Here is a 144,179-nt window from a genome sequence, read left to right as displayed (position 1 = left end):
TGTTGAGCACCAGCTTAAGCACGTCCTATCAAGGTTTTTGTGGCGTGGTATAAATGGACCTTATAAGAGGCACTTGGTGGGATGGGACTCCATCATTATGCCAAGGACTATGGCTGGCTTAGGAATTTATGCTTTGCGTAAAAGGAGTGTGGCATTGGTTGTGAAGCAGTGTTGGTTGGCTCATATGTCACAAGATGCATGCACAAACTTCCTCTGGCTAAAATATGGTCTAATCGATTCGCTTGTTGTTTGTCGAGGGGCTCGTGGACCATACACATCGCATTTGAGGAAAATGTGGTTTAGGGCATTGCGTTTTTTTCTTGACAGGGGTTTGGACGTGGGATAGACGGATCTTGGCTTCAATGGGCAGTCTCGAATGCAGGAGTTTTCCAAAGGTCTACCGTTCTCTTTTACCTCCAGGTCAGGGTTGGATCCCCAACAATGCTTTATGGGCGAAGGGACCATCTTCGAGGACCAAGGTATTGGCTTGGTTGATTCTTCATGACCGGATACAGACCAATAACAATATCAAGAGGATGGGTTTTCAGTTTCCCAGTTGGTGTGTGCTTTGTCGACAGGCTGAAGAAACTACACATCTTTTTTGGTCGTGTAAAGTGTTTCAAGAATTGTTTTCTAAAACTTGGAGGGCTCCATCAGTTGTTGTGCGGGAGGGCTGCTTTGCGTTAGATCTTATCCTCGGCCCTGCTATAATTAGACGCGAAAAGAAGTGGAGGACTATTTGGAGAGTTTGGTTATTTACAGTGTGGTGATTTATATGGATGGTCAGAAATGATGCTACTTTTTGGGATGTCCCGTACAACCTTAACCGTTTGACCCATAGGGTCTTGGATGTGTATGTTATCTTACGCATATATCTCAAAGACCTGCCTCTGCCACCAACCGATCCTCATATAGATGTTTGTGGTCCTGGATGAGTTTTCTGTTTTCTGTTCAGGTTTTTTCTGTTTTTTTGTGTTAATTGGTGTTCTCATGTTATGCTGTTGTTTTTGTGCTTGTGGGTCTCAACGCTTTGTTGAGTTTCACTTTTAAGTAACATTGATCGCTTTTCGGCTCTCTCTCTTATATATTAAGAGAGAGAGAGAGAGAGATTAAAATAAAAAGAATTAGCAAACTAAGATCAAGGTGATGTGATATCACCCGACCAAGGAAGTAGTAGTAGACATAATTGCAAGATACAGAGAAGAAAGCTATGAACTAATTCTTCGCTCCCTATCCAATTAAGATCAACTTTAGGCCATATTACTTTCATTGTAGCATGTAACTACAAAAAGAATCTTGACTGAATTGTAATCAGAGTGGTGCTCTCCCCTCTAAATATTTGGTTGTTCCTTTCGAGCCAGACCTGCCTCCAGGCAATCAAAAGCCAACATCTCCAGACAAATACTCATTTCTTGCCAACTTCCAAACAATATGTTCTGCAATTAGCAGCTCGCTGAATGAGGTAACTGTTGGGCCAGATAATAGAAACATCACCCCAAGCCAAATGAAATAGTTTTTGCATCTCCAGGCACTCCCAAAAAGATGCAAGTTGTATCAATATCTCTCAAGCGTAGGAGGCATTAGGAAGCTAGCTGAAATCCAGGCCTTTTTAGATTTCCTTGACTCTGCACTTTATGTATCAAAATTAGCCAACCCAAAACAGAGCCTCTCTGAGGTAACCCGGTGGCCCATAAGGTGTTTTTTGACAGCCATTGCGCACTACATTCTTTCATCACCATGTATGCAAATTTAACTAAAAGAACTCCATCTTGAGAATGTCTCTATACCAATTTATCCTGATCCGTTCTCCATGAAGCTCTAACAAGTGTATCCAATCATTGGTTATGTTCTGATTCGGATTTCAGTGAAGGGCAGACCTCCAACCGGTTCTTTCATCCCAGCAAGATTTCACCGAGTAATTCTGATCTCCAGCCAATCTATAAAGGTTGGGAAAATGCTCTTTAAGAAGGCATTCAAGCAGCCACGGGTGTAGCCAAAAACAAGTCTCACAACCATCACCCAGCTTCATTTGTAAGCCTTTTGTAAAAGTTTAGATTTCATTCACCTAACCTTTTCAATAGGGAATGACCCTTCGACCTACCAATAGATTGAAGAAATAAGCAGGCAAAAAGCAAAAAGAAGAGAAAACAACCACACAAAAACAAGAATTTTACTTAATTCAGCAAAAACTGCTTACATCTATGATAGCACTAAATCTTCTTCTTTTATTGATTGGGATTCACAATACAATGTAGGATACCTCCTTAGATAGAAAGAGTACTAATTTTACAAGTCTATTAGTGTTGTTGGATACAACAAGGAGTCTAAATAGGAAAGAGGCTCTATAATTCTCCAACACGACCCTCTATGCCATTTCTATTATGGTGACCAGTTTCATGATTTGTCATTGAAAACATACTTCCTTTCTGTCATCCTGGTCAACGGCGTATCCATATATAGTAGATAGGGTTCTAAGCCATTTGCAAATTAGAGTGCTATTGAGAGAGTCAATTTTCCTAATGATTAGACCCTCATTATCAATTGGTCTAGTCACTTGGTCCCGTGCAACCAAATGTCTACCCTTATCTTGTTTGCCACCATCCCAATTGCACATCTTTTTTTTGCAACTTTTTTATGTGGGACAAAGATTGGCATTGCATAAGAAGGAATTGTGGCAAAAACATGTTTCACCAATGTAAGCTTTGTTGTACAACTGTCCATCCTTTTCCTTACCCTTTCTTCGACATTCCGACCGATGTGCGGCTTTGGAGACTCCCAGTTGTAGCTTGAGACCCAAGTAATGTATTGGAAGGGTGGAAAAATCACAAGCAAAGATGATGGGTGCGAAATTTTTCATAAGATTAGGACAATTGAAGATAATGATCTTACTTTTGGTGCCATTAATTTTCTGCCCCCATAAGAATTGAGAAGCATCTAAAGATAATCCAAAAAGACCAAAAGTTTCGTAGAGAGTCCCCACCAAAAAATACAAAATGTCATCAACGTAGAAGATATGAGTCAAATCTGTCCCACCCAGAAGTATAACTCCATTGACAGTGCATTTTGAATGAGCTTCTTCTAGCAACACACTAAGACCTTCCATTGCAATGCTGAACTGAAGTGGAGAAGGGATCTCCTTGTCAGAGACCCCTACAAGGAAAGAACAATTCATCAACTTTGCCTTTAAGGCAAGTTTGGAAGAGAGAAACTCTCATAGGAAAAGAAAGTTTTGCCTACGAGAGTTTTTTACATAAAAAGTTTTTCAAAAGAAAGTTTTTAACTTGTTTACGTAGAATTATGAGAAAAACAAAGTGAAAATATGTAAAAAATGAGAGAGAGGGGGAGAAGGATGGTGGTGGGAGATGGCTAAATAGATGGTGGTGGTGGTGGTGGTGGTGGTGATGGTGAGTGGTGGGGATGAATCACTACAAGAAAAATGCATATTAGCGACAGACTCTATCCATCGCAAACGTGTTTAGCAATGGATTAGTGACGGCTTAACGACAGATAGCGTTCGTCACATAACCCTAGTCGCTAAATTGTGACAGAATTTATCTGTCATCAATCCATCGCTACTTAATGACGGATTAGCGGCGGATTATGTTCGTCGTGAATCCATCGCTAAATAGAGACTGGTTTGGTTATGCGACAGAATTTAATCCATCACTAATCAATAATGAGTGATATGTATCTGTCGTTAATTTTCGTCGCCAATTTGAGGACGGACATTAGCGATGGCTTAAATCTCATCGCAAACCATCGACTGATTTAAATTGACGACGGAGTAGCGATGGATAATATCCATCACTAAGTTTAAAAAAAACATTTTTTTTTAAATATTCTAAAACTCAAGAAAAAATTCTCGTTATACAATTCATATAATCTGCTTATAAAAAATAAAGTACACATAAAAAATATATACACAGATAAAACAAATTTGACACAAGTTCTAAGTTAAACAAATTTAACAACCAAATACAGTCATTGCCAAGTAATAATTAGTTACAAGTACGTCAAACAAATTAAACACATGAATCTAATTCTCGCCAAGATTTTGGGCATCATCGTCTTCATTTTTTCGATTTGCCCCTCCCTCCATGCCTCTGCTCTTCTACACTGACCATCTCCAGCATCCTACAAGAGAACCAAAATGTTAGTATTTATAAACAAAATATAATGAAATAAATTATATGCAATGCACCTAATCTAATCCAACAAAGTAAATGGTTGAATGACACATAGACTAGCAATAAACTGCAGGACATTAACAGAATTCAGATATGTGTTCTAAGACTAAAAAAAATTTATAGTGATTCAATCATGCTAATATGTGTTCTAAGGTTGTCAAAGAAGGTCACAGTGATTCACGCATGCATATATGGTTTATAAAGTTGTCAAAGAAATGTGTTATGTATCACAATCATGCATATATGTGTTACAAGGCAGTCAAAAAACTTCTATAGTGATGAAATTATACTTATATGCGTTCTAATGTTGTCAAAAAATTGTCATAGTGATTCAATCATACTCATATGTGTTCTAAGGTAGTCAAAAAACTTTTATATTGATTCAATCATGCATATATGTGTTCTAAGAAAATTTTTATAATAATTCAATCATGCATATGTGTGTTCTAAGGCAGTAAAACAGTTTCATAGTGATAAAAGCATGCTTGTATGTGTTTTAAGATTGTCAAAAAACTTTCATAGTGATTTGATCATGCATATATGTGTTCTAAGGTTGTCAAAAAACTTTCATATTGATTCAATCATGCATATATGTGTTCTAAGGTTGTCAAAAAACTTTCATATTGATTCAATCATGCATATATGCGTTATAAGGTCGAGAAAAAGAAGTCGTCGACCAAGGAAGCCTCCTGAAGAGCGAGGTCAGAAAGGGACGGCGACGAGGAGATCGTCGACGTAGTCGCCAGCGGCTCTAGTCACCGGTGGCCGCTGGAAAAACAAGAGGAGACACGGAGAGGAGGGATTCTCAGGGTCGTCGGGGTGTATGCCAGACATAGGGAGGAGGAGGTGGCCGGGGCGGTCGTCGGAGGGCGGGAGGTGGGCGGGGTAGTCGCCGGAGGGTAGTAAGTGGCCAGGGCGGTCGCCGGAGAGAGGTAGGTGGTCGGGCCGAGTAACGCGGGTGAGAGAGAGCAGAGTCAATTTTATGCCCTAGATAGGCGTTTTACATCAAAAATTAGCAACGGATTTGCGATGAAACAATTCCGTCACCAACACCGACGATACTTAGCGACGGATTCACGACAAAAATATTTTGTCGCAAACATCATCGCTAATCAGCGATGGAGTAGCGACGAGAAAAAGTCGTCGCTAAGTTGTGACATAGTTTGCGATGGATGTAATTTCATCGCTAATCCCGCAACTAAATCGAATTTTAGGGGCGGCTCATTTTCTCTCGCTAATCCGTCACAAAATTACGATGAATTATTTTTGTCGTAAATTTTCGTCACTAATTGACATTTTTCTTGTAGTGAATGTTTGCTATAAAAAAGCATACTTTTTTAGAAAAACTTGTTTGAAGGGTTGAAACATCCACAAGGATTTTTCATTTTTGCATCACTTTTCCTATATCTTTCTCACTTTCAAACATTCCCTTAATGCACATTGCAATGGAAGATGAAGCAAGAATTTCACTAATCCAACCCACCCACTTAAGGGCTGAAACCCATGAGCTCCATGTATTGGAGCAAAAAGTCCCACTTAATTGAGTCGAAAGTTTTCTCTAAATCGACTTTAAAGATAAACCCTTTAAGCTTTGAATTGTGAATTACGTGGATTGATATATATATATATATAGTGGACTGCATTTATGAATTTGTTTGTTGTAAGTGCTCATTAAATGATCCAGTGAAAAAAAAAGTGAAAAATCATATCTACTGGAGTAGTCCACACCCATTTCTTGTGTATGTGTGAAAAATTGACCGCCCATAGGTGTAGACAATGCTCATTTTTTATTTTTCAAGCAACGTTTAGCAAATCTCATCCCAACAGATGTGTTCAGCATGATATACTTGCTAAGAAACTATTGTCGAATCATGCTCTTTCCATGAAAAAATATAATTTTACAAGTTCTTCAATTTATAAAAAATTTAAGTCATCGATTTGTGAAGCCTTATAAAATCTTATTCACATGTCATAATTGGATAATCCCAAAGTCTATTCCTACTAAACCGACCATGGAGATCACCACTACAAGGTCTGATTTCCAAAAAAAGAAAAGGAATTAAAAGTTGAAAACCGACCATCACTATATATATATATATATATATATATATATATATATATATATATATATATATATATATATATATATTGTGTGTGTGTGCAAAGCATGGCTAGGTCTTTGATCCTAGGGGTGATTTTTCTGTGTAAAAATTAAAAAAAACTACATGAATGTGATTTATTTAGTTTCTTTATTAGAAAACAGGTTGTGAAACATGTAATTTTGCTTTCCGTGGGTTTCAAAAGTCAACACCTACAATGTACCAAAATTTCATGACTCTAAAAATCAATACATTAAAAAAGATGAACGACATTATGATCCCAAGCAAATGTCAAATTAAGTTGATACAACTAGCATTTATGATTTTACAATGAAAAATTATATATATTAAAAACTGGTGTTCAGAGGCTGTCAGCAACCACCACTAAAGGCCCTTTTTTGTGCGATTTTGCACAAATCAGATGCTCGTTAAGCATCCGATTTTGTTCGACAAAAACAGTGTTCAAATGTACACTATTGGGTTTTTTTTAAAGGCAAGCTGGGGTTAGGCAGACCCCCCACCAGTTACACAACATACCATTGTCTTTTGAATTTACAGAAAAGGTTGGTCAGTTTGTGAGCACATTCTTGTAACGTCATCTGCCGGAATCAAATGCTCCAAGAGCTGGTCCCAATAAAATCAAGTAAGCAGATCATCTATGTGTATGGGGGTTGGGAGTTGTGTTCATCAAACACCCAAAATGTCCGATGCAAATCGAGCAAAATTGCACTGCTGATCATGTGTCAACGACAATTGTTTTGTGCTGAAACAGTGATTTAGGTGTTCTTGACGGCCACTAAGGTGTTGTTTGATGGTGCGTCCTGCGTGATGCAAGGGACGAAAAGACCAAAAAAACTAGGCATTGTGGCAAACATTAGATGTGGGGACGCACGGAACGTCGTCCGCCATGTTCATAAAAGCATGTTAAAATTGTTCTATTCCCTGGCCTGTTACGAAAATAATAGGAACAAGAGAAACAGATTTAACTGTTTCTCGACGGGCGCACCCTACCCATCTCTCTTATACAGCGGACGGACGAGCTGAGGTTATGATGGCAGTGGCTGTAGTTTTGAACCTGCAACCTCCCCCACACCCCCCCCCCCCCCTCACACACACACACACACACAAGCAACGTACCACGGGGTTTTGAACCTGCAACGTCCCACCACAAGGAGAGGTGCACTTAAAGTTATTTTCCGTTCTTTAATTTCCAAGTCAAGTTGGTGAAGCTTCCTGATGGTATTAATTCCCAAGACTCTTCAGTTAGGATAGAGTGACTTCCACGAGTTTATCAATCTTATTGTACTAGGGGCATTTATAAGCTATTGCTCCCTGATGGCTACATTGTTGAGCATGCGTTTATGACAATTTTATACACGGTATTGAGAACTCAAAAGTGTGTTCAATTTGCATCCTTTTTTTGATGAAATGATGAGGAGGGAAGCATGAACGGCTTTGATGAACGATCTACATTAGCTAATGGAATATTTATCCACACAAAAAAAAAATAACGCTTGTAATAGCTCCGATGCACTTATTGTTTCTGCTCTAATAGATTGTATAAACAATTTTTTAATGTTCAAATAGAAGTTAAGAAGATTCATTCATCTCATGCAATGAATTGGAACTATGAATACACAAATGCAACACCGCAGTAGATATATTCATCAACTGTCATACAGACTTGCATAGATATTAGATAAACTGCTTTATTCTTTTATTACACTGAACTGCGTACGATTTTATTGTATTGTAAGCTAATGTACGCCAGTTATTACAAGGTGATTAGATACTAATCACCCTATGGCCATACTTGCTGGAAGTAACCAAAGTTGTGGACTGGAGGCTGGCCTGGTCCGGACAGATCTTCTAGGACCTCGGTCTGGTAACCCACCAGCGTACCACCATCATTGACAATTGTGAGAAAATGGTAGGTGTAATGTTGGGTTCCACGATTCAGTTTCCAACAATTCTTCACTTTTACGAACGCGAGCTGTGGGTCGTATGCATTGGCAGCCCATTTGCCAAGGTTTTTGTATTGTTGAAGCTGGCCACAGTTTGGAATTGGAATCCATGGATTCGCAGACGCAGAAGGGGCCACAAACGCCATTGCTACCATTGCAAGCACAAGGAAAGGAAGGAAACGCCCCATGGCACTAGAAGGACAAGATTATGTAAAAGGGTTTTAAGGTGAGAGAAAGCAAGGAAACGCTTATTGATAGCGGGTGAATGAGGCTCTCATATTGTCGAAGCTCATATTTATAGGAGAAAGTTGGTGTGGTCAATCTTCATGTAAGATACTAATGAATACTCTAGTTTAGTTTGTTTGGTGGAATTAGACGCAATCGCATATCTTTTTTCCTGTATAAAGGAGTAGGTGTGCCCCAAATCCATATATATTATAAAAAAAAAAGATAACCATGGTGAGCAGTGGGACAACCGTGAAGAACTCCTCATACAATTGACTATACTTTCATAGCATAGGGATTTTCATAATTCTATAGGGAGGCACACAAGCCGGCATGATCAGATCCTTATGTTCTTTTCTATTCATGAATTCTTCACTAGATATCCTATTTTCATACCAGGTAACTCTCTCTCTCTCTCTCTCTCTCTCTCTCTCTCTCTCTCTCTCTCTCTCTATATATATATATATATATATATATATATATATATATATATATATATATATATAGATAGATAGATAGATAGAGAGAGAAACGAAACATCAACATTATTAAGACAAAGGGTCAACAAACGTTGAGCCCACGAGCAAACAAACAGCAGACCCAAACCGAGGGCAAAAAACACGAAAGTAAACGGAAAAAACATAAGGACAAAAGTCCAAAAAAGAACGAAAATCCGACAAATTCAGTCAGGGTCAGGTGGAAGAGAGGGCGGGCGGCTGAAGGCGGTGGGGATCAGTGTAGCAGAGGTGCAAAATTGCGTACACATCAACCAAGATGCAATGCACGAGCTTACTGAAAACAACCAGAGTTTGACAGAATATCACATTGTTGTGGGTCATCCAAACAGCCCACCAAGTAGTGAGGAGCCAAGTTCTCCATATCAACCGCCATCTCTTACAATTGTGCACCTATGGTGGGCCCCATAGAAGATCGAGCGTGAAGGAGTCTTGTCGCACGTTGACATCAGGTTTGTTCCACGAACTCTTGAAGAGATCTACAAAGATGGGGCAGGCCCAAAATAGATGATAGGTGGATTCTTTCGCCGCATTGCACAGAACGCACAGACTCAAAAGCTCAAAACTCACTCTTTTGAGAAAGTTGTCTGTCTGGACCCGATCATGCAGAATCAACCAAGTTAAGAACCGAGAACTCGGAGTTGGGCCTTTAGCCCATAACAAATGCTTAGGTAGCCAGTCAGCTCCAGGAGGAAGAAGAGACCGATAACTGTCTTTCACAGTGGGACAGCCTCGAAGAACTCATATAATTGACTATACTTTCATAGCACACGGATTTTCATAATTCTATTGGGAGACACACAAGTTAGCATGATCAGACCTTACATTCTCTTCTATTTATGAATTCTTCAGCGGATATCCTATTTTTATACCACGTAACTCAGTCTCTCTATATATATAGAGAGAGGGGGGGGGGAGGGGGGGAGAGAGATATTAAAATAAAAAGAATTAGCAAACTAATTAAGATCAAGGGTGATGCGATATCACCTGACTAAGGAAGTAGTAGACATAAGTGCAAGATTCAAAGAAGAAAGCTATGAACGAATTCTTCACTCTCTATCCAATTAAGATTAACTTTAGGCCATTTCACTTTCATTGTAACATGTAATTACAAAAAGATTCTTGACTGAATTGTAATTAGAGTGGTTCTCACCCCTCTAAATATTTGGTTATTCCTTTCGAGCCGGACCTGCCTCCAAGCAATCAAAAGCTTGCATCTCCAAACAAATACCCATTTCTTGCCTAACTTCTAAACAATATGTTCTACAATTCTTCTCATATAATGAATTGGAACTATGAATGCACAAATGCTATGCATTACATCTGGATGCACATGCTTCAACTTTTCTTTCATTGATGTTCTTTCAGTCTTCGAGAAACTAAAATATTTTTTTTTTTAAAATAAAGTTTTTACAAAGACCAACATCACATACTTCAAGCCGAATAAATTCTCTTTCGATGAAACTATCTTCATCCCTTTCTCAATCATATGCTCAAGTCTACAATGCTAGATTTTAGAATCAAGGGTTGAATCAGTAACTGCCACAATGTTTCTCTTATTTGTGGTCCTATAAAGGGTACTCATCTTGTTGTCTCTTACCACAATCATAGTACCTTTGACAATTTTTCAAGATCCGCCTACAAAAGTTGTAACGTACCATTTATCTTCAAGTTGTCCCACATAGATTAGATTTTTCTTTAAGCTTAGAACATGCCTGACATTATGCAACTTCCACTATATGTCATTATGCAACTTCCACTATATGTCATTATCAGTATTAATTTGGATTTCACCCTTCCCACAATATCTAAAGGTTTATTATGAGTAAGATAAACATTTTCAAAAATTTGAGCAACATAATTATTCATATCTTCTTTGCATGAGGTCGAATGAAAGGATACGGCATAATCCAAGATTCAAGATTCAATGGTGCTATCAACACTCAGAATTAGGGCATCTAAAATTATTTTTGTTGTTTTTTGTATTGGCAGATTCTTCATTCTTCTTCTAATTTTGTTTCTTAGGTACCCGATAGTCTCTCTTTCAAGTGCTATTTCTTTTCACAGTTCCAGCAAACTAGTACTCTCTTTATTATTTTTGGGGTCTAGACTGACTCTTTCTCGTAGACTTAGACCTATCACAATCTTGACCTTGTAAATTTGTTTTTCCTTCGCTTTTAATATTCAAGGTAGAACCCAAGGTTTCGTCTGATTCCCTTCTGCAGATATCTTTACTTAGAATTAGATCTCAAACTTCATATAACTTTAACTTGTTTGAATCGAAAGAACTGCTCATAGCAGTCACAGTCGCACCCGAGCTATCCAACAGAGAGGACAACAAAATCAATGCTCGAACCTCATCTTTAAAGTGGATATCAACCGAACTCTACTGGCTCGTAATAATGTTGAATTTGTTGATATAATCTGCGATAAAGGCACCTTCAGCCATCTTCAGATTAAACAAATGGTGCAATCAAAATACCTTATTTGACACTGACGGTTTCTCGTATATGTTTGAGAGTGCCTTCAAGAGACTAGTCGTAGTTTTTTCATTTTTTATATTGAATGCGACATTTCAGGCCAACGTCAATCGAACAACTCAAGGTGCTTGTTTGTCCAACATATCCCAATCTGCCTGCTTCATATTTGTTGGCTTGATTCTAAGAAGGGGATGATGCAACTTCTTCTTATATAGATAGTCTTTGATCTGCATCTTTCAGAAATCAAGGTTCTTGTCATCTAACCTATCTATCTTTATCTTTCTTTCATTTGTTGTCATCGCTTTCATTCTTCTCTCCAAACCGAGGATCGAAGAAACAAGCACAAAAAAAGCAAAAGAAGAAAAAAACCACACACAAAAATAAGAATTTTACGCAGTTTGATAAAAGTTACATATGTCCACGATCGCACTAAGCCTTCTTCTTTTAATAATTGGTATATGCAATACAGAGGTGGATGTATCCTTAAATAGGAGTCTATGAATTTTATATGGAGTCTACTAGTATTTTTGGATACAACAAGGAGTTTAGGGTAAAATTACATAACCACCTTAAAAAAAAGTTAACCTCAGGGACTAACACCCTCAAACCCCCACCTTACATGTAAGGGGTCGACCCCCTGCAATCCTCTGCCAACTTACCATGAAGTAGGACCTACAAAAATTATGGATTTATCTTAAGGTCGAAAATAGGCTTCACTCCTTCAACACTATCAAGCATATGACACATTGGGAAGCTAGTTGAAATCCATGGCTTTTTAGATTTTTTTGAGTTTGCACTTTATCTAGCAGAATTAGCCAACCCAAAATAGAGACTCTAGAAGGTAATCCAGTGGCCCATAAGGTAATTTTTTGCAGCCATTAATTATGCACTACATTTCTCCATCATCATGCATGCCAATTTAACTAAAAGAACATCTTGAGAATGTCTTTATACCAATTTATCCTGATCAGTGCTCCAAGAGACTCATGATAGAAGATCCAACAAGTGTATTCAAACATTCGTTATGTTCTAATTCAAATTTTGGTGAAGGGCAAGCCCCCAACCTATTCTTTCATCCCAACAAGATCTCATCGAGTAATTCTGATCTCTAGCCAATCTATATAAAGAACCCAAAGAGAGAGAACCACACATCAGGAGAGATCAAAAGAGAGAGAAAGAAAGAGAGAGAGAGAGAGAGAGAGTTAATGTGTATAAAAAACAATGTACACATAAAAAAGACATATACAAAGCAGGTGAAATAAATTTAGCACAAGCTATAAGTGAAACAAATTTAACAACTCACTATAATCCTCGTCAAGTACTAATTAGTTACAAGTGAACATATACAAAGAGTTTGTTTGAAACAACAAGTATGTGCAACAAATTCAATATATGAATCTAATCATCGCCAAGATTTGGAGCATCATCCTCTTCATTGTCTCGATCTACCCCTTTATTTATGCTTGCATTAGCTCCTCTATATTGATCATCTCCAGCATCCTACATGAGAACCGAAATGTTAGTATTGATAAACAAAATATAATGAAATAAATTATATGCAATGCACCTAATCTAAGGAAATCAAAGTAACATGGTTGAATAACACATAGACTAGCAATAAAGTGAAGAACATTAATATAATTCAGATATGTGTTCTAAGGCTGACAAAAAAAAATCATAGTGATTCAATCATGCAGATATGTTTTCTAAGGTTGTCAAAAAAATGTCATAGTGATTCAAGCATGCATATATGGTTTATAAGGCTGTCAAATAAATGTGTTATGTATCACAATCATGCATATATGTGTTCTAAAGCAGTCAAAAAACTATCATAGTGATGAAATCATGCTTATATGTATTCTAAAGTTGTCAAAAAACTTTCATAGTAATTCAATCATGCATATATGTGTTATAAGGCAGTCAAAAAACTTTCATAGTAATGAAATCATGCTTATATGTGTTCTAAGGTTGTCAAAAAACATTTAAAGTAATTCAATCATGCATATATGTGTTATAAGGCAGTCAAAAAACTTTCATAGTGATGAAATCATGCTTATATGTGTTATAAAGCAGTCAAAAAACTTTTATAGTGATGAAATCATGCTTATATGTGTTCTAAGGTTATCAAAAAAACTTTCATAGTGATTCAATCATGCATATATGTGTTATAAGGTAGTCAAAAAACTTTCATAATGATGAAATCATGCTTATATGTTTTCTAAGGTTATCAAAAAACTTTCATAGTAATTCAATCATGCATATATGTGTTATAAGGCAGTCAAAAAACTTTCATAGTAATTCAATCATGCATATATGTGTTATAAGGCAGTCAAAAAACTTTCATAGTGATGAAATCATGCTTATATGTGTTCTAGGGTTATCAAAAATTTTATAGTGATTCAATCATGCATACATATGTTCTAATGCTAGCAATAAAAATTTATAGTGATTCAATCATTCATACTTGACGGGCACCAGAGCTCATGTTCAATGCAGACGAAGTTCCTCTGTCCCGAAAAATGTTGCATAACTCATTATGGACAAGGTTGAGAATGGCTTCATGTAAAATGTCACGCATTGTATCCTAAAAAAGTTGGCAGACACCATCCCAAGAAACAACAGGGTCAATCGAACAATGAGAGTCGATGCTGGCGGGAGAACTCTGAGATCCCTGACTGTAGGAGGCAACGACTGGTATGGTGTTAATGTTACTCCCAAACCCGAACACACGACCCTTTTTGGGTTCACCGGTTGCAGTCACCCATGCTGCAAGATCAAAAGGTGAATGCTGAGTGGAGTCATCGCCATATCGCTCTACCATCTGTTGCTCGTATGACTCTTACAAAGTAATGATCATAGTAGGAATTAATAATTAAGAATTACAATGTTTATGATAATGTAAATTATAGTAACTTGTAAATTACAATATTTATTAATACAATAAATACATATCATTGTCGTTCTCGCCTTCTCTGATACAAACTCTCCCGTGCTCTTACGTTTATATATTTCAACAAACACATCCTTGTAAGGCACAATGCCTTCTTTTTCGGCTTTCTGCAAGGTTAAATGATAAAAAAATCAATTAGAAAGTATGCAGAAATACTTATAAATTTGTCAATATATATATTGATGAGTTACCATTTTCTTTTGGTGGCTCCCAAAAGTCCTAGAACCATTTGTGTGTAGATGGGCATCGGGCATCTTCGCTCGGTTTTGTGCAGCCTTTGCTGAGCGGTTTCAAAATTTATGGCTTGCCCACTTGTCGCACATTACATCCCAATAATCTATCTTGATAGTAGAAGGGTCATGGACCTTCCACTGCATTAGATCATTTATCCCACCAGCTGCTTTTATTGCTGCAGTCTTCATATTGTGCAGCATGTCAGCAAATCGATTGGCAGTCACCTTCTGCCACACTATCCTTGTGTTATGCTCCTCCTTTGCGTTTGCGAAGCAATTTGAAGCCTACAAATAATTTTAGAAAGTTAGTTCACATGACTATAACAAAAAATTATTTATGAAACACATTAGCTATGATAAATGATTGTATACCATGAATGAGGACCATAATCTTTCCAACACCTCCTTCGGGTACACTTTATATTGAGCGACCGGTCCTGGTAGATGCTGAAGTAGTGACTTCCTAATTTCTTGTATTACTTCTTGTAGCTCGAACCTCGTGCCGCACATGAATTGGTACACATTAACAATCAACTATCGATATACACTATTTATTAGATAAGTATTGGACAAGTGACAATTTAATACTTATGATCGACTATCGATATATACTATTTGAATAAGTCATTGTGTGTCAGACTGAGAAGACTCTGCATCCGACGTTGTCTCGTGATGTGTATGGGTAGCTGGTGTAGGTGGGTCATGTGCAGGCAAAACATCATCTACAAAACAATGAGTTAAAAATTCACACAATGCACATGTAAACTAATCAGTTGTACATTTATTTAAATGATATACCTATTAAAGAATTACATGAAGACGAAGGTTGATATTGGCTATCGCTGAGCTGGGGTTCTATAAAGACAATTAATAACTAACAATTTTTATTTCAACATATAAGAAAAAACATAATGAATTCCTATATTTAAATATAACATAAAGACATCTACCTAATGATGTCCCACGATCTCCACTTGGTCCTCGACCACTGGGTGCTCGACCATTGTGACCTCCACGAACCATATTCTAACAAATAAAAATGATATTTGGATCAGTTACATAACTCTTGAACTTAGCATGGGCATGACATATGCATGAAATATAAAGATTTAAAGGTCCTATATGAATCAGTTTTATAATTGTTCATGTACATGCTAAGTATGCATGGAATGTAACATGATATGTAATTTCATGAACATGGATATATAATCAAATAAAAAATAACTTCATGCAAGCATGGATACAGTCATGTCAAACATTACAATACATTCAAATCATTCATATCACAATAATGTCAAACATGTACCTACAGCAAACACACTCCAATATCTCGCTAACTACAACCATGACTAGCATAGACTCTGAACTGCAAAAATAAGAGCATATGAGAAAGTGATGTGGCATTTATTACAAGGCGTACTTCACTAGCTCGAGTATGCTTCCTCATCACTTGTTTGACTTTCATATTCTTTTTCTTCTTCCTCCGCCTCTTCGTCTTTTTTGTCATCATCTTCATTGGGTGCCCATCCACTTGGTATATCATTTGGATCACATTCTTTCATACGTGTGCCATCAAACAATGAAGATGTGACATGCAAACCATGTGTGACATCATAATCAGAAGAAAAGTCATATATATCATCTGATTGATAGTAATGACCCTCTTCAGCAATCTTATCTTCCTGTAACTGATCATACTCGGGGTATAGTTTAGACTTCACCTTGCAAACCGCCCACCATTTAATTCTATCAGACTTCCTTGTATTCGGATATGAAGTATAGTAAACTTGTTGAGCTTGCGAGGCTAATATGAATGGTTCATATGTTCTAAACCTTGATTTATGATTCACCTCTATAATGCTTAAGGCTTTGTCGACTCTTGTTGTTGTGGGATCAAATCAATGACACTTGAATAAAGTTATTGTGTTATTTATGCCTAAGTAAGTCAACTTCATTATTTATTCAATAACACCGTGGTAGTCATGTTGATTTTCACCATAACTGCTACCCTTGACACACATGCCACTATTCATTGTTGACTTATTTACACCGTACTCTTTTGTATGGAATCGATAACTATTTACGATGTACTCGTTGTAACATTACACAACTTTGGTTGGACCATTTTATAAATCACATATTCCTTGATCATTAACATCATCATGGCAGACCTACAAGCATAAACAATGACTGTAATCACGACCAATTAAGTAACATATTGTTGTTATATAAAAAGAATGCATGTCATCGTCCTTACCAACTCTTTCAACCATGCCCCAAACTTATTTTCATGTTCTTTCTGTACTTCTGAATCAGTGAGATGTGAAAGTTTTCTTCGCAACTCCAGATCAAATCATCTGCACTTAACAAATATTTATATTACTGAACCATGTAAGTATGTATAGAACTTAATGTTACATATTAAGTATACTTACTCGTTGTAGGGGTCGATTGCTGAGCAATTAAAAAGGATATAGATCTGTGTTGTGTCTTGCTCTCGATCTTTCAAGAGTCTTGATCGGCAACTGCCAAAGGCATGCCCAAGTTGTTGAAATATCAACAGTTTGTCAGCTACAGTAAATTGTTTTCCATTATCATTACGAGGTGGGCAAGTGTAACGTGTTGGAATATGAAGTTCAAACTACATAGATGAGAAATTTAAAATATCTTCTAAAGTGTACACCTCACAAATTGAACCCTTCACTCTTGCTTTATTGTGAACTTTTTTTAGGTCAAACATGCATCTGTCAACAATATACATCTCGTAATACAATAAATTTGCAATAGCATTAGAACAAAAAGTATAAATAAAAATATACCTTTCAAATGGGTACATCCACCAATATTGCACAGGACCACCAACCCTAAGTTCATATAGCAAATGTATGATCACATGTTTCATAACATCGAAAAATGCTGACAAAAATATCTTTTCTAGCTGACAAATAGTAGTGAGGACAAAATCTTCGAGATTCTTTACCTCAGTTACTACAACTTTCGATGTACACAATGTTCTAAAAAATCTATTCAACTTGGATAATACCCCCCATATAGGTTTGTCTAACATATCATTGAATGCTAAGGGAATCAACCGTTGTATAATGACATGACAATCATGGCTCTTTAACCCATATAATTGTCTCTCGTCTATCTTCACAACCCGATCAATATTAGAGACGTATCCATCTGGAAATCTCAACTGTCTAAACCACTGACATATTTGCTTTACTTGATCTGGTCCAAGCACGTACCTTGTATTTGGTTTCAGTATTTTGCCATTGTACTCTTTGAGTTCTAATTTTGTTATTTTACATATTACTTTTAAATCCATACGAGCCTTCGAATTATCCTTCATTTTCTTTGACATTCATTACTATATTGAACACATTATCAAACACATTTTTCTCCACATGCATCACATCCAAATTATGTCATATCAATAAGGTCGACCAATATGGTAGTTCCCAAAATATAGATTTCTTTGTCCAATTGTGATCCGTTCCAAATCCAAGTAAGGGTGTCGGACTCAGGGCCTCTGTCAGTCAATTTAAGCATCTTTTCATGATACAATTTCACATGAAGGGCATAATTAATTCAAAAATAACTTCATGAAAGCATAAATACAGTCACGTCAAATATTGCAATACATTCAATCATTTATATCACAATAATATCAAACATGTACCTGCAGCAAACACACTCCAATATCCCGCTAACTACTACCATGACTAGCATAGACTTTGAACTACAAAAATAAGAGTACTTCTATTTTTATATATTCAAATCATGCTCAGCATGATCTTCAAACTCCAGCAAAGCAGTCCTAGATATCCACAACTAAGTGAGTGTGTGAACAGAAAAGTGTTGCATCCAAGAAAGTAAATAACATGAGTGATGCACTTGCATCACTTACTCACTATGGGTATTTACCCGATTTGCATGCTATTGTCTTTGCATTTTTTTCTTATTTCTTTTTGCATTACATTTGTATCTGCATGCGATGCTTAGCACTAAATATCATGCAATTAGCTCAGTTACGTACCTGCAAAGCACATTTATATATGACAGGGGCAGCAACCCATCAAGAGGTAGCAGGAGCTCCACCACCGCCTGGCAGAGAGAGAGAGATAGAGGCGGTATACTTGTAGACTCATCGAAGAAAGGGATCCGATCGCGGGTCGGCTGCGAAGCTAGGCCTACCAGAACAGGAGAACGACAAGGTCACCAGCATGGGTCAGGGGATATTTTCAAAAAATAACTGATATTTGCAAAATCATCTCCTCCTCTCCTTGCCCCAATAACCTGACAGAAAAAGAGAGCAGAGGCGCAACCCCTGCATTCCTGTCAAAAGGAAAGGAAGAGAGGAAGGGGCAGAGGAGGGTCGCCCCCTCCTCTGTCTGCTTGTCTGCCTGAAAAGGGAGCAGGCCACTCCCTTGCTGTCAGAGGAAACAGAGAGGGGCCTAGCCCCTTCACTGCGAAAAGAGGAAGCAGAGAGAGGGTGGGCTCCAGGCCAAGCCCGGCCCCAACCTCGACCGAGAGGGAGGTGGGCTCGGCTACCTGGTCAAGCCCGACCCCATCAGAACAGAGAGAGAGAGACAACGGGGAGCATGGAGGGCCTCCCCCTTCCCTGTCGAAAAGAGAGGACAGAGAGCGAGCGAGTAGGGAGGGGCGACACCCCTCTAGTTGAAATCAAAAGGCAGGGGCTGGGGTTACGTCGGCACTGCCCCATGTGGTAGAGGGGTTCGATCCTAGTCCCCTAGCTTGACATAGGCCCCTGCTTACCACATGGGATACCACCTTGATGGTACAGAGAGAGACGTATGAGCAGGGAAGAAGAAAAAGAGCAACGAAGGTGAGAGGGAGCGAGAGAAAGGGCGGGGGTTGCTCTCCTTTCTGGTGTCTGAGAGAAAAATAGGGAGCGAGAAAATGAGAGAGAGAGAGAGAGAAAGATGAGAGGGGGCTCACCTGAGAAAGGGTCGGTGGGTGCGTCGCCGACGTCGGTCTTGCTGGTGGTAGGGGAAAAGAGGAAACTCAGGAAGAGAGTAGCGAGGGTAGGTGATGTCGGCCAAGGTCGGATGCCCGGTGAGGTGGTGCCGGCGATGCTGCTGGAGAGGGAGGCAGCCGCCGGAAGGAGGAGAAGGGAGGGCGAGCAACGGGGCGAGAGAAAGGGCAGGGGTGTGCAATGAATGAAACAGAAAGGGAAAGAAGGGGAGCTCATATTAGGGTTTTATGAAAAATTAGCGACAGATTAGTGACGACAAATTTTTTCTTAAAATTCGTCGCCAATTAGCGATGAAAATTTTTTGTCTCTCATCTGTCGCTACTTTGCGATGGAGTTTGAGATGGAATGTTTTCGTTACTAATCCGTTGCTAATTAGCGACGGTGTTTGAGACAAAAATTTTTTGTCGTAAATTACGCAACTAATTTCAATTTTATGGACAACTAATTTTCTTTCGCTAATCCGTCGCAAAATTGTGACAGATTATTTCTGTCACAAATTTTTGTCGCTACTTAACATTTTTCTTGTAGTGATATATGTAGCACTGACATTGTCACACCATAAGATTGAGATGGCCTTGAAAGGGGTAACTAGTTCATGAAGTAGAAACTGAATTCAGATTAGTTTTATGGTTGTATTGGCAACCGCACGATATTCAGACTTGGTGCTGGATCGAGCAATTGTTCACTACTTAGAGATTCAAGACAATAAATTGGGTCCAAGAAAAACTGCATAACCTCTAGTTGACTTGCGATCATCAAGGCACCCTGCTTAGTCTGTATCAGAAAATACAGACAGAGATAGATATGCGGTTAGTCTTATGAGCATATCAAACTGGATAATTTGTTTGACATATCTCAGGATATGTTTCATTGTTGTCTAGTGATCTATAGTGGGTTGAGCCATGAACTGACAGACCTTGTTAACTGCACAGGTTAAGTCTGATCTAGATAGAGTCAAGTACTATAGTTCTCCAACAATGCTCTTGTATAATATTAGATCATGAAAATTGGATGCAGAGTGGATTTGAGTTAGAGACAAAGAAGTGTGAATGGGTTTAACACCAGCCATATATGCGTGACTAAGAAGGTCAACAATGTATTTTCATTGTGATGGCATAAGACCCTATGAAGTAGGAATAGCCTTTATCCCTAAAAAATAATGAAAATCTTCAAGATCTTTGACAACAAATGCTTGTCCAAGTTTAGAAACAAGAGTATTAACGAAGGAAATAGAATTTCATGTCACCAAAATGTCATCCACATATACTAATAGAAAAACAACTAATTTGTCCCTCTTTAATATAAACAAGGATGTGTCTGTAGAAATTCTTAAAATTCATATCTAAAAGAGCATTACTTAACCATGGGTATCATTCTCTAGGAGCTTGTTTTAGATTATAAAAGGCTTTCATAAGTTTACAGACATGATTCAATATCGAGAATCCTTAAACCATGGAGGTTGTTCTATATAAACAGATGCATGTAGATCCTCATGTGAGAAAGCATTTTAAACATCCAACTACTTGATAGGCCACTTATAGCTCACAATAGTACGAATAGTTGTAGGTTAACCACTGAACTAAACGTTTCAAAATAGTTAATGCCTTACTCTTCATCATAGCCCTTAGCAATCAGGCATGCCCTACAATTTCTAGAGAGGGTGGTGTATGTTCGCCCCCGATGATTCACTGAATCCCACGTCTGTGTTCAGGGTTTTGAATGAGCACCACGTATACAAGCACATGGGGCTCGTATTCCCGTGTATGTTGACATAACTTTGCATCGGACTCTGGTGTTGTTGCAAAGACTTAAGTACTCTGGTGTTGTTGCAAAGACTTAAGTACCCTTTTCACAAAGACTTAAGAAATGACAAAAATGCCCTTCATTCAAAAAAGAAAAAACAAACAGTTCAAAAAAAGGACAAACATGTCCTCCATCCAGAAAGTCGAGGATGATGTTGACTCTTCAAAGTCTTCTTCTTTTTCTGTTTAAAAAAAGGACAAACATGTCCTTTATCTAGAAAGTCGAGGATGATGTTGACTCTTCAAAGTCTTCTTCTTCTTTCTCCGTAAAACACTGTAAAACCCTCTCTCTCTCTCTCTCTCTCTCTCTCTCTCTCTCTCTCTCTCTCTCTCTCTCTCTCTCTCTCTCTAGAGAAGAAATCAAGGGAAATAAAGAGTTTTTCCTGAAGAAGGCCATGAACATCAACCCTCTCACCCTCTCTCCCTTCTCTCTCTACTTCTATGCATATCCAACAGACGATCCTACATTGCTCCATCGCCATCTTCTTCTTCTTCCTTCTTCGTAAAACACTGTAAAATCCTCTCTCTCTCTAGAGAAGAAATCAAGTAAGGTAAAGGGTTCCTCCTGGAGAAGACCATGAACATCAACCCTCTCACTCTCTCTTCCTTCTCTCTCTACTTATGTGCCTGATTTAGAGTTTTTGCCCTTACAGGAGGGGGGTCCGGGGGCTCCCCCCGGCGCGGATCCCGCTGCGCGGTCAGCGGGCGGGGGTCCAGGGTGGGCCGCCCCTGTCGGGGGGCAGCGCCCTCCGGACCAAATTTTTTTGGGCCTTCCAACAATGATTTGTAGTATTATCGGGCTTTCGTACAACAATTTGTAATATTTTCGGGTCTCCAACGAAACGCTATAGTGATTTGCAGAAGACACTACAAATCGCTATAGCGATTTGCGGAAGACACTACAAATCGCAAATCGCTATAGCGATTTGTAGTGTCTTCCGTAAATCGCTATAGCGATTTGTAGATTCTTACGCAAATCGCTATAGCGATTTGTAGATTCTTCCGCAAATCGCTATAGCGATTTATAGTGTCTTTCGCAAATTGTTATAGCGATTTGTAGTGTTATTCAGTAAGCAAATCGCTACTCGAATTAGGACCAACTTGTCAGGGTCATATCTCCCTAACCGGAGGTCATATTCCAAATCCGTAAAAAAAGGTGTCTTTGTTATTGAGTCTAGTTTATTTCTGTAAATTTTCAATGATTTCTATTGTTATTTCATTCCCCATTTTAACTTCAACGATACATTACAACCACAATCATCAAAAGAAAGATTGCCCAAGATAAGAGTCTTGAGAGAGTAGAGGAGGGCCTCACCACCCACCAAACAACAAAAAATACAACGACTCAACTTCAAGTGCAGTAAGGACCCAGAGTCGAATAAATTTAGAGGCAGCTCATCAGTAAGGACCCACAACAGTCAATCTGCAGGTCAGTCGGTGCTTGATGGAGCAATGTAGGATCTTCTGATGGATGTGCACAGAAGCAGAAATAGAAGGGAGAGAGAGAGTGAGAGGGTTGATGAGCCCCTGAACCCCCCTCCTGTAAGGGCAAAAGGCCATGAACACGCTGGGAGGAGCCCTCAGACCCCCTTTCTGTAAGGGTAAAAGCTCTGAATCAGACTCCATAACTCTTCAAGTTAAATGATGCTACCCACACTGGTAGGAGCTCTCAGACCCCCCTGTCTGTAAGGGTAAAAACTCTAAATCAGACTCCACAACTCTTCAAGTTGAATGATGCTACCCACGCTGGGAGGAGCCCCCAGACTCCTCTCCTGTAAGGGTAAAAAATCTGAATCAGGATTTACAACTCATTTAGTTGAATGATGCTACCCACGCTGGGATGAGCCCCCAAACCCTCCTCCTGTAAGGGTAAAAACTCTGAATCAGGCTCCACAACAGTCAATGTGCAGGTCAGTCGGTGCTTGATGGAGCAATGTATGATCTTCTAATGGATGTGCACAGAAGTAGAAATAGAAGGGAGAGAGAGAGTGAGAGGGTTGATGTTCATGGCCTCCTCCAGGGAAGATTTTTTTCTCGGATAATCCTGCAGTACAGAGACTGGGTCTTAAATAATCATCTTTGGGGCACTTAAGTCTTTACAACCACTCCTTTTCAAGAACCGTCATTTTTTTTTGCACCAATGAAGGAGAGGTACTTAAGTCTTTGCAATCGCATCAAACTCCAACGCTAATTAATGCTGACAAACATGGGGATACGAGACGCACATGCTTACATACGTGGTGCTCTTTGGGACCCCCGAACATGAGATGTAGCTAACTGCCCTGTTGGGGGGGGGGACATATAACCTGCTTTGCAATTTCTAAGGATCCATTTGCTTTAAGTTTGACTTTGAATACCCATTTACAACTGATCACATTTTGAGATGGGTGAGGTGGTTCAAGAATCCAGGTATCATTGTACATTAATGCATCATACTCAAGAGACATAGCATTACGCCAATGTGAACTCTAGTTAGCTCAACAAAAAAAAAATGGGTTAAGTGTCCTTAGTGAACTGGTTTAACAAGGCAATAGGTAATGGATATAGAGTAGAGAGATAGACTTTAGGTATACTTGTTTCTTCTTGGGATCAGGTGACCATGGATTGGGTGCGGAGAGGTTCAACCATAATTTCAGGGTTAGGTAATACAGACGTTTGAGGTAGGGAGCTCTCTATTCAGGAGACGTTAAAGGTGGTTGTTCACTGGCCGAGTCATGACTATCGGTTTGTGATGGTGGACTCAATGGTTCAGATTGAGCCTGATCCAAAACTGGTAATGGGTTAACACTCCAGGGAGTCGTAACAGATGAAGTTTGAGGAAGAATGGGCAGTACAGGTGATAACTTTTTTCTGTGAAATGGGAACTGAGTCTCATCAAATATCACATGCTGAAAATTTTCCTAGAGGTGATATTGATGCTGTGAAATAGAACCACATTAGATGGCACACCTGATGCTATGATAGAATCTGAAGGAGTCTTCTGGTCATGTGGCGCTACTTCACATTTGGTGTTGCAACTGATTTTGGATTCAGGTCTGGATCCGTAACTGTAACACATAAAGGTTCGGAAATGCTTTTTAAGAAGGCGTTCAAGCAGACACGGGTCTAGCCATAAAACAAGTCTCGCAGCCATCGCCCAGCTTCATTTGTAAGCCTTCTATGAAAGTTTGGATTTCATTCACTCAACCTTAATTAACAACCACCCGACCCTCTATGCCATTTCGAGCATGGTGACCAGTTCCATGGTATGTCATTGAGATCATACTTCTTTTTCACCATCATGGTCCATCACACATACTTAGTAGATATGATTCAAAGCCATATGCAAATAAGAGATCTATTGAGAGAGTCGATTTTCATAATGCTTAGACCCTTATTGTCAATGGATCTAGTCACTTGGTCCCATGCAATCAAATGTCCACCCTTATCATGTTTGCCACCTTCCCAAACAAAGTTTCTCGGCGGTATGTTGAGTCTTTTTTCAAAAAAAAAAAAATTAGGTAGGACAGAGATTGACATTGCATAACAAGGGATTGTGGCAAAAATATGTTTTACTAATGTAACTGACCCAGTAGGAGCAGGGATCCAGAGAGCCGCTAAGTGCTATGAATACTTGACACAGGCAAATGGGCAAACACATTACAGTATTTCATGTGGGGCCTGCACTATGTAGCTGTGGGCCCCATGCAATTAATGCAGTACTGTCATGTGATTGTCTAGTGTCACGTACCCATAGCATTTAGTTGCTCCTTTAATCTCAACTCGACCCTAGTAGTGGAAGAAGCTTTGTTGTAACTGTCCATCCTTTTCCTAACCCTATCTTTCACATTTTGACCACCGTGCTTCTTTGGATACTCGGGTGTAGCTTGAGACCCAAGTAATTCATCGGGAGGGAGGAAAATTCACAAGCAAAGATGATGGGAGCTGAATTTTTATTAAGATCAGGACAACTGAAGCCAGTGATCTTACTTTTGGTGCCATTAATATTGAGAAGCATCTAAAGATAATCCAAAAATGTCCAACAGTTCCGTAGGGAGGCCTCACCAAAAACTAAAGATGTCCACATATAGAAGATATGAGTCAAATCTGTCCCACCGGGAAGTGTAACTCCATTGACAATGCATTTTGAATGAGCAACACACCAAGACCTTCTATCCCAATGTTGAACAGAAGTGGAGAAAGGTGATCTCCTTGTCAGAGAACCCTACTAGGAAAGAAAAATTCATCAACTTTGCCTTGATGCACATTGCAATGGAAGATGAAGTGAGTATTTCACGAATCCAACCCACCCACTTGGGTCTGAAGCCCATGAGCTCCACGTATTGGATCAAAAAGTCCCACTTCATTTGAGTAGAAAGCTTTCTCCAAATTGACTTTAAAGAGAAACCCTTTAAGCTTTGAGTTATGAATTCTGTGGACTGATTCATGATCTATAATGAATAGATGTGTGTGTTTAGAGGTGGGCACTGGGTGGGGAAACCCGCGGGCCGGCCTAGCCTGCCATGGGTTGCACCTGGGCCAGTGTATTTGGCCCTGGCTGGGCTTGATGCCCGCCCCTGTGTGTGCAGTGGACTTTATGTATGAATTGGTTTGTGCTAAGTGCTCAGTGAATGATCCAGTGAAAAAAAGAGTGAAAACTCATATCTAGTGTAGTCCACACCCATTTCTTGTTTTCTGTGTGTGTGAAAATTGGTTCCTCCAGAACATAGGTTTAGACAATGCTCATTTTTTATTTTTTCAAGCAACGTTTAGCAAATCTAATCCCACCAGGTAGGTTCAGCATGATCTACTTGCTAAGAAACGACTGTTGAATCATGTTCTTTCCATGAAAAATATAATTTTACAAGTTCTTCAATTTATAGAAAAAATTTAAGTTGTCAATTTGTGAAGCCTTATAAAAAACTGTTCATGTATCATAATTGAATAATCTAAAAGTCTATTCCTACTAAACAGACCATGTAGATCACCACTGCAAGGTTTGATTTCTAAAAAAGGAATTAAAAGTTGAAAACTAAGACTGTCTGCACCCTCCTACCATTTGGAGGAACCAATCACTATATATATATATATATATATATATATATATATATATATATATATATATAGTCTTTGCTAGAGTCATTTTTACATGCAATATAATGAAGAACATAAATTTTCACACTTTTCAGCTTTTATACATATAATTGCATGGGTCTGTGGCGACTCTCGGGGGCAAGGGATAAGCCCACAGAGTTTTACACTGCCTGAACAATGACCATACCTACGAGATCCTGGGGGTGGTTTCTCTATGTAAATATATAAAAAAAATACATGGATGTGATTTTCATAGTTTTTTTAATAGAAAACAGGTTGTGGAACATGTAATTTTACTTTCCATAGACTTCAAAAAGCAACACCTACAATGTACCAAAATTTCATGACTCAAAAATTCAATACATTGAAAAAAGATTAATCACATTATGATCCCAAGCAAATAAACCATGTTGAACACATTTATGTGGTTAAATTGAGTTGATACAACTTGCATCTATGATTTTCCAACTAGATTATATGTGCAATAAAAAATTATATATATATATATATATGTGTGTGTGTGTGTGTGTGTGCGCGCACTTTTTTTCAAGTGCAAATGGATGCGGCTGTCAGCAACCACCGCTAAAGGCCCTTTTTTGCACAATTTTGCACAAATCAGATGCTTGTTAAGCATCTGATTTTGTTTGACAGAAACAGAATTGGAAGGTACACTCTTTTGTGTTGCATGTCTCTCTCTCTCTCTCTCTCTCTATATATATATATATATATAGAGAGAGAGAGAGAGAGATGCTTAAATGAAATAATGTGGGTGGGTTGGTTGTATCTATGTTGGATTGGTGAAATTCGTGAGACTCTTTTTAGGATTTTTGTTTTATTATTGAATTCTCACCACATAGATATGATCTGAATGAATACTTGACTTTATTTGGATCAGCTCTTGGATTGTTTAATTGCAACACATGGATAAGTTTTTATTAGGTAAAAAAAAATCAATAATCCAAAATCTTCATAAATTGTCAAGGCTCTAAATATCATTTTTTTAATCCAAAATACATAATCCGAGTGACAATTCCTATTAAATTGGTAATGTTGAACGCATCCATGGGGTCAGAATCACAAAAAATAATTGAAAACTGACATACCAAAACCCATGTAGCATATTTGTGTCATTATATATATATATATATATATATATATATATATATATATATATATATAAAGAGAGAGAGAGAGATCCTCCTAAATAGTCCACCCACGTCCTCACCTCCAAAATCACACTTAAAGAAGATTTTAGGCAAATCTGACCATGTGTACATGATCTTCATAACCAAAAACCTAGAAACAAACTCTTTGATCTAAGTTTTTGGGTGTGTAGATAAGATTTTATAATATAAAAAAAAATAGAATTTTAAATTCATTGATTTTTAGGTCCTTGTAAAATCCTATATGTAAACAGAAAAAACTTAACCCAAGACTCTTTTTTGTAGGTTTTTCACCATGGGGGTTTATGTCATATGAAACAATGCTAATCAAAAACCTAAATCCTAACAAAATCATTGATTTCTCATCTATGCTAATTGATTAAAAAAAACTAAACTGCTAATATTCTAACTAAAATCAAGCATTTATTATTCATGGATTCATGCTTAATGCTAATTGAAAAAGACTCATGAAATCATAATTAAACATTCATGCCATTTAAAAAAAAACAAAACCCTAATGCCTACAAACATCATAAATTGTGCATTTATTTTTGTTGATAAGAAAAAAACTAATATTCTAAACCTTCATTATTCATGGATTCATGCGTAATGATAATTGAAAAAATGCAAAAAACCATAACTAAACATTTATGCCATTATAAAAAAAAAAAGCAAATCAAAAATCTAAACCCTAACAAACATCATTCATAGATACCTTAATTTGAAAAAAAAAACTAAAATTCTAACCAAAATCAAGCATACATTGTGGAGGGGTGACAACCAATTTTCCTATAACGGTTGGGTTACATCAAGGATTTGCATTAAGCCCTTTCCTATTTGTTATAGTGATGGATAAGCTTACGAGATCAATTCAAGAAAATGTGTCGTGGTGTATGTTGTTTGCTGATGATATTGTTTTGATTGATGAGTCTAGAGCTGGAGTAAATGCTGAGTTAGAATTATAGAGGCAGACATTGGAAGCAAGAGGTTTTAAGTTGAGTAAGAGTAAGACAGAATATATGGAATGTCGGTTTAGTAAGCAATGAAGTAGTGATGGGAGTGTAGTGAAGCTTGGTGAGCAAAAAATATCGGTGGATAACTGCTTCAAATATTTAGGATCTATCATTCAAAAGTATGGAGAAATTGATGGAGATGTAAATCATAGGATAAAGGTTGGGTGGATGAAATAGAAAAGTGCAACTGGAGTGTTGTGCGATCATAGAATGCCATTGCGGTTGAAGGAAAAGTTTTATAGGATGACAATTAGGCCCGCTTTACTATATGGTACGGAATGTTGGGCTGCCAAGAGACATCGTATTCAAAAAATGAGTGTAGCTGAGATATGTATGCTTAGATGGATGTGTGGAAATATAATAAAAGATAAGATTTGAAACGAGGAGATACCTAAGAAGGTAGGCGTTGCATCCATTGAAAATAAGATGAGACAGAATCGTTTACGGTGGTTTTGACATATTCGGCAAAGGCCTAATGATGCTCCAGTTAGAAGGTTGGAGAAATGAAAAAATATATTAGTTAAAAGAGGTTGGGGTAGGCCTAAGAAGACTTAAATGGAGATGATAGGAAAGGACATGAATGCTTTGAACCTCACCGAGGACATGGCATTAGATAGAAATGATTGCAGGAGAAGGATTCATATGGAAGACCCAAAATGATTTTCTTTTTTGATTCATATCGCTGACCCCAATTGTTTTGTGATGAAGGCGTAGTTGTTGTTGTTGTTGTTGTCTAACCAAAATCAAGCATACATTAATGGAATCATTTTTAATGTTAATTGAGAAAAAAAACTCAAAATTTACTTAATTAAACATTCATGTCATGCCTAATGCTAATTGAAAAAAACACAAAAAATCTTAAAATCCTAATTAAACATTTGTGTTAAAAAAAGACAAAAACCTAAACCCTGAAAATCATTTTACATTATGTGAATTGAAAAAACAAAGCCCTTAATTCAAAACCATATCAAACAATTCATGGAATAATTTAAATAAAAAACTCTAAATGCATTCATGATTCATGGAATAATTTATACAAAAAATGGAAGAAAGAATAAGAAGACCCTACCACCCACGGGCATGCGCCAAAGAGGCTGTCAGATGATGGACGGCAAACACGGGCAACCAGAGTTTATATATATATATATATATATATATATATATATATATATATATATATATATATATATATATATATATATATATATATATATATATATGGGGCAAGCCAGGCTTTGGGTGTAGGGGGGTCCGGTACGCTTGTTGCCTACCCCAGGGTGGGCACGTGATCTGCCCTGAAGGACCAATAGTTTCACAATTAAAACTTAGGAATCAAATAATAAGGTTTTTGGCAAATTAGTTCCTATTTTATGGTGGATTTGCAAAACAGTGTTTACCTTATGTGATTTTGCATCTCAATCTCTCCCTTTTGCTCGACCTTTGCAAAGTCATCCTTGGGGTTAAGAGACATTCTTAACTTCTAATGGCAAATGTTAAATGCTCATAAAATGATTTTTTTTGCTTTCATTAAAGGGTTTTTTATAAAATACCAATAAGGCTTTGTTTGCGAGAAAGGTATCGGAGGTGTTGGAAGGGTGTCCGAGATGGTTACATGATGTGGAAGGGTCTAAACGGATTTGGAGTATGTTTGAGAGATAGAAATGGAGGGAAGCGTAAATGTTGGTTGGGAGTCAGGCAACTCCAAATACCAAAATTTCAAATTTCAACTCTTATAATAAAGATGAGGTATTTACAACTTTAATCACAAGGATTCCGATAGGTTCTTAAATTTATTATGGTTCAAATTTTTGTACCTCATGTACCTCAATAAATCTTATATTTACATATTTTATCTCATTATTAACTGCAATAATAGTACAGTTAAGAGACTAACAACTAGGGGTGGGCAATGGGCCCACTCAGCCCGCTAATAGACAGGGCCAACCGGCCCAGTCAAAGCCCACCCTGCAAATTGATGGGTTGGGCTAACAGCTTGGTTTGTGCCGACCCATTGGGAAAACCTTGGCATATAGCCCACCCATTATGCCAGTGGGCCTAATCGCGTCAAGCCGATATATATATATATATATATATATATATATATATATATATATATATATATATATATATATATATATATATATATATATATGGTTCAACATAACCCTGATGGGCTGACCGACTCATTGCCCACCTCTACTTGTAACTAGACTCGCCTCCAACCAAACATGGTGAGAAATGAGGAGTTGAAAGTCTGAATCCTTAAAATAGTTATTTGCTTCCAAAACAGAGGGAATCTAAACTCTTTTAAAATCCATTTTCCTTGAAGTCCAGTTTTTTTATTTCTTCCGACTCCTTGCAAATCCCTCCAACACTGATTTCCAAACAGAGCTTAAGTTGCGTCATTTTACATAGCCTCCAAACCATCGCAAATGTAACACCATTTCAACAAAGCACCTCCTTGCACACATATTAATAAGGTAGGGACGATTTTGCAAAATGGGATAAGGCAGTGACTTTTTTTAAAATTATCAACAAGTCAGGGACTATCAAAACCCTAAATAGCAATTCCCCTTTTCCCTGCTTGAGATGAGCATTGGGGTGCCATGGGTCTGGTTGGGCACTCCGGGCCAAGGTTGAATTTAGTTATGTTGAGAAAGTATAATTGCGAATCAATACCACTGTACATTTGAAGGTATGGATATCATGGCTAGGGGTGGCAAAAACTGACACTACCTGCCAACCCGCTTCTTAGCCGGGTTCGGGTTTGGCTTAAACGGGTTCGTGTCGTAAACGGGTCGACCCACCTAACCCGTTTATTAAATGGGTCCGGTTCGTGTTAGGGGTATGCCACCCCGCCAACCCGGCTGACCCATTTAATAGACGGGTTAGGTGGATGGGTCAACCCGTTTACCCGACCCCGGCCCGCCCGCCAACCCGTTTACACGTTTACCCAAACCCGACCCGCCCGCCAACCCGTTTACACGTTTACCCAAACCCGACCCGCCCGCCAACCCGTTTACACGAACCCAACCCGCCCGCCAACCTGTTTACTCAACCCGACCTGTTTATTAAACGGGTCATTTTGGGTTACCCGTTTAATAAATGGGTCGGGTTCGTGTTTGCCACAGCCTACCCGTTTAATAAACGGTTCGGGTTCGTATTGAGGTATGCTGACCCGCCGACCCGATTGCCACCCCTAATCATGGCTGACTGTTGTTCACTGAGCAACTAAAAACAAAACAGAAAAAGGATTAGAAATAACTGTGCGGTGGATGCATTTATTGAGTTCCTAGTAATTTGTGTCTTCTGTGCATTTTATTAAAAAAGTTGTAGATTTTTTGGATTTATAACTTCGAGGCTAGCACCCCTGCCCCAAAAGCCTATGCTGAGATGCTCATGGGAATGGAACCATGATCACCTGTCTAGTGGTCAAAGCCCCACCCCCACTGTGCCAATCTCCCTTAGGGCTATAAAAAGTTTTAAATTGATGTCTGCATGAATTGAAATAGGGTTGTCAACAGGTCAGATTTGTATCGGGTACCTGACCTAACCCGAACCCAAATTCCCAGTATAGGCATAAAAGTGCCGACCCAGATGATATTTCCGTTGACCTGATCCGAGCTATCTGCCGGTTGGATTTGGGTTATGAATTTTGTTGGATACCCGATCTGACTTGGTTTTTTTGCCTGGTACTGTCCCGACCCAAGTGTTTTATATGTATTTTAAGCACAAATAAACTTCTGAAATTATGGGTATGGGTTTGAGATTTTATTTCCATGACCAAACAAAACCCGAACCCAATACTTTGTTATTTACCTGATTTCAGGTACACCCTAATGGGTTGGGTACCCGACCCGTTGACAACTGTAGATTGAAAATCCAAGTATGTAGCTATAAACTAAACCAATTAACCACTTTCTAAAGAAAATGAAAACTGGCGTAAACAATCTGTGGATCGAATATCCAGACCTATTCCCCCTCTTTACTGTTTCAGGTGTTCAATTGTTCTGGCAAACAATTCTCCTTGCACTTTGAGGCTTTCCGGCTTGGATGTGTAACTGTTTAATTAACATGGAATTTCTTCGTTTTATGGGTAATGATAACGAGGCAAAGAGCTTCAGCTATAGTTGCTTAAAATTGTGCACTGAATGCACCTGGCGGGTTTTGAACTCATGATGTCCCTTCATCGCAGGACACAAATCAAGCCACCTTCTAGCCAGATGTGCGGAGCCTGCATAGACCAGGATTCCTCCTGATTATGCATCAAGAATGTTCACAAACTGTCCATCATAAACACGTTGCAAATGTTAAGGGAGACGGAACATCCTAGACAAAAGTCTCTGTGTGAATTTCTAGACGTGTCCTTAACCTTCCTTTTACTAGACAAAAAAGATCACCAAACTCTCAATTCTATTAGATGAGGCTGACTTTTCATTTAATATGTTTGACCCACTTACTATCTGCACAGTAGACTAGAACTTGAAACCAGTAAGACATGGGTTGGTCTGGTCCACAGAGCCTGCATGTTTAGTTGTCCTTGGTGGACTGTGGTTTGGTTCCAACTGTCAAATGTAGTTGATCCCTTCTCAATAAAACACCTGTAAATGTATTGCAGCTACTGTTGGTCTACATTTGATTTGCCATAACTGTAGCCAGCTGGGTATCATAACTTGCCTGGTCTACTTTGAGAAGCACTAGGCCATCTATCTTAAGGAGTGTTGGATGTGGGTCAGGCCTGGGTAACACACTAGCACACCAACAGCCTATATGTGGGTGTTATGTGAAATTATTTTCTACTAAAGAAGGTAAAAAACCATAGGTGTAAGTTGTATCCACTCATCTAACCACATAGATTTGTTAGTCATGCTTTTCTAATGTAAAAATGTGACTTTTTGAGTTATGAAATTTTGGTACATTATGGGCTATTGATTTTTGAACTCTTTTAAAAACCTAATTACTTGTCATAATCACATGATTCAAAACAACTTAATTTCTTACTAAACAAACTATAGGTCACATTTGTAACATTTGATCTATAAAAAATAAAAAAAATTGAAGAAAAGAGTGATTACTTCTCATTAGTTCTTTTCCTTCATTAGTAGTAAATATTTACCCTATATACATATATATATATATATATATATATATATATATTCATATATATATATATATATATATATATATATATATATATATATTCATATATATATATATAGAGAGAGAGAGAGAGAAGGGTGTAGGTCTCTTCGACAGTCTACCATGAGTAAAGCAAGGTTTTCGAGCTGTTTTTCCTAAATCTGACCATGCAGATGCATTCAGCATGGTCGATTTGGTAGGAAAACAACACTTGGATCTTATTTTTTGATTAAAAATATATATTTTTTAAAACTTTGAACATTTATGATATTTATAAAAAATTTACACCATCAATTTTCATACCATATAAAAACATACTTGTTTTTATTCCTATAAAACCAAACATGTAGAATATATTTGTATGGTCAGATTCGAGAAAAACATGTAAAAAATAAACTTCGAAAGCCCCATAGACAGTGGTAGACACGGATCCATGTAAGCAGCTACTCTCTATTATATATATATATATATATAGGGTAACCGGAATATGTAAACCAGCAAAATATGTAAACTGCTATGTATTGATATTTTCATAGTTTTTTTTTATTTTTTCTAAATTTTTACCATACAGATGTGATTTAGATGCTTGGTTTTATAGAAACACTCTTGGATCATCTGATTCCGATGTATAAGAAGGATCTTTTAAGTCTTGAAAATCAAAAGTTCAAAATTTTTGTAAATATTCAATCTTATAAAATCATATTTCTTGATCTGATTACGATGAGTCAATAATTGATTCCAAGCAAAAGGACCATGTCATTATATTTGTAGGGTTAGATTTGCAAAAAAAAAATGAAAATCTTTGTTTGTACCAATTTTACATATTTTCATGGTTTACATATTCAAGTCTCTCTCTCTCTCTCTCTCTCTCTCTCTCTCTCTCTCTATATATATATATATATATATATATATATATATATATATATATATATATATATATATATATATATATATATATATATATATATATATAAGTAAGGGTGGCAAAACCTGACATGACACGCCAACCCGCCTCTTAGGCGGGTTCGGGTTTGGAAAAAATGAACCTGTTTAATAAATGGGTCGACCCGCCTAACCCGTTTATTAAACGGGTCGGGTTCGTGTTAGGGGTATGCCAACCCGCCAACCCGGCTGACCCGTTTAATAAACGGGTTAGGCGGGTGGGTCAACCCACCAACCCGATCCGCTAACCCGCCAACTCGACCCGTCAACCCGACCCGCGAACCTGAGAACCCGTTTACCCAACCCAACCCATTTAATAAATGGGTTGGCGGGTCGTGTCGGGTTACCCGTTTATAAAACGGACCGGGTTCGTGTTTGCCACAGCCGACCCGTTTAATAAACGGGTCGGGTTCAGGTTGAGGTATGCTGACCCGCCAACCCGACACGATTGCCACCCCTATATATAAGAGAGAAAAGAATATTTTGAACATATTAAAGGGCATACAAGAATGGATGTGCCTATGCATGCTCCATGTTCTCATAAAATCGGCATTTAGATGTGATCATGGCCACTACTAGGGTGTTTGAATCATGGACAATGTTGGACAAGGATACCATGTTTTATTCAGTCCTATCTTTATCCTATTCAGGACAATTACAAGGTGTCCTTGTCTGGCATTTGCATCATATTATATGCTACTGTCCATGTGTCCTGCATTTGATTCATCATTGCCGACAACTTGGTTCCATGTATAATTTACATGAATTCACTCAATAAATTGTTCACCTGAGGCTTATTTCCACGCCCGATGTGACCTAGGCTTAGATTGTTCAGGCTAGAGCCTAAATTTGGCCCAAGCCTAATCCGTTCCGATCTGATACACAGCTTGATGTCCACTCAAGATCATTCTTACAAAGTCAAGTTCAAATTCCATCCGAGTCCCCATTGCCATTGATTTTTTAGCTTCAACCGTTGCGTTTGGTTTGGTTATTGAGCCAATGTTGAGTAGATATGCACCTTTAATCCTATAGAGGCCGACCATTATTTACCTAACATGTCATATTGGATTCCAATCTAGATTGAAACTTAATGCAGGTCAACAATGGTGTTTTGTGATTAAGATCCAACACTAGATTTAGGACTAATCAGACTTATTAAATAAACTAACATGAGTTAACCCAAAGATATGATCAATATTAATTTATATAATAGATGGGAAAATGTTTGATCAAATTTCAAATGAAAATCAGCCCGTCCATAATATAACCAAATCTCTCTCTCTCTCTCTCTCTCTCTCTCTCTCTCTCTCTATATATATATATATATATATATATATATATATATATATATATATATATATATATATATATATATATATATATCATTCCATGTGAGGATATTATTATTTGAGGAAGGATCAGGTGCAACACCCTCCATCATTGCTTGGGCCCCACAGCTCTCAGGTTGTTTCTCAAAGACGAAGGGTGAATAATGGAGTGTGATGGCCTCTTCATGCAATTTACATGGAAAAACGTTGAGTTGGCAACCTTAATATATATTTTTTTTTCTTGAAACAAACATCAAATCATAGCCACAAAGTGTGGCACAAGTGGCTTCAGGTTTTTCCACCACTTACCACTTTTTTTTTTATAATCCTTTCACATCTCAAAGCTTTTACATGAAAAGGCTAAGATTTTTTAAAAATATGTGTTCACTCCTATGTAAATTCTTTCCTTTTACAAAAAGAACTAAACAAGCAAGGCCTAAAAGCCTCCCTCCTCCTATTATTAGTTGGCAACGGTTGGAGACCTGAGGTTGTTACATCAATGAGCTTGCATGTGGGTGAGGTAGTTTTCTCTGATTGTCCCCCCCCAAAAAAAGTAATACTATATGCTCATATGAATTGGGCTCGAGCTGGCCTGTAAGCTATTAGGCTGACCCGACAGGCATTACCCGAGATTTCTATACTCATAATGGTTGATCACAATGCTCATTTTGGTTCCCAACAGTGCATTTTTATAATTGCAATATATATATATATATATGAGAAACCGAAATATGTTTACCAACCAAATAATCAAAAAATTTATAGGTTTTTTTGCAAATCTAACCCTATAGATGCATTCGGTGTTGTTCATTTGCTAGGAATTGACTCTTGGATCATCATAATCATATCAAGAAATATGATTTTTTATGCTTGAATATTTATAAAAAATTTAAGTCATTAATTTTCAAGCCTTAAAGATTCTTCTTATACATCGTAATTGGATAATCCAAAAGTCTATTTCTATAAAACAAAAAAACTATGAAAATCTTGGTTCATACTAGCAAAGGCGTAGCTGGGGCGGGGGGGGGGGGCAGCCTCCCGAAACAATTAAAAAAAATTAAAAGCCCAGTCCTGGCCCAACCCTGATTCCATATGAAATAGATTTTTATCCATTTTTGTAGCCCAGCCCAATCCTAGCTCAGCCTTGACTGCAGCAAATAGTTTGATTTGTCCATATGAAATAGCTTTTTATTAATAATTGTAGCCATTTTTTATTTTATCTCAAAAAAAAATTTGGGGAGGCGCTGCCCCGAACCCCCGACTATCACACAATTTTTTTTTTTGCTACACCCCTGTTTGCCCCCCCCCCTCTCACATGAATCCTAGCTACGCCACTGCATACTAGTAAACATATTTGGTTGGTAAATATATTTTAGTTGCCAATATATATATATATATATATATATATATATATATAGCTAAATAAGTTTTTGAGGGTTTTTTCATTTTATTTATATAGTGATCCGTTATTGAAGTGTTCGATTCTGACTCATGGGTGGATTTTTATAACATTCTAAAAAAACAATGGTCCAAAATCTTTGTAAATTTTTTAGGCTCCAAATATCTTTTTTTCATCGAATATACATAATTCAGGTATGGATTTCTCATAAAATCGACCATGCCCAACATATTTGTGGGGTCCAAACTGTGAAACAAACACTGAAAGAGCAAAAAAAAAAACCCATTTAGCATGTTTCATTTAGTGTAGACCCATTTCTCTCTCTCTTTCTCTCTCTATATATAAAGAATCACTAGAATATGATAATTGGAAATATGTGAGTTATAATGGATTTTTTGTTCTTTTCTCCTAAATCTAACCATACAAACATGATTGGTTTTATAAGAACTCGCTATTGAAGCATCCGATTTTGATGCATAAACAAGATTTTTTTAAGACTTTAAAATCAATGGCTCAAAATCTTCATAAATATTTAAGTATTCAAAAATCACATTTTTCATCAAAAATGCATGATTCAATGGTTTATTCCTAGCAAATTCACCATATCAAGCACATGCACATGGTTGGATTTGAAAAAAAAATGTTGAAAATGCTCATATTTTTAGTTCTCATATTCTAGTGACTCTCTCTCTCAAAATCAAGAAAATCAAGAAATTCCTTAATCTGATTAAAATCTTGTAGATTATAGATTCTTGACCAAAACTCTGTTAGAATAGAGTTTTGTAAATATTTTTTAATTATTTTTATATTTATTATTTTTGCAACGGTCCATTGGATTATATTCTTGATAGGTATAAGTAACCACGGTCAAAATCCCGTGATTTTATAAGCATTCTGTTATTCTTGATAGATTTTATAAAATAGGGCCATCAGAAATCTAAATTTGTCCGCTAAACTTATACTTGTTTTTAATTAGTAATTAATTAAGATTAAAATAATAGATAATTAAATTAATTGCTTAATTAATTAAGAAAATTAGTTTGAATATCCTTGAATTAGGACTCGTAAAGATCAGCCCAAGAGAGTTTTGGTTGGGATGGAACTCTAAGTAGGGGATGCCCCCACCCTTGGTGGATTTTTATTATATAAAAAAATGAGTTATTGCTTATTTTTATTTTTAACTCTTTTCTTCTTCTTCTTCTTCTTTTTTTCTTTCTCTTTCTTCTTCTGCTTTCTTGGACCTTTTCTAGCAGCCATTAGAGCTCTACCAAGATTCTAAGACTGGAGACGAAGGTTGATCTACGGTTAGAAACTCGATTAAGATAGGTACATCAATCATGTAGACATTGATTTTTTCAAACCCATAAAATATGCGTGGAACGATTTTTAGATATGAAACAATAATTGATCAGACCTTAAAACACTCTCTAAGGTTGATTTTCAATCTAGAGAATATATTTTTATGGATCTATGTTATTAAATAATAGGAAAAAATATTTTTGAAATAGAATGATTTACCGGCTTGTAAAGAAAAAAAATGATTTGAGGATAGGTTCTTTAATGTTTTTGTTAGATCTTATAGTCCAACATGATTAATATGTTAATCTTAGTTTATATTGATGAAATATAGGTTTTATATGATCTAAAATTCATTATATGCTTGAATTTATGTTCTTGTATGTGAAAGATCATTTTAATGAAGGTTTTGGCAAAAAATATTTTTAGGGCTTTATTATTTTTTATAAAGAAAGTTGATTTAAGCATGTATGATGTATTATTTCATGTTTAGCATAATTAAACTGTATGTTAATGTATAAAGAATTCATATTTTTATGATTGATTAGGGTTTATTATGATTTTTGCATAGATGAAACCTTATTTGAGCTATTTCTTGATGCTTTTACGATTCTCGGATGATGATGTATGTTATTTGTTCTAGCAAAGTTAACATAGATCTGAGTAAATAATTATTGTATGATGATATAAACGTGATTAGATAATAAAAAAGTCATGATTAAATGAATCTTTATCTTGAACCTTGTTTTATGAAACTATTAAACGTCGATGCATGCGCGGGCTAACTCTTTAGAGCTAAATTCGGTTAAGGCAAGACCAATAATGAAATACTAGTTTTAAAGAATTTCTTATATCTAATGGTTCAATCAAATTCGTTGACAGTGATTCCGTACTAGACCTGGAGACATGCTCGCACTTGCGCTCAAGCAAGCCGTCTAGTACTTGGTACGGTTGAAATGAGTTCGTTGATGAGACCGTTGCATCATTATATTAAAGAAAGAGTTTTTTTTTAATTTTTTATTTCAAAAATTAAGGCATTATAGTATGTATATATATATATATATATATCAAAACTTGTAGCACCTATCACACTAAAAAAACTTTTGATGGTAGATATCCTTTTTCTTAACATTGATATTGCATTGGGTGATGCAGTTTTTTATAAACTGAGTGCCACCACAATAAGGGATTTCGGTTCCACTCATGCCCCCATCTTGATACTCTTTAAATCTTACGATGCAAGTTGTTTTGATCAAATTCACATTGATGGATTCAACATAGTCAATTTAAGAAAAAATTGATTCTTGAATTGCATTTTTTTGAAAGAAAAATATGATTTTTTAAATTATAAATTTTTGTACTGTCAACCACTGATTTTTGAATGGTCAGAAAATACTGCTCACAAGTTGAATTTTGGCCATATAATTGTTGATCTTCGCTACATGAATGATGTAGATCACATGTATGAAGTCTCATTTGATCCAAACAACTTTTATCAATGAAATCTCAAAGATAAGGGATGACACAGGGGATGAGTGGAACCCATTTGGCAAGAAAGTGGCGTATATTTTGTAACTACCAGTCTACCGCGCCAATTTCCCAATCTAAATTGAAACTTGAAAACGCCCATTTGGCAAGAAGGGGGACGAGGAGGTCGCCTCAAGGTCAGTTTCGTCTTTTCGCACGGAGACCCAAACTTTAAATGCTGGTGACCAATGTTGTCAGCGTCTGCAGGCTTGATCGAGACTCCATCTTTATCCCAACCCCAGGCTGTGTGGTCATTCCCTGGTTAGGGAAGGGATGCTTTAATCCGCTTCCGTCTTTATTTAAAGGACCACAGAAGACGTTTCCTATCGCTGTCAGACCCCAAAAGTTTTGATCCACCATCCTACGCAAGAGCAACGATCTGCACGGTACTAACGGGCATTAAAACATTACTGAAGGTTTTTATCGTCATTTCAGAATCACCTTGGCGCGGATGGCGCAGGACCCATACACATTAATGCAGATTCTCAGCGAAAATGCCAAGAAGGCCACTGCACAACGTGAGGAATTCCTTCCTATCGGCCGATACGCATCGCATCTTCCTGTATCGGAAGATACGAATCGTATGGGAAGAAATTTGATACGATTCAGCTACTTTTTAATAAAATATAAAAATAGTAAAAAATATTTTTTAATATTACTTTTTAATTATTTTTATGATTTTAACACACGTTATGATTGACACGTAATATTTTTTATTATTTTGTAGCCGATACAGAACGATTCAGCTATCCGTATCGGCCGGCCGACGTAGCTGAATCGTCAGCCCAACGATTCAAGGCCGATACCGATACTGACAATATTGCTTCTCTCTCTATCATTCAGTTGCGAATCGGGAATCGCCGATATGACGCAGCCAATCACGTGACAGCATCTCATGTGGGACTCGGAATCTGTTGGTGTGGGCCCCATGCGATGCTCATTGAATCGTGTCACATAACCAGGTTTAACCTCTCTCTCTCTCTCTCCGTGTTTCTTCTTTCCGCGAGATTCAAAATTGTCCGAGCGTCGCCGGAGTCCGTCGAGGGACGGGGGAAGCGATGTCGGACGGTAGCGAGAAGGCGTTGCTTCTGAGGATAGAGGACGATCGCGACGGCGAGGACTGCTTGTGGAGGGCGAGGGACAGATTCTTCCACAAGTTTCCGGCCAGTCGGAAGCAAAATTACGAGCTTGACCCCTGCAAATTCCGGCGTGATTCCGGCGCTGACCGTTCGAAAGGTGCGGTCCTTCTTCCTTTTCCTTGAATTAGCTTGAAATGCTGGTAATTTCTTGGCTCGTTATCACGTGTTGGCTGCTGAATGATTCTCTCCTTTTTAGACCTATGGCGAGAATGCTTCATAATTCTGTGCTACGAGCCTACGAACATCGCTGATATTTTGAAAATATCACGATTTTTTACATGCTGATATAAACCGTTCACGATATTTTCAAGTATCGCCTATTTTTTTAAATATCACGTTTTGGTCACGATGTTTACATCTTTGATAGCTATTTTTTGTAAAAAAAAAAACATGTAATTATATTTTTATTTTTATTTCTTCATAAACTCTAGTTTTTTTTTTAAAAATTTGTTTATTATTATTATTTTCTATGACGAGGAACCCTATTTGAGGGAAAACCTGAGGTGGGCCCTGACAACCATCCTGCCTTACTTGGCCCACCTCTGAAAGCTATGGACACAACCGTGTGCCAGTAGGGTTTGATCTTGGGACTTCAACTCAACACCTTCACAACCACCCTGCTGGCAACGCAGGTGACCCCACGGTGTTTTTTAATTTGTTTATAGTTGTCGATGTTTTATTGACAAAAACATAAAAATATAAAAAATGCAATTTCTCCTGATAATTTAGTTGCTAACATTTACAGTTTAAAACATTTTGTCGCTAACTCGCTATGAATGTGATTAGGGATGTAAACGGGTCAGATTTAGACATTACTCTGCCCAACCTAATCAGATTTGGATTTAGAGTCGGATGAGATCAGATAAAACTGAATCCAGATCCACCTAGCTCAAAATATGATATTAACACATAATTAATGTATTCTGATTTTAGTCAAATTCTAATTTGGACTAAAATTTAAAACTCAGTACTGAATCTAACTAATTGAATTTGGATTCGGGTGGAATGCCTGATTACATCCGACCCATTGACATCCCCAGATGTAATGCCCAAATGGCATGTTCTACCACAATCTCATAATGGGATGGTGGGTGCAACCCATTCAATCCTGCTGTTTGAGAGGACGATATTCCATCAGGTGCGTACTTGGAACAAAGACTACGTGCATAAGTTTCATACATCGTTATAAATTTAAACATCGTGTTTTATGATGCATGACATAGTCAACAAATGAATAAGGCTCGTTAACCGTTCACGGGAGTGATAAATCAACAAATGAATGTGTTTTGACGTCTTCCTTTAACGTTCATGAGAAAAAAAAAAAGACACTCTTGTGTCATGTCAGTCTTGAGCCTTTCTCACTTTTTTAGTCTTCTTTGATGGCTACTATACTCCATGAAAACGGTAAGCCTTGACCCTCAAATCCGTCGATTTGTTACGGCTAGGGTTTTCAACTTAAGAAACCGTAGATCGCTGTATTTTTATATATTTACACCGAGAAACCGCCCCCAAGATCAGAGACCTAGTAGCGCACGGTGATCACTATCTAAAAACTGGGTGAGCTTACTCCTTACCCTCAAAAAGTCATCATGCTTCAGCTTGCGCAAGGGGTAACCCTCGTGAGATTTGAACCTAGACTGCCTACCTAGCGGCCTAGTAGCCTAGGCCCCATCCCACTATGTTAAACCCCTTTGGGTAGGGGTGGCAAAATCTGACACGACCTGCCAACCCGCTTCTTAGCCGGGTTTGGGTTTGACTTAAACGGGTTCGTGTCATAAATGGGTCGACCCATCTAACCCGTTTATTAAACGGATGGGGTTCGTATTAGGAGTATGCCAACCTGGCTGACCCGTTTAATAAACGGGTTAGGCGGGTGAGTCAACCCGTTTACCCGAACCCGACCCACCCACTAACCTGCCAACCTGTTTACCCGACCCGACTTGTTTATTAAACGGGTTAACCATGTCGTGTCGGGTTACCCGTTTAATAAATGGGTTGGGTTCGTGTTTGCCACAGCCGACACGTTTAATAAACGGGTTGGGTTCGTGTTGAGGTATGTTGACCCGCCAACCCGACCTGATTGCCACCCCTACCTTTGGGGGGGCATGCGTGGTGTGTACAACGTTTGAATGAGCAGAACAAAGCGTCCTGCAGTTTCAGTGGGGACCGATTTGTTCTCTGCTGTTTTATTTTAAACAGCAAGAATGGGACGCATCAGCACATCAAACGCTTGCGTTTGAGATTTCACGATCACCGCAGACCTTCTCCACATCCGTTCTCATACTTAAGATTTTTTTCCCTCACTCCTCTTTTTTACAGAGAGATCAAATCTTCCATTTGAAATCTCATGCCTAAATGTGACTCACTTGAATTTTGGGTCATTTTTCGGGTAACCTCAAGCTTACATGTTCTCAAGCATAGCGGGGTTCAAATAAGTCTAGCAAATGTTAGATAGATCACAGCAGATCAGGTGCAATCACATTGCACACTTAAAGGTAGGGGTGTCAACAGACTTGGTTTACCGGGACCCGACCCAAACCAAATCCTATAGGGTCCGGGCATGGTGATAAATAATAAGACCCGATTAGGACTTGAGTCTGGACTCGAAGATTCAATTAATACATGAACCCGGGTATAGTTTGTGAAAATTTATACCAGATTCGGACCCGACCCGAGTTCTGATTAAGACCTGCAATATTCAATGTAAAAATGACAAAAAAATATGGTTTTACTGGATATGTTCTAAGTCTGGTTCATGTAGTTTTTATCGGGTCCGGGTATGGTTTTTATTATAGTAGACCAGATACTATACCCAAAAACTGGGTCCAAGTCTAGTACCACCTGGGTCCGAACCAAACCCGACCCATTGACACCCCTACTTTAACGTATCGCTGCACCTGCTTTCACTGTATTTGCTCTTGGGCCCTACAGCTGGCAGGCCCAGCAGGATATTAAAAATATGCAATGTGGGTGCAACCGTGCAACTGACCCGACTCTTCTGAAATCTCAACCCGCTCCATTTCCTCTGTGAATGGATGCGTCCAAACTTGCGCCTCATTTTTTATTAGGATAATTGGCGTTGGGGTTTGGCATGTTCTAAATGAATTTTTAACTGTTCTGTTGCATATAACTGTTCTTTGCATTTTGGATGAATGCCACGTAGCATATAACTGTTTTTAACTTTTCAAAATACAAAACGGACGGCCACTATGTTGGCATGAGCAAAAAAAACTCATGCTCAGCGTGACCTAATCTGCTTCCTGTTTAGCATGTTCTAATTATTATTTATTATTTATTATTTATTATTTATTATTTGTTAAAGTTGATTTTAACATGAAAATTTTATATAATTTTTAAACCACCACTGTCTTAGTGAATTATGAGCTATTGATTTTTTCACAATCTCATAGGGCACATTTAGAAGAAAAAAAACTCTCATTGCAACAAAAAAAAAGTTGCCAATGAGAGGTTTTAATACAAAAACTTTTTTAAATGAAAAGTTTTAGCTTTGTACCATGAAAAAACAGAGTGAGAAATTGTGAAAAAATGAGAAAGTGAGAAAGAGGGTCAATCAACCCCTCTTGTAGAGAGAGAGAAGATCACCCCCCCCCCTTCCATAGAAAGGTGGTTGGGCCATATACATAGAGAGAGGTGGTCAACCATGCCAGAGAGAGAGAGAGAGAGATCTAAATATGTTGGTGGGTGGTTCTTAAAGAAAGGTGGTTCTATATATATATATATATATATATATATATATATATATATATATATATATATATATAATGTGTTGGTTTTTGACACTTTCTTGTTTTGCCCCCTTCAAAATCATAGTTTTTTTATACTTTTTCTCACATCTAACACCATAGATGTGATCCATAGGTTTTGTTTAGTGGAAACCGGCTTTTGTATCACTAGAATCTAACCTGTATACAAGTTTTTTCGGTGATCCAAAACCAATGGCTATGGAGGCATCAATTTTTCCTTACTCATAAAAGGACTATTTTTTGTCAAAAAAATATAATTCAAGAGTTGATTCTCACTAAATTGAGCATGCTAAACATATCTAATGGTTCAAATCTATCATAAAACACATCAAACTATGTGCGGAACAAGAAAATGGAGCCTAATATGTTTAGCTCTCTCTCTCTCATATATATATATATATACACACACACACATACACGAAACACAGTATTGTCGAAAGAGCTTGAACGCGCGGTTGCTTGCCGTGCATAAAAAAAAAGACTTAGCATGTTTTTGGACTGCCGCTAAAAAGTGTTAGCACAAAAAAATTTGTGCCATTGAGCGCACGATCAGTAGCACAAAATGCATCCGATTTGTATCGGACTTTTGACCTGTTTGAAGATATATATATATATATATATAAGAAATACAAATCTACAAAATGGGCATGGTGCTAAATGACTCATGCTAATAGATTTTTTATGTTTTTTTCAAAATTAGGGCTTATAAATGTGTTCAACATGATTGATTTACTCTAAATCAACACTTGGATCATACATTTTGGATAGAAAAATGGTATTTGGAGCCTAAAAACTTTATAAAAATTGTAGGCCATTGATTTTTTAAAACCTTATAAAAACCTATCTATGCATCTGAGTTAAATACCCCAAGAAGTGATTCCTATAAAAACAAGCATATATCACATATGTACATGTATGGTCAAAATTTTGAAAAACATAAAAAATTCAATAACATGTTTTATTTAGCACCATGACTATCTTGGAAGTTTTCAATAAATATATATATATATATATATATATATATATGAGAAATGAAGGTGGTCGACCATGCCCAAGAGAGAGAGAGAGATTTGAAAATGGTGGTGGACAGGAAGAAGCTTTTATTGTGGCAATCCCGTGGAATGAGGTGAATGCAAAAAAAAAATGATAGAAAAAATTCCCTCACACCCCCCAAGTGGCGGAAATTTTCCTATCAAAAATCAAACTTTTTAGAAAAAGATTGCTTTCAAAAAATTTCTCTCTTTTGGAACGCCACTTTTTCTACCATTTTCTTGCTTTTAAATGTGCCCATAAATTTAAGGGTACACCTAAATTGAATTTTTTGGTACATTAGATATGATGAAACCTTCTAATTTAGTAAATAAACCATATTATACATATCTCGTGCAAGGGGCAGGTGCCTAACACTTTTTTGTACCTACCCCATGCCTACAAAGCTACATGCTTGATTTTGTTGGATTCAACTTTTGGATCGTCTGATTCCAACACCAAGTTAAGTTTTTATAAGATTAAAATATCAACGGTCTACAATTTTAAAAAATAATCAATGCTTAAAAAACCATTTTTTCTCAAAAAACATGATCCAAGTATGATTGCCTAGTAAATCGATCATGCAGAACACATTTGTAGGGTCAAATTTTTAAAAAACAACCTGAAAACCCTATCCAAGCTCAATTGGATGGGGTCATTAACACCCAAGCCCTTGTGGAAACCACCAGTCAAAGACACCCATACACTCGGTGGGAGTTTACTCATCCTTATATTTTAAGAACTTACAAGTGATTGAAACGGATCAAAAGTAGGTCCAAAACGGATTTTCTCATATTTCAGTTTTGCATAAGATTTGGTCAAAAGTGGGTCAGATCCAGGATAAACATATTTAAGGTAACCCAACTCATTTTTCACAAATTTAAAATAAAAATCAGTAGGTACAATTTTTCTTGGTGGATCCTATATTAGAGGGTCTGATTTTCCAACCGAATTCAATGAGATCTGAGTATGATATAGGTCTAAACTCGAACCGATATATAAAAACTGAATCCAAGGCTGGACCTATATGTGGGTTAGATAATTAACAAACATATTTGCGCTTAGAAAGTTAACCAATATATTTGGGTGTCAACATGTTAGATAGGTTCAAGTGAACCCAGGTCCAAACCCAGTAGCAGCACCATAAAATCAAATGCAGGTCTGGACCCACATGGATCCGGTGAAAGTCAGACCCATTGACACCCTAATTAGATCTACAACAAATATATTAATGAATGAAAAAAAGAAAAAGGGTAGATTATAGAATATATGACTTAGTGGGTGAAGGCGACGGTTGGTTAAATTCTAGACAGGATCTTAATCGAAAAAAAATACAAAATGTACATATTTTATCCTGCAAAACTAAACAAAAACCTCCTCACTAACCACCAGTCTACCACCCCCACTTCCAGTGAAACCATCGGAATGCCACCATTCCGTACGGTGAAAGCTCGGCTTGCTCGCGTAAATCGGGTTCAAACGTATCAAAACACGCACGACGCTATCCATGCCGGGACCCCAGCTGATATTTTTCTGCCCATTGACCACAACCCATCATCCCCCTTTCCACTCATCGCAGCCCGTCGTGTTCGGGAGGACGAGGCGATATCTTGTAGTTGATAAACGAAGGATAACAGAAAAGGATTGCGGTTGAGGATTTTCTTTTTTGCTTGTGGTGTTTGAGAATGGAAGAATCAAGAACACCATTGATTGGTGGGTGCGAATCTGGAAGTGTTCTGGGTGACTCTCATGGAAAGAACCGGTCCAGTCGTAGGAATATTTTGAATTCCATAAGGGGGGAGTTTATCAGGAAGTTGCCGGAGAAGGTGAGGTGCGCTCTCGATCCGGAACAGCCGTTTCACATCGATTTGTCGAGAACTAAGGGTCTGATCAAAGGTGAGCTTTGGTTTTGAATTGTTTTGCGTCGTCTAGGCCTCTGTTTCTTTTTTTTTAAGCTGCATGTGATGTCAACGGATCGTATAGAATCATCTTTTTCTTTGTTGGGTTCTTGCTCCTTTTCGCGTTTGTGGGTTTCTTTTGCTAGAAAATGGCAATTTCGTATAAAGAAATATTATTCGTTCAGGTTTTTTTCTGGGGAGATCGGTGTGTGTGTGGGGTGTGTGTGTGTGGAAGTGTGTTGGGAGAGCAGATCAGGTGATCTGTCAAATCACTCTAGGAAAGTGATTTGACATCTTCACCGTCCATTGCTTCATCCCAAAGGACCTCACGGTCCTTGTGTACATTGTGGACGGTGAGGATGCCAAATCACTTTCTAAAAGTGATTTGGCAGATCACTTGATCTGCTCTCGTGTGTTGCGGTGATGGGCTTTATGGAGTGAAATGCTTTTGTTGGGTTCACCTTCACCATGCGCTATGTAGAGGAATGTTCGCTACGATTCATGTTTAGTTCTGTAACTGAGAGAATTTCAGAAGAGGAAAACTGAATATATTTTTTGGGTTTCTGATCTGCATGGGACAAAAATTCACTGATTCATGAGTTCACGATTTGCCTAATCTGTTCCTGCAATCCCCAGATTCTTGTACTTCGGTTTTTCTTTTTTTCTTTTTCCCATCTTAATAAGCAGCGTAAGGTGCTGCTCTTTTGAACAAAGAAGTATTGATAGGACCGAATCATATTGGCGGCATTGGCTTTCTGGTTTAAAATTCGTGTGCATGACTGTGGTATTGTTTTCCGTTGCACGCGATTTTTGCCCAGATATCCTTGAAACAGATGTTGGCACGGGAATGGTGATCCCACATGTGTGCAGCGTGTGATTGAATTTGTGATAGAGAGGGAAAGATGAACTCTGTAAGTGAAAATATGTTGTAGCTCTTCAATTCTGTAAATTTACTTGCTTTCAGCAAGTAATTGGAACTGATGCCTTGAAAATTTGACCATCTTCTGCCGAAGTTGCTATTTGTTTAAGACCTTGTTTCAGTTGTTTTAGGTTTTTTTTATGGCGACACCCAAGTCCTTATGGAGATTTTTAAGAGACAAGCCTGTGCTTTGGGCCCATGGAGCTCTGTTTTTGCCCCTTCTTGTTATCTTATATTAAACAATTAGAGTCATCTACCTAACAATTTTGAGAAAATCTTTCTACATCGACATACACACTGTGTTGGTACCAAGGAACTTGTACTCATAGAGGGCGAATATTCAGGGAACGATGCCTGTGAACCATTTTGTCTCCATTGCTGCATTGAGCATCCCACTGATCTTTCCATCACCTTTCAGTTGACATTCTTCTCTAAACTTATAAATGGAAAACATCAAGGAAATTAAGTGCATTGCCATTGGCCAAGCTATGTTACACAAACAGTCCACTTAGCATGTGTGTGTGTACCTGCACACGTGTTTTAATGAGTGAGAGAATTCCTATTAATAAGCATGTCTACTTAAATGAAATGTGTTTATACTATGTTATCAACAGTAAATAAAGAGGAAACATTCTATTGAGCTTTCACAGAAATGTGTTAATGAACTATTGTGTCAATGGTTTTGTGTCTTGCAGTTGACAATGAGCAGGAAAATTCCTATTAATAAGCATGTCTACTTAAATAAAAATGTGTTTATGCTATATTATCATCAGTAAATAAAGAGGAAACATACTATTGAGCTTTGGCTGAAATGTGTTAATGAACTATTTCGCCAATGGTTTTGGGTGTTGTTGTCACACACACACATGCACTCCAATCTTTGAAGCTTGGATACGTACTTAGTGCATCATCCATGTTGGATGTGTTAATGAATGGCATTTGGCATTATGCAAATGCATGCCTCATAAAAAAGGAAGTATCTGTCACATGGAGACAACATTGACAAGCTTGGCACAACATGGGAGCTATGTACAGATAAGAATGACAAATTTTAAAAGAAAAATCACACAACTAAATACAAAATGAACAGTTGAGATCATAAAAAGAAATATATGAAGTTAGGGACACAGTGTTGACCCGGTCATATTGGTCTGACTGTGTCCCTAAAGTGTCTCCAGTGTTGTGTTAGGTACTGCATTGTGTCGACATGAGACACACATGCCCAGTGAAGTGTCCATATGGCACACAGGAGTATGTTTATAGGGACTAGCTTAGAAAAGGGGAAAATCGGAGTAATAAATATTGACTTATAACAAAAAATCAGTTTTATATCCTCAGGAATAAGATAGAGTCATAGTATCCTAATCCTTTTCCGCTTTAGTAACTGCATTATGAGGTTATTTCACATGATCCTAGTATATCCTGATCTTCCTCCACTTTACATGCTGCAATAAACAGCAGCATGTCTCTGTATAAAAGTCATTTTTTACTTTTTCTTTTTATTATTTTGGTTTTGTCTAAATGTTTTTAGGTTATAAATGTTGTTAATAAACAGATGACCAAGGTTTAGTGACATTTCCTTGCATTTTCTCAAGTATTCTGATGGATGCCCCCTTATTTCATATCTGTTATCCATATTAAACTGTTTTTTACATCAAAGTTGTAAATGCTAGAGAAATCTGTGTCACCTATGTTCACAAATGACAAATGAGTCCATGCCCTTGTGTGTATTTGGAACATTTGTCACATCCATTGATTTAAGTTTTAGTTTTGTCCAAGGTTATAAGTATCATATCATACCCCGTATTGGTCGGGCCCAAAATAAGATACTTATTGTATCGTAAAAAATCATAAATTTTAAAAAAAAATTAAAATATTTTTCTAAAAAGTAACGATACATATCGTAGTGTATCGTACGATATGCTACGATACGGACAACATTGATTTTGTCCACCATTTGCAGTCAACACTTTTAACCCTGGTTGGAGCCAAGTCTGGCTGAATTGGGCCATTGGTGGATGGAGATCATGGCATGGGTGGATTGAATGAGGTTATGGGGCCAAATTGGTTGTATTCAACTCTCAGACTGAGACTAGCATTGGCATTATGAGCCATAACCCAAATTTAAAAGTTTGATAGTAGTAGAATCTATATCATGTGGATATGAATGCAAGAGAAATAAAACATGAATATCATCTCAAGTGAAAACTCTTGAATGACAATTCTAAATCACTATAATTAAAAATATTAAATCATAAAACTAAGTTAAAATTGAAATGTAATGTAATTAATAACAAATTTCAAGAGAGAAAGATCACAGGTGAATACAAAGTAAGTAATTGAGATCATAAATGGGAATAGATAAAGTTATAACACAATGTTAATTGTATCCGCCACTGGTTTGATTGTGTCCATGAATTGTCCTAGCATGTCTGAGTGTCGTGTTGTGTTGACATGGAATTCGCATGTTAAGTGAATTATCTGTGTGACATAAAATAGATTATATTTTTTATATGAAAAAATAGGATGAACCTTGTAACTCCAGTACTAGATCATCTTCTTTGGATTGTAATAGCTTACAGTTGATTTGACCTGAATCCAGTAGGGGTTACTATAGCTTGCCCATGCCTAACAAGAGTTCCTGTTATGATGGATACAGATCCAGACCAACCTAAACTGCAGCCTTGCCTGATCTGTTTGCAGCCCTAATAGTGGTTCATCTTTTTTAGAAAGCTGGCATTTGTGATAATGGGTTTGGTTAGGGAAGGGCCGTCTGCACCTTGTTATTCTTTTCCTGTGTGATATTTGGGCTAAAATGACTGGAAAAAGGAGCACCTAAGATATTTGTGTGTTTGTGTATGTGTGGTAGAGTTACAAATTAATATGTACAGTTTGGTTGAGTCAAGCCAGAGGGTATGCCAACGTATCTCTTCCTTCGTTAGTTTACATTTGCTCACTATGATTTTTCTGAAAGTCCACATGGGCCTAATTGAAAGAACACCATATTCCAAAATAAATTAAACAATTTGCTATTTGTTCCAGAAGGTTGATGGTAATGCATTTATACTTGCCTGTCTGTCTGATCTTTTCCTACCTGTTTCCAATGTAAAGGACATGTTAAATCAAGTTTTGTCTAATATAATTGTTATGGTTATCATTCATATCATTGTTGGTAAAGACCTGCAATAGTGATGAAGTATTTGTTTTTGTCTTTCAATTCTTCGCATTTCAAAAAATTTGGCTTTCTTGATAATGATGATCAAGAACCAGTATATGGTACATTTTACCTGTTTAACATTTTACATTAGAGCAAGTGTTGTGTGGATAAGCCATGTTATACAAATATTTTAATTCCAATTAAACTGTACAATATCATTGGACATTTTAAAGTGTGATTTGTATATGGTAAGGCTTCTTCTTTAAGCATGATCAATCTATGAATTCTGAAATATGTTTAAATTCCACCTCTGGTGTCAGGTGAGAAAGATTACTATGAGCGACAGTTTGCTACCTTAAGATCATTTGAAGAAGTTGACTCATTACTTACATCAAATGGCATTGGTGGCATTGATGAGGATCAAGAACAAGGAGAGGAAGCACAACAAGAATTTGCAATCAGGATATCAAACATTGCTAACATCATCTTGCTGGCACTGAAGGTAACCCAATTGCTTTAAATGAAATTAGAATTGAGGTTATTATAGGGTGACTATTCTCCTATCTTAGATGTATATTTTTGGATTCCATATGAAAATATTTTGTCTAGGTTGCTTTGCTCATGAATAGCTAAATTGAAACTTGAACATTAATTGCAAACCACCAAATAGTTACCTTTGATCTGTAATCATTTACAAAAATAATGTAATATTAGGAATGAGCAACAGAAATGGTACGGTGATAGTTCTGGCACATCAAATGGATAATTTTTAATGGTGAAGCCATAACAATTTGTGCCACACCTGGTTCAGATTTGACGTGAGAGAGATGGAAGGAAGGAAGACAATAATAGTGCTGCCAATCCCCACGTTATGAGATGTGGGTTCTGTTGTCATTCAATAACATATATAACAATTACATTAGGGTTAGACAGAAGGTGAGTCTACCCTCAATAACAAAACAATATGACTAAAGCACACAAGTTACAACAAATCCCAATAGTGCCCTTCTAACACAGGAAATATAAATGACATTCCTTACATCTTCCCTCAAACTGTACATATCTTCTTTATCATGGACAGCTTGCCTTTAAGAAACCAAAACCATGCCTTTGAAATTCCTTTAGTAAAAATGTCAACCACTTGATTTTTTGATCCAATAAAATGTGCCTCTATTTCCTGATATTCAATCTTCTCCCTTGTAAAGTGCTGGTCGATCTGAATATGTTTTGTTTTTCCTTGATGTATAGGATTCATGGATATCTGTATCGCACTCTGATTATCACAATATATGACAGATCTTCCAGTACTCTGCCTTAAAACAAGAAAATGCCTAACCCAAGTGACTTCTGCTACTAGTGTCACCTTAAAACGACACTCGACCTCTGTGCTTTGACCTGACAATGCTTCTTTTCTTTTCGCTACTCTATGATATTAAGTTTTTCCCAAGAAATGCACAGTACCTGGATATGGACCTTCTCATATCAGGGTCACTTGTTCAGTCAACATCAGTAGAACCCACAATAATTAGTGGGTTATCATACTCCTTTACATATCTCGAACCATCATCCAAGGTCCCTTTTGAAAGAATGTATCCACCGACGTTGGGTTGATGCTAAGGAGGGAGAAGACGCCTGAGAGAGAGAGAGAGAGAGAGAGAGAGAGAGAGAGAGAGAGAGAGAGAGAGAGAGAGAGAGAGAGAGAGAGAGAGAGAGAGAGAGAGGCTGCAGCAACGAGTGGTACGATCCTCAACACACAGGATCATGCCCTATATGTTATATTTATATTGAAAACAGGTTGGGTCTGGATATTACATTATGTTATATTAGATCCAGACCCAATACAAACAGTATAATGACTTTGAGATAAATACATGAGTTTCGAGTCCAGACCCAAACCCATAATGGGTACAATGATCCAATCAGTCTTAATATCCTCCCTCAAGTTGTGCATGGTCATGTACCATGGACAACTTGCTCTTCAAGAACCAAAATTATATGTTGGTAAGACCTTTAGTGAACAAATCCGCCACCTGATCAGCCGTCCGAATATAACAGTTTCAACTTCCTTGTCTTCTACTTTTTGCTGAATAAAATGTTGATCAATCTCTATATGCTTTGTACGGCTGTGATGAATGGGATTGAAGGAAATCTGGATGGCACTCTGATTATCACACAAAAGAGTAGTGGGTAGAATGGTTTCTCCTAATTCTACCAAAAGATGTCTCAGCCATGTAACCTCTGCTGTAGTTGTTGCCATAGACCTATACTCAGCCCCAGTACTGGATCGTGCAACTGCACTCTGTTTCTTGCTACTCCATGCTATTAAGTTTTCATCAATAAAAACACAATAGCCAGACACTGACCTTCTGTCATCTGGATCTCCAGCCCAATCGGCATCTGCATACACAATTAGTCTATGTTGTTCTCCTTTAGTCTTAGATTGATGATAAACTAAGCCATCCCCAAGTGTTCCCTTTAAGTACCAAAGAATTCTCTTGACAACATTCATATGTTCTGTGCGTGGATCATGCATGAATTGCGAGACTTGATTCACTGCGTAGACAATATTTGGTCTAGTGAAAGTGAGATATTGAAGCATACCCACGAGGCTGCGATATTGTCTGGGATCTCCATATGCCTCCCCATCTAGAGCACTGAGCTTATGATTCAATATACTAGGAGTGGACAGAGGTTTACAGTCCTTCATACCTGCCTTATCTAGGAAATCCGAGGTATATTTGTGTTGAGTTAATGAAAGATATCTATCTCGTCGGTCTACTTCAACTCCCAAGAAATAACGCAGAACCCCCAAATCTTTCATCTTAAACTTTCGACTCAAGAGAGCGTTTATAGCTTCTATATGTTCATCAAAATTTTCAGTGATAATAATATCATCTACATATATGAGGAGTAAAGTACTGACCTGACGATCTCGAAAAATGAATAAGGAATGATCGAGGTAAGTGTTAGGAAAACCACGAGCAAGAAACAACAAAAAAAAGAAACAAAGAACAAGAACGATCAAACAAAACACAAGAACACAGATTTATGTGGAAAAACCTCTCCTCAAATCCGAGAGAGAGTAAAAAACCACGGCCGCCCAGAGAGAAATCTTATTACTCTTTTCCAACAGTTACAAGATGGGGAAAGAAAAGCGAGAATATAAACAGGGCAAGGGCGACAACCCTAACCCTAACCAAATCGAGTCTGATCCACTAGAAACTGGGTCCCAAAACATAAGTCCAAAAAAAAAATCTTCTCGGGGGGGGGGGGGGGGGCGCTGCCCTCCTATAACTCCCCGCCAGGGGCGCCCCCCCTGGACCCCCGCCCGCTGACCGCACAATGGGACCCGTGGCGGGGGGAGCCCCCGGAACCCCCTTCCTGCAAGGGCAAAAACAATGAATCAGGCTCCACAACTCATCAGTAAGATCGAATGAATCCATGTCGTTGAACTTCGACAGAGAAGCTATCGAACCAAGAACAAGAGGCCTGCTTTAGTCCATAGATGGCTCTTCGTAATTTACAAACATGAGTGTTGGGGCTGCGTTCTGCATAACCAGGAGGCTGCTCCATATACACTTCTTCTTTTAGACTGCCATGCAAAAATGCATTTTTGACATCAAGCTGACTGAGAGTCCAACCATACTGAACCGACAAAGATAAAATTAATCGAATTGTTCCCATCTTGACCACAGGACTAAAGGTCTCATCATAGTCTTGCCTGTATTCCTGAGTAAAGCCTTTGGCTACAAGTCTCGCCTTGTAGCGTTCAATGGATCCATCAGGTTTATACTTGATCTTATAGACCCATTTAGAACTTATAACATTTTTGTCTGAGGGTCTAGGAACAATCTCCCAAGTTCCACATTCATGCAAAGCTTCCATCTCCTGATTCATGGCCTCAATCTACTTGATTGACATGTATGCATCCGAGAAACTGACGGGTTCATCTTGCTTTTCAATATGAGAAACAAATAATTGCAGATATGTAGAGAAGTTGTTATAATTGACTCATCTCTCAATAGGATGGCAAATTCTTCTAGTTTGTCTGGGCTGCACATCAATTGGCTGATCATTATTCTTGTTTCGTCGTACATAGACGATTCCTTGAAATTTTGCGGCATCTGAAGTAGACATGCTAGGAACCTGCACATTTCTCAATTCTTTCATCTGAGGTTCAATGTCGGTCTCACTCGGTTCAACAGATGACGTGTGACGCGGGGAAGCATCATACGTCTCTATCTGGTTAAGCAACTCAGTGGCAAGCCACGACTGATACCACTCAACGGCCTCGTTTTGTCCATCTACACTTCCTAAGTCCTGAACAATGGTTTCATCAAACACAACATTTCGTGAGACTTTGATGCGGTGAGTGATAGGGTCATAGCATTGATACCCTTTGTATTGGTCAGCATATCTCACAAACTTGCATACACATGCCTTGTCCTGAAACTTATTTCGTTGAGAGCTATCAATATGGACGTAACATATACAACCAAACACTCGCAATTCATTATAATCGGGTTGAATCCTGAAAAGAGCAAAATAAGGGGATTGGTTCTCTAGCAATGTCATGGGTAAACGATTTATGATATACACAGCAGAGTGGAAGGCCTCAGTCCACAAACTCACGGGAACGTGAGTGTCATGCAATATACTCAAGGCACTTTCCATAATGTGCCCATGTTTTCTTTCCGTCACACCATTTTGTTATAGTGTATGTGGGCAAGATATACGATGACTTATTCCATTATCTTGGAGAAATTCAGTAAATTCCTTTGATAGATACTCACCTCCTCCATCACATTGGAAATGCTGAATTTTAGACGAGAATTGATTACAGACTGAAGCGAAAAATGAACGAAAAAGTTTGAACACTTCAGATTTATGTTTCATAAAATAAATCCAAGTATATCTGGAGTAGCTATCAATAAAGGTTACGTAATAGCGACTACCGGATAAAGAAGATTGTGGGGCAGGACCCCAAACATCATAATACACAATTTCAAAAGGTACTGAAGCTCTTTGATTTATTGAATTAAAAGGAAGAACATGACTCTTGCATAGTTGACAACTGGAACAAAGTGAAGTATCAGACTCAACACTCGGACTAGACTCTGGAACAAGTCCACTCGACACAAGTTTCTTAATGAAGGAACCATTACAATGACCCAAACGACGATGCCAAATCTCTGGCTTATTACACTGAGATAAGCTAAAACAATCTTTGGACGACAATGGCTGGACTGACTGAATGATGGATGAATTTGATGAAGCACCACGAACAGAAGAAGGAAGTTCCTTGAGGATATACATGTTTCCTTGTCGTTTTCCTTCAACGAGCGTCTTCTTCGTGAGAAGATCCTTGACACATACAGAAGAAGAAGTGAATTCAACGGAAGAATTAGTATCATCAACAAGTTTAGAGACAGAGACAATGTTCTTGACAATACTTGGAGAATGATAGACATTGGACAAATTTAGAGAAGAACTAAGGAGTGAAAGGTTAACATTTCCAGTATGAGATATAGAGTGAAGAGTACCATCTTCAGTTTTAATATGAAATTTTCCACGATAAGGAACAAGTTTTAAAATCTTACCGACATCACCTATCACATGTGCTGCAGCCCCAGAATCAATGTACCAGGTTCCTTGCTCATTCTGCTTGAAGCTTAAACTTGAAAGAGCAGATATCAGAAGATTCTTCACATTATCCTTTTCATCCTTCGAGTCTTCTCCTATTCTTCCTCTGTGAGAGGATCCTGCACCATTGAATTTTTCCTTGTTCAGTGGATTTACCAACAGTTAGCTTTGATGTGCCGCCTTTTGTTGCATTGAAAACATGTCGGTATGTTTCTGGAGCTTTGATTCCCTGAGAAAGAATTAGGTGACACGTTGGGCGTGGGCAACAATCCTCGTCCTCCTTGACTATTCCTTCCCTGTTTACGTCCACCTCGAAAGCCTCCACATCCTCGTCCTGTCATCATCCCTGTAACCAATACATCATGGTGGCTGGAGTGCATCTCTTCTCCTCGAATGGTAACTTCATACTGTAATAACTTCGTGCGAAGATCCTCAAAACTTGGTAAAGAAGGAAGGCATAGGAGGGATGTGATTAGCATATGATAATCATATCCAAGACCATTTAGTGCCTGTTGAACTTTTTCTTTGTCAGGAATTTCATAACTCACCATGGCTAGTTGATCAGTGATGGTCTTGACTTTGTTCATGTACTCTGTAAGTGACAAGTTTTCCTTCTTTAAGAGCTGAAATTCTTTCTTCAAATGTAGAATTCTGGCCTCTGAAATCTGTGAATAGGTTTGCGCCAACTTCTGTCATAGCTCCATAGCGAAGCATTCATCGGGAATGCCCACTAATACCTCTTGAGAAAGAGTAGAGGTAATATATGCCATAACCGCCTGATCATTTCTCCTCCATACTATGAATTCTGGATTACAAACCAATTTGTTGGAAACCTCCCCTTTATCATCTCTCTTCTCTTGCAAAACAAACTCTGGTGGTGTAGGGACAGATCCATCAAGATATCCAGAGAAATCCAAACTTCGAATAAAAGGCAATATTTGCCTCTTCCAAGTTAAGTAATTCGAGTTGGTGAGTTTCTCGAAAATAAGTTGACCAAGGAAGCTACATGGAAGAGAAGGAGAATCCATGAAAGGAATAAGGATAAATGGAATTGAAGAGAAGAATGAGAAATATATCAGCAAGACAGTCCCACAAGTTAGAGAAACAATCGGAGTTCACGCCCTTTTTTTTTTAAATACGGGTCACTGTTTCTCTAATACCTTTAGTGGGGCTGCACGATTTGTACTGGTCAGAACCTCGATAGATCTATCGCAGACTCCAAAAATGTAACGTCAGGTCTGACGAAAATTGGGTATACGAGTTTGAAAATCAAGAAGTTCTGTAAGATGACTATTCACGTCAGAACTGATGTTAATGCGAGACAGAGTTTGCACCAATCAGATTTGATGCACCAATCAGATCTGGAATCAACGATGAAGGTGGGTAAAAAGGGATTTTTTTTTTTTGCAATAGGAAGAGAAGAGAAACAGATTTGGAACGAAATCAGATCTGAAAACCCAAAGATTGAATTGAAATAAAGAATCGATAAGAAGAGAAGCAGATAAAAAAAAACAGATGGAAGAATCAAAATTAAAAATTAGTTTTGAAGGGAGTGTTGATGGAGGAAACAGAGAGAAACGATAGAGAAAACAAAAGATTTTTTTTTGTGGTTTTACTAACCTAGAACAGAGGACGAATCTCTCGAGACACTTTCTGGAATCGGATTCACGCCCTTGAACTGAAGTCAGATGCGATCCCACTCTGATACCATGAAAGAATGTATCCACCGACGTTGGGTTGATGCTAAGGAGGCAGAAGACGCCTGAGAGAGAGAGAGAGAGAGAGAGAGAGAGAGAGAGAGAGAGAGAGAGAGAGAGAGAGAGGCTGCAACAACGAGTGGTACGATCCTCAACACACAGGATCGTGCCCTATATGTTATATTTATATTGAAAATAGGTTGGGTCTGGATATTACATTATGTTATATTAGATCCAGACCCAATACAAACAGTACAATGACTTTGAGATAAATACATGGGTTTCGGGTCCAGACCCAAACCCGTAATGGGTACAATGATCCAGTCAGTCTTAATACCTTTGATATATCTCAAGATTCGCTTCACTGCCTCCATATGCACCTCTCTAGGATCGCACATATGCTGAGATACTTGATTGACTGAGTACAAAATATCCAGTCGAGTAAATGTAAGATATTGAAGCACCCCCTCTATTCTTCTATATGATCTCAGGTCTTTGCATGACTCTCTTTCATCTATCTTCAATTTGACCCCTATTGGTGCAGGCGTGGACACAGGCTTACAATCTTTCGTTCCACTTCTTTTAAAGATCAATTGCATATTTTTGTTGAGACAGGAACATTCTTTCTCTGTTACGATCAAATATTAGTCATTGTGAGTTTTGTATTTGCCTCTTGTTTGAGGTGTGTGAAGACTTCTTGATCTCATTACAGTCATTACAAAAGCACAAGCACGAGAGCCACTTAGGGGCTAGAACACCATAAAAAATGTAAACTTTATTGAGGAAGCAATGCTAGAGACAAGCATAGAAACAAGGGAGGAGCACTCCCTTTGTATAGGCATTAGAGAGCCTATAGAGCCGTTGGGGAGCTCCCAACGACTTTAATGGTCTTGAACCATTATGCCCTCAATGCAATAATAAAATACAGAAATAAAAACAAAAGAAAACAAATACAAAAGATTAAAGTGCCCCTAAGGGAAACAACCTATCACATAACATACAACAACAACTACGCCTTCATCCCAAAACAATTGGGGTCGGCGATATGAACCAACAAAGAAAATCATTATGGGTCTTCCACATGAATCCTTCTCCTCCATTCATTTCTATCCAATGCCATGTCCTCGGTGAGGTTCAAAGCATTCATATCCTTTCTTATCACCTCCATCCATGTCTTCCTAGGCCTACCCCGACCTCTTTTAACTAATATATTTTCCCATTTCTCCATCCTTCTAACTGGAGCATCATTAGGCCTTCGTCGAATATGTCCAAACCACCGTAAACGATTCTCTCTCATCTTATTTTCAATGGGTGCAACGCCTACCTTCTTACGTATCTCCTCGTTCCGAATCTTATCTTTTATTGTATTTCCACACATCCATCTCAGCATACGTATCTCAGCTACACTCATAAAATGACCAAAATACCCCTAATAGTTATAACCTATTACATTAATGTGTATATATATATATATATACACACAACTTAACAGTCCTAATGGCTAGCTGGTCAAAACAGTTTAACCAAAAAAGAAAAATACAAATATTGGTCGTTAAATAATGACTAAAAATAAATAAAAAAATACAAATGAAAATTCTTATTCTACCCCTACAAGTATACTTGAGTATACTTAATCTAAAGATTAAATACCTAATAGGTATACCAAGGATATACCTAAAATACAAAAAAGAATACAAAGACATCGATAAGTATGTTAAAATATATCATGCGTATGGATCTGGATCCAGATCCATACGCATGGCATATTAAATGAAACACACATGCTAAATTCATCTTCATTAATGGCATCCTTGTAATATCTTTGATATTACAAGGCTCGTTGTATACTCCTTGTATTTTATAAATATTAGGGTTTGGAGGTCTAGCATGTAGTGTGCCACCCCAGCCGATTCTGCATCTCTCTCTTTCTCTCTCTCTCTCTCTACTTTCCTGTGCAGGCTCTTGCAGGCTGAACCACACATACGAGATCGAAATCTCATATGGTATCAGAGCCGGGATGACGAATTGCAAACCAGTCAGTACTCCTAGTGTATTACATCAAAGGCTGAGCTCTGAAGATGGGCATCTTTGTGTCAACCCTACAACGTATAGAAGTCTCGTGGGGATGTTGCAATACTTGACTTTTACCAGACCTGATATAGTTTATGCTGTCAATCAGGTATCCCAGTTTATGCATGCTCCAACGGAGGGTCATATGGAAGCTGTGAAGCGCATTCTACGCTATTTAAAAGGAACTATAGGCGACAAACTTGTTTATCGCAAGAACGATAATTTGCATAGAGGACATGAACTCATCACTTATACAGACGCAGATTGGGCAGGGGATCCAGATGAGAGACGATCTGTCTCTGGATATTGTGTATATATTGGACACAATTTAGTGTCCTGGAGCAGTAGAAAACAAAAGGCAGTGGCACGATCGAGTGCAGAGGCTGAATACAGATCGATGGCTGCAGGCACGACAGAAGCCACATGGATTAGACACTTATTGAGTGATCTTGGGGAGACAATTATTCGATCATTTCTTCTATGTGACAATCAAAGCGCAATAAACATTGCATGTAATCCTATCCAGCATAGCAAAACGAAGCACATTGAGATTGATCAACATTTCATACAACATAAAGTCGAGATGAAAGAGATAGAACTACGTCATGTTCGAACAGAAGATCAAGTGGCAGACCTGTTTACCAAGGGGTTAACAGGACGTCAATTTTGGTTATTGAAGAGCAAGTTGTACATACTCTAAAATCACGTACAACTTGAGGGAGGGTGTTAAAATATATCATGCGTATGGATCTGGATCCAGATCCATACGCATGTCATATTAAATGAAACACATGCTAAATTCATCTTCATTAATGGCATCCTTGTAATATCTCTGATATTACAAGGCTCGTTGTATACTCCTTGTATTTTATAAATGTTAGGGTTTGGATGTCGAGCATGTAGTGTGCCGCCCCAGCCGATTCTGCATCTCTCTCTTTCTCTCTCTCTACTTTCCTGTGCAGGCTCTTGCAGGCTGAACCACACATACGAGATCGAAATCTCATAAAGTATACCTAAGTATACTTGGGTAAATACAACTCAAAGCTACATTTATCTTATGAACACCATCATGATGTTTGCTTGACTTTGTAGACATTATTCGTGCTCATTTCATCACTGCTCTATATCAAAACTCATGTGCAATAAGATGCATGGGTCAGGTCAGAAATCTGCTTAGGAAGAAGGTTCATGAGGTGATGTTTAATAGATTGATTGCAAGTGATAGTTAAGGTTTAGGATGAAAAGTGAGACAAATGAGTTTGGGTTTTCACATGCTGTAAATAGCATAGAATTTTGTAAGTAAAAGAGACAGCAAGATTAAAGTAGCAGATAAATGTGATTTAGGTCTCATAGGTGATGAAGATGGTTCTGAAACCTGCTGGCTGTTTATTATTGGCAAACATAAAAGGAATATAGCGCAAATCAAGGAGTCTTCTGGTTTTCATTATGCACATTTTATTGTACTAAAATTACCATCCATTGTAAAGTATACTCATGGTTTTTGGTAGTATTTGATCAGTTTATTGGTTAATGTTTCATACATATTATGCAGAACAATACCTTTTCTCCAGAAGGTTATTGAAATTCTTTGGTAACTTCTTCATAATTAGCATATGCAAGCAATGGACAGATTGACTTCCGTCATCTCAGTTAAGCTCATGACCTAACAGAAAGTATCAAATAAAAGTGTCTTATTTATTCAGACTGTTCCATAAACAGCATAAACATGGACAAATATCAATGCTTTAAATATAGACTTGAATTTGCAGAAATGTTTTTCCAAAATGCATTTGAAAGTGCTACCAATTCTATGGTTGTGTAATTGAACCCTTCCTTTCACACACACACACACACATGTGCACATACACACGCGCGTGTGTACACACACACACACACACACTTGTGTGCATGTACACACTTCACAAACAAAAAGCATATCAAATTTGCCTCATAAAATGCTGATTTTTTTACCATAAGGAGCAGATCCTTGCATATCACACACGTGCAAACACATACACAAAGAGAGCAGATTTTTGCTACCATAAGGAGCAGATCTTGTTAAGATGGATGTAATCTTATATGTATATATATTTTCATATATTTATATATTATATTTATATATGTATGTATATGTATATATATAATATATATATTGTTATCTATGTCACAGGGACTTGGCCAACCGGGTGCCGCACCCACATCGATGCGGTGCACGTGCGGGTACGACACCCGGTGCGGTCAACCAGACCCTGGGTGCGGTCAACGCACCCAGGGTAATTTTAGACAAAAAAAATGCCCGATGAAAAGGCTTAGGGTAATTTTTTTTGCCTTAATTTTTCTCCTACCCGAGTTTTCCTCCTACCCGAGTTTTTCTCCTGAAGCCGACGCCGACGCTGACGCCTTCCGACCTCTCCTCCTCACTCCTCAGGTACTCACTCTCTCTCTTCTCTCTCACTCGCTGTCCGTCACTCTCGCTGCCTCTCTTCTCTCTCTCTCACTCGCTCTCCGTCTCTCACTAGACCTATCTCTCACTCGACTTCTATCTCTCACTCTCACTCACTCTCACTGCCTCTTCTCTCTGTCTCTCTCACTCGACCTCAAGGGAAACATGAACTCAGCTGGGTCTTAGTGCAGCCAAGGCTAATGTAACGTGAACTCGGTTGAAGGTTTGAGAGAGTTCACAAACTCTCTATGTAAAATGTAACAATATTGTAACAGGGTGGTCTCTGCATCATGTACAAAACGGATAAATACTGAATAAATAGAAATTTTGCCAAAATGTTAAAACTTCAAAATTATATATATATATATATATATATATATATATATATATATATATATAATTTTTTATATTTTTGCCCTCCCGCACCCCCGCAGCCCCTCACCCAAGGTTTTTTAAAGTGCCGCATCCCCGCACCCATGTGACATAGATTGTTATTTATATAATGTATATATTATATATAATAGTCAACCCAAGTTGTTATTTATATAATATATATTATATATAATAGTCAACTTGGGTTGACTAAGTTGACCAATGTTGACTTTATATAACCGTTGGAGATGGTCCAATGGTTATATTTCTAGCTGTTGGATCCTCTCCAATGGCTAGAAGGGTTCTCCCCTTCTTCTCCTTTTTTCTCCTTCTTCCCTATAAATAGGTGTGTGTGTGTGCATTGTAAAGAGAGAAAGTAATGGGTAGTTTTCTAGGTCTTGAGTGTTTTGATTGTTGTAACGAGGCTCTTTTATAATTTTTCATTTCTTTTGTATTATTTGAATTTCATACTTAATGAAATTATTTATTTTTAAGTCTTGTGTTCTATGGGTATTTCCATTGTGAATGAGTGTTTAACTACATTGTATTCTTGACTCATAAGACGTATTCCGGAGTGCATTGGGATCCGTACCATTTCATGACAAAAGAGATGAAGAAAACCCTTCTAGCCATTAGAGAGGATCCAACGGCTAGAAATACAACCGTTGGACCCTCTCCAACGGTTATATAAAGTCAACATTGGTTGACTTAGTCAACCCAAGTTGACTATTATATATAATATATATTATATAAATAACAATATATATATATATATATATATATATATATAAGATTACATCCATCTTAAGAGATCCTTGGCTATCAAACACACATACATGCACATGCACACACAGATAATCGGAAAACTTAACAAGGTTTTATCATGAAATGCAGATTTATGCCATCATAAAAAGCAGATCCTTGGCTATTGCTGCTTCAACATTGGACTCCTTGTTGGATCTGATGGCAGGTGGAATTCTCTACTTCACACATTTATCAATGAAGAATATAAACATCTACAAGTACCCAATTGGAAAGCTGCGTGTGCAACCAGTTGGAATTATCATTTTTGCTGCTGTCATGGCTACTCTTGGTATGTTTGCAGACATTAAAGCACAATTGTTTGGCCTATTTTGATTTTTATTATTGAAAAAATATTAGCTTTTTGTTAGATGTATATTCAAAGAAGTGTTCTGTACTTTTGCAACCAAAAGGATTACCATCTGTCCAATGAATCTTTTAGTACTGGCTGCTGCGACCTTTTCATCTTGGACTTTTGTTCTCCTGGGAGGAATTTCTTTTTCCAGGTAAAAAGGGTGTTTTCTGGTAATTTTGTCTACACAAACTGCCTGTATGCTTGATTTATGTGGGAACAAATGCATGGAGGCCATTGCATTCCCATGTAAGTTTTCCTTTTCGTTGCAATCAGACACTCATGTATGATGTGACTGAGATTTAGTGCACTATAATTTCAGATTTGCAAGACTTAGAATGAGAAATGAAATGACAATACATATGCCAACACTTAGAGGTTTTATTCATAGTCACAAATATAGGTGATATTTTGAAATATCGTGATAATGTCTCGTAAGTTCATGAAATGATATTAAAGGTAAAATATTTCGATATTTTGAAAATATCATAAATTTATACATATTTCAATATTATCATGATAAAACCATGATATTATCACAATAATATATCAGTTACTTTTACTTGTTTACTTCTTTTCTCTATGTTAAATATGTTTTCTTATTTTATTTATATTTTTTATTTATTTTTTATCTAAACATGTTATTTTCTTACTTATTTATGTTATAATTATATTTTTAATTTTTTTTAAGTGTCAAGTTTTTTTCCCTAAGATTTATCAACTAAACCTGTATTATCATGAGAAATTGCTTTGGATATAGCTTATAAGATCTGCATGTCTACACCAAAAAACCGTTTGTAGAGAAGAAGATAGAGAGAGGAAGAAGAAAGGGTTGCAACAACTATTTTCCACACCCTTCCTCATGGGTTGTGGGTTTCTTAATATCAATCATTAGATTATATTCTAAGAATGCCCCTAATTATAATACATAACAAAGATACATAAGAGGGTCAACAAAAGAAACATTAAAAATACAAGAAAAAATGTTACATAAAGAGAGGATGTGATACCCAAAACACGTCAATCTAAATTTGGATCCGGATCTGGATCTAGAACCTCACGTCTCAATACCCTCCTTCAAGTTGTGCATGGTAAGAACCATAAACAACTTGCTTTTCAAGTACCAAAACATTTTCTTAGTTAATCCTTTTGTAAACAAATCTGCAACTTGATCCTGAGTCCCAACAAACTGAGTAGAAATCTCTCCACTTTCAATTTTGCTTATAATAAAGTGTTGATCTATCTATATATGCTTCGTTCTTCCATGTTGAATAAGATTGAGAGATATCTTGATTGTACTTTGATTATCACAAAATAAGATAGAACTTGACATCTGTTGATATAAATCAGATAATAGATATCTGATCTAAATTATTTCAGATGCTGCTGCTGCCATCGACCTGTATTCAATTTCAGTACTTAATCGAGCTATTACCTTTTGTTTTTTACTGCTCCATTAAACCAAGTTCTTCCCAATAAAGACACAATACCCGAAGACAAACCTCCTTTTATCTGGATCCTCTGCCAAATCATCATCTGAAAAGGTTATAACTGATAAAATACCTTTATCAATATCGTTTCTTCGATAATAAAGCCCATCACCAAGAGTGCCATAAAACTACATAGGCGTGATGTTTATTCACCTAAATAGTCTAAACTAATCATTTGTCGGTGCGACATGTCATCCATCTATATGCTAACATAAGCATCATAAGCATAAGCATCTCGAGGACACACAAAGTCATACGTAATTTCATCGATAAGCTTTTACTTGACAAAAATATACGTATCCAAAACACACGAAAGTCTTATGACCCATCAACCAGTGTGAACAGACTTTATGTTTCGATATTACTGGCCTGCGGGTACGCCCAACCAAAACGTAGAAACAACTGAGACTAATTCGGGCGTCTGTTATTCTATGTATTTTCAATAACTCGAATAGCTAGTTGAGTCCACTCCTAAGAGGGACAACTTTCAGCCAAGAGAGAATTCCCCAAAGGCAGGTAAGCAGTGCCACGGATGCATCCAACTTTTGCAGAAGTTAATAGGATCTACCACCTAGGATAATGTCTGGTAGTCCCTTCCCCTAACTCCAATGACTGGGGAGGCCAGATCTTTGCCCGTGGGGTGGTTGTTAACAACCTATCCATTGGAGTTTTTGTACCGCTCTGTCCTCTCCCTTGACAGACAACAAGAAGCGAATGGGTGCATTAGAGGTTGCTTAACTAACGACCCATTCTAATGTTGTGGTCTTTCAACCACTCAAGCATCTTGCCTGTTAAGGCGAATCATTCACCATTTTATGTGATTACAACATTGTGCATTTAGCACTATTTGAGGTTGCATGACCGTCTCATCCGATCATCGCAATACTAGCGTGTAGTGCACGATTACAAGTACTCTAGGATAAAAGGGGTATAGCTCCTCAATAGAAGCCTCAACAGAAGTGTTTCACAAAGATGTAATGTTTCTGAAGCTCTGTTTTTGACATTATCTATCTTTCGAAACAACCAACAGCTTGTGCCAACATTCGGCATGCGACTTTCTAGAATCTCATCCGCTATCGTGGTATCTACATGCCTCACATGACTCGATACCAGCCTCGATAGACGAGATACGGGTTTCTCAACAGAACCTCCGCTAAGAAGTTTGCTCAAGTCAACTTTGCAGGACTGCTTGCTCGAAAAGCCAGGATCCCTCTTCTTAGACGAGGATGTATCGCTAAGCTCCCGACTCAACTCTTGTCGCAAGAGGGAGAGCAGTAAATGCCTCTTGCATCCTCCACGAGGATGCCTTTATAGCACATGCAATGAGCGAAAACCTGAGCGTCATCTGCAATGGCAAGACATTAACGAAACATTTGCAAAAGCAAGAGCCTAGGCGCAAAGCGCGACGACAAAGTAAAGACTGTAAGCAGGAGTGCAAACGCAAAGCCTGGGCGCAAAGCGCGACGGCAAAGTAAAGACCGAAAGCAGGAATGCGTAAGCGAAGCATAGGCGCCAAGCGCGTCGGCAAAGAAAAGACATGACAAAAAATAAAGGATAAGGATCGCGAAACCGGGTCCTTGAGTTAAATGCGTACTCGTATAAATATATATATATATATATATATATATGCATATATATTTATTTAATTGTCCTTTTTAGTTAATTGAACTCAATTCAATTGTCCAAGTCCTCCGTGCAATCTTCCCCTACCTTGAGGGTTTGCAGGACTACGCACGCCTGGAAGCGAAGGTAAGCACGGGCTCTGCCACGGGGCGCGAGTAGAATCCACCATTTAACCTGCGATGCTTAGAACGTTAGTATGCTAAACCAAAAAAAACAAAAGGAGGTGGGTCCGACAAGACTCGATGCGAAGCAAAACAATGGACTTCGCTCCCTGCAAACAAAGCTGCAGAGGCAGAGGCCAGTGACACGAGCCCTGCTTAGCAGAGCGCGACAGGAATAGGGGAGGAGAGCCTCTGCTTTCTGCCAACGAAAAGAGGTAGGGAGGCCTGCTCCCTGCCAGCCAAAGCAGCAGAAGCAGGGGGTAGCCCCTGTCAGAACCGAGAAGACAGAGGCAGGGAGTTGTCACTCCTTGTCTGTAGAAGACTCGGGCGGCAGGGGTTCAGCCCCTGCCGACCTGCCAGAGGACGAGGGGGACCTCGCCCTCCCCGACCGAAACGAGGAGACAGGGAGGAGTTGTGCCCCTCCCCTATCGAAAGGGAAGGGCAGGGAAGGCGTCGCCCAACTCAAGCAACAGGAGAGCAGAGGGGATCTTCGACCCCTGCCGAGAAACACAAGAAGGCAGGGGCCTCGCCCCTTGCCGGAAAGCACAAGGCAGGGGGGCGAAGCCCCCTGCCGGGAAACACAAGGCAGGGGCCTCGCCCCCTGCCGGAAATCACAAGGCAGGGGGGCGAAGCCCCCTGCCAGGAAACACAAGAAGGCAGGGGCCTCGCCCCCTACCTGATAACACAAGGCAGGGGGCGAAGCCCCCTGCTGGCGAAAGAAGAGAAAAAGGGGAAGTGGAGAAGGAGATAGGGAGGTGGAGGATCTGGGAGGAGAGAGGAGAAGAGGCGTACCTGGGGGGTCGCCGAAGGAGCTCGCCAGAGAGAGGAGGGTTGCCGGTGGCCGTCGAGGAAACGAGGTTGCCGGGGGGTCTCCGTCGAGCAGACGAGAGAGCAGAGAGCCCGGGGGAGAGAGTGCAGAGAGAGAGTCGAGAGGGGGTCAGCGCGGGGTGAAAGGGGAGAGTGCAGAGAGAACGAGAGAGCAGGAGAGGGGTTTCATATTTGAACCCCCCCTGCCTCGCTGTCTTTAGAAGACACGATGGAGGCGGTGCCTCCGGATGGGTCCGGGTCTGGATCCACCCCGAATTCAAGTTTTTTTTTTTGGATTTTACACTAATTCATTGACCAAACAACGTGACCTTTCAGCATCTTGAACTGGAACACAAGCCAACAGATTCTCTTTGAACACAAGCTTGATTATTGGGAGATATATAGGCTATTTCCACTAGTTACGAGAAACATGATTATAACTCATCTAGAAGAACCTTTGTATTAAAATTGAAGTTTTCATTTGTAGAAGAAGGTGTAGGCTGTTAAAAAATGTACTATATATGTATATATATAATTATAATATTTAATATTATTATATATATATATTATTTTTAGTTATTTTATTCTTTTTGTATTTTTCCTATCTAGTTCAATAGGAACTAGATACATTGTTCAGTCAAGTTCCTAGTTGAAACTTGACTGCAGTGTAGCCGTTGGACTCTAGTCCAATGGCTACAATAAGAGCCGTTGGACTAGAGTCCAACATCTCTTTGAGGAGAGCTCAAAATGAGCTCTCCTCTCTCTTGCTTCTCTTAGTATAAATAAGGGTGAACCCCTCCAATGTAAATGTGACTTCTACAATGCTTTTTAAGCATTTCATATTATGAATAAAATTCTTTATTTCATTCTTGCCTTTTTCCATATTTACCCTTTTGCGGGTCTTGCTTAAAGTGTCTTTTAGACACTTTACTTGTGTGATTCAAGTGCTTTCGTGGAAGAGCACCATTTTATTACATAGGCAACAATTCTTGTGCATGCGTTGTATAAATGATTGCCTATGTTACTGTCACCACTGTTAAAATACATGTAATCCATATATATATGTTTATATATATATATTGTTTAATATATCCAATAGGGGTATTTTAGTCATTTCACAAGTACCCGATAGGGGTACTTGTTATTTTCATTTATTTTTGTAATTCTTTTTGCACTTTATTTTTTCTTTTTATTTTTGTTTTTTTGCTCACATAAAAGGGGCCCCACCATGGAGTCGATGGGGCCCCCAATGGTCACATTTGTGACCGTTGGGGGCTCCCAACGACTCCATGGGGAGCCCCTAGGTGGCTCTTCTTTTAAGGCCATAAGGCCATCCCTCCTCTCCTTCTTTTGTGTATATATAGGGGTGAACCCCTCTTGTATTTTTCACTCTTGAGAGCTCTCTCTTTTTCAATAAGAGACATTTATATTTTTATGTTGTGTTGTCTCTTGTGGGTTTGGGTGTTACCTCTTTTGTTTGTTCATTAGTGGGTATTGTAAGTGCTTATCACACTCTTTGTTTTTCTGCATATTTCATTACATGGTATCAGAGCCTTGTGTATGCTCTTCTTCTTAATATAGCTAGTTGAATAGTTATATATTATTGTTTTTTGTATCTCTCTTCGTTTATCCTCTTATGAGTGATTAAATGGAAGGGGAACAAAAGATCGATCTCTCCTTTAAGCTCAATGGCTCCAACTACATGATGTGGGCCGCCGCCATGGAGAACAACCTCAAAGGTAAAAAACTTTGGGGATACGTTATGGGCACCATTCCGGAACCACAACTCCAACTCACTAAGATGGATGGTGATCAAGAAAAAGCTCTTGAAGGAAATGCACGCATGAAGGCCATTGAAGATCACCAATCTAAAGTGGAAGATTGGGAAAGTAAGCATGCGAAGATTCTTGCTTGGTTCATGAACAATGTGGAGCTCAAGATTTGCGCCAACATTGCTAAGTTTCGGATGGCTAATGAAGCATGGTTCTTTATGAAAGGTATGTTTACTCAAAAAGACCTTGCTCGTCAATTCTTTCTCCAAGAAAAAATCCGGACTATCAAGCAAGGAGAAATGAGTGTAAGGGATTACTATAGCACTCTTGGACCCTTATGGGATGAGCTATCTTTACTAGAACCAAAGTGGGTTTCTAGTGGGTGTGGAACTAAGAAGAGAACAAATGAAAAAAAAATACTTTTTCCAATTTCTACATGGGCTTAGGCCCGAATATGAATAAGTTAGATCTTCCCTTCTTCATAGCCTCTTCCCTTGGAAGATGCCACAGCCGAAATATGCCAAGAAGAAACTCGTTTTGGCATGATTAAAGAAGGAGATGATGTTTTGACCGTATCTAAACCCGGCAACCATGTAAAAGCCTATAAGCCTCCACACTTTGGAAGGCAAAATAATTATAATGGCAACTATAGAAAAGCCATTTGCCATCATTGCCAAGAACCGGGTCACATAAGACCTAATTGCCCTAAGTTGAATGAAGCACCTAAAAACAAAGTTGCCTCCGTTGAAGAAGCTACTCAAAAGAAGGAGGAAACTATCAAAGGGAAGGAGTCTTTTTCTCTTGTTCAACTATCGGAAGCACTACAAACTCTACTCAAGATTCCATCAACCTCGGGTGCCGCCATAGCTTCTTCCTCTCCTCCAGGTATGTCTTCTTGGATCCTTGATTCTGAAGCTTCCTTTCATATGACCCCTCTTGAAAATGAGCTTTCCGATTTGTGTAATAACTCTAAAAACTTCTATGTTTCAACTGCCGATGGTACATCTTTACAAGTAAAAAGTTTTGGAACCTTAAATTTTTCTAAAGATTTCTTTGTGCCAAACGTGAGAGTGGTACCTCAACTTAATTTAAATCTCCTCTCTGTTGCTCAAATATGTGATCATGGATGTGAAATCTCCTTCTCAACTACGGATTGCTCTATACAGGATCTCCGGTCCGAGAAGCAGATTGGACAAGGCCATAAGAGGGGAGATCTCTATTACTTGAGCAACTTGAAACTTCCCACTAACTCTTTTTGTAACCATGTCCAAGATAAAAATATTGAAATTTAGCATCAAAGACTTGGACATCCAAGTTTCTCAAAAATGTACTCCTTTCCATTTGGAAAGAAATTTTGTAATGAGAAACATTTTGTTTGCAAGTGTTGTATTTTTGGCAAAATGAAATCCACCCCTTTTCCAAATCGAACCTTTGTGTCCAAAAGACCATTTGAGTTAGTCCATTCGGACGTTTGGGGTCCTTCTCCGGTCATGTCTAAGGGATGATACTCCTATTACGTTACTTTCATTGATGACTACACTAGGTATGTGTGGATCTATTTTCTCAATTTAAAATCCGAAGTCTTTGACTTCTTCAAGAAATTTCATATGATGTCAAAAATCAATTTTCAAGTAATATCTCTACTCTTAGATCCGATTCGGGTGGAGAATATCTATCAAATGAATTTCAAAATTATTTAGAAATAAATAGAATTTATCATCAAAGATCGTGTCCTAGGACTCCTCAACAAAATTGTTTAGCCGAAAGAAAGCATAGACACATCATGGAAACCACTAGGACACTCCTTATTTTCAAGGAAATTCCAAAGAGTTTTTGGGCTGAAGCCGCATTAACCTCAACTTGATAAATAGAATGATATCTTCATCCTTACAAAATACATCTCCATATGAAAAACTATTTGAAAGAACACCCGATTTCAATAGATTAAGAATTTTTGTGTGTAAATGTTTTGTCCTTACACATAAAAGAGACAGATTATCTCCTAAAGCTATTGAATGTGTTTTCTTAGGATATGGAGAAAATCAAAAGGGTTTTAGATGTTTTGACTTGAAAAATAACAAACTCTATGTATCCAAAGATGTAACCTTTTTGGAAAATGAAAATGGTTTTATGAAAACTAAAGATATTGACGAAAGTGAATATGCTTTCTTATTTGATCTTCTCTCCCAAGAAGATGAGACTCCTCAAGAAGAGGAAATCTCTAATGAGTCGTTGAATGACCTAGAGGATATTCCTCTTAACAATGTTGAAGATGAAAGTGATAGACCAATCCAAACCTATGTTAGGCGTGGTCAACAAGCTCAAATGAGCGCCTTAGAAAAATACTCTCAAGGGTCCAACATAGAAGAAACTTCTTTAAGGAGATCCGGCCGAATCTCCAATCTTTCTAATAGGTTTGTTTCCTATGAGTCTCTAACTCCAAGGTATAGAGCGTGTCTAATTGCGTTACACTCATTTCATGAACCTTCACATTATAATGAAGCCAAAAACATTCCCCAATGGGTTGAAGCCATGAACTTAGAGCTTAGTGCCCTTGAAAAGGCAAAAACTTGGGAAATAACTTCATTACCCACTGGAAAGAGATCGATTGGATGTAGATGCGTCTTCAAAATTAATACTAAAAGTGATGGTTCATTAGAACGCTATAAAGCTCGATTAGTAGCAAAAGGATATGCTCAGGAATACGGTATATATTATGAAGAAACTTTTACACCCGTAGCTAGGATGACCAGTGTTAGGACTCTTATCGCCGTTGCGTCAGTCAAAAAATGACCTATCTATCAACTAGATGTTAAGAATGCATTCCTAAATGGTGAATTAAATGAAGAAGTTTACATGGATTCTCCACCAGGAGTATGTATTGGTAAAAATAAAATTCTCAAACTTAAAAAGGCATTATATGGTTTGAAACAAGCCCCAAAGGCTTGGCATGATAGATTTAGTAATGTAATGATTAGTTTGAATTTTCGTTCATGTTATACTGACACTGTTTTGTTTGTGAAAAATGCAGGGTCTTCAATAGTTATTTTACTACTTTATGTTGATATGATCATCACTGGAAGTGATGAGCAAGGAATTAATGATATTAAGAAAGTTTTAAAAGAAAATTTTGACATGTCTGACCTTGGTTTCTTAAGATATTTTTTAGGAATTGAAGTGGCGTACTCTCCTCGAGGGTACATTCTCTCTCAGATGAAACTTGCTGCTGACATTTGTTCCAAATCTGGTATCTCCGATGATATCAATGCAAAGTTAAGGTTGGAAGATGGAACACCTCTCGAGGATCCTACTCCCTACCGGCAACTTGTTGGGTTTCTAACCTACTTATCCATCACTCGGCCAGACATAGCTCATGCCGTCCACTCTGTCAGTCAGTTTCAACATGCACCTACAACCGTGCACATGAGTGCAGTCTTAAGGATCGTCAGATATATCAAAAACACCATAACTAAGGGAGTTTTTCTTTCCTCCTCCTCATCACTTGATCTAATTGCTTATACTGATGCTGATTGGAGATGAAATCCCAATGACCGAATCTCAACTACGGGATTTTGTGTTTTCTTAGGTGACTATGATTTCTTGGAGATGCAAGAAGCAGCACAAAGTATCCTTGTCCTCAACGGAAGCGGAATATCGTGCTATGGCCACTACAACCATGAAACTTGTATGGCTAAGAAGTCTCCTCAGTGATATGGGTATTGTCATCTCTACTCCTTCGAAGATGTGTTGTGATAACAAAAGCGCAATTTATATTGCAAGCAATCACACCTTCCATGAGCGTACTAAGCATATTGAGATGGACTGCCATTACGTACGTGATGAATACCTAAGAGGAACCATAGCACTACCTTACGTCACATCCGAGTACCAGTTGACGGACTTCTTCACTAAGGCCCTTGCTGCTCCTCGTTTTTTGTTTCTCCTTAACAAACTTTCGGTTATATCCCCGTAAAGCTTGAGGGAGGGTGTTAAAATACATGTAATCCATATATATATATTGTCTAATATACCCAATAGGGGTATTTTAGTCATTTCACAAGTACCCGATAGGGGTACTTGTTATTTTCATTTATTTTTGTAATTCTTTTTGCACTTTATTTTTGTTTTTTTGCTCACATAAAAGGGGCCCCACTATGGAGTCGATGGGGCCCCCAACGGTCACATTTGTGACCGTTGGGGGCTCCCAACGACTCCATGGGGAGCCCCTAGGTGGCTCTTCTTTTAAGGCCATAAGGCCATCCCTCCTCTCCTTCTTTTGTGTATATATAGGGGTGAACCCCTCTTGTATTTTTCACTCGTGAGAGCTCTCTCTCTTTTTCAATAAGAGACATTTATATTTTTATGTTGTGTTGTCTCTTGTGGGTTTGGGTGTTACCTCTTTTGTTTGTTCATTAGTGGGTATTGTAAGTGCTTATCGCACTCTTTGTTTTTCCGCATATTTCATTACAACCACATAAGGGTTTGTTGGCTAAAAGAAGTACCAATTTTCTGAACTTTCAACTGATAAAGTAAAATTGCAGTTTGATCCTACTCTACACCTGCTCAAGAATGGTAGACCTTCCCTATATGGTATTAGCAACCTCAGTGTTTCAGATAGCTATATAAATCAATTAAATATAATTTTTCATATGAGGAACCCTCCACAAACATATGCTGTCAGATACTGAATGAGAAACCTGTTTGTTGCCTTGTTTATCTGACTGTTTCTACATATGGATTTCACCTTTCCATGATTGGAACCATCAAGATAACCCATTAAATTCTGAATTGAGCTAATGGGAGTAATCTGCCTTTTCTCCTATGTTGAAATATCAGTAAGGGTTGTGAGAGAAGAGTACTTAAACATTATAAAGTTGATATTTGAAAAACACAAGGATATTGGGATTGTTAGAAGTTCTGGATTTAGAAGAGAATCTTTGAAATATTGGGAGACTCAATTTTTTGGATTCATAAGAAAATCAAGAATGGCCGTAATAGAGTACTGAAATTCATATTGAAACTAATATCAAATTGTCAGAGGTCAAAGGCTTTTTCTTTTCAAAATAAAGTCTGGCAATAATGAAGGTCTTGTCAAGATTATGAACAGATCAAGGTGACATGAAATGATGAAAGTTAAATTTTTATGATTTGGTGTGAACTAATTTAATATCAATATTTAGTTGTTTTTTAATGAAAGTCATGCTCAGGATCTTGGAGACTTCTCCATTCCTTTTCATGAGATGAATCGTGACTTCATGCGCAAGATTCAAAAGAAAGAAATTGCAGAGGCTTTGAAGAAAATAAAATCAAGAAGGGCAGTTGGCCCAGATGGTATACCTATTGAGGCTTGGAAATGCTTGGGAGAGAAAGGTTTAGAATGGTTGACAAATCTTTTTAACAAGATTTGGCGGACAAATAAGATGCCTAATGAGTGGAGGAAGAGTACTTTGGTGCCTCTATATAAGAATAAGGGTGATATACAAGATTGCACAAACTATCGTGGTATAAAACTCATGAGTCATACTATGAAACTTTGGGAGAGGGTGATTGAGTCTAGGTTGAGGAAGGTTGTCATGATATCGGAGAATCAATTTGGTTTTATGCCTGGAAGATCAACTATAGAAGCTATACATCTTCTTAGACAACTTATTGAGAGAAATAGAGAGAGGAACAAAGATTTGCATATGGTTTTTATTGATTTGGAGAAGGCATACGATAGAGTACCTATGGACGTTCTCTGGTGGACAATGATGAAGAAAGGTGTTTCTCTCAAGTACATTAGTATAATTAAAGATATGTATGAAGGAGTAATAACCAATGTTCGCACTTGTGAAGGGGTGACAACCAATTTTCCTATAACGGTTGGGTTACATCAAGGATCTGCTTTAAGCCCTTTCCTACTTGCTATAGTGATGGATGAGCTTACGAGATCAATTCAAGAAAATGTGCCGTGGTGTATGTTGTTTGTTGATGATATTGTTTTGATTGATGAGTCTAGCGCTGGGGTTAATGCTAAGTTAGAATTATGGAGACAGATATTGGAAGCAAGAGGTTTTAAGTTGAGTAAGAGTAAAACAGAATACATGAAATGTCAGTTTAGTAAGCAACGAAGTAGTGATGAGAGTGTAGTGAAGCTTGGTGAGCAAGAAATACCGGTGGATGATTGTTTCAAATATTTGGGATCTATCATTCAAAAGTATGGAGAAATTGATGGAGATGTAAATCATAGGATAAAGGTTGGGTGGATGAAATGGAAAAGTGCAACTGGAGTGTTGTGCGATCGTAGAATGCCATTGCGGTTGAAGGTAAAGTTTTATAGGACGACTATTAGGCCCGCTTTACTATATGGTACGGAATGTTGGGCTACCAAGAGACATCATATTCAAAAAATGAGTGTAGCTGAGATGCGTATGTTGAGATGGATATGTGGAAATACAATAAAAGATAAGATTCAAAACGAGGAGATACGTAAGAAGGTAGGCGTTGCTGTGAAAATCTGATCTATCAAGAATCTCACAAGCAAGTTTAGTTTGAGACAAAAAATAGCCTCTTTGAGAATAGGCAACCTCAATTCCCAAAAAATATGTCAGAAATCCTAAGTATGACATTTCAAATTTTGAAGTCAAAATAGATTTAATGCTCTTGATTCCTTTGATATCATCACCTGTTATTAACATATCATCAACATATAACAATAATATAACAATCCCTGCATCAGATTTCTTAACAAACAATGCAGTGTCAGTATAGCATGAAGTGAAACCATTTTCAGTCATTATATTGTTAAACCTACCGTGCCAAGCCTTGGGTGCTTGTTTCAGTCCATAAAGAGCCTTACGAAGACGAAGAACTTTATTTTTAGGGATTTTCATACCAGGTGGAGCATCCATGTAAACTTCTTCATTAAGATCTCTATTTAAAAAGGCATTTTTGACATCCATTTGGTAAATATTCCATTTTCGAATTTAAGCAATGGTGATAAGACATCCGACAGTAACCATACGAGCTACTGGAGCAAATGTCTCTTCATAGTCAATCTCATATTCTTGACTGTACCCTTTAGCTACAAGACGAGCCTTATACCTTTCAAGAGAATCATCACTCTTAGTCTTGACCTTGAACACCCATCGACATCCTATAGTTTTCTTGCCATTGGGAAGAGATTGAAATTCCCAAGTGTTAGCTTTCTTAAGAGCTTTGAGTTCACTCTCCATGGCTTCTCTCCATTCAGTACATTGTTTGGCTTCTCCAAATTTTTTTGGTTCAAAATAAGAGTGAATGACACTCAAACAAGCTCGATATTTATGAGAGAAAGAATCAAAAGATACGAATCTAGAGGGAGTCCTTCTAGTTCTTTCAGTTCTCCTAGGATGAGAATCATGAGTGAAAATAGTCTCACTAGGTTCACTATATAATTCAATAGCACTCCTAAAGGTGCTTCTATCTCTATGCGAATAAGTGATGGGTTCTCTAGATACATTTTCTTCTTGAGGGGTAGAAGGGTTAGAGTTATTGTTGATCACAACCATTTCATTTTCACTATTATATGTTGATTTATCATCACTAGAGATATCATCATCCTTAGATAAAAGGTCAAAAAGAAAGGAGTAATCAGCATTTTCTAAATGAGATTCACTTTTTTCAAAACCACTATCATTTTCCAAAAAAGTTACATTCCTTGAAACATATAATTTATCATTCTTAGAGTCATAACATCGAAATCCTTTTTGAGTTTCCGAATAGCCAAGGAAAGCACAAGGAATGACTTTTGGTGAGAGCTTATCATTTTTATCGGTAAGAACAAAGCACTTACAATCGAAAACTCTCAACCTATTATAATCAGGTTCTTTTTCATATAGAATCTCAAAGGGAGAAATTTTATCTAAATTTTTGGATGGAAGTCGGTTAATAAGATAGACGGAAGCAAGAGCCGCTTCGGCCCAAAAATTTTTAGGAATATTTTGGGAAATGAGAAGGGTTCTAGTGGTTTCAATGATATGCCTATGCTTTCTTTCGTCCAAACCATTTTGTTGTGGGGTCTTAGGACACGATCTTTGATGGACAATGCCACATTCCTCAAGATATTTTTTAAACTCATTAGAGAGATATTCACCTCCGGAATCGGTCCTAAATATCTTTAAATTACTATTAAATTGATTTTTAATCATCATATGATATGTTTTAAAACATGAAAAAACTTCATGCTTATGTTTGAGAAAATGTATCCAACAATATCGTGAGAAATCATCCACAAAAATCACATAGTAAGCAAAACCACCTTTGGATATGACAGGTGTCGGTCCCCAAACATCCGAGTGAATAATTTCAAAAGGTTTAGTACTAAACATAGTTCTTGGTTTAAAAGGTATACTTCTCATTTTTCCAAGAATACAATCATTACAAGAGAAAGTATTTTTACAAAGATCTTTAACAAAATGTAGATAGGATAACTTGGTAATGTTGGGATGACCAAGTCTCTTGTGCCAAACATTTATGTCTTTATGTTCGGCCACATTACAAAAGGCGTTTTTAGGAATTTGAAGAAAATCCACATAGTACAAGTCTCCTTTCTTGAGCCTTCCCCAATCAATCTCCCGGACCGGTGATCCTGTATTAAACATTTATTAGATGAGAATTGAATGTTACACCCAAGGTCCGTGAGTTGAGAAACGGAAAGCAAGTTTAAATTTAATTTTGGTATAAGTCTAATTTTTGGAATAAAGAAGTTTTGGGTTTTAAAATTTCCAATTCCCTTAATTTCTAGAGAAGTACCATCCGTGGTCGAAACAAAAGAAGGTGACACATTTTTAGAATACTCGGAAAGAGATGAAATGTTTGGGGTCATATGAAAGGATGCACCCGAATCTAAGAGCCAAGAAGTTTTACCTGGAGGAGAAGAGGTGGATACGGCGGCATCGAAAATAGCTCCCTTTAGAAGAGGTTGAAGAGCCTCCACAATTTGATTGAGAGATAGAGCTTCTTTTGAAGATTCCTCTTTGGATGGTTGAGATGTAGTTGCCATTGCTAGAAGTTTCTTCCATTTTGGGCAAACCGGTTTGATATGACCCGGTTCTTTGCAAAAGTGATACGAGATTTTGCTATAATCTCTTCTTCCTCCTTGATTTTGATTCTTAAAATGAGGAGGTCTATATGTTCTTAAATTGTTACCGGGTCTAGAAACGACATTAACACCATCACATTCTTCTTGATTTGTGGACATTGCAAGCACACTAGGATTTTGCTTGCTAATGCCCATACGAGTTTCCTCTCCACTTAATTTAGTTAAGACATCTTCAAGAGAAGGAAAGGTAAAAGAGGATAGGAGAGAAGATCTTATTTGCTCAAACTCGGGCCTTAGCCCATTCAAAAAATTGAAGAATCGGTCTTTTTCTAATTGCTTATGACGAAGCTCTATGGCTTCTCCACTCCACTTGGGTTCAAGCATGGCAAGCTCATCCCAAATTGAAGAGAGTTCCGCAAAATACTCTCTTATAGACATATCACCTTGAACAATAGTTAACGCTCTCTTTTGAAGATAATACTTATGGGACAAGTCCCTAGAAGTATACATCTTCTCAAGATACTCCCACGCTTGAGAAGCCTTTTTAAACTTTATGATGTTGGCGTTAATCCTTGTCTCAACGGAAGAGAAAATCCAAGACAAGATCTTGAAATTCTTCATTTTTCATTCCTCATGTTTCCTACTATATTCTTCAAGAGCATTAGTTCTTTCATCTCCCTCAAGGATTTTGATTTCCCCTTCTTTAACCAAAGTAATTTTAGGCTCGAGTTCCGGAATCGAGCCTTGAATGTAACCCCAAAGCCCTTTCCCTTTGATGTGAGCTTCCATATTTCCGGCCCACACATGATAATTTGAGCCATTTAGCTTGAAACCAAGAGAAAAATGGAAGTCTTTCTCACCCATTAGAGAGGAAAGAAGAAAGAAAAGAATACGTACCACAATAAGATTTTAAATCTTTCTTGTTGTAGTAATCTTCTAAAATATTGAATGAAGAAGAGCCTCCACTCCAATCACCAAAAAGTTGAAGGCACGCTTTTCGATGCACTTGATATTGAGAAGAATCACACCAATTTTTTTCTCCAAACAACCTTGCTCTGATACCATGTGAAAATCTCTACAAAAAGAGATTGTGTGTAACACCACAATACAAGAAATACAAAGAGTGCACAAAGGCACAAGGGAGAACACTCACAAGTGCACAAAGGCACGGATACACATGCACAAAAGCATGAAACAAAATGAACTTCAATTCATAAGTTCCCAAGAGGGGCTTTACAATATTGCATATGCACTCACAAAAAAGAATATGTTTACAAGGGCCACTAAGGCCTATTTATAATGCAAAAAGAAGCCACAGGTGCAACTCAATATGACTGTTGGAGCTGCACCCAACGGTCACATTTGTGACTGTTGGGGCAGCTCCAACAGCTATATGGAACCGTCCCTTTCACAACAGTCAAAAAGAAAAAAAGTGTAAAAAGCAAAAGTAAATAAAAAAAGAAAAAGTAAAAATGTTAGCCCATTAGGGTGGCTGACATCTATTGAGTAAAAGGACTGAAATACCCCTGATGGGTATTTCAGTTTACAGTTAAGAGACATAATATTTTAACAGTTGCACCCATTGAAAATAAGATGAGAGAGAATCGTTTACGGTGGTTTGGACATATTCGGCGAAGGCCTAATGATGCTCCAGTTAGAAGGATGGAGAAATGGGAAAATATTTTAGTTAAAAGAGGTCGGGGTAGGCCTAGGAAGACATGGATGGAGGTGATAGGAAAGGATATGAATGCTTTGAACCTCACCGAGGACATGGCATTGGATAGAAATGATTGGAGGAGAAGGATTCATGTGGAAGACCCAGAATGATTTTCTTTTTTGGTTCATATCGCCGACCCCAATTGTTTTGGGATGAAGGCGTAGTTGTTGTTGTTGTTGTTTGTTGTATTTAGTTGCTTTGTGTTAAAGGGATCTTTTCTTGTTTATATGTTTCTTCCTTGTTTATATACAACATTTACCTCAATGGTATTCTTATTTTGGGCTCACTAATGAAAATAGTCTTTTCTTGTTATCTTCAAGGGTAGTTTGGTCATCGACCGTCTTTTACTTTGTAAGTCCTTTTCACAATGGAATAAAGGAGAATAGTCTCTCTCTCTCTCTCTCTCTCTCTGCTTGGAAAGTAGGCATGCATCAAGAAGCAGGCAGTGTTTAAGGCACCAATTCCTGCAGCTACCTCCTAGCAATGGGCCTCCATGTCCTCGTCACTACACTCTATATGAAATTTTAGCCTTGTACTGTAACTCCCTTTCATGTTTATGATCGAATTTAATTCAAACACAATAATAAAAGGATGCCCCAGACACTAATAGATTTCACATTTATGCCAACCTGTTGTTGCTAACATGTTTTCGCCATTGTAGCTTTTGAATTACAGCACAGCACTAGCAAAAATATCTTTTGCCAGATGAGTTTGAGGTTGAACTTGTGATCAAGCATTTGGCTTTTAACCTGTAATCATATTGATTTTGATAGAGGCTTTGCGGTGATTACAAAGAAACAGGTTGCTTTGAAATACAAACTTTCAATTATTTTCAGATTGGGTATAATCCTTTGATCGAATAGGATTTGATTTGGATAACAGTAGTGATTAAGTGCCAGATGTGTCAGAAAAGTTTCAAATGGTGTTGTATCTGAATCTGAAACTATTGGCTTTGAATAAGAAACAAATATTTCTTTCAAAAAAAAAAGGAAACAAGTGGAAATATTAAAGTTTTAGATCCATAATGTTACTTCATATTTACTATTCCTCCGGTTGAGCAAATTTGTTTGGATCTAAAGGGCCCTTAATGAAATGCAGGTTCATTGAAAGGAACCAGAAAATGTTGTTTGTGAATGTCATTCAGTTCATCTAGCATCCAGTCTAGTATTATATGGATGAAATGAAGCTAAGCTTGAAGAAGTGAATCATGACTTTTTCAAATTGAGTTATGATGCACTGGCTACTTGCAGGTTTTCAGGTGCTGATACAAGCTGTAGAAGATTTAGCTGAAAATAAACCTCCATCCAAAATGACTTCAGCGCAGTTGGTGTGGTTGTACTCAATTATGCTGACTGCCACTGTTGTGAAACTTGGTCTTTGGTTTTATTGCAGGCGGTCAGGAAGTGACATAGTCCGAGCTTATGCAAAGGTTTTGCTCAAATAGCTGCTCAGTTTTTATATATAGAGAGATTTTTCAAACAAAATCTTAATGTTTCTTTTTTCATCTGATGATCCAGGATCATTATTTTGATGTAGTCACGAACGTGGTAGGTCTTGCTGCAGCTGTCCTAGGAGATAAATTTTATTGGTGGATAGATCCTGTTGGAGCCATCATTCTTGCAGTTTATACTATAACTAATTGGTCTAAGACTGTTATGGAAAATGCAGGTTGGTTGCTTCTCTAATTTTATTAAAATTTATAGAGGTTCTTGGCTTTCAAGTTCTTGTGCTGGCACAATGGGCTGATGAAACTTTCACATCTATTTTTTATTTTGATATTAATCTTGCATCTCAATGGCACATGGATACTAGAATTCATTGGTTGGTTTATTGACTTCATGATTGATGTGTCCTTATAATTAAATAAGGAGACATAAATTTGTCAACCTTTTGGAAGATAAACAGAAATGATTGAGAATTGAAATCTAGATATTTGTGATAATATAGTCCAATGAATAAATAGTTTTCTGTGAATGCTCAGGTAAGTTAGCAATTTTATCATATAATTCATGCCTCTTGTTAGAATGTAAAATGACCTTGGACATCATGATGCAGCTTCGTTGGTAGGACAATCAGCCCCACCTGAAATGTTGCAGAAATTGACATATCTTGTCATAAGGCATCATCCTCGAATCAAGCGGGTGGACACTGTTCGAGCCTACACGTTTGGTGTTCTTTACTTTGTAGAGGTCAGCAATTAACTTTTCACAAAATAATGATGCAAATACGTGAATAACGGTGATGATGATGTGCTATTTCATACTTAGCCTCGTCATCCTCCATCTTCTTGGCTCGATAGGCTCATAGTTAACATGCACCTCCTCCTCCATCTTCTTCTTGTGCTTGATTGTTTAATAGTTTTTATGTTAAAAGATTCTGAAGATACCTAAAAGTTTTTATCATTGACATTCTTTTAGGCTCTGTTTGGGAGCTACAGATGGGTGGGAAGATGGGATTTGATGAATCCCACCTGCTCAACCTATCCACTTGGGTATTTGGAAGCTGAGATTTGGGAGATGGGAATGGTGATGGAAGTGGAGAAGGGCGTGGAGATGAGCCCTTTTCAACTACATCTTCACAAGGATGTAATTTGCATCACCCATTTCGTCTCCACTCCCATCATCACTCCTCTCCAACACCGGCTCCCAGACAGAGGCTCATTGTCTGCATGCTTTGATTTGTCTTCCAACATGCATTCTCTTGGCTATTGGTTCTATTTCATTAATAATCACCCTTATGCTGGCATAAACTAGAAGCAAAGTGATGTCAATTGTTAGAAAGTGAGTTGGAATACATTGAGTTCAATAATGAACCCATACTTATGCACGTGAAGTGCAAATACACCCATTAAAGGGAAACAACACAAGCACATAATGTGCTAACCCATAAAACCCATAAAAAGGGAAAAATATGACATAAAGTCATAAGTTGCATATCATTGAAGAAACAATGGACAAGGGGTAAAAACCCCATTACAATGGAGCATAAGCTCCCTCAAGAAGTAAGAAATACAAAGGGGGAGACCCCTATTTATAACACAAGAAAGAAGCCACCTAGGGGGCTCCCAAAGGAGTCGTTGGGAGCCCCCAACGGTCACATTTGTGACCGTTGGGGGCTCCCCAACGACTCTTTGGGGAGCCACCCAAGGTTGCGCAAACCACGAAAAAGGAAAAAATAAAAAATAAATTTAAAAGGAAAATTACAAACATATTCCCAATAGAATATGCGTAAAATAGTGAAATGTCTAAACTACCCCTATGCCTATAAATAGAAAAATATATATTTTATATATATAATTAGGATAATACATATGCATATATACCATATATGAATATGTATTATGCTTTATATATATATAATATATATATATTACAAATGTTGAATGATACATTTTAACACCCCCCCTCAAGCTTTGCGTGGGGGAACAAAAAGATTGAAGACGGCAAGAAGTAGAATCTCAAAGCTTCAAGTGCCTTCAGTACGAATGCCATTGTAAATGTCTTCCTCCAATGTCTTTATCGATGAGCACCTTCTATCCAAGGTACTTCTTTTCCTCTTATCTTCAGGATCCTGAGAAAAAACAACAAAAGAACAAGTAAACAATATCTTTGCACTTTACTCAAAAAAGAACATTCCTAACAAGGTGCAAAAATTTATGCATAATAAGATGGTTACTTTAGCATGAACCGAAGAAATTTAGAAAACCAAAAGTTTCTAAATCATACATCATGTTTAAACAAAATGAGCGGAAGCAAAAAATATGTAAAAGTAAATTGCAAGAATGCATAATGCATTCATAAGGTCCACCATTGGACAAATATAACCCATAATGGGGAATAACAAAATGGTCCACTAAGGGACACCACAATAAGCCTACGAAGAGGCATGATATACATAAACATTATTGAATGAGGGCCCAAAAAAGCCATAAAGAGCATATGCATATACTTATCATGAAATGTATTAATACTCAAAGAACTCATTAATGATCATGCTTCAAACATGTAATGAAGTGCCAAACAAGAGAAACAAAGTCTCCAAGCATACTTTAGGCAAAATAAACCCAAGAGTTCACAAGGTTTTAAAATCATTTATGAAAGACATACTTAATACACATTTTGCATATAAGGGTGGCAAAAACAATAAGCACTTAATATATAGATTAAATGCTAAGAAATCAACTTGATATGCATATCAAAAATATGATTTGCTTGAAAAACACAAGTCATGAATGAAATTTTGCAAATTTCAACAATAGTTTATCCATTACAAACATCTTCCTCATTAGTTCTCAAAAAACCCATAAATCAAGTGTATAAGCTACTAGATCAAGAATATAAAGCCATTAAAGGCCAAAGACACACACAAAGGTGTGTAAAAGATCCTCTTGTCTACATATAATAATACTTGACATAAGTGCATCTACGACAACAACAAGAGCATACATGCCAACATGGACTAAAAAGTATCTCTTGTCTACGTAAAAATACCCTTAAAACCAAGTATGTTCAGCTACTAGAACAAGAATAATAAGCCAACCATGGGCTAATACATAATACATCTCTTGTCTACATATGATGACACTTGAAATGAGTGAAATAAGCCAACCATGGGCATACATCTAAGCGACTAGAACAAGGACACAAACGCCAACATAGGCTAAAAATCACACACCATGGTGTGAATCAACGTGCCTTGTCTACATATAAAAACACTCAAGTCAAATGTGTTCAGCTATTAGACCAAGAAAGCAAAAAGCCAACAAAGGGCTAAAAACACACGAAGATGTAATAAAATTCTTGTCTACATATGATGACACTTAGATAATGGGCATAAAAGGAAAAGACTTTTGAGGCAATAAACTTGTAATGAAAATAAACCTCGAATGAAACAATATTCCTTTTTAAAAAAGAATACTCATAATAACATTTTGGAATAGATGCAAGTAAAACGTATCTTCAACAAGATACTACAACCGATAAAATAATATTCTTTAGAACAAATGTGTGAATATACACACCAAGAACACTTGTGAAAAAACACAAGAACACATGTGCACAACGAGCACAAAATACGGAATCACAAATGTGCAAATGCACTCATAAGATTCATAAACAAATAAAAGGTTGGGCTATAATCCCAAAACATCTTGATTTTAAAAGTACCTTAAAACATTTAAGGTTTCAAATACCATATGTCCATCACATTTACATAGAAGCATCCATAATATCAATGGCACAAGAGAAAAAATGAGTGACACACTCATAATTAGAGATCAAATAACAAATCATTTTAGAGTCCCAAGGTGCCCATAACTCACCTTGACAACCATCTATAATATGAAAGGTGGACAATCTAAAAATGATACAACACGAGGTGCCCATAACTCACCTCGACAAACATCTCTAATATAACAATACTAAGGCCAAATAAATGATGCATTAAATAACATGTGATGGACAAACATAAATGCCACAAAAGGGCAATAAACACATAAGGAATCATTTTCCAAATAAAAGTTTTTACAAAGAGGACCGATTAACAAATTGAATCAAAGGTCCAATATAATCCATAAAAACAATTTTGCATAAACACGAATTATGCTTAATCTTCAAAAGAAGTCTTGTACACCAAAAAAGGCTTACTATGCAACATAACATGAAATATTAAGCAACATCATGTGTATGAACCGATTTGGAACAAACAAGCCTTAACTATGAAAGACATAAGGTGCAATTAAACGGTGAAGTTGGTGAAGTTCAAAAATAACAAACTTAGGCCAATATAGGCATTCATAAAGATGGTGAATTTCGAAAAACTTATGAAATCTACTATTGCAACTTAAAAATGATAAACAATCATGAAATCTTCATAAAAGAGTATATACTCACAAGAAGATTATAAGGACCGAAAGGCTCCTTAAGGAGAGTTTGAACAAAAAAACATATACAACTCCCAAAGAAGGAGAAAACTCCATTAAAGTGGAAGAAATCCCAACAAAATAGATTCATTAACAAAACCTTATGATAAATAAGATTGTACTATGGCTTAAATAAAAAGTAAACATTTATTGAGGAAAAATTTAACACTCTTAAGTTTTATCAAAAAACATGACTTAATAGATTATTACCTACTCCTAATGTAATAAGTACACAATAAACATTAGTGAAGACCATAACTTTTGTAATGAAATATGCGGAAAAGCAAAAGAGTGCATTAAGCACTTACAACATTCACTAATGAACAAACAAAAGGGCAAACACCAAAACCCACAAGAGACAATCACAACATAAAAATATAAATGTCTCTTATTGAAAAGAGAGAGAACTCTCTAAATGTTGAAAACATCCTTAAGAGTGTAAAGATGGAAAGAAAATCACCATATTCCATAAAACCATTTTAAAACTTAATTCAACCGGTATTAAAAAAAAAACTTTCTTAATTAAATGTTGCTCATATAAAACGGACACATAATATGGAAATTTTCATATATGCCAAACATTTTTCAAAAAACTATATTTCACAAGCATTTTAATCTTAACATACATTTCTTTAAAGACTAAACATTCATATAAAGGTATTTTCATAAACAAGGTTAGGTTTAAAATGTAAATTCAAAGTTCCAACGGTCATAAATTTTTACTGATCCATTAAAGCAAGTTTTGAGCAATCATATATCTAATTTTTCGCCAAACAAGTTATCATTTAAAGTTTTTCAAAGAAAAACATACGAAAACGATTCAATGGAGTAGCAAGAAACTCAAAAAAGACATAATGACAAAAAGCACACATAAAGAAAAGAACATATTCAATTCTTCATACAATACTCAAAGAAATAGAATGCATACCGAATAACTATAAGAAAGACAATAGAGAGAAATGAATACTTCACCATTTTTCTTTAACAAATTCTTGAATAGCACGCTTCCCGATGCACCAAAGAGCAACTCGATCTCAACCTTGCTTTGATACCATGTTAGAAAGTGAGTTGGAATACATTGAGTTCAATAATGAACCCATACTTATGCACGTGAAGTGCAAATACACCCATTAAAGGGAAACAACACAAGCACATAATGTGCTAACCCATAAAACCCATAAAAAGGGAAAAATATGACATAAAGTCATAAGTTGCATATCATTGAAGAAACAATGGACAAGGGGTAAAAACCCCATTACAATGGAGCATAAGCTCCCTCAAGAAGTAAGAAATACAAAGGGGGAGACCCCTATTTATAACACAAGAAAGGAGCCACCTAGGGGGCTCCCAAAGGAGTCGTTGGGAGCCCCCAACGGTCACATTTGTGACCGTTGGGGGCTCCCCAACGACTCTTTGGGGAGCCACCCAAGGTTGCGCAAACCACGAAAAAGGAAAAAATAAAAAATAAATTTAAAAGGAAAATTACAAACATATTCCCAATAGAATATGCGTAAATTAGTGAAATGTCTAAACTACCCCTATGCCTATAAATAGAAAAATATATATTATATATATATAATTAGGATAATACATATGCATATATACCATATATGAATATGTATTATGCTTTATATATATAAAATATATATATATATATATATATATATTACAAATGTTGAATGATACATTTTAACAGTCAATGTCATGGTTCACCCGTACTAGACCTTCTATTGATACCCTTTCTATAGCTCCCATGATTAAATACATTGCTAGGAGATGCTCCCTCTAGTTGATCTGATCTTGTTGTGACCTCAATGAGCCAACAGGATTGTAGTTTGTAACTAAAAATAAATAATGCTACTGTAATCCAGCTCCAAGTAGCTGGTGTTCTCTGGGTAGAAGTTGCATATGGCTCCACAGCTTTGTGTTGATTTTTCATGGAGTCTCATATGACAAAAGAAGGCCATTTCTGAGTGGTTAATTAGGTTTTATCGCTCAATAGAATTGGATTATCTTTTCTGAAAAATCAAGCATTAATTCATTAAGCAGGCATTTTTGTTAATTTCATCACGAACTCTTTGTGCTGAAGTAAAAGCTCTGAACTTAGGGGACTTGAACTGAGTTAATAATCCTGGTACCAAGTTGCTTACCATGTCAGTCGTGGTATCCAGTCTGTTGAAGGAAAATATGTTGCTCTTTTTTGGCATCATGTACTTCCAATTCTAATTCTAGGCCTTTTGTTGGACCCAGTTTAGGACCACTGCATAGTCCATGCAATTCTCTACAACTTTGTCAAATACTGGAGGCTTACTCCTTTTTTTCCATGCTTCTACAAAATTGGTTTTAATGTTGACTATAGTCCAAGAAAAGTTAATTGTGCAACCATTACATCAATTTTTTGAAGGGAGATTCATTTATTTGTCAATGCTTCCTTAACAGGTTGATATTGAACTTCCAGAAGATCTGCCACTTAAAGAAGCACATGCCATTGGTGAATCTTTACAGATCAAGATTGAAGACCTTCCTGAGGTAGAACGAGCTTTTGTTCACCTTGATTTTGAATGTGATCATAAACCAGAGCATTCTATTGTCAGTAGGTTGCCAAGCACTCAGTCTTGAATCTTGGATGAGGAATCCTGTTTTCATTTCCGTTGTATACAAATGGTTTTACGATTTAAACTGGACGTCCTCTTTACATATAGGAGGACAAATTTTTGTAAACAAAATAAACATGGCATGTTCAGGTTTTGCTCATTTACCTGTGGATTTAGCTCCTGACTCAGCTTGTGCTTGTGTATAGCCTTAGATGAACTGAGCTTGAGCTCGGCTGATCTCTAAATGAGACAAGCCGAACACGAGTTGGCTTGTGCATAAAAATCTCTCTCTCTCTCTCTCTCTCTCTATATATATATATATATATATATATATATATATATATATAGAGAGAGAGAGAGAGAGAGAGAGAGAGATTCTCTGAATGTACTGTACCACCATATGGTAGTAAACACTTGATTTACGTAGAAGTAAGCTCCAAATGCAAAATCTAACCTTTGGACTAGGGCTGGGAAACAAGATGAGGTCGTTCGGCTCGGCTCGACGAGCCAAGCTACGAGCCAGATCATTTAGGTAAACAAGCTGAGCACAAACATGACAAGCTCGACTTGGATTATACTCGTTTTACATACTATATACTTATATATTATATATTTTATACATATATTAAAAAACACTCAAATAAAATTTTTAAGGAAAATGAGCTAGGTGATTGGATTGCCAAGCTCGGTTCGTAATGAGCTTGGAGATGACGAGTTGATCTTGAGCTGGAGTGTACCCTTAAAGAGCCAAGCCTTAACAACCCAAGCTCGGCTAGTTTACCAGCCCTACTTTGGACCATGTTTAACATGTTCTATTTACTATTTTCATGTGGTAAAATTGATTGAAATATAATGTTTTATGCCATGCCTGCCTGCCATCCACACACTAATTTTCCTGAATTGTGAGTGGTTGATTTTCATTGTCTAAAAAATAGGATGTTATGATGTATTGGACATGATAGAACCTTCTAACATAGTAAATAGATCATGTTAAACACATCTATAAAGTTAGATCTACCATTTGGCTAGATCCATACAAACAAAAGTGTACATATAGTATCACGAGACAAAATCACCTTATGTTTTTTCACATTATATATATATATATATATATATATACACACACACACACACAGAACTGCGATGCTTCGTCGTTTTTTTTGTTCACTCATGAGATTCAGCGGTCTTGACAGCCGCTAAATCTCTGGGCGGATTCTCAAATTTTTGAAAAAAAAGAACATGCAGCATTACGCTAATGCTGCACGTTTGACCGAGTTTGAATGAAAACCCGTTTGAACATATGGCTTTTCCTATATATATGAGTAATGCTATGGGGCTTGGGGAGCACCTACTCTAAATCATAGTTGTAGGTTGCATATTCTCAATCAGACCTTATAGATGTACTTAACATAGTTTATTTAATAGGAATCATGTTTTTTGGACATAAAAATATGTTTTTTAAGTGATGAAATTTTGGTACATTGAGCTGTGTTGATTTTTTAAGATCTTAAAAAACATACATAGATGCCATAATCACATGATCCAAAACTTGTTTTCCATTAAATAATGATTGTAGATCATATCTGATCAATAAAAAAGCTCAAATTTTAAAAATTTGAATCTTAAGTGATAGTAGGCATTTCGGGAGCACCCTATCATTACTATATATATATATATATATATATATATATATATATATATATAGAGAGAGAGAGAGAGAGAGAGAGAGAGATCCCCTTGTCCTCCATTCAAAAAGTCTGTGTTAGCTATGTTTTTCTTTTTTAATCTGATCATATGGATGTGATCTCCATGGTTGAAAAAATGTGAATCAACTCTTGAATAATTTTTTTTTGATGTATAGGTAAGATTTTATAAGGATTAAAAAATCAATTGTTTTAAAATTTCTGAAAATTTCTATGTTATAAAATCTTTCCTACCCATCAAAAAAACTTTGCACAAAAGAGTCTGTTTATATATTTTCAACCATGGAAATTACATCCATATGGTCAGATTTGCGAAAAAATATGACAAGGGGTGGAACATCTCCCTTATATATAGGGTAAATATTTGCTACTAATGAAGGTGCAAGACTAATTAGAAATCATAGGTGAAAGTTGTATTGACTCAATCTAACCACATAGGTGTGCTCAACATGGTTTGTTTGCTAAGGATTATGCCTTGGATCATGCTTTTCTGATGTAAAAATTTGATATTTTTAGTTATAAAATTTTGGCATATTGTGGGCCATTGATTTTTGAAACCGGTGCTAAATGAAACATGCTATTGGATTTTTGATATTTTTTTCACAATTCCAACCCATAGATGCGTTCAATATGATTGATTGAATTGGTGCTAAATGAAACATGCTATTGGTTTTTTGGTATTTTTTTCGCAATTCCAACCCATAGATGCATTCAATATGATTGATTTACTAAAAATCAACACTTAGATCATACATTTTGGATGAAAAAATGGTATTTGGAGCGTAACATTTTATAAAAGTTATAGGCCATTGATTTTTTGAAACCTTATAAAAATCTATCCATGAGCCTGAATCAAATGCTCAAAGAACTAATTCCCATAAAAAACAAGCATATAGATCACGTTTGTACTGTCAAAATTTAAAAAAAAAATACGGAAAATCTAATAACATGTTTCATTTAGCATTGTGCCCATTTAATAGGTTTCCAGATATAGGAAAATTGAAATATGTAAATAAGCAAAATATGTAAATAAGCAAAATATGTAAACTAGTATGAACCGAGATTTTTATAGGTTTTTGCAAATCTAACCCAGCAGATGCATTTGGCGTGGTCCATTTGCTTGGAATCGACTATTGGATCATCATAATCGGATCAAGAAATGTGATTTTGTATGCTTGAATATTTATGAAAATTTTGAGTAGTTGATTTTTAAACCTTAAAAGATCCTTTTTAATTAGATGATTTAAGAGTCTGTTTTTATAAAACAAATCATCTGGATTGCATCCATGCAATGGAATTTTAGTAAAAAATATAAAAAAAAACTATAAAAATTTCAATGCATATACCAGTTTACATATTTTGTTGATTTCATATTCCAGATACCTCTCTCTCTCTCTCTCTCTATATATATATATATATATATATATATATATATATATTGTTATTTTAAAAAAGTAACAATTTTTGTGTCAATATGATGGGTATGTTAGGCTCTGCCAACCCCAAACACGTATGTCGAGCTAAACAATATGACAGATTTGGAATTAGAGTGAAAATTTGAAACTTTGTATCAGTTGCCAGGCTGACACGAACGAAAATCTGATCCTCCCCATCGACGGCTCTGACACGACTGCTAGGGCTAAGAAACAAAGACAAGCAATTTGCAACTTGGCTTGAGTCCAACTTGTAAAGAGCTTGTTTGAACTCGTGAAGTAAGCTTGGCAAGCCGAACATGAACAAAGGGATAGACTCGTTGAATATTAATCAAATGTATTTTAGATATCTTTTACATCATAAGAGTTTAGATGGTAGAAGTATTTAGCTTGTAAGCAATAAGCTTAGAGTTTAGATGATTTGATTGAAATAGTGTATTTATTTTGTAAATGAGGCAATTTGAGCTTCTTTCGGTACTTTTAGAAAATCCTTTTTTTATTTAACAAGCTAGCACGATCTCAGACTCGTTTGACTCGGGCTTACAAATGAGCTCGTGCTCGGTCTCAGTTAGGTTCGTTTGGCTCGTTTTCTAGCCCTGCTGGCCGCTCACCACATAAACAAGTCAGGTACCAACTAATGGCTGTATACAACAGTCTAACAGGCCCGAACAAATTGCCAGAAGCGCCGTTCATTGCCAGAGATGGACGGTTTTACGTTGAAGTCACCCACCATGGCAAGTAGACACCTCTCACATCATCTCCTTAATATTTAAAATAAGGGCATTACACTGCCATCCATCTTGCAAGATGGACGGAAGAGGAATCCTCCTACCGGATTTCCATGCGGCAAATCCTATACCATGGATACTATATACCAATATGCAAAATTAGGGTTTTGCTTTTGCTGAGTCGTTTTCGTCGACCTCACATTCCCCCCTCTCCTTATAACCCCCTCACAATCCCATAGCCCTTTGCCTACGAGAGAGAGAGAGAGAGAGCCCTAAGCTCATCGTCGTCTGGTATTCCCTCTCTCTTGCTGAAAGAGCTCTTGTCGTCGTTGTTTTCCCTTCTCTCTTTCTCTCTGCTTTGTTTCGTTTGAGGGTGTTTTCTTTTTGTTTTCCCCTCACAAAGAATAGGAGGAAGCATTCAGATTATCTGTGGGGGGCCTGTGATGAAACGGATTGTCCGTACCATCAGAGAACATCATCGGTGACGACTTATCTCTCTAGCTTTACCCTGAGGCCACTCCCCCTTTTCCATTCTTTTTTTGTCGTTTTCTTTTGTTTTTCTTTTTTTTATTAACTTAGTTGCAAATTATGCAAATAGGCAGGCTATGATGATCGAACAAAGATACCATCAAACTCTGAGAGGTCTTACTGTGAAGGACTAATAGTGCCTTTTATCTTCTGAGCCTGTGATATTTAATTTTTTCCCTCATGGTTTTCTTTTTCAGAATGTGAGTTTTCTTTTTGTTTTTTCTGATTTGTGATCATCTGGGTTCTCTTTCTTTTATTTCCTTCTGGTTTTTGTCGTTGGGTGTGTTGGTGTGGGTGTCTTGGGGCTTGGTAATTCGGGTGGGAGGCCTTGTGAAGGCAACAAATTAGAGTCTCTGATGTGCTTCTTGATAGTGCATACAGCGCTGTACGTTGCCGAAAGGAAATTTGGGGTCTGAGATTCTGGGATATTCCATGTTCTCTATCGTGGTCTTTCCATTCTGATGATCCTACATTCATCCCACCGCTGCCAAACTGTTTTCATTAGGTGCTGTTTTTTTTATCACGATTCTGAGGTTGAGATTATCTTTTTCTTGGTTTTCGTGCGTTTTTGCTTTCCTCAATTCTGGAAAATTCTCAAGCTTCCTTTGGGAGTTGTTGGGTATGTACAACTTTTCATGCACACAAATTACATGGTTTCATTTTCAACAGAATTCATTCCTTGTGTTTTGTTCAATAGAGTCTTTGTCCCCTTCTTCTCCAAGAAAGATTTTTATTGCCTCGTAGTTATTAACTATAAACTTAAATGGTTTTCTCATTTGATGTACCTTCTTGGATGCAAAATTCTTATATTCCGTTATACCAAAACCCAACTATCAAATTAACGATTGTAAAATTAATTCAAGATAGTTACATTTTTAACTTCGTTTGTAGGTATAGGTTGAGACTTGTACCAAGGCTTTATTCCTCCATTGACTAACTGTAAAACCAACAATTTTAATTGGTCTTTGCCCCGAGTTGCGACATGGGTCTTGACAAAAAACCCTAGCAGGGAATTGCTCAAATCTTTACTTGCAGCAAAAATAAGTTTTAATGTCTAAATTGGCTTAAAAAAGAAACACTTGAACCATCGAAATAATACCAGACATTAAGAAAGACTAAGCTCTCCACGGTGAAGTACAAATTAAATCAAAACTGCGATATGCAAAAATAAAACAGCTGAAGCTCTCTAGCCCACGATTTGAACTTGTCATGCCTTCAACAACACGTATAACGTCCAGGTTCCCAAACACTTGAGGAATAAAAGGGGCCGTTTTGTTAGTCTCAATACGAAAGACTAGGTTTTCTAAAATTTTAACTTGTACATTAATGCCCCTCAACTTTTTGCCATCACCGTTTATTTCGGTTATTGAAAATGGTATAACCTTTTGTCAGGTTGAGTTTGAGGTTTGGCTTCCCTGTTGTGTTAGTTGTGGATCGTTTAACCATTCATTTGCACATTTCTCCTTCGTCTTCTCGTTTGCAGTTTGATGGTTGATCTTTTTCACAATCTCATGATCTTCTCGTTGTCAAACAACTGATTTCATTCATCATAAGATTTTGTTCAGCCATGCCCATCATGCTAAATTGGTTCTAGCCTGCAATTCGTGCTTCAATCAAGAGTTTCCATGGCCCCTAGACAGGGCTTCCTCCATCCACCTAGTGGAACTAATCATTGTTTTAGTCTGAGCATGTGGGGCTTACTATGCCATGTTCTACTTCTCCTATGTGCGTGTAACATCTTTTTTAATAAGCTCATCTTGGTTTTAAATTTGGAACTCCCAACTCATATGATATCTCAACCTACATGTATTCATCCTTCACCATTTGCTGCAAAGACTAGGAGGCAAAGTTACAAACGCGTTGTTGCTCGACAGGCTTATGCTCTTTCACAATAAATGAGACAGGTTCAAGGACGTTAATCCCTTCTTAATCAATTGGTGTCTTAACTTTTAACCCCCTTTTTAATCAGAATTCAGCCTTTTGACTGTTTTGCATGAAGGTTTGTCTTCCTGATGATGTTTTCTGCAATAAAATTGTTGATCCCAAGCTACAACAGCTATTCCAATCCATTAGTACCAATCAGGTCCTCTGATCTTTTTGGCCTTTTTGCTTGTCGGTCCCATGAGTATAATTTCTTCAAACTATAGGGGTCTTTAAATTTAGCCTCATGTTTTTCTTGGAAACTTTGGGTTTTGGCTGATTTTCAAATCCTTTTTGGCTTTCTTGCTGCCTTAGTTTCTTAGGGTATTCAAGTCACCGACTGAACTATGAAAATCTTTTTATAGAATGCTAGAGAGTTGGGGTCTTGATTCAGGAGCAGAAGACCTAGGTCCTTATTTGGATACGATTTAGATTTTAGATTTTGTTTTGGAATTTTATGCTTAGATATTGGATCATATGTCAGATTCATATTATTAAATTAAGTTTTATCTTTTTGAATACATTAATTAATTTGATTGTAATTAGAAAACTCTTATCTATAAAAGATGAGAAATCTATGCAGTTATTCATAGTTGAATGAGATAAACCAATTACTTTTTTGTGAAGTTTTTAATTATTTCAGTAAGTTTCAGTTATTTCATTCAATTTCTTGTATTTTTCTTGATTTTTATTCTTAGTAGCATAACATTGGTTTATCTCATGGTTGAATGAGATAAACCAATTACTTTATTGTGAAGTTTTTAATTATTTCAGTAAGTTTCGGTTATTTCATTCATTTTCTTGTATTTTTCTTTTTTTTCTTGATTTTTATGCTTAGTAGCATAACATAGGTTCTTCCTTATAAATTTGATGACAAACTCACATTTAGTAAATCAAATTCTTTGTTTATGGGATGAAGCGCAAGTCCAAATGTTATTATGGAAACTATTTTTAAAAATTAAGATACATAAGAACTAACTAAAATATGGATTTTAAAATAAAAAACCAACTTTGAAAATCAAGTTGAGAACTATGAATATGGATTTCAAAATAGAAACCCACCTTTGAAAAATCCAATTAGTTGATATCTTGCCGTGAACATTTATTAAACATGTGTGAACATGCATTTAACATGTAGCTCTATGATTAAATTGAATACATGACATTTAACCTTGTACATGTTAAAAATGAAAAATCATTATTAAAAAATTAAAATACATGATATCTAAACATGAACATGTATTAAAATGAGAACTATACCATTAAAATTGCAATGCATGAGATATAACTTTGAACCTAAGTTAAAAATGAAAAATCATTATTGAAAAATTAAAATACATGATATCATGAACATGTATTAAAATCGAAACTCTACCATTAAAGTCTCAATAGATGATATTTAACTTTAAACTTAAGTTAAAAATAAAAAATCATCATTGAAAAAAATTGAATTAGATGAAAAAAATTGAATTAGATGATATCTAACTATGAACATGTATTAAAACAAAACTCTATTATTAAAAATTAAAATACATGAGATTCAATCATAAACATGTATTAAAAATAAAACTATACCATTAAAAATCAAAATACATGAGATTGAACCATGAACATGTATTAAAAATGAAACTCTATCATTAAAAATTGAAATACATGAGATTCAACCACGAGCATGTATTAAAAATGAAACTTTACCTTTAAAAATTGAAATACATAAAATTGAACCATGAACATGTATTAAAAATAAAACTCTATCATTAAAAAATTGAAATACATGAGATTCAACAATGAACATGTATTAAAAATGAAACTCTGTCATTAAAAATCAAAATAAATTATCATTAAAATATAAAAGAGAATATCTAGAAGTATGTACATGGTTTTTTTCATGCTTATCCATACTCATACCTTCATGTATTACCATATAAATGCATTTTAGTACGTATATGAAAGCTAAAACATGAGCAAGAGTTATTGAAAACCCACTTACATTTCTTTTAAAGATCAAAGTCTCTCAAAAGCACAAACACTAGAGGAAATCTCCTTCTCAAAAATGTGTAAAATGAAGTTCCTTGATGGTACCTCACTCTACGCACTAGAGAGGAGATTGGAGCTTCACAAAAGCACCAAGCCCAAAAACATTGAAGGGGGAGAGAAAGCAAGGAAAAAGGAAGATATTTAGAAATTGCAAAGAAAATCACCCCTTTTCACCTTTTTGGCCCATATTTATAGAGGTGTTCTAGGGTTTGAGATAGATGTGTGACTAAGATTCAAAGTATGAGATGGAGGGTTGAGATGAAGTCAAATCTTCCTTTCAAAATACATTTTTCAAGGCCAAAATCACTTTTACAAGTTTCACAAAAATGAAAAAATGTTTTATGTTTTTAGAAAAAACTTTTACTTTGGGAGGAGCTTTGGGATCCATACCTAGTATCTTGAAATATTCTTTCATGGATCTCCCAATGCATACCCATCCCCATGTGCACATGACATAGGGGAGGGCTCCACATGGGAGGTCGACCCCCACTTGGGTGGTTTCCAAGGCTACTTGGTGTAACCAACCAACCAACCCCCTGTTATATTAGTTATTCATTTTTTTTCTTTAGTTACTTTATTACATTATTTTATTTTTTTGAAATACCTACACCCCTTCATATTGTATCCCTAATTGGATCCAATCCAATTGGGTCTAATCCAACCCATTAAGGATTAAAGAAATCAATATCTAGGATTTTCACTGCATATAAAATGTTCATTTGATTTAACTACATATTAGACTATGTTCTGATAGAGTGATTAGCTACCATAACCAATTTAATTTGATCGTATAATTAATAATTTGATTTATTTAATAATTAAATCAATTATTCATAATTTATTTGTATGACCCATAATTGCCAATTATTCATAAAACAAGCCAGAAAAAATAAAAATAAAATCCCTAATCACTTAATAGGTCAATCCAACCAGAAATCAAAATTTTCTCTTTGATTAAGAATTTTCAATAATAATTTCAAAAATTTTATGGGTCTCACATTTTACCCCCCATAAAAAGGATTTCGCCCGTGAAGTATCATTACACTATTTAAACGAAAAGGTTGTGATATTTTTCTTTCATGTTGGTTGTCGATTCTCATGTGTATTCTTCGATGCTATTGTTTTGCCAACTCACTTTGACCAAAAGAATCATCTTCGATCGCAATGCTTGGTTTCAACAATCTATGATCTCTATCAATTTTTCTATCATGGTCAAGTCCTCCTACACTTTTACATTCTTATACTGAATGACGTGCGAAGGGTCATGACTGTACTTTTGCAACATCGATACATGAAAGATGTTATGAATCTCGGCATACTGTAGCAGCAGTGTCACACGATATGCCGCTTCCACGATCTGCTCTAGAATCTCGAATGGTCCAACGAATATCGGACTTAACTTTATTTTCTTTTTGAACCTAAACACACTTTTGGTAGAAGACACTTTTACAAAGACCATGTTTCCAACCGCAAGGGTGAGTTCTCGTTGTCTTTGATCAACATAACTCTTCTGCTGACTCTAAGTCGCTCACAACATATTTCGAATCATCTGAACTTCCTGAGTGTAGTACTGCAAAACCATTAGTGATTCCACTGATCAATTGCTGATGTCATCCGAGTAAAGTTGGTGATCAACATGGCCTTCCATATAAGGCTTCAAACAAAGCTATCCTGATGTTCGCATGATAGTTATTTTTGTACGCAAACTATATTAAAATCAGGTGCACATCTCAATCATCCTTTTAATCAAGCATACACACTCACAACATGTCTTCTAGAGTTTGTATCATCATTTTTTATTGACCATCAGTCTGAGGGTAAAAAGCGATACTGAAGTTCAACTTAGTACCGAAAGCTTGCTGCAACTGCCCCCAAAACTGTGATGTGAACCATGGATTATAGTCTGAAATAATTGAAACCAGTACTCTATGTAGTCACATGATCTCCTTAACATTTAAGTCGGTCGAACTCTTAAGAGATTGACTGATTCAAATAAATAGAAAGTGATTAGACTTGGTGAGTTTGTCAACTATAACATAGATTGCATCGTATTTCTTGTGAGTCCTTAGGAGACCTATCACAAAATCTATGGTAATGTCTTCCCATTTCTATTGCAAAATCTTGATCTGCTACACCGTTCTGCCCTGTCTTTGGTGCTCAATCTTGATTTGCTAGCAAGTCAAGAACTTTGAGACATATACTGTCACTTCTCTCTTCATGTCATTCTACTAATACCTTCGTTGCAGGTCATTTAACATCTTGGTGCCTTTAGGATGGATGATGTACTTAGTCTTATGGGTTACGTTAAGAATCTCTTTCTTTAACTCAAGGTTATTAGGCATCCAAAGTCATCCTTTCATCCAAATGCTTCCATTGTCACCAAGATAAAAATAAGTATTCTCTTGCTGCACACGCACCTTAGGCTTCTGGTACTATGAATCATTTTTCTACTCTGCAATAATCCTCGTGAGAATTTTAGGTTGAATGGTCAAATTAGACAATTGAATAGTTTCATGACCAATCGAAAAGGGTTTCTAATTGACAAAATCTTCAATAAGCTTTCAACTTCTTATAAGACTGGCCAAAAGACTACAAGACTTGTGGTTAAATGCATCTATTACAACATTTGCCTTTCTCGGATGATAGGATAAGGTAAATTTGTAATCGTTGATGAACTCTAACCAACACCGTTGTCTTATATTCAATTCTTTTTGCGAGAACAAGTACTAGGCTCTTATGGTCCATAAAAACTTCAAATTGTTCTTCATACAAATGATGTCGCCAAAAGCTTCAACGTAAATACTATCGTTGCTAGCTCCAAGTTGGATAGTTTCGCTCATAAATCTTCAGTTGATGGGATGCATAGGCTATCACCTTGTCGTTTTGCATCAAAATACAACCTAGTCCTGTACAGAGGCATTTGTGTACACCACAAAACCACCTCGATTGAAAGACAAAGTCAAGACAGGTGCAGTCATGAGCTTTGTCTTTAGAATCTAAAAACTTTCCTTGCGTTTATTTGTCCACTCAAACTTGATTCTCTTACGCAGAAACTTCATCATTGGCAAAGCGATCCTAAAAAAATCTTAGATGAATCATTGATAAATAGCCTGCCCACCCAAGAAAACTCCTGATGTCGCTAATGTTCTTTGGTTGCTTCCAATCCAATACGACTTTCACTTATTAGAAACCACAATGGGGCTTAAAAATTAAAACATTCATCCATATTACTTTGGGAGTTAAATAATAAGCAAAATATTCACCTTAGTAGGGTCCACAAACACTCTATTCTTTGATATCACATGACCCAAGACTTTTTTAAGCCAGAATTAACACTTGAAAGACTCTCAAAATAATCTCTAAGTTCTCTCACTACTACTTCAAGTTCTCAGACTACACCAAGATATCATCGATGAATACAATCACAAAGGTATCCAAATACGGTCGAAACACTCAATTCATCAAGTCCATGAAAGATGTTGGGTGCATTAGTGAGTCCAAAAGCCATCACGATGAACTCATAATGCCCATACCTCATTTGAAATGCAGTCTTCAAAATATCTTTGTCCTTAATTATGAGTTGATGGTACCCAGATCTAAGGTCGATATTCAAAAATAGTTTTGTCTTCTGCAATTGATCGTACATATCATCGATATGCAGTAATAGATACTTGTTCTTGATAGTAGTCTGATTAAGAATTTTATAGTCAATGCATAATCTCATAGAATCGTCCTTCTTCTTTATAACACTGGTGCACCCCATGGTGACACACTCGGTCAAACAAAACCTTATTCAATTAACTCTTACAGTTGCTTCTTAAGTTCTTCAAGTTCCACTGGCCCCATATGTTACATTGTCTTGAAAATAGGTGTAGTTTCAAGCAATAACTTAATATGAAATTCTAAGTTTCGATGCAGAGGAATTCTAGGAAACTCCTCCGAAAAAACATCTGAAAAATCGTGTACAACATCCCGCTCTTCAATCGGCACAGACTTTGGCTCCACCAAAGAGACACTAACCAGAAAGGCAGTGCACCCTTTCTGCATGTATTTCTACGTCTTCAACGTAGAAATTACCCAGTCTTTTAGAGCATGTCTAGAAAGTCTAAACTCCACCCTTGGGACTCAAGATCGCGATAAAACAACATTTCCTTCACAACATAGGACCTGAGCTCGAGCAATCAATCCATGCCCAATATGACATAAAAGTTAGTCATATCGGGCAAGATCATATCTAGGGTAAATTATGCCCTTCTAACAACAGTTCTATGTTTGGAATATCAGTCACACATAACAAATGACTACCAACAGGGGTATGCACATCTAAGGCATAATTCAAAGACTCAACATGCACATCTAAATGTTTAGTAAACTTTGCAGATATGAATGAATGAGTTATACCATAATCAAATAAGACAAGAGCCACTTGTCCAGCGACTAACATGATACCTTGCACAAATCACTGCTGGTCAGCTTTGACAGCATACACACATCCTGTTACCATTTTTTTCTAGACATGTTTCTGCTATTATGGTTGTTGCTAGTGTGACTAGGATCTACTTGCACCCTTTCTCCTATCGTTCACCTACTTTTTGTGTCAATCCTTGATGTTGTGACCCATCTTGCCATAATACAAGCATCCACCAGTCTCACGAGAATAGTGATGTCCTGTATAGTCACGACCACACTTCTGGCAAGACTGTGATGGTTGGTGTTGAGGCTGAGGCTTTGAGCCTCTCTAATGTGTTTGATTCTTAGCTTATGGGGTAAACTTCTTACCACTGAAGTTCTTATGGGAAAAGTTCTTCTTCTTGGGCCAGCTCCTCTGGTCACCTATGTTCTACCCGTTCCTGGTCGGTTGGGACTTTGTAACTCTGTCTAGTCACAATCAAGTAGAGTAGCCACCTCGATGGCATCATTGAGAGTCTTAGGTCCACGAGTGTAGACCTTGGTCCTCAATGCTTGCTTTAACCCTATGCAAATTTCATTGCACGCTCTTCTTTCATGGCATATACGTTGGGGCAATAACGCTTCAACCCTTATAATCTCGTGATGTAATCATCTAATGAAGCTCCACCCTGCTGCAGATCGAGAAACTCTTATGTCTTCCAACTCCTCTCGTGTTTAAAAAAGTAGGTCACATAGAATACCTCAACGAATTGCTCCCACGACGTTGGTCCACTCAAGAATTTGACCTTAAAGGTCATCGCCCACCATCTATTTGCATTCTCCCTGAGTTGATTCATACCAAAGTCCACTTTGTTGTCCTCAAGGACTCGTAACATATGGAAAAGTCACTTGATTTTCCGTATCCAGTTATCTGCTGCCTCGGGGTCAGATTTGTCGGTGATGGAAAGAGGGTTCAAGTCCATGAACCTCTTGTATGAAACTTTGTCGTCAATAACCGGTGCTACTCGATCATGGACAACTTGTTGGAGGTTGTCTTCTATCGTACGCATACCCTTGACTTGTTGCCCCACAACTCCCACAAAGTTGTTAAGGGTATCCATGATGGTGTTGTAATGTCCTTGCCAAACCATCTATACGATCATAGAAGAATTTGTATAAGGGTTATGAAACTAGGTTCTTGAAGTGCCCCTACTATCTTATTGCATCGATGTTCCCATGACATCTATTCACAAACAATTTTTCTAAGTTCTGGATATGCATACTAACTATCATACAACACATGATATTAAGCCAAATTTTTTAAAGTTAGTAAGGCTTACAGTGCAATTTCGATGCTTGATGAGCCATGGACCATTTCTATTAATGCTATGATACCAAAGTTGTAACGCCCCAAATTTTTCATTTTAAAATAAGTGATAATTTGCAACCAATTTTTTTTCTTTTAAAATACAAATACAATGGAAATAGTTTTGGTTTTCAAAATTGGACAACCTTGGGCAGGTTATAGAGATTAATAACAACATCGAATTGCTGATTCTACAAAAATAAAAGCAATGACATAATATCATTTCATCACAAATTAAATGTATTTAAAATATTGGACCATATCCATAAAGATTCATAAAATCATCTCAATCTAATTGATATACAAAATCCTACGACCGACAAAAAGATAGAAATGGGTCCTGGCCTTACCACCACATCATGTCATCGTATCGTCATTTAATCATCACCTGTATCTCCTTAAAATAAGGTCAAACTCTATCGAGCAGGTAAGTATAAACCAATAACATAATATTGTATATGCTAGAACATTCATCACAGTCATAATATCACAATTCAATAATGTCATCATATCATGACATAACAGAAGTAAAGAGCAAGTATAAAACTCAATATTATTGTGAATAGCAACATGTATCTCAACATCAACAATAGAGCATAAATAAGATTTCAAGTGTCAATGCATAATTTGTTCTTCTTTCTTAACCTCCTCGAGTACTCGAATAATTCACCGTATTTGATGAGGTGATGATGAGTGTTTATTATGTCATGTTATTTATTTTCTCGAAGCGCCTAACATACTGAAAACCCAATGCGGGCGACCCGTGGTTGAGAGAATCCCGCTAAGGCTAGACATTAAAAAAGAATTGTAATCCAGGACTATTTGCAGAAGTAGGTGTGTATTACCTAAGACACGTAGGTAACCCCGGCCTCACTAACTTTAAGTGATTGAAAGACCAAAGAGACATTATTGCTCTCATAACAAATGTTCAGATTGACATGTAGGTGCATCTACAAGTGTCTTTGTCACTCAAGGTTGTATCACCTACATTCTCTAAGGTAGATCAAGTGTGATTGAGTTATATGGTTTTTCTTAATTGATGCATTTAATATTCCATGTACCTCGATCTGTGAGGCAAACAAAATTCAATAGCCTAAGTACCCTCTTAAGTCAATAGCTATAACATGAGGCTATGATGTACCCAACCCAATCACGTTGCTCTAGCGGTTTTAGCCCGTATGAGCAATTCACTGATGATGGTAAGTAAAAATATCTAGGGTGTGGATATATGTATGTAGTGCAGTACACCCTTGCATACCTCATGGGTTCTCAATAGACCCAAGCTCATACATAAGCTATCAAATGAATGACATGGTTCACATGCATAACAGTATTACAATGCAATACTAGAAACATCCACACAAGGTGTGCATATTGACACTACGAAGGTTCCTTGAACCCTACAATCTAATATAGGCAAATCATAGTGCAAGCATGGTTCAAACATACATAGGACTTCAAAAATAGCATGTTTCACATTTAATCTTATTGCCAAAATGCATTTAGGACTTACACATTTCATTGCATGCGTTTACATCATACAACATATTATCACATGCATTTACCTTGTATTGAGTACTTAGTCATGCATTTGCAACATACATTAATTTACTTTATGAATTTGCATCATACATTAATTCATTGCATGCATTTGCATAATATATTAATTCATTTCATACATTTGCATCATATTGCATACATAGTCATGCATTTGCATCATACATTAGCCATTGCATGCATTCAATATATATATATATATATATATATATATATATATATATATATATATATATATATATATATATATATATATATATATATATATAAACAACTGCATACATGGATATGCATTTTTCTAAAGTTTTTACACATAACTTCAAGCCGTATGCATTTTTTTCCTTCTCAATGTCTCTTTATTTTTTATTTTTTTTATGCTTAATAGGGCTGACTGGTTCAGATCAGATCTGGACTCATTTTGGGTCCAGATCTGCTCTGAACCTAGCCTGGTTCAAGCCTGATTTGAATCGGCCTTGTTTCAGAACAGTCTGAATCGAGGTTGGGTTCAGGTCTGGACCTGAACTAGCTGGCGGTTCAGGCCTGACTTGAACCAATTTTGGTCTGAACTGACCTAGGTCAGATCTGACCTAAATCGAATGGTATGATCTGAGCCAACAACCAGATATGCCAAGTTATATATAATTAAATATTTTTTTCTTTTGTTTTAGAAAAATATTACATCTTGAAACTAACTATGAACATTGATTTAAAAAAATGAAAACCATCTTTAACAATCAAGATACTTAAGAACTAACTATGAACATGGATTTTAAAATGGAAAAACAATTTTGAAAATCAAGTTACTTGAGAACTAACTGGGAACATGGATTTCAAAATGGAAACCCACCTTTCAAAAATCCAATTACATGATATATAGTCGTGAACATGTATTAAAAATGTAGCTCTACCATTAAAATTGCAATATATGCGATTTAACTTTGAACATAAGTTAAAAATGAAAAATCACCATTAAAAAATTAAAATACATGATATCTAAACATGAACATGTATTAAAATCGAAACTCTATGATTAAAATTCTAATATATGAGATTTAACTTTGAACCTAAGTTAAAAAAAAAAATCACCATTGAAAAATCAAAATACATGATATCAAAACATGAACAAATATTAAAATCGAAATTGTACCATTAAAATTGCAATACATGAGATTTAACTTTAAACCTAAGTTAAAAATGAAAAATCATCATTGAAAAAAAATCAAATTACATGATATCTAACTATGAACATGTATTAAAATAAAATTTTATCGTTAAAAATTGAAATACATGAGATTCAACCATGAACATGTATTAAAAAAAAAAAACTATCATTAAAAATTGAAATACATGAGATTGAACCATGAACATGTATAAAAAATGAAACTCTATCATTAAAAAATTGAAATACAAGATATTCAACTATGAACATGTATTAAAAATGTAACTCTACTGTTACAAATTGAAATACACGAGATTTAACCATGAACATGTATAAAAAATAAAACTCTATCATTAAAAATAAAAATAAAAATATTCTACTAAAGAAAATATCTAGAAGTATGTACATGGGTTTTTTTCATGCTTATCTATACTCATACATACATGTATTACTATATAAATACATATAAGTATGTGGATGAAAGCTAAAACATGAACAAGTTATTGAAAAATCACTTACCTTTTTTTTTAAGATCAAAGTCTCTCAAAAGTACAAACACTAGAGAAAACCTCCTTCTCAAAAATGTGTAGAATGAAGTCCTTTGATGGTACCCCACATTAGAGAGAAGATTGAAGCTTCACAAAAGCACCAAGCCCAAAAACGTTGAAGGGGGAAAGAGAGCAAGGAGAAAGAGAGATTTAGAAAATGAGAAGAGAACAACCTCTCTTCACCTTTTTGGCCCATATTTATAGAGTTGTTCTAGGGTTTGAGATAGATGTGTGGCTAAGATTCAAAGTATGAGATGAAAGGTTGAGACCCTTATCTCAAAATGCCTTTTTCAAGTCAAAAATCACTTTTACAAGTTTTACAAAAATAAAAATATGCTTTATGTTTTTAGAAAAAGCTTTATCAACTTTGAGAGGAGCTTCGAGATCCATACCTATGCTTTTTTAATATGCATGAAAGAAGGATCCTCTCATGCGTCTCCTAATGCACACCCCTCCCCATGTGCATATGGCATAGGGGAGGGCTCCACATGGGAGGTTGACCCCCACTTGGGTGGTTTACAAGACTACCTGGTGTAACCAACCAAGTGTGGTTGGTCTAGTTCCAAACCAACCTCCAATTATATTTTTCTTTCTTTAGTTACTTTATTACATTATTTTATTTTTTTAAAACAGCTACACCCCTTGACATTGGATCCAACCCAGTAAAGATTAAAGAAATCGATATATAGGATTTTCACTGCATATAAAATTTTCATTTGCTTTAACTGCATATCTAACTATGTTCTAACATAGTGATTAGCTATCTTAACCAATTTCATTCGACCATACAATTAATAAATTGATGTGTTAAATAATTAAATCAATTATTTATAATTTATTTGTCAAATGACCCATAATTGCCAATTGTTCAGAAAAAATAGAAAGTAAATTCCTAATCACTCGCATAGGTCAATCCAACCAAAAATCAAAATTTTCTCATTGATCAAGAATTTTCAATAACAATTCTAGAAATTTTGTGGGTCTTATACTTCTACTAACCAATGTTGTTAGTATTGGTATCACCCCTAAATTGATTTTAAAACTACTTGGGGAATCATCCTATTTTGATTTTGGTCTTAATCGGTTAGTTTTTAACCAAGGGATGACACCTGTCAATAAAATTTATACTTAAAATTATTTAAAAACTATTTTAATCATTTTTGCAAAAATAAGCTAAATCAACCTTCTTTTATATCACTTTTGGGCTGATGTGAATCAGCTGATTCAAGCTGCTTGACTTATGAACCTTTTTATGGTGGGGCTCACCATTGCAAAATGAGCCAAGCTACTTTCAAATGTTTTGTAATATACTCGATTTTTGAGCCTTCTTTCTCACATTTAATTTATTTATTGCAATTATCAAAGTTGTGTTTGCATTTTTGGGGTTCTTTTGATCTAGATTTGATCCGAAACCCATGTATTTTGGTTTTGTAGAGGAGTTTGGGTCATGGTTAGTTAGGTTGGATCGGGATCCAAATCCAAGTGGCATTTTGGTTATTTGAGGGCAACATAGGAGTGTTTTGGGTATGGGTTAAACCCCATTGGCTTTTGTTTTGGTTGGAGGGGGCAAAGGAGTGAAAAATTCAAGCCTCAAAAATCTTTTTCAGTTTGCCTTTCAAAAAAAAAATCAGTAAAAAAAATACAATTCATAGACCATGATGAACACATTGGCAAGGTCAGATTTTTAAAAGTGCAAAAAATGCTCAATTAGTACGTGTCATGGACGGTTCCCATTCTAGTATATATTGGATTGCATATTGCATGCCCACATTTGACTTTCCAATAGGGATGCCAACAGGTTGGATGCAAACTGACATCAGACTCGAATCTGATTAGTTGGATTTAGTAGTTAAATTTAGATCCCATTAATAATTTGTATTTAGGCTAAATTTGACTCTTTTGCAATACTTTTGGCCATTAAAGTTGTTGGCTACTTGTTTGAGCCCAACTTTCTGGGCCTCCTCTTACTCATATGGCATTTACTGTGGTATATGTCGGTCACCCATGTTTTTTGCTACGGAGCAGGTTCCTTCTCTATCCATATGTCAAGCCTCAATCATACTTCATAGTATGACATATTAGTATGTAGGTAAGGTATTTGTTGTTGTCTTTGCTCTATTCTATCAGTAAGTACTTACTGGTGTAGATATTGTTGCCTCGATGACAGTCTCTTCATGAATTTTCTATAAAAACAAAATGGCACAAACTAATGATTTTATCATTTATATAAAAAAGAAATCATGAACATAACTCTAAAAAAAAAAAAAATCAAGATTCACACTTGCACCTTTCAAGCATCATATCATATAAAATGTATTGGATTTATGATCAAAATTATAATCAAGTAACATCAGAAAATAAAATGCAATGAATAGGATAAACAATCATGCGTAAAATTCAAAAAAATATATAGAAAAGTAGTTCCAAAAAAATATTCTTGCAAGAAAAGATAATGCCAAAATAACATAAACAGGTAAAATATGAAGTAAAGTTTAGAGTTGTACATTTATCTATTCATTTAACAGAAAAAGTGGATGCCAAAACAATTGATTCATGTTAACGTCTAGTTAAAAAAATAAATTTATGTCAGAAAATTCAAAAAAGCTCAACTTTCAGTTGTTAATGATGTGTTTACCAAAATATCTAGCCACTGATGTTGTCTCGGATGCTAAAAAAGTTACCAATGAAGTGTCACAAAAAATATTCGCCAAAAAATAATTACCAAAATAATTTGCTAAGATAAACGGGGTGGGGCAAAAGGGGTTAGGCACCACAAATAAATCCCTAAAATGTGAAAACAAACCCTAAAATGTGAATCATCATTTTCTAAATAAATATCGAAGCATCACATTTAATGCTAGTATGGACATTTCACGAATAAATAAGAAGGTTCACATTTAAGTCTTTAAAAAATTTGTAAATCTCATGTCCAACGTGTGAATGTTTGAAAAGTCTACAAATGAGGCACAACAACTAAATATATGTGAATTTAGTAGAATACTTATGAAGTTTCAACATGTTTCAATAAAAAAAATCATAGATTATTTATGTGAACTTCGTACTATATATGTAAATTTAGTAAAATATTTGTGAAGTTTCGATAGGTTTCCGTTACATAAAGTTTACAGATTTGGTTATTCGAATTTCATACTATATATGTGAATTTAGTGAAATATTTGTAAAGTAAAGCATGTTTCAGTTACAGGAAGTTCGCAGATTTGGATTCACAAATTTTATACTATATATACAAATTTAGTTGAATATTTGCAAAATAACGACAAGTTTTGGTTTCAGAAAGTTCATAGATTTGATTATGCAAACTTCATACTATATATGCAAATTTAGAAAAATATTTGCGAAGTTACACATGTTTCAGATACATAAAGTTTGCAGATATGGTTATATGAACTTCATACTATATATGTGAATTAGTATAATATTTACGACATTACATGTTTCAATTACATGAAGTTTGTAGATATAGTTATGTGAACTTCGTGAGCCTTCTAAAGTTCACAAAATAATGTGTAAATCTACCTTTTAGTGAGCTTTCTAGAGAGCATATTGATATATCGCACAAACTTCAAGAGGTTCGCTCGTGTGAAGGGTAAAAAAGTCTTTTTAAAGCTGAAAGTTTGGACATGAGCGGATTTTAAAAATTGTAAGTCATTTCAGAAAATACAACATTTTTGTGGTACACTACAATCATTTTCCAAATATAGTATGTTAAAAATCCGTAAATGAATAATTTTATTGGATGTTGGTTAAGTTTGTGCGTGTTTATTTTTGCATTTAGTTTGAAATATTGATGAATATAAGCACTTCTCCAAGCGACATGCAGCTTTCGTTGGTTGCACAAGATGGTAATCAATTCCCACATGTTTTAAGCAATACTAATTAGGCTGGTTTGACAATTTGGCAGTATTTGGTTCTTCACAAGGAGCCCTCAAGAAAATGAAATGCCTACATTAATTTAGAGAGTTAGCAGAAAGTATAGGATAACTGGAACTAATATGACCTATGGCCATGACCTCCATCTTAGATTATTTGTAGATATAGATATATTGCTTGGCTCATAATCAAGGACTTCTAAGGCCTCTTCAACTTTTGTAGTTCATATGCCCCATTTCTGAATTGCAAAGGCAATCAAAGACCCATTAGACCTGGAGGTTGAAGCTATTTGAATATCAATGTCTTTAATCAAGGAGTTCAGGGAAGAAGAAATCCGATAGTCCCCTTTGTGCACCAGCCATAACAAAAGACTTGTTCCATTTTCTAAATTGCGACGACAATAGTAGACCCATTAGACCTGGAGGTTGAAGCTATTTGAATATCGATGTCTTTAGCCACGGGTCAGAAAGGATCCCAGACAGTGTCCAAATCATTACTTGGTTTAATTCAGAATTCGATCACTTCAGCTTCCGAAAGTTCATCACAACAAAGAGATCAAATGTAATAATTGATTTTGGCTTCTAGTATAAGCACTTTGATCATGTTTTAACTTGGTTTCTGAAAAACCAAATATGCCAAATCAATAGGTGAAACACCTGCTTCCAGAGGCTGATTAGTAGACCAAATGAGTTGATCCTGAGAAGGAGAGGTGCACATTCATAAAATAACATCTACCATGAACATATTGAGAAGGAAAATTATCATCAGCTAGGCTAATATTAATAGTATAAAAAATTAAACCAAAGTTCAAAAGAGATGAGTCATTCTCTAGAGGGTATGAGCACCAATGATCTTTCCAAAAATTAATGGACTCACCATTACCAACCATCCACTTAATTTTTAGGGCTACAAAACACCATCTCCCATACAATTACTTTTCCGGACCATGATCCATGCACCATTTAACTAGGAGGAGACCAAAGACTACGAACTCACAAATATTTGTCCTTCATGAAATTAGCTACAAACGACTACTTCATAAGAATGGAGGAACCAAGAAAAGCAAGATTAGCCTTGTTAATATCCTGAAGAAGACGTAGATCCACTCCCCCCCCCCCTCTAGATTAGGAAAACAAAGCAACTGTCACCGTATGAGATGAAGATGATGTCCCATATCACTGCGATCCCAAAGAAAACTATAAAATATGCTCTTTACATTATGATGATATGAAGTGAAATTTTTGAAGGGGCTGGGGCTGAAGATGGCTTGGAACACCGACACGAACACAAACACTTTGATATAATTCTTGGTAGCACCTTAGTTCACAAGTGGTGCTTGACTATAAGGATCGAGCATACTCAAAGAGACAAGCCCTGAAACAGGGTGAATAAGTCAGAGGTAGGGACGTGCCGGGGGTATATAGAGAGAAGGAAGTGAAGGCCTAAGGGCTAAGGGGTAGGTGAGAGAGATTGAGAGAGACATCCCTGAGGGGGTCGACCTACACAATGAGAGAGAGAGAGAGAGAGAGAGAGAGAGAGAGAGAGAGAGAGACTAAATTTTAGATTTCATTTTCTGATTCTCAAGCTTACAAAATGAGCAATATATATAGGTCTCTAAGGCCATTTACAACAATTCATAATATCAAAAATATTTAAAAGAATATTAAAACTAACTAGGCCTAATTAAAAAAAAATCAAGAATCAAAGTACCTAATCCTATATTAGGCAAATTCACTTCCTCAAGGCACTTAAGAGGCCCAGCCCACAAGGCCATGATTGGATAATCCCAAGAGGCTACACGAGTCTTTAAGGAGAGGCTTGAATGCCTAAGGGTGTGCATATAGGAGAGAGCAACACGCCAGTTTTTGAGGCTTCTAGAGGGGTGTTCCATGTATTCAATGCTCTTCATAGGGGGACGTCCAAGGTGGGTCCCACGAGGATGAGGTGGTTGCTGGAGCTGAGGTGGCAACACATGGCAGGGGTCCCACACTGTTGTGGTGGCTGCATCCATTGGATCTCGGATAATGGATCCGAATCAGCTTGGGATCCTATTTGCTTCATTCAGTCCTTAGAAGCTATATTGGATCATGGATCTAGTTTGTCCTATCAGAAATCCAATTGCACTTTCTGGCCATTTGGAGTTAGATTTGGGTTACCCAAAATTGGGTCCACATTGTTCAAATCAAGAACTAGGTCCGTAGATATTGGGACCGTATCATCCTCTCTTTCTTGAGAATTGCTTAGTCCCTTATGTAAATATTTTGAGAGTTAGACTTTTGAAGGAGGAAATCAAACACAAAGGTTGGAGCACACCATCGTCTGAATTGGCAGGCTGTCTTCTAGCCTTGAATGCCACGCTACACCAGCACATCCTTCCAACATGCGAGCCGTTTGCAACTGCGAGCTTCTAGAGAAAAGAGCTCACTTCACCGGTGGTGGATTAATTGTTAGCCTTCACTCGGATAAAAAATAGTGATTGGGTTTGATCCAAACACTAGAGGTTGCACTTTTTTTTGTTGAGGATACTTTCATTGAGATTCGAGCTCAAGTCATAAGGAACAACACCAGCATCGATGTTTACTTTCCGTTATACCATTCTTATTCTAAGGTCCCTTTTGCCTTGGGTTAGGACTTAGTACATCGTCATCTTGGTACCCCATTGGTGTTGACGAGGGGTCGTAACACCTTGCTTTATGGACTGCTTCATGCTCTTGTGGTTGGTGCAGTTCACTAAGCGCCTTCCACAGAGATACATTCTCTTTTCCATAAGTGTCAAATTGATCACCTTCTTCTTGTATATCAGCAAGGCTTTGGCACGATTTGTAGGGTTTTCAAAAGCCATCCATTGGCCTTCCATCATTGAATGAGTTCCATTTCTGATGTTACCCACATCAGAATTTGCAAGCCTTAAATGAGATCCATTCACGATGTCACCCACATGAGAATTCTCAATCATTAAATGAGCTTCACTCTCGATGTTACCTTCAATTCACCCTCTGAGAATTTTGAGCAAGGCTAAGAAGTCTAACAGACGGCTTGCTCAAGTTTCGCGAAAATGAGTAGTTCTGTCTAACCAAACATGGACATTCTTTTCTCGCATTGCTTCTAAGAGGGCACCCATAAGTTTGCATCCTCTTACGAACTTTTGACTATTTTTGCCAGTTCCAAGGAACCTTCACAAGGTCTTGATGTGTGCGAGCTTATGCCAAAAGTTCCACACCTTTGCCTTGTTCTTCTACGTCATGACCACGGTAGGACATTAGAGGTTGTCCTAATTTGCAGGTGGTTCATAAGGCCACGAAGTTGCGCTCTTTGAAGGGTAAGACGACCAACCATGTTAGATTTCATGGCCTGACCCACACACTAAGCCCCTTACTCGCGATGCTCGGTGGGAAAAGCTCCCTCATACAAACGAAGAGTGAGTGATTTCACCTTCCACATCACGATCATCACAAGGGCTTTCATCCACCATGAGTACAAGCTTTGGGTTCATCATATTTTGGACATGTGAAAGCATGTCTCGAACTTCTTTCTTAAATTTTTTTTGGCATGCACCTTTGGAGGTGGGTTTGGGCTAAACCTCACCCATAATACACGAGTCTTTGCAACTAAGAAGTAAAGACTCCCTTTTGAGTTCTTTTTTAACTGGGCCTAATTAAAATAAATACAAAAATTAAAACACCTAATCTTATCTTAAGCAAATTCACTTTTGGTTGTTTCTTGCTCGAGGTTTTCGTAACACCCCTTCCCATGATTTTTCTATTTTTCATTTTCTGTTTCTTTCCCACGATTTTTTCAATGACTCTCCTACAGTGATTTTTAGTGTTGTCGGGTCTCCAACGAGCCCCACAACGATTTATAGTGTTGTTCGGCCTTCCAACAACGATTTGTAGTATCGTCGGGCCTTCCTACAACGATTTATAGTGTTTTCGGGTCTCCAACGAGCCCCACAATGATTTATAGTGTTATTCGGCCTTCCAACAGCGATTTGTAGTATTGTCGGGGTTTTCTACAGCGATTTATAGTATTTTCGGGACTCCAACGAGCCCCACAACAATTTATAGTGTTATCCGACCTTTCAACAATGATTTGTAGTATCTTCCGTAAATCACTATAGCGATTTATAGTGTTTTTGGGTCTCCAACGAGTCCCACAACGATTTATAGTGTTGTTGGATATCTCACTATAGCGATTTGTAGTGTCTTCCGCAAATCACTATAGCGATTTATAGTGTTATTCAGTAAGCAAATCGCTGTAAATCACTACCCGAATTAGGACCAACTTGTCAGGGTCATATCTCCCTAACCGAAGATCATATTCCAAATCCGTAAAAAGTGGTGTCTTCATTATTGAGTCTAGTTTATTCTTATAAATTTTCAGTGATTTCTATTGTCATTTCATTCTCCATTTTAATTAAAAACCAGACCCCTATTATTCTAGGTTATTTGAGTTGCAATAAACAACCGAAGAAAACATGAGCCCCACGATTAAACAAAACATTTTATTGTTTTTTTTTCGATAGTTAAAAGAGGGAAAGAAAATAAAAAATTTATACAAGGCCCCAAAAAAATTTGGTCCGGGTGGCCCTGCCCCTCGAGCCCCCGCCAGGGGCGGCCCCCCTGGACCCCCGCCCATTGATCGCGCAGCGAGACCCGCGCCGGGGGGGAGAGCCCCTGGACCCCCCTCCTGTAAGGAAAAAAACTCTAAATCAGGCTCCACAACGAATCAAGTTGAACGATGCTACCCACGTTGGGAGGAGCCCCCAAACCCCCCTCCTGTAAGGGCAAAAACTCAGAATCAGGCTCCACAACGAATCAAGTTGAACGATGCTATCCACGCTGGGAGGAGCCCCCAAACCCTTCTTCTATAAGGGCAAAAACTCTGAATCAGGATCCACAACGAATCAAGTTGAACGATGCTACTCACGCTGGGAGGAGCCCTCAAACCCCCCTTCTGTAAGAGTAAAAAAACTGAATCAAGCTCTACAACTCTTCAAGTTGAATGATGCTACCCCACGCTGGGAGGACCCCCTAGACCCCTCTCCTGTAAGGGTAAAAACTCTCAATCAGGATCCATAACTCATTTAGTTGAATGATGCTACCCACGCTGTGAGGAGCCCCCAAACCCTCCTCCTGTAAGGGTAAAAACTCTGAATCAGGCTCCACAACAATCAATGTGCAGGTCAGTCAGTGCTTGATGGAGCAATGTAGGATCTTCTGTTGGATGTGCACATAAGCAAAAAAAGAAGGGAGAGAGAGAGTGAGAGGGTTGATGTTCATGGCCTCCTCTAAGAGAGATTTTTTTCTCGGATAATCCTGCAGTGCAAAGACTGGGTCTTAAATAATCATCTTTGTGGCACTTAAGTCTTTACAATCACTCTTTTTTCTAGAATCGTTATTTTTTTTTGCACCAATGGAGGAGAGGGTACTTAAGTCTTTGCAATCGCATCAAACTCCAATGCTAATTAATGCTGACAAACATGGGGATACGAGACACACAGGCTTAAATACGTGATGCTTTTTGGGACCCCCGAGCATGAGATGCCCTGTTCGGGGGGGGGGGACATATAACCTGCTTCGCATGCTTTAGGCATTCCCAAGAGGCTACACGAGTCTCTAAGGAGAGGCTTGAATGTCTTGAAAGGTGTGCATAGAAGGGAAAGAGCATCACGCCATTTTAGAGGCTTCTAGAGGGGCGTTCCATGCATCCAATGCTCTTCATAGGGGGACGTCCAAGGGTGTGTCCCACGAGAATGAGGTGGCTGCTGGAGCTGAGGTGGCAACACATGGTAAGGGTCCCACATTGCTGCAGTGGCTGCATCCATCGGATCTCGGATAGTGGATCTGAATCAGCTTGAGATCCTATTTGCTTCATTCGGTCCTTAGGAGCTAGATTGGATCTTGGATCCGATTTGTCCTCTCAAGGATCCAATTGCACTTTATGGCCATTTTGAGTTGGATCTGGGTTACCCAAGACTGGGTCCGCATTGTTCGGATCAGGAGCTAGGTCCGCATAGATTGGGAACGTATCAGAAAGTAACCAATGCCAACAACAAAATTTCAAAAGATACCTAGAATATGGATATTATGCTTACATGTAAGTTGTGCTAGCATTACTCAGTCAGTGTGCGCATGCAGACGTAAGAATTATTAGTCGACTCATAAGCTAGGATAGGAGTGACAATGGAAACAGCCATATGGTATAGTATACTTCTTAAAATCTGATAGAAGTTAAGTGTACTTTGAAAATACATCCATAAAATTACAGGTTTAAAGATCCAAAATATACATATTTGAAATGGGATTCCCATAATCTCTCTCCTTTTTTAAGAGATTCCGACAATCTCATTCCATACTATATAGGGGCGTAGCTAGGATTCATGTGAGGGGGGGGGGGGGGGGGGGGGGGGGGGGGGAAACTGGTGTGATAGTATGGGGTTCGGGGGCAGTACCCCCCAAATTTTTTTTTTGAGATAAAAAAAAATGCTACAATTATTAATAAAAATCTATTTCATATGGACAAATCAAACTATTTGCTGCAGTCAGGACTGGGCTACAAAAATGGATAAAAATCTATTTCATATGGAATCAGGGCTGGGCTAGGACTGGGCTTTTAAAAAAAAAAATTAACTGGGCCGGGAGGCAGGACTGGGCTAGAGCCCAGTTCTGTACCCCCCCCCCCCCCCCCAAGCTCCGCCTATGATACTATATTTGCATATACCAACAAGTGGGTTCTTGTTTCCTCTACAAAAGATCATCAAACTAAGAGAGCTTCAGGGTATACATCAAAGTGGACACATCACCAAAATAAATAAATCCAATTTACCCTAGGAATTTCTTGCCGTGGGGTTTTCTCAGCATTTGGAAAACCAACCAACCTGGTGTACCTACGAAGGAATATGATCATAAGAGATAGAAAGTGGTTCCAACCGATGAATTGCATCCCTATACAAACCTGAGGAAATGGGAAAGATACTGTTCAATGACAACCAACTAGCCTGTATGATCTTGTGGCCTTCCTCATTTTTTGATGTTATATGGTTGCTGATTTTAGAGTCAAATGTAGTTTTACATGCACGTGATGTTCTCAAAGAATAAAATATAAGTGACAAGTCCAAGAATTAATTGCACAAGAATATCCCATAAAACATGAGAATGCATCATAGGCATCACATGACATTTCAACATGATATTACACATGCCATTTTGTTCGCGAAATGTGTCAATCTCAGAAAGGCATATTTGCATGCAATAAGAGAGGTTGACCTTGCATTATATGCACTGGAAAACTCCCCTTGTAACCGTGTATCACAAACCAGAACAGGAAGTCACATTTAATAGATGAGTACACCAGGTGGACTAGGTCAAGCAACCACTAAGAGTCAATGAGATAGAGCTGCAAATCATCACCAAGCTTTGGGTTCACAGACAACTGCTAAGCACCTAAGTTAAGTAATTGTGGGAAGACAGAGAAGGGCACTAGCAAGGGGAGCAACAAACTCAGGTTGATTAGCCAAGTGCATTTGCAATGACCCCATAAAGGAACTTCTGTGACTAATAAATAAGCACTTCAAGTATACACAATAAACAAACATTCTAAAATCCATATCCAGTGACATCTATTGACATGCAAATTTGGAGGTTCATTGGTTTGGCAAAATGAGAAAATCATATATCTAGTACAATATGATATAATAACCTACAGTATCATAGGTTCACAAAATACAATACACTCTGCAAGGAGAAAAATTATATCATACAGATCAGATTGTATGGTAATTCAGGCTATAGCTCTATATATGAAAGAATAGGGAAACGTGACTCATGAATCTGACGATTATGACCCCATCTAGTTTATTGGTGGCACTAGAAAATGGCCTATGTATCAGCGTCAACCATGCCAAGTGTTCTCAAGTCTTCCCCTGGCCTGAGATAACAATAACTTTACTCCAACCTTTTGGGCTCTTTCTTTGGCCTTTTGAGTATTAAGGTCTTTCAACAGGAATCCAAATTGGAACCCGCTACTTCATATGGAAATGAACAGCCTTCCAGAAGTAAGAAATTGTGGTTGGGAAGGTTATAGGAGTAAGAGAAAGTCATTGGTGGCCTTCTGCTTGCTATGGAATTTGGATTTGATACACCAGAGGATCAATGGCCTTCTGCTTGTGATGCTATAAGTAGGGTTATGTAGTGATTGGCCCTCTTACCAGCAGAATGATCTAGAGTCAGCCGCCACATTTTAATACTAGCATGTCTTGCATTTTTCAAGTTTCAAATAGGATTTAGCATGTTTGGTTGCTGTAACAGTGAGCAATATCTCCCATGTTCTCCAGCAGATTGCCATTACTGATTCCACCAGCTTTATGTTAATCTATAGTAGACTTGTCCTTAAACAGCTGATTGAGGCTAGTTGCAGAACACATCAGAGATAATATACTTACATATGGTGCTAATGCAGCTCTTATCAACCCCAAGGTTATGAGCATTTCTTCATCCCATCACTGACTGCTATAGATAAAAAATAATGTCCAACCATGCTACCAGAAAAGATTAATCTCCTTCTAGGACACTAGAATGTTTCCATCATTCCATCTCAAGAGGCACCACCATGGAATGCTACTAGAAAAGATCCGTTTGTTGGACAATATACAATGTTTCCGGCACTCCATCTGAAGAGGCGCTCAACATGGAGTGATTAAGCCACATAGATGCAACCATAAATTTAAAAAGTGAGCCCCCAAACCTAAACCTCCTCACTCATTGAACACTAAATCTTAGTGTATTAAGCATGATTAATAGATCCTTTTCAGACTGTACACAAGACACAAAGCCCCTCTGATAAATTGTAGAAAACTTCTCTCTGGATTTTAGCACGCACTTGGTGCTTGTAGAAGGATACCATTACTAAATCTTAGTGTATTAAGCATGATTAATAGATCCTTTTCAGACTGTACACAAGACACAAAGCCCATCTGATAAATTGTAGAAAACTTCTCTCTGGATTTTAGCACGCACTTGGTGCTTGTAGAAGGATACCATTGTATACTTCCAGTCAAACTATAGTTTTCTTTTTCAGTTGGTTTTGCTGCTTAATTTTGACATTGATAGAGAAGATTTTGTGCTTATGAGACTGCAAATTCAGAATTCCACCATGAACTCGATGAACATGTAATAGTCCACACCTGCCTTCTGTATTGCCTGTGTAGTGTGTACTTTTTAATTGCCATGTAACTTCTATAGTTCTATTATATGTTATCTTCTATTTTCTCCAAACAAGTTTAAGAATTGAGGGACCAACTTCAGATGCTTTGTGCATCTTATTGTGTTCATGCTAACCAGTTTGACAGCATGAGTGGTATCTGAAAAAGCATTTGCTGATCTCCGAAATCGGACTTTGAGATGGAGAGGGTCTCTAAGAAATGTGTTCCTGATGTAGATGAGAGTGTGTAATCAACAGATCATTCTAAGCAGGCATGTTATTAGAACAAGCCAAGGGTATTGAAAGCTTTAGGACTAGGTACCAGATAGGACTATTTCATCCTTTAGCGACTCATTCTGGCATTGCTAGTTAGGGTTTGGACAAGTGAAAGACTTTCAAGTAATTGATCCTTCAAATCCCCAGTTGGCACTGACCTATATTAAGTTCGTAATGGATCTGAGCTAATTAGAGCCCATTCAGCAACCTTGCTAGGAAAATGTTTTTTTATGAAAAAGTGCAAATAATCTAGCCTGAATAGCTATATATCTTAGGGATTGGATCCAGCACAAAGCACAACAGTCTCATCAAGTAACAGATTAATGGGCTATTACTTAGTAAAAGTAACAAAAATGTTAGCAATCTCTACACATACAAATTTCAATAGTTTATTCTGCTCATGTCTCACTCCCGGCAGGTTTTCTGCCTATATGATTGGGAGAACGTGCCTTTTATATTCATTATCTAAAACTTGCTCAAATCCATGTGCACTCTACTACTTTGGTGCCATTACTCAATAGTATCATATGGCTCAATCTCGTCCATGTTGTGGATTTGAAAGATAAGTCTTGACTTTTCTCTCTCAAAAAAAAAATAAAAGTTCTGATTGCTGCCTGCTGCCACTTTTAAAGTTACCAAAGTTTTTTTGTCAAATTCTCATTGACCTTTTCTGATAACTTCAAATCTACCACTTTGCTACTCAGCAGGGCATGATGCAAACTAGACTGGTTCTATCTTGGGTCAATGCATCACTACTATATAAATTTATAATGGCATATACTACTTTACTGGATTGTGTTGGATATAGCTAGCGGAACTTTGTGTTTGATATCACCAGCCATCTTTCAAGCTAGTTTGTCTGAAATCACAGCCCATTCACTACTACCATTTATCCATATAGCAGTCTTGGGAAGAATTACCAGTTTTTCCATTAGGAAAGAAGCTGGTACCTTTAACAGGGCTCTCACGATGATTTACAACAAAGGTAGATATTGTAAGGGCTCTCACTATGTTCTTAGTTATTCAAAACCTAGCCTTATATTTCAAGAAGTGACATGGAGACTAGAATCAACTGCATCATTGAAGGCCATGTTGATGGAAAAGAAGGGCGTTTTGCAATTGCATCTTCATGTTTGAAATGCCTAAATCTACTTATGCTGCCAAGAACTAGAACAGTCTATAAATTCACAAAATGAAATGATAGAGGTCTACCTAAACCAGAGCTTTCCTAGTTAAGGGAAAAAGGGAGATCATATACATAGGAACAATTTAGGAATTCCTTCATTACAAAATTACATGAGTAACATGGTAAGGGAATTAAACAGATAAAAGTGCAAGCCGCATGACCACCATACAAGTAACTAACGTTAACAAGTGAAAACAAGGCCATCCTAAAACCTTCTTTTCCTTCCTCGTTTTCATTTCAAATCTTTATTACAGGTATCCCAAACTTCTGGAAGAACACTGATGCTTTCAACTGAACTTTCCATCTGATGGATGTTCTTTCCCTTTTTTTTTCTCTGGCACGATTTTAAAAGTTTAGACGTTGCAGTTGGAACAATAGGCAGAAAGCATGTTTAGAATCAAGCACAGTTGTCTAATGTCTCTAACAATCCGAACGCTACCAAAGGAATGGACATAAACGGTGAGAATTTAATACACCATGTAGTCAAACTCCCAAAATCATCCAATCAAAACACTCCTCAATTATTCATTCATTGAAATCTTCTATCACTGTTCTGAAATAAATTGTACAGAAAATAGAAGAAATTTTATTAAAACTAAACCAAACCCTCCCTTCTAATCCTGATCCCGACAAAGGGGAGGAGGGCGCCCAAGAAAAACGAAGAGGAAAAGAAAAACCCTAATTTCGACGGATCCTACCTCAAAGGGAAGATCGAGGAATTAGGGAAAGTGCGCCCGGGATCTGAGCCTCAATTACTTTTCGGATCCGGCATCGGGAACAAGCCGGTATTCGCAGCCCCCCGGGGCGGGGCGAACCCCAGGAACTTCTGGAGGTTGGTGCGGATGCTGATGGAGCAGAGGAAGTAGAGGAACGCCATGGAGCAGTCGGTTGGGTCGTCTCCGGGCAGGCCCCGGTGGCTCATCTTCTGGATGAAGCCGACGGGGGCGAAGGGCATCTTGGCGACGGGCTTCCCCTCGAAAAGGGAGTTGAGGAGTCCAAAGACGATGAAGAGTACGACGGCGACGACGGCGCCCGACTTGAATTTGGAGAAGGAGAGATCGCGGCTCGACTCCTTGAGGCTGGTCTCGACGCGGTCGATCTTCTTGGTCTTGGATCTCTTAGCGAGGGAGGAATATGAGGAGGAGGATGTGGTTGAGGAGGACGAGGAGGTGGAAGAGGAGGAGCCCGTCTTCATGATCTCGAGCTTCTTGGCGGCCTTGTCGATGGAGGAGCGGAGAGACTTGTAGGAGGAGGTCCGGTAGATGAGGAGCCAGGAGATGGCCTCGCAGAGGAAGGCAGTGCAGACGGAGACGCCCACCACCACCAGGCTATCCGCGTACTTGGAACTCGCCATCGCCTCTCTCTCTCTCTCTCTCTCTCTCTCTCTCTCTCTCTCTCTCCTTTCTTTTCCCTCTGGTTTTTCTTCAACGACCTTTGGCTGCAACGTGGGAAGAGTCTTAGAAAGGAAAAGTGTTTATTTAAATAATTGCTCAAAAAGAGCAGTGTGTGCAAAACCCACCCAAGTTCGTGAACTTGGATTTTCTTGAAATTGCTCGCAATTATTCAGACGATGTCAAAAAGCAACCGTTGTAAACAATGATGTCAAAATCGGTGTGAATCATGCGATTCAGATCAAATCGGTCAAAGCCGATTCAAAATGAGCCGGTCTAAAAAGGGACCGATTCAATTCGATTCGATTTTTCCAATTTTTTTTTTAAGAAACCGGTTCACCAGGTGAATCGATTTTAACAACAACATTGGTTTTTAAGCAAGGAAAAGTGCCAAATGGTTCGGTCAGCCCACGTGAGAGAACCCTAGATGATAGAACCAAATGTTTGGACTTTGGAGTGGCAATCGCCCGGTCCAGACTTCTCGTGAGATTTGAACCTTCTTTTTTTTTTTTTGTCAGTTCTTTATAATGAAATTAGTCTTGTATGACAAATGTCTAAACTTTGTTTCCTCTTACATTTTATTAGAAAATAAAAAATAAGACTGGTGTAGTATTTGGCAACTATCACTGTGGAACTGGTACCACCCCAGTTCCATCATTTCCTACAACTGCATCCATTTTTTCACACTACTTTTGCACCGGGTATTTCCCACTTCCCACTCCAGCTACCTCCGACGCCTAGATTTCAAACATGGTGTTACGTTGGAGTCGTTATCAGTTTTAACTTTTAAAACAAAAAAAAAATAATAATAATAATAAAGACCTAAATTCGATCTCCTCCAAAAGTCTCTCTCTCTCTCCAACCCTATTGCCTTTGTTGCTTTGCAACCCAATTTCATTTATCTCTTCTTCTAGCAAGATATTCTACTCTCTCTCTCTCTCTCTCTCTCTCTCTCTCTCTCTCTCTGTTTGAAAGCCTGTATACATTTCTCTTCCTTTTCCTTTAATTTTATTTTTATTTTGTAATTTTGATGATTCTGTGATGATATCTCATCACTCTCCATCTCACTACAACTTTTCCTTCTTTGATATCTTTAGATTTTATTATGTGTTTTTTTATCAGAAAAAATAAGTTTTGTGGTAGTTTTTTTTTTTTAATTTGAGGATTTGTTTCATGTAGATGCAATAAATGTTTTCAATAAGGTTAGGGTCGTTCTTCTTTTGTTAGCAATGCAGAAACTGGATCCTCTGTAGTGGCTCTCTTCAATTTTCATTTGTTTAGACATATGATCTATTTTTCTAAAGTTTTCTCATTGTGGAGATATGTATAGGTGCTTACTGAGGAGGAATTGATAGAGGTGGGCAACAACATCCACTCCTGAGGTGAAGGACTAGTTTTATTTCATAGAGGTGAGGTGGGCATCGGGCTGACCCGGCACGCTAATGAACCGGGCCAGCCTGTTTACTAACGGGCCGGGTTTTGACCCAGTTCTTAACGGGCTTAGGTTTGAAGATAAGCTCATAGCCCTGCAACTAATTCTTAATTAATTAGTGCAACTAATTAGGTAAATAGTAATACTTAATAAATAGCTTAAAATTTTAAGCAACTAATTAGGTAAATAATAATAGTTATTCAAGTTACTATGTAATAGTTAATTTTAAAAAAATATATATTATTAAAAAAATTTAATAAATAACTCAAGCCCATGAGGCCGGCCTGAGCCCAGCCCACGTATATAACGGGCTGGGTTTCAGCCCGGTACCTAACAGGCCTAAACCCGGCCCATGGCGGGCTGGGTCGGCTTGTCCCATTTATCCATTATTTTTGGAGAGAGAGATGTCCCATTTTTTGTATTTGATTAAGTCTTAGACTGCCACAAGTTAAATAAAATCTTAACAGTTGCATGCATGGTCTGTTGTTTAGTGTTACTTTTTTTCTTTTTGCCATTATTATTTTATGCTAGGTTTGAGCTATGTATGGTTGTTTTTAAAAGTGCTATTTTGCATACATGTGATCAATGTTCATGTTATAGTTTTGCTAGAAAAATAAAATAAGAATACTCAATTGTTGTATTTTATGGTCTAATGTGCAGCTTTATAAGGTAGAGATTTTATGGTCCAATGTGTCAATAAATGTAGGGTTGGTTTGGTTTACTTATTTTGGTAAGAAGAATAAAATGATGAGTCGTATCCCTTTATTTTGTCAAATGGTTTTGGTGATTCTTGCTTGGAATATGATGAAATCAAAACTTTTGTGACACATATATGTGCTTCAAATGCATGTTTATGCCTTAAGCGTTAAGTAGTCTACATGCAAAATAGATATAAACAATGGTTTTGATAGATATTAGGATATTTCTTTGTGAAGCACTACTAGAGAAAGGCATAGGACAGTTTGCAGAACGTGTTCGGGAGGAACTCCAGCATAAGTTTGAACTATGGGAACTTGGAGAAAATAATAGAAGCAGTATTGGAGGCTATTCCAATTGAATCAATACAAGTGTGAACCAGCCGGAGGGGAGGGTGGAGAGCCAGCCATCTTCTATCGGATCCAAACCTTGGGATCCTGGTGACGCTGCTGGTGGGAAGGCCAGGAGGTGGTGTGACGAGGTTGGTAATGGTTGTAGCTGCTACGCTCAGAGAGAGTCGACATAGATTCGCATAGAGGAGGGAAAATCCAGGATGTTCTCAGTATCAAGATACACAAAGATGAGACCCAAGGGGTTTGGCGTAGTGGGATGAGGCCTAGACCGTTTGATGGGCAGTCTAAGTTCAAATCCCATGGGTGTTACCCCCATGCATAAGCCCAAGCTTTGCAACTCCTTGAGGTCAAGGGGTAAGCCCTCAAAGTTTTATGGTGACATGGACAGAGACCGCAAGTACAGCAGGTTGAGCCAACGCGACTAGGTATCTGTGCCGGAAGAAGTTTCTCCGAGTAAAAATAAAAAAGATACACAAAGTTGATTCAACCTCTTTCACGGACTTTGAATATAGTTGTGTTCATGGGCGTATAGAATTTCAATACATGTTGTTGAACCTGCGTAGGATGTAGAAGGATATCCCCGATGTGGAGTTTGTGTTTGGACCTATTGGTCTATTTAGGCATCGAAGTTGAACATGATATATATGATAAAAACCAACAGCCCTAGCCCCATGTAGAGACATTTGACGTCAAAACTACACCAATCAATTTAAAATTTAAACTCAGTTTTAAAATTTAAATTAAAATTATAAATTAAAATATAAATTTAAATTCAAGTTTTATATAAAAAGTTAAACCCATAATTAAGATGCTCTTAAAATTCACAATATAAAATTCATTTGAAATTCAAATTCAAACCCAAAATTACACCCAAATTAATCAATAAATTGCAATATTCAAACTAATTATCTTACAAACATACTCTACACATACATATATAACATTTTAAAGATTGAATTGCAAGAATCAAACTAGTTATCTAACAAACATACTTCACACACACACATATGGCAATTTAATGAATGTATATCTATACTTAGACCAGTTATCCTAAAAACATGTTTCACGTATATATGACAAATTAATCAATGAATTACTTATTCAAAATAATGATCTATCATACATGTTTCACACACACACACACACACACACACACACACACACACACATATATATATATATATATATATATATATATATATATATATATATATATATATATGATAATTTAATGAATTATATAATGTAACATTGAAATTGATTGCAAATATCTTACAAGCATATTGCACATAATAACTAATAAAGAAAATATATGTATACAAGCACTGGACCTTGTTTGTCGTTGTGACTCCTTCTTAGGAGCATGCACTTGCTACTCCAAGGGCTAATCTTCTACCTCCTTATACTCCTAAGCATCTTCATGTACACTCTCTACACCAACATTCTCCTTTTACTGGGTACTTATTTTACAAAAGAACTCTCACTCTCATTCTCCTTCGATTGAGAATCATCAACATTATTCTTCACCTCAGCATCTCCACCTTGTATCTTCTCCACCTCATTCATAGCATTTTCCCCTTGCTAAGGTATCTTCTATGCTTTTCTTGCATCTCACCACTGCCACTGCAAGTGGCCATGTCTCCTACTTTCTCTAACCAGACATTGAGGTTAACAACAACATTAAACTCAGTCAATGGTTCTTTCAACTTCTTCACCACTGACTGAACACATGAATCTCTCTTAACAACCCCCCTTACTGGTTGTGTCACCATGTGAGATGCTTTTAGGATGGGAGACATGATTTTTGCCATAAGCTTCTCAACATTTCCTTTTGTTACCACTTGAGGTGTTGATTGCTTCTTATTTGATTACAGTTTTTTGGGCCTCATCATACTAATGCTATATTTATTGTGCCATATGTCGGATACACATACTTTTAGCCACCCACGTGCCAAGCATCATCCATACTCCATAGTAGGAAATATCAACTGGTGTATAACTTTCATCAGTAGGTGTTAGTGTAGGTGTTGTTGCCTACATGAGAGTCTCTTCAATCATCATTTTATAATCAATAAATAAAGAATTTCATACACAAACAAAATAGACAAACGGGTGATTGAAAAATCATTTTTATAGCAACTAACAAAAGTAGCCATAAACTCTTTACATAAAAAATAACATCAAATATTGTATATGCCTAATCATATGCATTGCAGAAAGATGTCTTTTTAGTTTATTTTTCTTCTTTTGTTTGCAAGGTGAAAATGCTAGAAGAAAATAAAAGCTCACAAGGAATATGAGGCAAGCAATAGATATTCATTAAAAATAGAGACAAAATGTTCACTTTTATACTTTTCTTTTATGTCTTCTTTTTTAGATATAATGCAATCATCTAAATAGGAGATATGTGTTAATAGCAATATATATAACATGTGATGATAGGGATAAAAAATAATTTATACAAAATACAAAAGCAAATACTAAAGAACAATAAAAAATGAAAAAGATCATGCCATTGATTAATTCACTATGGTTTTAATTATGTAAGACATGATATGACCAAGAACCTTTTGCCAACTTTTTAGAAACTCCTTTTCATGTAAAATTTTTCATAAGAAGTACTATAAAAAAGCACAAGCTCACAAGCATGAAAATGTTTATAATCCATCAGTCACTTCTCAGAAACAACTATATCCAACAAATTTAATGATCAAGGGCAAACAATTTACTACATATAAATTTTTATAGTGTAAAACTCATGATCACATCAGATAAACAACCATATGAAAATGAAAGCATACCAAATTAAAGAAACAAAACACGAAACAAAGACTCACATAAAAATAAATTAAATAGACAAAAAAATAAAATAGGTCATTTAACATGCAAAGATAACTTGAGAACCATATAATTATTTTACAAAAAAATTAATCCATGCCAATGTTCAAATAAAATAACTGATTTATACAAAAAAAATCAAAAAATAATTGATTCGGCAATTAAAGATGTGCTTACCAAAATATCCCGTCATCAATGATTTCTTGAATGCTTAAAAAGTTATCGATGAAGTGTCATCACGTGACAGAGAGCAAACAATAGTGCCAAAAAATTTTGCCAAAAAATAATCATCAAAAAATCACAAAAAAAAATTGTTGAGAGATGCACAAAGGAGTAAAAGGGGTAGTGGACCACAAAAAAACCCTAAAATGCAAACCATAGCTTTTAAAGAAATAAAGCATCACATTTAACGCTTGTAGGAACATTTGCAAAAACAAGGAGAGATTCACATTTAGGTCTTTAAAAAATTTGCCAATCTCATGTCCAATATGCAAATGTTTGAAAAGTCTGCAAATGAAGTCACAAGATCCGCATATACAGAGGATGTTTGTGAATCATCTTGTGAACATCACGAGGATGTCTTCAAATGAGTAATGACATTTGCAATAGGTATTTGTGAATGTTAGCTATTTTGCATACATGTGATCAATGTTCTTGTTATAGTTTTGCTAAAAAAAATAAAATAAGAATCCTCAATTGTTGTATTTTATGGTCTAGTGTGCAGCTTTATAGGGTAGAGATTTTATGGTCCAACGTGTCAATAAATGTAGGGTTGGTTTGGTTTACTTATTTTAGTAAGAAGAATAACATCACGAGTTGTATCCCTTTATTTTGTGTCAAATGGTTTTCATGGTTCTTGCTTAGAATATGATGAAATCAAAACTTTTGTGACATATATGTGCTTCAAATGCATGTTTGTGCCTTTAAGCGTTAAGTAGTCTACTTGCAAAATAGATATAAACAATGGCTTTGATAGATATTATGATATTTCTTTGTGAAGCACTACTAGAGAGAGGCATAGGACAGTTTGTAAAACATGTCCTGGAGGAACTCCAACATAAATTTAAACTATTGGAACTTGGAGAAAATAATAGAAGCAGTATTGGAGGCTATTCCAATTGAATCAATACAAGTGTGAACTAGACAGGAGGGGAGGGTGGAGAACCAACCATCTTCTATCGGATCCAAACCTTGGGATCCTGATGATGTTGTTGGTGGGAAGGCCATGAGGTGGTGTGACGAGGCTGGTAATGGATGTAGCTGCTACGCTCAGAGAGAGTCGACCCTAGAGATTTGCATAGAGGAAGGAAAATCCATATTGTCAGTATCAAGATACAAAAAGATGAGATCCAAGGGGTTTGGCATAGTGGGATGGGGCCTAGACCGTTTGACTCTAAGTTCAAATCCCATGGGCATCACGCCATACATAAGTTGAGGCTTGGCGACTCCATGGGGTCGAGGGGTAAGCCCTTGAAGTTTTACGCTGATATGGACAAAGATCGTAAGTACGACAGGCTAAGCCAGAGCGGCTAGGTCTTTATGCCCGGAGCAGTTTCTCCTAGTAAAAACAAAAAATATATACAAAGTTGATTCAACCTCTTTCATGGACTTTGAATATAGCTGGGTTTATGGGCGTATGGAATTTTAATAAATGTTCTCAAACCTGTGTAAGATGTGGAAGGATATCCCTGATGTGGAGTTTGTGTCTGGACCTACTGGTCTATTTTTTATCTAACTTAGGCAAGAGGAGGACATGCATTTTGTCATGAGGGGGAGTTTGGAAACTTGCAAGGGCACATGTTCATATGTAAGTTGAACATGCTATAGATGATGAAAATCAACAGCCCCATGGTAGAGACATCTGACGTCAAAACTGCACCAATCAATTTGAAATTCAAACTCAATTTTAAAATTAAAAATTAAATTTAAATTCTAAATTAAAATACAAGTTTAAATTCAAGTTTTATATAAAAATTTAAACCCATAATTAAAATGCTCTTAAATTCACAATGTAAAATTCATTTGAAACTTAAATTCAAACTTAAATTTACACCCAAATTAATCAATGAATTGAAATATTCAAACTAATTATCTTACAAACATACTTCACACACATATATAACATTTTAAAGATTGAATTGCAAGAATCAAACTAGTTATCTTAAAAACACGATTCACACACACATATGACAATTTAATGAATGTATATCTATACTCAAACTAGTTATCCTAAAAACATGTTTCACATATGTATGACAAATTAATCAATAAATTGCTTATTCAAAATAATGATCTTACATACATGCTTTACATACACACATATATATAATATTTTAAAAAATAAATAGCAAGAGTCAACACAAACACATATATTTGATATTGTAATGAATGATTGAATGTAACATTGAAATTGATTGCAAACATCTTACAAACATATTGCACATAATAACTAATGCAGAAAGTACATGTCCACAAGCACTGAACCTTATTTTTCGTTATAACTCGTTCCTAGGAGCATGCACTTGCTACTTCAAGGGTTAATCTTCTACCTCCTCAGACTCTTGAGCATCCTCATACACACTCTCTACCCCCAACATTTTCCTTTTACTGAGGTACCACTTTTGCAAAAGAACCCTCACTGTCATTCTCCTTCGATTGAGAATCATCAATATTATTCTTTACCTCAACATCTAATCCTTGTATATTCTCCAAAATCGTCTCCACCTCATCCATAGCGTCCTCCATTTGCTAAGGTATCTTCTCCACCCTTCCCGCATCTCACCACTGTCAATGCAAGTGGCCATGTCTCCTACTTTCTCTAGCCAAACATTGAGGTTAGTAGTAGCCTCAAACTCAATCAATGGTTCTTTCGACTTCTTCACTACTGACTAAACACATGAATCTCCCTCAACAATTCCCTTGGCAGTTGTGCCACCATGTGAGATGTTTTCAGTATGGGAGACATGATTTTGGCCACAAGCTTCTTAATATTTTCTTTTGTTGTCACTAGAGGTGATGTTGCTTCTTATTTGACCACAGATTCTAGGCCTCATCATACTCATGCTACATTTATTGTGCCATATGTCGGATACTCATACTTTTAGCCACCCACATGTCAAGCATCATCTGTACTTCATAGTAGAAAATATCAATCAGTAAATTTCTTTGTTCCTCTATTTGGTTTGTTTCATCAGTACGTGTCGGTGTAAGTATTGCAGATGCCTAATCATATGCATTGTAAGAAGATGTCTTTTTAGTTTATTTTTCTTCTTTTGTTTGCAAGGTGAAAATGCTAGAAGAAAATGAAAGCTCACAAGGAAGATGAGGCAGGCAATAGATAATCATTAAAATAGAGACAAAAGGTTCACTTATATATTTATATTTTTTGTTTTCTTTTTTAGATATAATACAATAATCTAAATAGGAGATATGTGTTAATAGCAATATATATAGCATCTAATGATCATGAAACAATAAGGATAAAAAATAATTTATACTGAATAGAAAAGCAAATACTACAAAATAATAAAAAACAATAAAAAACAATAAAAAACAAAAAAAATCATGGCATTGATTAGTTCACTGTGATTTCAAGTATATAAGACATGATATGACCAATAACCTTTTGCCAACTTTTAGAAATTCTTTTTCATGTAAATTTTTTCATAAGGGGTACTATGAAAAAGTATAAGCTCATAAACACGAGGATGTTCATAATCCATTAGTCACTTCTCAGAAACAACTATATTTAACAAATTTAATGATCAGAGGCAAACAATGCACTAAATACAATTTTTTTGTAGTGTAAAACTCATGATCACATTAGATAAACAACCACATGAAAATGAAAGCATACCAAATTAAGGAAACAAAATGAGTAACAAAGACTCATATAAAAATAAATTAAACAAACAAAAAAATAAAATATGCCATTGAACATGCAAAGATAACTTGAGAATCATGCAATTCTTTGACAAAATAATTGATTAATGTCAATGTTCAATTAAAATAATTGATTTATACAAAAAAATTAAAAAAATAATTGATTCAGCAATTAAAGATGTGCCTACCAAAATATCTCACTGTCAATTATTTCCTAAATGCTCAAAAAGTTGCCCATGAAGTGTCATCATGCGATGGAGAGCAAACAATAGAGCCGGAGAATTTTGCCAAAAAATAGTCATCAAAAAATCACAAAAAAACATTATCGAGAGACACAGAGGAGCAAAAGGGGTAGGGGACCACAAAAAACCTTAAAATCTGAACCATATTTTTTAAAAAAGTAAAGCATCACATTTAATGTGTGTAGGAACATTTGCAAAAACATGGAGAGATTCACATTTAAGTCTTTAAAAAATTTGTGAATCTCTTGTTGAATATGTGAATGTTCGAAAAGTCTGCAAATGAGGTCACAAGATCTGCAGATATAGAGGATGTTTGTGAATCATCTTGTGAACATCACAAGGACGTCCACAAATGAGTAAGAACATTTGCAACAAGTATTTGCAAATGTTGGCATACATTTGTAGACCTCCTTGAGGAGTATTTAATTAAATAAGATTCATAGGTTTTCTTTGCGAAGGTCATACTATATTTGTGAAGGTTTCATCAAAGTGAAAAAGTTAAAGAGTCAAAACAATAACATAAGAACATAAAAAATATCATCTTTATTGAGTAGAATGTTTAGGAAAAACATTAGAAACAAATGAGAGTTTTACCTATATTTATACACAAGAGATAGTCTCAATAGAGTTGTTGGATTGTTCCAACAACTCCATTGACTAGTCAACTTTATGTTGACTAATCTAAAAAGAATCACATACTCAAGTATGTATACATATAGATACATGTATATAGAGAAACATGTATCTTCAAACAAATTTTCCATCAAACATGGTTTGGACACGCAGTGTAATGTTGTGTATAAAAAAAAAAAAATCAAAATAGGACATTTAGCGATAGTTTTGAACTGCGGCTAAAGCCCAATTTTTCGCCCAATGCCATGCAAAGATGCACAACAAACCAAGTTAGCTCGAGCTCGGCTCGATTAAGCTCAGCCTGAAGCTCGTATGTGCTTTAAATGAGTCGAGTTTGAACATGGTTCTAAGGCTCAAATGAGCAAACAAGTTGAGCTTGATCAGCCTACCGAGCTCGATAAGGCTCGGATACAAGTATATATATAATATATTTATAATTTTATTCAACAAGCTATTGTTATTGTAATGGGTTGCCCGTTGGGTTTTTGTCAAAAGGTTCACAGTTTGAATCTTGTTTTTTACTTTTTCTGTTGTTAATATAGAGTACTTTTAGTATGTATATAATATTTTTTGTGTCAATGACTAAAATATATGCTTTGGCGCAGTGGTGGGTCACTTGGGAAACTTGAAAGAGGTTAGGGTTTGAAACTCACCTTCAATAATAATTTTAAAAGATGATTTTTTTTGGAATGCCTTAAAGCTCTGCTCGGCTCGAGCTCGAAACCGAGCCGAATCTAGACAAAGCCATTCAAGCTTGGCTCCAGGCTCAAGCCAAGCTTGGATAGAAATATTTTGCACCGAGTCAAGTTTGAACAACCAAGGTTTGGCACAAACTCACCTCTTGTGCATCCCTAGTGCCAGGCGTGTTAAAAAAAAGTATGTTGCTAATCGTGCATGTCCAAATTTTTTGGACACTTTACCCGTTTGAAGATACAGGTTTCTCTATGTATATATGTATATATACATACTATATGTATATATATTTTAACAATTATATGTGTAAAATAACTAAAATGCCTCTCCATGGGTAAAACCTACAACAATAATAAAACAATTAAAAAATATATAATATATACATATACACTTATATATATATATATATATATATATATATATATATATATATATATATGAATCAATGCATTTTAACACTCCTCCTCAAACTTACAGTGTGATTACCGAAAGTTTAAAAAAATAAAAACAAATGAAAGGATCCAAGTCTTCATTGATAATCTTCACCAAATGCCTTCATTGGCTATTCACATCTTTATGATGCATCGAAAACATAATTTCTTTCTCATATCATCTTTAAGAACTTGCAAAGAGAACAACACAAAGGTTCCAACTACACAAATGAAGATATCTAAACCAAATAGTTATTAAAAAAAAGTCATTTTAACCCAATAGTTAAAAAATAGTTATAAAGTATATGTATATAGTTTCAAAACAAATATATATTTTGAACAAGAATAACACAGATTAATTCATATATATCTATATATATATATATATATATATATATATATGTATATATATATATGAAGAGAGGGTGGTTAAGTTCCCGAACAAAATATAGAGGTACCACCTTAAGCAATCATTTTTAATATTATCAATAATTCAAGCAAGGTACAATATCCATTAAGATGAACACAAGGAATATACTTCAAAATCAATTTTTAAGAATTTCACAACCAGATAACCATAATCATAAGAGCAACATATTTTTCAACAAAACATAAATTTTGAACATATATTAGACATAAACTATTAATAACATATAAACAATTTAACAATAAACTCCTAAAGGCTTTAGTATTTCAAATAAGACACAACTCATACGACAACACATATATTAAATATAAGGACTCAAAGAGCTCACAAAAAAGAATTAATTAAATTCATCCAAAAAATGCAAGATAACCAACATGGAACAAATCTAAATATCTTCAACATATATATCCAACAAGGAATTAAAGCATATTCAATGCATGTAATAATGCATGAAAATTTTCCAATGAATAAACATTTTTTATACAAAAAAATGGGCAACGGAAAAGATTAGAAAGTTCATGGGTAGATTTTAAAAATCCTACATTCAACAAATTATAACAAAATGAATGATATTTGCAAATCGCATCCCCAGTTTGCTCATCACAAGCAATCACCTCATATGACCTCCAACTCGACATCATTAAAATCCAAGTGTATTAGTGCATAGGACAATAGATCAAACATAAATGTCAACAATAATCATACCAATGACTACGCAACAATAATATTGGCTATCTGAACTGACAATAAATGCCAGGTACAAGCACAAGAGGTGCACATCCCTCACCTCACAAATGATTATAAAACTGCAAACAATAACATCAACTACAACAGGTGAACATAACTCACCACAACCATGGTTGTAAAACTAATAAACAAGAATTACTTATCCAACAAAATAGTTACTCAAATAAGAGAGAAGAGAGGAGAAAAAGATAGAAAAAAATATTGTAACGAAGACAAACTGATGTCAGCAAGCAAGAAAATTTTAAAATAATATTCAAATCAAAGCAATAAATTTTGCAATAATATGAGATTTAATCCATAAAGACAAAAAATTGTCACAAGAAAATAACAATAGAGTCATCACTAACAAAAATCAATATGAGCATCTAATAAACAATAAAGGCCAAATAAGCAATTAAGTGATATAACTCACTCATAAAACCATAGGTCAACCAATTATCAGTCAGAGCCAAAATATTGACAATTTATACTGATAAGAAGATAGAGGTGCACACATAACTCACCTCAATAACTAACTCTAGCTTCACAACATCAAGGTGCAAAAAAATAATTAAGTGATATAACACACTCATAGAACCATTCACTAATGGACCAATGGATAAGTAATTTGACTCATTAATCAATTAATTATCAATTAGAGATATACTGACAAGAAGACAAAGGTGCACACATAACTCACCTCAACAAATAACTCTAGTTCCACAACATCGAGGTGCACAAAAAATAATTGGTGATACAACATACTCATAGAACTAGAGGTCAATCAATTGTCAGTCAGAGCAAAAAATATTGGCAATCTATACTGACAAGAAGACAAAGGTGCACACATAACTCACCTCAACAACTAACTCTGGTTCCACAACACAAAAGTGCATACAACTTACCTCAATAAGGCTAAACAAATAATAATGGATGTATCAAAAGAAGAGTGATGAACTAACAAGCCATTAAAAAGGAAAATAAAAAATCCTTGAAAGACACATTCCAAGGAATAAGACCGATTGGACAAAAATTTTCAAGTCAAGTAAAATCCTCAAATACGTTTTAGTAAAAGCATGCAATAAATGCAATCATATGACAAGATAAAATATCCACTAGTAAGAGTCTTTAACAAGAATGTCCATCAAGATATACAAAATGGACAAGGCCAAAAGTGAACCACAAAGGATACACTTTTGAAACCCACAAAGGGGAAAAATAAAGAAGGTTCTCACAAATTTTATTAATACCAAGTAAAGAACCAAAAGGCCTTCAATCACAAACTGCAATGTCCACCAATATCAAGTGAACAAACACAAAAGTGTTCTCTAAGGGCTTATTTGATGTCTTGTCCAAGATTGGACAAAACAAACAAACATAACAGACAAAACACATGTTTTGTTTGTTTTATAACAAATGTACTAAGGCCAACATTTGTTTCAACTGTACAAGAAGTTGTGCTCCTTGTGTCTAACACTTGTTTTACATTGTGTGCAGACAACATGAACACACATGAACAATGGGTCAGATAACTTTGTTTTAGATCATACGACTCGATCCGTCCAACTATATGAGTGTTTTAACATGGTTATTATGAATTTTAGCCCCAGATATCGATCTCAGATTGGATCTAAAAACTAAAAAATATTTAAAATTTGAGTAATTGGAGAAAAAATAAGCATTGATATTTTTGATATATAAATGCTTTAATCAATGTCATATTACATCTAATTATGAAAGTTTATCATACAAAGATCAAACCCTAAAATCAAATTAACTATAAAAATCAAATTATCAAACCCTAATAAATCATAAAACCTAAATACAAGAAAATAAATTATAAATAAAATAAAAAACCCTAAACTATAAAAAATAAACCATAAAATTAAATAAAAAAATCCTAATTCAAACTCTAATAAAAAAAAACAAACCTAATCAAATGCAAGAAAAGCCCTAATTAAATTAACTATAAAAAGCCTTAATTAAAAAAATTGATTCAAAGCCCTAATCATAGAAAATAAAAAAAAACTCTAATCAAATTAACTATAAAAAGCCTTAATTTAAAATTTTTGATTCAAATTCTTGTTCAAAGAAAATCAAATAAAAAACTCTAATTAAATTAACTACAAAAATCTTAATTTAAGAAATTGGATTCAAAGGCCTAATCAATGAAAAAAAAACCCGAATCAATGAAAATCAAAGAAAAACTCTAATTAATAAACAGATATACAATTGAGTTTTAAGAAGAAGAATGAAGAATGAAGAATGAAGAAGAACACCAAAAAAGAAGAAGAAGAACAAAGATCAAAGAAGAAGGGGGAGAGACAGAGAGAGTGGAATGAAGAAGAAGGGGGAGAGACAGACCCACCACTAGCCTCGCCGCCGACACTTGTGACCCCTAGCACCACCTCACCTCCTTGCACCCTAGCTATAAGAGAGAGAGAGAGAGAGAGTAGGGGGACCCCTCTCCTGCGACTTTTTTTTAAAGAACTTCTCCTGTGTCCCATATCTAACCATAATAGGAGGTGGAACGAAAATTATGATGAACGCGTACTTAGTTTGTTACACCCTCACGTTCCCATCATGATCGGATGGGGACGGGAGATCAAACAACCTCTAAGGAACATACTCAGAAGAACCCATAAAGTGGTACATACAAGAAGACTCTCAATATAAAAAATAATATTTTATTGAGTATCACAAGCATACAAGAAGCATAATACTTAAACCTCATGTGAAGTAATATGATATAAAGAACAAATAAAATAATGCTCATTAATGAGCCATGAGTCTAAGAAATATCACAACCACAAGGCACAAACTATTCAAGTGCAATAAAACTACCTCCTAAATGGGCACAATCACAAGGGCTACTAAAAGGGCCAACAAAAGAACACACAATAACATAAATATTTTTAATAAATTTAAAAAGTACACTTAAAAAAGCATTCATAAACCTCATAGATGAGTTAAACATAAATTCCACAAGGATGGATGCATAACTCCCATAAAAAAACAAGTTTTTGTATGAAGAAATCATGCTCGATATTCAAATTTTAAAATAATAAGATATCAATGATCACTAAGACCTTAACCACTTGAAATATTTAATATTATATAAAATATTCTATATTTCAAATAAGAATACATCAAAGAGAAAAAAAGAAATTCAAGTACAAGTCAAGCAAAATCTCATAAAATTTTACTTGTGAATGACACACAAAACCATTTTAAAATAAATATTTTAAAATATTTAACATTATTAAAAAACAAAATAAAGTCCAATATAACAAAGAAAATATAACAAATTTGAAATCATACATAAGAACATATTTTGACATTTATAACAATGAAGTGCTCAAATAAAGCAACCAAGTGCCAAAAAACACATGCCCAAGAACACTACATCATATACATATATATTAAATAAAAAGAGTTCAAAAACCTAAGATTCATACTAGATCTCATAAAAGCATACACATATATAAATATCATTTCACAAGACCAAATAAATATTATAAACCTTAAAAAATATTTAAAAATAAATTTAAAAAACATTTAAAGATTTTAGTTTTAACAAAAATAATAAATATTTTTTCAAAGATAAAAAAATGAGCACTTTCTAATGCATAATGCATAAGATAGACAAATCAAGTAAAAATAAAGATTTAAGATATATACCGAGCTAAGATCTTTCTTGAATCCAAGCCATACATCAATCATCTTTCACGAAGCACTAACTCGAACCAAAGAATCTCAATACCTAAAAATACAAAAAATACTAAGAAAAATTTCTTTGCTCTAATACCATGGGATGAAATATGCAAAAAAATAAATACAAAGTGCAAACACACTATTATAAGCCCAATAAAAAACAAAACAAAGTCACTAAGGCACTACACAAGCATAAAATACACATACAATACTTCATAGAGTCAAAACAACATAAAAAAATATCATCTTTATTGAGTAGGATGCTTAAGAAAAGCATTAAAAACAAATAAAAGTTTTTATCCCTATTTATACACAAGAGGTAGTCTTAATAGAGATGTTGGAACAATCCAACAACTAGAAATAGAGTTGTTGAACTCTTCCAACATCTATTGATGGTTGACAAGTCAAAAAAAAATCACATACTCAAATATCTATGCATATAGATACATGTATATATATTGTATATATATACATTTTAACAATTACATATATAAAATAACCAAAATGCCCCTATATAGGCAAAACCTATTACAATAATAAAACAATTAAAAAAATATAATATGCATATACACTCACATATATATATATATATACATACATATATATATATATATATATATATATATATATATATATACATTTTAACAAATAGTTGTATATATGTATTAGGCATTTTTTTCTTGCATATGTGATGTGCTTGCATGCTTTCATGTGATTGTAAAAAATTTTGAAATCTCATTAGATATTTTTTTCACATATTTATAAGAACAATTTACAAAAGTAGGGCTGTCTTTTTCGTAGATTTGCTAATACATGCTTAAGATTTGAAGGATTTACACATAATTGCCTGAACTTGATACTAGATGGCCTCTAGGTTACTGTGGATGGCAAAAGCCATCATGTGTTGCATAAATCACAGAAGTAGCAAAATGTCCACATTCCTTTTGCTCTACTTTTTACTGAAAAATAAGAAATGTTGCTAGCAATTGTTTGTTTCAGTAGAAAATGTTGGATGATGGGGAGCTGATACATGAAGATTTAAATATCTAGAGGGATGACAGAATAAGATGCAACTCGCTCTTGGCTAAATCAATGATGGTAATGGAGATGTTAATGTCAGATTTTCAGCTTGAATCCGGTTGTCTCTGATGATGTGTTGCCAAACTCAGCTATCTCCTGTTACTCTTTTTGATATTTTATCTTTATTGTCTCCCATCACAAGACTTTTGTTCATCGTGGTTGACTGTTGAAAAAAATGTCAAGGGATGTGACACCATCAACAAGGAGACAAAGGTTCATATTTTGAGAGGGTGGTGTATGTTCGCCCCCGATGATTCACTGAATCCCACGTCTATGTTCGGGGGATCGAATGAGCGCCACGTATTCATGCACATGGGGCTCGTATTCTCGTGTATGTTGACATAACTTTGCATCGGACTCTGGTGTTGTTGCAAAGACTTAATCACCCTTACTTGCTTTTCTTGCCCTGAAATGACGGTTCGAGGAAATGACAAAAATATCCTCCATTCAAAAGTTGTGAAACGACGGATCGATAAAAAGACAAAAAAGTCCTCCATCCAGAAAGTTTGATGTTAACCATTTAAAGTGGAGACGTTCCCTATTCATTAAACTCCTACGCCATCTGTTGTAACAGTTGCTCCCATTATCAACCAAAACTTTGCCTTCGTCTCCAGTCGAGCTTTCCGCCTTGTTTTTTATCCTGTTGTACAACACACTGTCGCCTTTTCGTGCCTGCCTTGCGTTACAAAACATTTCAGTGTCTTCTCTTTATTTTTGCTGTCGTTAGGCATCATGGTAGAAAGCAATGATTCACAAACATTCCTTCCAGTGCCATTAAGGCAGCGTGAGTAGCTTTTCATCTCATCATGTGATCGATGAAGAAGGCATGTCGTCTTGTGTGTCATTAAGGCATTGTTTGGTTATTGCAGGTAGAAATTGTTCTTACGAAGGTTGGAAACTTATCGATATTTGTAAGACGTTGGGACCTATTGACAAGAATGCTTGTTTGCAGATGCTAGGAAGGGTCTCTACCCCATCAGGTATCCTACATTCATTCATCGTATGCATTGTATCTCAAACCGTTGTATTAGTAACAGACTCCCATTTTTGTGAGATACATTTTTGTTAGTTAATATCGATTTGTTTGCTATTATGCTCAAGTTCTTCCTTATCGATTTGTAATTTATTATGCGATATATTTATCGACCTTTTAGATAGTATGGTTTTGTATCGTCGAGTTGTAAGTTATTATGCTGAACTGTCGTATCGATTTTCAATATCTTAGAAATCGCTATACATACATATCGTTTTGTAAGATATTATATTTCATGTAAAATGTATTTGTAAGATATTTGTACACAGACTTTGAAAACATGTGGATGCAGAAACACATCGTTACACGCATGGCGGGGCGATTTTCGCATGCATATCGCTGCTCTCTCAGCGACTTCTATTGAACTCGCTTTAGAGCCTCGTGGATATTATGAGAGCGTTATCGTCAACACACATGTACGACATGTGTATTTTATTGGCATGGTAAGTGATAAGTCGATGCTCAGTATAAGCAAACATCAAACTGCACTTGCTTTGATACTTTCATGCATTAAATCGTTGCTTTGACTTGCTTAACCCTAGTGGTATCTGTTGTTATATGCATCCTAATTAAATCGTAGTAAACCTATGCCGCTTGCTAACGCAAATTGATATATTGCTTACAAAATATTTCACTGCCTTCTTTTATTTGTCGTTGTTGTTAGGCATTATCGAAGAAAGCAATAATGCACAAACATTCCAACTAGTGCCATTAAGGCAGCGTGAGTAGCTTTTCATCTCATCATGCGATCGATGAAGAAGGCATTGTTTGGTTATTGCAGGTAGATCTTGTTCTTACGAAGGTTGAAAACTTATCGATATTTGTAAGACGCTGGGACCTATTGACAAGAATGCTTGTTTGTATATGCTAGGAAGGGCCTCTACCCCATCAGGTATCCTACATTCATCGTATGCATTATATCTCAAACCGCTGTATTAGTAACCGACTCCCGTTTTGTTAGTTAATATCGATTTGTTTGCTATTTTGCTGCAAACACAAATTGATATATTGCTTAAAACATTATTGAGCTTATCATCATGTTGTAATAAAGATGATATAGCTGAATCAATCAAAAGATCTGGAGAATTGAATATCTATACTTATGACGCAACTGAAGAATTGAACATCTGCACTAACAATGCACATGAAAAGAAGGGTGCATGCATTAGACCCACTCTTGACTTGAATGTTCCAGTGGAAGAAATGCAATTCAATGATGAGGTAGACTACCATGACAGTGCACATAATAAAAGTGTAGGCCCCGAGAATGTACACGGAAGTACGCTTGACTTGAATGTTCCAGGAGAAGAAATGCAATTCAATAATGAGGTAGATTTTAATGTCAGTACACTTAATAAAACCGTAGGCTTTGGGAATGTACATGGAATTACACGTGACTATGTTCCTGTAGAAGGAATGCAGTTTAATAACGAGGAAGATGCATATAAATTTTACAATGATTATGCCTTAAAAGTTGGCTTTAGTGTGAGAAGGTTTTCTTGGTCAAAAAATGCACAGGGTGTCTTGGTTAGAAAGACATATGTCTATTCCAAGCAAGGTTGGAAGAAATCAATGGGAAATCCAACAAAGAGCATGCCAGAATCAAGATGTGGATGTCAGGCGAGATTGGTTTTGAGAAGACATCTGAATGAGAAATTTGTCGTGCGTACTTTAATCAGTGATCATAATCATGATTTATCTGCATCATTTATGACTGTTATGCTAAGGTCACATCGTAAAATAACTGTAACGCATGCTGCAATGACTGAAATAGCCGATAGCGTCGGCATTGCACCAAGGAAGACATACAATTTGTTTACCCGCATAGATGGTGGTCGCGAAAATGTGCCATTCACACCTTTGGATCTAAGAAACCACTTGAGAAGGAAGAGGACAGATAACATGAAGAACGGAGAAATATGT

At 36.7% G+C, this 144,179-nt stretch overlaps 1 protein-coding gene, 2 non-coding genes and 1 pseudogene across 5 annotated transcripts; 3 read left to right on the top strand and 1 right to left on the bottom strand.

The window, feature by feature from the left end:
• Positions 1 to 41,309: 41,309 nt before the first annotated feature.
• LOC149816571 (metal tolerance protein 4-like) lies at positions 41,310 to 90,954 on the top strand. Of its 2 annotated transcripts, none has more exons than XM_089988176.1 (7): positions 41,310 to 41,573; positions 52,564 to 52,745; positions 65,363 to 65,561; positions 83,503 to 83,681; positions 83,770 to 83,920; positions 84,308 to 84,441; positions 90,612 to 90,954. In XM_089988176.1, the coding sequence occupies exons 1-7, from the start codon at positions 41,396 to 41,398 to the stop codon at positions 90,789 to 90,791; spliced, it is 1,203 nt and encodes a 400-aa protein (XP_089844302.1). In that variant the 5' UTR covers positions 41,310 to 41,395; the 3' UTR covers positions 90,792 to 90,954. The 2 variants fall into 2 exon arrangements, with proteins under 2 accessions (XP_089844302.1, XP_089844301.1); XM_089988175.1 differs by lacking the exon at positions 41,310 to 41,573 and adding an exon at positions 47,781 to 48,165.
• Positions 90,955 to 95,065: 4,111 nt separating this feature from the next.
• LOC149816570 (small nucleolar RNA snoR117) lies at positions 95,066 to 95,147 on the top strand. Its single transcript, XR_016427770.1, has one exon. It is a non-coding gene; the product is annotated as a small nucleolar RNA snoR117 (small nucleolar RNA).
• An 83-nt stretch (positions 95,148 to 95,230) lies between these two features.
• LOC149816569 (small nucleolar RNA snoR116) lies at positions 95,231 to 95,316 on the top strand. The gene has a single exon (XR_016427768.1). It is a non-coding gene; the product is annotated as a small nucleolar RNA snoR116 (small nucleolar RNA).
• Positions 95,317 to 123,185: 27,869 nt separating this feature from the next.
• On the bottom strand, positions 123,186 to 124,130 carry LOC149816568 (uncharacterized; annotated as a pseudogene). The gene has a single exon (XR_016427607.1). The product of XR_016427607.1 is annotated as an uncharacterized LOC149816568 (transcript).
• Between the last annotated feature and the right edge of the window lie 20,049 nt (positions 124,131 to 144,179).

Source organism: Nuphar pumila, chromosome 14 (assembly GCF_984573655.1).
Source record: "Nuphar pumila chromosome 14, dmNupPumi1.hap1.1, whole genome shotgun sequence".
NCBI lineage: Eukaryota > Viridiplantae > Streptophyta > Magnoliopsida > Nymphaeales > Nymphaeaceae > Nuphar > Nuphar pumila.
The sequence above is the reverse complement of the archived record's forward strand: the minus strand, read 5'-3'. Positions and strand labels throughout refer to the sequence as shown.

Coding starts and splice junctions, on each gene's coding strand:
- LOC149816571 (XM_089988175.1), top strand. CDS start 47,955: ATGGAAGAATCAAGAACACCATTGATTGGTGGGTGCGAATCTGGAAGT. Junction 83,921..84,307: donor GACTGTTATGGAAAATGCAG/GTTGGTTGCTTC, acceptor ATCATGATGCAG/CTTCGTTGGTAGGACAATCA. Junction 84,442..90,611: donor GTGTTCTTTACTTTGTAGAG/GTCAGCAATTAA, acceptor CTTCCTTAACAG/GTTGATATTGAACTTCCAGA.